General features: G+C 36.3%; 1 protein-coding gene and 3 pseudogenes across 4 annotated transcripts; 2 read left to right on the plus strand and 2 right to left on the minus strand.

The window, feature by feature from the left end:
* Positions 1-3,700: 3,700 nt before the first annotated feature.
* Phf6 (PHD finger protein 6) lies at positions 3,701-54,214 on the minus strand. 4 transcript variants are annotated; one of them, XM_046467797.1, is made up of 11 exons: positions 54,044-54,214; positions 49,921-50,104; positions 49,573-49,674; positions 35,341-35,474; positions 35,035-35,078; positions 19,773-19,942; positions 19,471-19,614; positions 18,278-18,382; positions 14,730-14,863; positions 7,180-7,309; positions 3,701-4,984 (listed from the first exon to the last, which is right to left on the minus strand). In XM_046467797.1, exons 2-10 carry the CDS (start codon positions 50,056-50,058, stop codon positions 7,180-7,182), a joined length of 1,101 nt encoding a protein of 366 aa, XP_046323753.1. In that variant the 5' UTR covers positions 50,059-50,104; positions 54,044-54,214; the 3' UTR covers positions 3,701-4,984. The 4 variants fall into 4 exon arrangements, with proteins under 4 accessions (XP_046323753.1, XP_046323747.1, XP_046323742.1 ...); XM_046467791.1 differs by having other exon boundaries at positions 3,701-6,340; XM_046467786.1 differs by having other exon boundaries at positions 3,701-6,843.
* A 91-nt stretch (positions 54,215-54,305) lies between these two features.
* On the plus strand, positions 54,306-75,859 carry LOC124109936 (large ribosomal subunit protein eL32-like; annotated as a pseudogene).
* A 12,631-nt stretch (positions 75,860-88,490) lies between these two features.
* LOC124110155 (cytochrome c, somatic-like) lies at positions 88,491-97,644 on the minus strand (annotated as a pseudogene).
* LOC124109019 (myosin light polypeptide 6-like) lies at positions 95,497-95,959 on the plus strand (annotated as a pseudogene).
* Positions 97,645-144,179: the final 46,535 nt, after the last annotated feature.

The raw sequence follows: 144,179 nt of genomic DNA on the forward strand, positions 1-144,179 counted from the left end.
CAAGAACATATGAGACCAGAGTTCAAAGAATTATTATTTCCTGGTAATACTAAATCAATACTAAATATAGAACATAATCCTATTGGGCTTAAGGATCAGGAACATTTGAAAATAAGCCTTTGTGTTAAATTGTCTAGCTAATTCCTGAAATGAAAATGATAGCAATTCACATGACTACTGCAGTTCTAAGTTACAAAAAGAGTTCTCTAATGAAGTCATCCTACTTTGTTGCTCTTCCTTCAAGATTTAATTATCAAACCTATGAAGAATCAATAGAACAAAACATGATCAAAGGTTGGGTTACTGGTTAAACATTTAAATTTTTTTGTAATGTTATACATCTGATTTGTCCTTTTCAAAATAGTTTCATTAAGTTACAAATATTAATTAGCACAAGTGTGATTTGAGAATTAGGAAAAAAACAATTTTCATGTGACATTATTCACCCTTGACTACATTCAATTTATTCTTTATTTAGAAACTTCCATGCTGGCTGACCAGCATTAATTGAGTATCCATGTTATTTTTATAAGTAATTTCAGACATATAAGCAACTGTTGCTTGAAATTGCTACATGAGAAAAAAAAATCCTAGTAAATGAGCCAAAAGCATCAAATCAATTTTTCAGGTTAGTCTTAGAATTTATTCATGCAAGGCCCATATAAGTAGTTGAAAAGCAGAAAGTTCAAATGAATTTTTTCTTTTTTCCCAGAATTGGCCAGCTGTTATACAAGGCCATAATTGTGGGGATAAGAGCCATCACATGACAAATAAAGATCATAGAAGTTCTGCAACAAAATAGTACATGACCCCTTCAAGTGGACTGAACTGAGCCATAGGTGACCCTGGACACAGAGAAACAGGTTCACCTGGCATCAGTGGGCAGTGATGAGCAATCTCTTGTTTTTCAGAAATTAAGAGGAAGGGAAATGATTGCCTGACGACTCATGTTTATCATACATATGAAACCTAACCTTTTGATTGAATTTATTTTACAGATGAAGGATAGTGCTTGGTTTCCCAAAGATAGCTCACACATCACTTTGAAATGGTCTATATGGGTTCCACAATAAAATCAAAACCCTATGGAGTGTGTATGTTAAAAAAGGCACCATACCTCTTTTCATTAAGAAGCACTCTTCTGAGGCGGAGGAGCAGGCAAGCTTAATCCCCGTGGATGAACTGTTGACTTGGTACAAATTTTGTGGATGGTAATTCTTATCAAACATTAATTGTATATACACTTGATTTATCAGCTCCACTTCTAGAAATTTAGCCTAAGAAATTACTTGCATAAGAACACAGGGTCGTATGTGAGAACTAGACAGGCATATGCTGAAACACCACAGAGTTGGTGCTGCTAAAAAGAATGAGAAATCTGGATGTACTAGCACCTTGTAATGTGTTCAAGTAAAAAAGACAAGGTATACAACTTAATAGCATGATCCTATTAATGTGAAAGAACTGGGAAGTAGCCTTGTGAAAAAGGGGGGAATATTTTCACATTTTGCTTTTATACCTTTGTGTATTTTTATATATATTTTTAGTTGTAGATGGACACAATACCTTTATTTTATTTGTTTGCTTTTATGTGGTACCAGGGATTGAACCCAATGCCTCCCACATGGTAGGCAAATGCTCTACCACTGAGCTACATCCCCGGCCCACCTTTGTGTATTTTTTATTTTGTGCAATGGCCATATATTAGTTTTTTTAAAAATTGAGGTAAAATTCATAAAAGATAAAATACAATCTCTTAAAAGTGTATAATTCATGGATTTTAGTATACTCTCAACATTGTACAACCATTGACAACTAATTCCAGACATTTTACCATCCCCAAAGAAATCCTGTTAACAATTATTCCTCATTCCTCCATCTCTGTAGCCCCAGGTAACCACAAATCTTCCTTCTGTCTCTGTGGATTTGTTTCTCTGGAAATTTCTCATAAGTGGAATATCATATGTGATCTTTTGTGTCTGGCTTCTTAGCATTTCTTCAAGGTTCATTCATATTGTGGCATTCATCAGTAATTCATCCCATTTTATGGCTATATACTACTTTTATAAATAAAAACCTGCATATAGTTCTGAGATTAAAAAATACTCAGAAACAACTTTCTCTTATGTACAGATCACTTTATAAAAATTCAAAGACAAAATCTCTATATCCAGTATCCATATTATAGCACAGCCGGTTTCTGTCTCATCACTCTTTAACACTTTCTTAAATATCTAATCTTTGTGGTCCCATTTAAATGGTTACTCCCTCAAACAGCATTTTTGTTTCCATGTATGTCTCTTTAGCAGAATATTTTCATTCACACAGTGGACCTAGTTAGCTCTTTACCCAGCTGCCTTTTATTTTCCCTGTCTCCTAACCACCATCATAAAAAAACAAAAAAACAAAACAAAAAAAACCACAGCCATAGGAGAGGTATGGGCAAAAACACACTCTAGAAGTTTGTGGACCAGCTGTCTTTTGACAAGAACCCAGGTCTGATTGATTGACTTTAGCACACTGACCATATGCAGAAATGTCTCATTTCCAAATGTCATCAATAAGTTACAGTCATTAGTACTTTATAATTTTCATCTTCTGAATAAAAATCAAGAATACATTTTTGCCTTACATTCTCAATGTCCAAATACTTCAGTATCTGGACAAGGCTGTTATATAACATCAGTTGATATACAAAGCAGTACTTTGCCTCCATAATGGAAGACTCTAATACATAAATATAAGAGGGAATGTAAGTAGACTGGCCATTTGCTGGCCATAAAAACAAAACAATAAATAAGCTCTCAACAGTTTCAGTTAACTTAAGAAAATCACATAACACCCCATCTCCGTATTTTTATTATGGTAATTAAAATGTGACTTAATAACGATTTTAAATGTACAGATACATGCATGTGCCAGGTGCTACTAGGTAGCATTTGCAGTAAAACCTGCCATCCTGTTTCAGCATTAATCAGAACCTGTTACTTGATTTTTCCCCTCCTCTGATTAAGAAAGCAGGTTAGGAATTATGTATGGAATGAGCATATTCCACTAATTAAAACTCTGATTTCTACCTGGACATGACCAATCTCAATACAGGAGTACTGTACTAGCAGCATGATGCCCGTAGTAATGGGAGTAAATGTAAGCCTATGAGGTAGAGTCCCTTATGACAAGGGTATTAATCCTTCACTCCTGCAACCTGTCACATAAATTATACTAGGAGTTTTGGTGTGTTTATTTTCAAAATCATCTTCTAATTAGGTTCCAGTATTTTAAGTACTAAGTATCTGAAAGTCTAAAACTGTTGATCCTTGAAATGTACTAGAAGAACCAAAATGTAATGCAATTGTATTGTGCTTAAAAAATTGCTGTTTCTCTCTCTCTTGGAGAAAACCTTTAGATTGTGAATTTGAATTAACTTTTTTTCTTCCCATACTTTTCTTTCCCCTACAATAGTTTTTTTGAGGTAGGTGTGTTCTCTCTCTCTCTCTCTCTCTCTCTCTCTCTCTCTCTCTCTCATAGTGCAGGGGACTGAACTGAGGGTCTTGAGCATGCTAAGTGCTGTACCACTGGTCTACATCCCTAACCCCTCTGACATTTCACCTTAAAATTAAGCAATACTAAAACGAACACAGTATTATACCTGGTGTCAAATAAACTTCATTATATGTTTCACAAAAAAGACATACAAATATGAAAGTCATAACTCATTTATTGAATGAATAGTATATGCAAGAATACCAATAAAAGGAAACTAATACTACAAACTACAATTTTGAAAATAAAGCCAATATAACAGGAACAAAATATACATAACATGAGAGGAATGTTTGATTTTTGACCCATGATGCATTCCTTATCTTTACAATTAACCTAAATGTCTTTCAGAACAAAACTATACCTTGGTCTAACTTTAGTGCTTTTTAAAAAAGCAACAACACTCTAGAACACTTTTTCTTTTGCTTTGAGACATTTGAGATTCACACATTTGTTCAAGTACATAGATTCTGATTCAATAGTAGATCTACAGATCTCTTAATATCTTGAGTAGCATGTACTTCTGAGCATTTACTATCTGAAAGTCTAAAACTGTTGATCCTTGAAATGAAATTTATTTCAGTTGTGGGTTTTAATAAATTGAGATGAAAGTAAAATTCACCCCCCACCCCACCTCCCCCCAGGAACAAAGAGCTCTTATTAAAGTATAGAAACTCAAGTCTATCTTTCTACTCTAAAGAACATTTCTTACTAACATTTCTGGTAAGGCAATAAATGCTCCAGAATAATCTTCAATATACGCTTGCAAAGATTACACTGTTTAATATCAATAACAAAAATAAAACAAAAAAAAAAAAAGAAAAAAGGAAAGAAAGAAAAAGATGCTTCAAAATTTCAGGCTAAAATATGCATAAAAGACAGTAATGGCAGTATTTTTGGAAATGATGTAAATGTCATATACTTATCAAATAATGTCATGCTTATTAAAACTACAGTTAAAGACTTAAGAGATGTACAGTAAATACACTGCTGAGGTCCATTTATCTAAATATTAATACCACAATGGAATTACTACCCAGAAGATGATGATGCTACTTGGGAACATAAGTACTGTACAATTTTTACATTGTAAGGCACTTTTACTCAGCATGTGATGAAAACATGGATAGAGAATCAAAATATTGGAGGTTTACAACCCAAGGTGATTTTTCATGTGACTGCAATTTACATTTCAATTTTAATGAAAGATTATTTAGCCAATCACACCACAGTGAGAAAAACAGGTAGTCAGCCACTTATCTAGCCAACCAAAAGGTAAAGTGCTATTCTGGTTGCTAGTGGCAGAGAAAGGGCTGAAGAAACCCATACAAAGTCGTACATTTTACTACATAACAAATCCATCAAGTGACAGCTATAGTATTTGAAGTCCTTTATATAATTATTGACTGGCCATGATTACCCCTGGCACCTTCCATTTTTCCTAAAAAAAAAAACATCATTACAGTAGTTGTCCAAAAATGAAGGAGCTCTGTTTCTCCGTGGGTAAGTTCTATGGCACACAATGTAAAAATGATCTAGACACAGTGATTTAAAGATTTAAAAAATAATGGTTTTTCAAGCTGTTGTAAGGAAATAAAGTACAGATCCTTTGGGAAAAGTCACATAGCTTGGTAAACAACATTTAGATCTGTCCTTGCACTTCAAGTCATGATGAACTTTGAAAATTAATCACATACACATGATGACAGATTAAGAGCAAAAAGAGAAAACATGGAGGGCAATCCACTACTAAAGCTAGTTTCCTTCTAAAAATAACAATAAAGATGGTTAAAATAAAGCACGCATAGAGTCCCTTGATTTAAGGAAATGTGTAAATACACACTTGACAAATATGATCTTAAGGGACTAGCAGTTAAAAAATTCAGTCATTAAGCACAGTGTAATTTTCCACCTGTTACATTTTTAAATCTATCAGCTGCAGAATATCTCAATGTATAGTCAAGTTAGCATGTTGTTTCTTATTTGCAAATCTGCTTTACTGTGGTAGGTTAACTAATAATTCAGAAATCAGAATCCTACCCTTGGTATTGAGGTGCTATGGTAATATCAGGCAGACCACAACTAAAGTTTTTTTGTTGTTGTTTTGTTTTTGGTTTTGCCATAAAGAAACATATAAATGTGCTTCAGCAGAGAAGTGGAAGAAAATATCACTAGCTGGAAATGCCAGTGTAAAAATCCTTTCTAAAAAGCTGGGTGGGTTCTTAGGCTTTCATCAACAATTGTGATGATGAATAAAACAATACTGAGCCCTGCCAGAAAAAAAGCAGGGCCCCAAAGCCTATTTAATAGATAACAAAAGCAATGACTGAAAACATTACAAATATTAAATAAAGTTTCTAAAATAGTGGTCACAAAATTAAAAATAAATACTGTTTTCTGCAAAGACTGTTTTTTACTCCTACAACACACGAGACCTCCTTACATACTTTGGGCCAATATGTGAAGTGTTCACACAACAGGGCACTTGGGAGGAATGGGTTTCAGACATGGTGTCTAAAGTCCTTAGCGAGTAGTAACCCCTTAATCAGAAAGAGGTTTAATTTGCTGTTGCCAAATATTAGTTTAAACATGAAAGGATTCAATCATTTTGCCAGAAGCTCTTTGTATGACATGGAAAGAGAAGCAGTGTATTGTCGAGAGAATTTTGGCATAAGCACTGGAGCTCATAGCTTATAATCACCAGTTGCCCGAGTCCATGCTGGTCAGTGAGAACAACGTTAACAGGAACCAAATGAAAAGCTTCAGCACACTTCTTGGAAGAGATTTTTAGCATGTGCTGTCAAAGCCAAGAGAAAAAGAAGGTTCTCTTCATTTCTAGCCTCCATTACTTGAGTGTGAAAAAAAAATCCACAAATTACCATGTGTTGCCACCAGCGGCATGTTTGCATTGTAAAGTAAAATTTGCTTATAGTTTCCCTTGAGCATGAATCCACTAAACAAACTTAAACACTCTAAACAGTAGAACTTTGTTCAGTCCAGAAATATAGCTTACTTCATTTCAATGTCTGCTTTAACTGTTGACACTATACACAGGGTTAATAGTGTTTCAATTGCTTCCCAGAAACTGCAAACTACAGCTACGTAATACCAACATGTCAAACTCGCCGTCTAGTGAAGGCTCATAAAACAAACAAGATGTTTTTAGGCAGTTCAATGAAAGATCTAAGAGTTGGGCAGTAAAAAGTTACAAACCCTTTTTAATTTTAGAAAACAGTGAAAAAAGAATAGTAGTTATGGATGTCTTATTCATTCCCAGTTTTCTAACTCTGTCCCATGAACCTGTTTAAAAGATGATAAAAATATGTAAAATATGATGCTTGAGGGGAATACAATCAACATAATGTTATTGAGGAGTGAGAATATCTTACTAATTTGACATTATAACTACATTTATTGTAAAGTAGATAGCTTGTTTTTATGGTTACAAAATTGGCTAGTTAAAAAAAAGAAAAACAACAACTATGCAAGCCTACACAATCCTCAGCATTCCAGTAACATGCTCTTAACTAAACATAATAGGATTAAAATATCTTACTGCATACCATTACTTGTGTATTTATTTATCAAGTGTGTATTGTATCCTGACAACAGATCCCATATAATTAACATTCATACCTAGTTTCCATTAAGTTGCTGCTGAGTTAGTTGTTGCTGATCAATTTCTACTTTTCCCCGGCTTTTACTCTCTCGTTCCTCATCTTCTTCATCTCTCTCATCATTTCCACTATGATTTTTACAATACAGTCTACAATGAGAAAAAACAAAAATTTCAAAATTTGTTGTCATTTTCAATGAGAATACACTCATATCATATTTAGCAGATAAAGTCTGAGCACATATAAAATATGAGTTTCCTCATTCCAATTAAAAATACCCTATCATTGTTTACAGGTCCATTTCTATCTGCAAGGTAGGAAAACACAGTATTATTGACATAACACATTTATCTCAAAACCTCTAGTTTATGATGACAGTTATCATAAGGCAATTCCTCATTCTGGACAATCAGATTAAAAGCAAGGTGTTTGGCCAACTTAAAAATACACCTTTTGGGTATATATAAGGAATAATCAAATTCTATGAATTTGTTTCATATCCATAATTTGCAGTCACATATCAAGAAATATATTCTATATGAACTGATACTTTCTGCTCACATCTAATGAAACAATTTTTCTCAAAATCTTCAAATGTCTTTTCATCACTGGTGTCCTAGCCTATACTAGAATACCTTCATGAATCATCCAACAGTTTTCCTGCATTGAATTAGGCTATGTCTCTCTCATTCTAGTCTGGTCCCTCCAACTTCTTTTTATCTCACAACATTGACTTTTCTGGACAGAATCAGACCAGCCTGCTTATCAACTTCATCACACTGTGATTATACTGTTTTATTTGGTTCTCTCACCCTATATTTTATATTAAATGGGAAGAATGTCTAAGGGTTTGATTAGCTTTAGGTTTAACTTTTGTTTTTCAGTCAAGTCACTTTTTAGGTGATCCTGCATACTGCAGGAGGCATGTAATTTCAAACCTTCTGCTATTAGTGATGCTGATGCTTGATCATTTGGTTAAGGTGGTGGTGATGACCAGATTTCTCCACTGAAAATCTTTTGAGTGATTCTTTCGTATCATGCTGTTTCAACAACCTTTTACTTGGATATAATATGCTATGTATTTGAAATTTATTTTATTTTCTTAAATATATATATTTTAATTATTGATAGTCCTTTATTTTATTTATTTATATGTGGTGCTGAGAATCGAACCCAGTGCATCACACATGCCAGGCAAATATGTTACCACTGTGCCACAGCCCTAGCCCCTTAAAATTGATTTATTTTTATTTATTTATTTATTTATTTATTTATTTTGCAGTGCTGGGGATTGAACCCAGGCCCTCATGTACACTAGGTAAGCCCTCTATCACTGAGCTACATAGATTCCCAACCTGAAATTCATTTAAGTTTTTAATAAAAATAGCAATATAAATGATTTTGTAGAATCAGAGAAAGGTGGGCTGATTTGAGCTCAGTTTTAGGTGAATTACACACAATATGATAATGGAACAATGGTTAGAAAATGTTCACTAGATGCCCTCTTGTGGTCAATAATGGATAAAAGATTATATAGAAATTCACATGTCAAATAGATGATCTAAAGTAGGTCTAATATTTGAGTAGAATAAAAGCCAAGAGTGGGGTTGGGAGTACAATATTAACAAATTACTTCAATCCAGTTTTTCTCATTTTTGAGTCTTAAAACATTTTCAATAACTTTCAAAGAGCTATGGAGAATTTTTACTCTTCAAATGATGCACATTGGAAACTACGTCTTGTATTTCACAAGTTCAAATGTCAAGAGTTAGATTCCTTATACAGTATGCCTATGAAGCATCTTGCCTAAATTATAACCTGAATCATATTAAGCCTTTGAACCAGCTTATTGTTTACACAAAATATGGAGGGAAAGGTTGAATAAATAAGTTAAAGACAACAAGAAATAGCAAGCAGACATTTACAATGTGGGACTTTCACAGGATAACTTATTAGGGTTCTTCAAGAAGATAGAAAAAATGTGAGTAGTTAGGGGTAGCTCTATTTTAAGATAGATTTAGCAGACAGGTCAAATGCAGTGGATGGACCTTGATGTATTGAATAGTTGAGCAAATCAAATCTAAAAAGACACTTGCGAGACAAGTAGGGAAACGTGGAAATGGACTAGGTATGAGAAAATACTAATAAGGAATTGTTCATTTTATAATATGTGATAATGGAACACTGATTTTGTAAGATATACCCGTATTTGTAAGAGATGCATACTAAAGTATGTAGAGATAAGAACAAGAGAGCTGGAATTCTGCTTTAACATACTTCAAGAAAAAAACAATAGATGAAACAACTGTGGTAATAACTTGGTAACTGCTGATAGAGAAAATTGTCATACCATTCTATTTTGGTGTACATTTGAAAAATCTTTTGAATAGAAAGGTTTCATCTAAAATTAACAAGTCCCTTGTTGTCAGAAAATTTTTGATCTTTTTATGGAATGATTTTCCATTTACAGAATATTTTCCATAGTTGCTTAAGTGTCTTTTACCAGTCTAGGCACCAAGGTCACAGGTGTCAGTTGGTCAAACAAGATCCCTGCTGTCACAGAACTCACTATTTTATGGTGGGAAACTGACATTTTAAAAAATTCATATTAAATTATTTTAAAGACAATGAAGGCAACAAACATACTCCTCCCTTCCTTTTTAATATGAATATATTGTCAGAATCCAGAAAGGGTTGGTAAAGGAAGGAAAGCCATATTTAAAAGATAAGGAAGCCACTTTATACAGAAATATCCCTCTGCATTTCTTCCTATTTGCCCATTCCTCTCTCCTCAAACTACTTGCATATAGATTCTCATTTGAACTGAAAGGTCTCTGTCTGTAACCCATGTTGAAAGCAGATTGGAGAAACATTTTTTAAATTTTATTTTTTAATTGTGGTTGGACACATTTATTTGGGTACATTTATTTTATTTATTTTTAAGTGGTGCTGATGATCAAACCCAGGGCCCCACACATGCTAGGTGAGTACACTATTGCTGAGCCACAACCCCAGCCCAAGAAACATATTTTAATGTGAAAAAGAAAGAGCATTTCAAATCACTATGGATCTTTGTGCAAATAATTTTGCTTAGAAATGGTCACTGAAATAAGGTATTCTTTTTCTTTTTAAATATTTATTTTGTAGTTGTACACAATGCCTTTATTTATTTATTATTTATTTATTTTTATGTAGTGCTGAGGATTGAACTCAGGGCCTCACACATGCTCTACCACTGAGCCACACCCCCAGTACTAAAACAAGGTTTTCTAATAGTCAAAAAGTGGAAAAGAAGAAAGGAAGAGAAGAGAAGAGAAAAGAAGGGAAAAGAAAAGACCTCTAAATATCCAAAAATGGAAACAATGAAACTAACTGACATATCCACAGGATAGAATACTATGTAACCATTAAAATACATATAAAACTGTTTAATGTCACAGAAAAAAGTCTCAGTATAGTAATTGGAAAACAGATCATGAATCAGTATATATAAGAATCTTTTTTATAAATATACACATTTACACAATCACACAAACATCAAGAAGAAAATATTCCAAAAAATTTAAAAATTGTTAGCTCTGGGTAGTAGAATTAATTAACTCGTTTTTCTTATCTAATTCTCTACTTTTTCCAAAATGAAAATAGGTAATTATAATAAAAATAGCTAAATAAAATAAAAATGTAAATGCAGTAATTCTTCACATACTAGATTTTATTTTTTTAAAAAATTTTTTAATATTTATTTTTTAGTTCTCGGCGGACACAACATCTTTGTTTGTATGTGGTGCTGAGGATCAAACCCGGGCCGCACGCATGCCAGGCGAGCGCGCTACCACTTGAGCCACAACCCCAGCCCCCACATACTAGATTTTAGATGTATAAAACGGGCTTGTTCTTTTAAAATGTTAATGGCTGCCAGGCACAGTGGCACATGTCTGTAATCCCAGTGGCTTAAGAGGCTGAGGCAGGAGGATCACAAGGTCAAAGCGAGCCTTGGCAATTTAGTGAGACCCTGTCTCAAAATTCAAAATGAATAGGGTAGGGGATGTGGCTCAGTGGTTAAGCGCCCCCTGGGTTCAATCCTGGGTACTGAAAAATAAAAAATGGCTACTTAAATAACAGTACACAGTTCATCATAAACCACAGAATCAGACAATGGGAAATGTAAAACTGTCTCTTCTCCTCCATCCCTTTGCAATTAATGGTAGATAGTAACCATTAATTTTGCTGAATGTATTCTAGAGATCTTCCTGTGCATACAAAAATACATACACACATATGTGGAAGGATGTTCTAAGGATGAATAAGCAGAAAGATGATAGATACGTAACCTGGGTCCCTGATGACACTGACAAACTGCTCCCCAACATCTAGACTTCTTTCCTCTGCCCACCTGAGGTAAGAAACAACTACCTTGTTGAAGCTGATATTTTTTCCCATTACATAAAGTAAACTTAATCATTACAAGTAGAAAATTATATCACACTTATTCTTCTAAATAAAATTGTCAAAAATTTTGGATTTGGTTTAAAATTATATTAAATAATAGATAATAATTATATTAAATAATAGATTGATTTGGTGAAAATAGATAATTTTCAATGCTATTCTGTCAAGAAGCATAATATATTTTGTCTGAGTCCTTTTTTCTTTATAGATGGAAAAGGTTAAGCTGGGTGCAGTGGTGCACACCTGTGATCTCAGTTACTTAGGCAGTGGAGGCAGGAGGATGGCAAGTTCCAGGCCACACTGGGCAATTTAGGGAGATCCTGTCTCAAAATACAAAAGCTCAGTGGTAGAGTGCCTGCCTAGCATGCATGAGGTCCTGGGTTCAATTCCCAGTAGTGAAAAAAAAAAGAAGGAAAAGATTCACCTTTAATTTGTGTCTATGGATGACGAACATTTTTCTTTTGCATTTTCTAACTGGAACTGTTTTTTAAAGTCATTTCATATTGTGCAGCCTTATTAATTTTAATAAGTTCAGAATTAATTCCTTTGGATTTTCTTGATATACATCAATAATTGACACTGATCATTTTATTTATTATACATTTTTTAAGATATTTATTTTTAGTTGTAGTTGGACACAAAACCTTTATTTCACTTATTTATTTTTATGTAGTCCTGAGGATCGAACCTAGGGTCATGCACGTGCGAGGCGAGCGCACTACCACTGAGCCACAACCCCAGACCATTTATTATACATTTTTCTTTTTTGCATGCTAGGGACCAAACCCAGAGCCTCTTAAATGCTAGGCAAATACTCTACCACTGAGCTACACCTCCAGCCCCTTTTTCCTTTGTTGCTACATTAGCTTAACCCTTGAGAAGAATGTTGAAAGTAATGGTGGTAGTTGATTCCTTTGTCTTCCTCCTAATCTCAATAAAAGTGCATTTAGTTTGGGTGCTGTGGCACATGCCTGTAATCCCAGTGGCTCAGGAGGCTGAGACAGGAAGATTGCAAGTTCAAAGCCAGCCTCAGCAAAAAGCAAGGTGCTAAGCAACTCAGTGAGACCCTGTCTCTAAATAAAATACAAAATAGGACTGGGGATGTGGCTCAGTAGTTGGGTGCCCCTGAGTTCAATCCCTGGTACCTCCCCCCCAAAAAAGAAAAAAAAAGTGCATTTAGTCTAATGGTTCTGTTAGAGATGAACATAAGAATCACATGAAAAGTCATAAAATACAGGGTTTGTGCCTCAACACAGACCTAATGAACTTAAATCTCTGTGGGGTGGGGCCCAAGCATCGATCCCCATCCACCTCAGGTGATTCTGAGGATCACCCCTGGATAAGGACCATTGCTCCTTATTTCAATTCTAAATTATTTGCTATTTTCTCCTACTCACCCTATTAAGATTCCTAGCTTACCAAGAGCACTCTTTTTATGTTACTTTAAAATTCAAAACATTGGGCTGGGCACAGTGGTGCATGCCTGTAATCCGAGCAGCTTGGGAGGCTGAAGCAGGAGGATCATGAGTTCAAAGCCAGTGTCAGCAACTTAGTGAGGCCCTAAGGAACTCAGCAAGAGTTTTCTCTAAATAAAATTAAAAAAAAAAAAAACACGCTGGGGATGTGGCTCATTGGTTACGTACTCCCCTGGGTTTAATACCTAGTACCAAAATAAAATCATAAATTGATATTGAATGTTATAAAATGTCTTTTCACCATCTATTGGGAAGGTACAGGATTTTTTTTACCCTTAGTTATAATAGATTACATTAACATATGTCCTAATTTTGAACATCTTTTAAATTTGTAGATAGAGCTGCACTCAATTTACTAATATTTTATTTAGATTTTTGTATATATATTTATAAAAGTAAGACTGGTCTCCAGTTTGTTCTTTTAATGTATCTTTGTTAGGTCAGGTCTGGTATCACAGTTAAGCATGCTTTATAGAATGAGCCAAGAAATTTCCCATCTCTTGTTTGTGTTAGTTCTTTTCAAATAACATTGATATTATCTGTTTCTTAAAGGCTTGATGGAACTCCTTTGAAAATATTTATGCCCTAACAAAATTTGGTCAATTTTATAATATGGCATCAGCAACTTACGAAGGCAACCCAAATGATCTGATGACTGCTTGAGTAAACTGCTTTTTACACATAATACCAGACCCTGAAGTTATTGGTTTACTGCATATTAGGCACGTGAGAATACAGAAGTGCTTTACAACTCTCAAAGGCAAATTAAATTTCAGGTATCCCTATCAAATTATTCTACATTTGATTAAACAAATGAAATCATTATAGATGCCACTAGCCCACAGTGGAAGATTCATAAAAAAAGTAAGTGATATTGCAGTCCCAAATCTCCAAATCCTACTTTTCTTCCCTTGCTATGCTGGGGACTGAACTCAGGGTCTTATACATGCTATTGCACTGAGCTACACCCCAACACCATATTCATTCATCATTTTTCCAAGACAATCTTTTGACTTCTATCTTCAACAATATCCTAGTCAAAGTTACCAACAATTATCACCTGGATCATCAGCCATAGCCTTCTAACTCATCTCCCCATCTCTCCTTGGCTCCTTTCCCACCCGAAAGTCTTGCACACTTGCTTTTCTCTCTGCCTAGAATGCCTCCCCATCTTCACCTTTATCCTTATCTCAGCGCAAGTGCTGATTCCTTCAGAAAATTCTTAAACATTCCCTACTACAGACTATATTAGCTCTCCTGTCATATGTTCTCATAGCACTTTGTAACTTTAGAGTGCTTATGTAGTTTGTAGTTGTTTATTTATTGTCTGGTCATGTAAAAATAGGGTTCTCCCAATTAACTGACTGTATCCTTTAAAAGGACGCAGTCTGTGTCTGTCTTGATCATTATTGTATACCCAGCTCCTAGCACAATGCTTGGCACAGAGTAAGCATGGATGAATGAATAAATGCTAATTCAGGGATACATAGTCACAGGAAAGTGCCAATTGCAATTCTCATTCCCTATATAATAGGCTCAATATTCTATATTTGACTAAATGCCACCAAAGAGGTAACTGGTAACCTACTTAAGTGCAGTTACTTACTGACATGTTTAGGAAAATGGACAAATGTTGCTTTCTTACTTGTAAATTCCTCGTGACATATTTTCAATGTATTTAGCTTTGTCTTGTACTCCACAGTGGTAATGGTAGGTCTTAACACAGGCTTTTATTTCACATCCAATAGTAGCACCAGGCTGACTACAAAGTGTACATTTCTGTTTAAAAGAAAGAGAAAGAATGATCGTAAGCAGAATTCCAAAGTTTAGGCAATCTTATTTATTCTATTTTAGTCATATTTCAGCCAACTATTCCAGTTTATAAAGAAAACAGCAGCAATATTCTATCAGAAAAGAGAGTACACTGTACTTATAATACATAATTAAAATAATGTTACAGCCAGGTGCAATGGTGCACACTTCTAGTCTCTGCTATGCAGGAGACTGAGGTGGGAGGATCACTTGAGCCCCAGGAGACCTTGTCTCAAACAAACAAACAAAAAAAAGAATAATATGTGGCAACTTAAACCTTCTAATTAAGTCATGCCCTGATGTTTACGTTATTTAACAATTAAAAACTTCCAGCTTGTCAGAAAAACTATACCAACTATGGGAGAACTGACATCTCCCATGTGTCTTATGACAATCCTTGATACCAAACACAAAAAGATGATATATTTCAGTGGTCTGACTTCTCTTCCTCCTTGAGATCAGATCCTTTCCTATTTTAATTGGGGGAAGAATGAGGAAACAGGAAAGCATCCCTTCAGAGAGAGATCATCACCAAGTAGACAAAAGGGCAGAAATTAAGGGGCTGAAATCTTTTCAAAACTCCTGACTTTGGCCTTGATCAGCCTCACCTAAAGAATGTTCTGAGATTGAAAGTGCCTGTTGCAAAAAGAATTTCATAGTCAAATAAGTTTGAGAAACAGTGGGTTAAGCAGATCACTTTATTGCAGAACTTCTCACAGCCTTTTCTCCAGGAAGGGGTATATAGTAGATAGTTTTCAAATTTACTGAACTCTAGATGCCTTTTTACTTTCAGAGCAGGTAAGGAGGTATCCTGATGGACTAATTTCCTTTGGAGCACACATGGGAGAGAGATACCAATTTAGTATTTACCCTAACCTTCAACAGTACAGAAGAAAACAGTAAGTGAATTGAACGGTTGTCCTATTCACTTATTTGGATTTTTTAATGACACGGCATTGCTGCATGATTTTCCCTTATTTCTTTTTAGTACTGTGAGTTCTCTTTATTACTAAACTGAACTGAATCTAAATGGAACAGATAACAACAATCTTCATACCTCAAAAGAAACTCCACAAAGAAAGGGTCAATTCTAATAGAGTAAGACAAAGATGATAATTGTCTGAAACCATTACATGAAAGAATGAAGAGTACCTTCACAGTAGAGGGATCAGATTTACCACCTGAAACCAAGAGTCAATCATTATGACCTATCTGATATGATAGGTAGGATGTGGATGATCTCACCCCCCAAAAAAGATGAAAATGAATCTAATCAAGCTTTACATGCATCTCCCACTTTAAATGGAAATATGGAGGTTAGAGAGACAAATAGCATCATGAAAAGCAAACACATAAAATAGTAGGACATTCTAAAGGACAATTAATTCATTTTCTTCAAGTCAGTAGCATACAAGAAAAATCCAAAACAACAGAGAGAGGGAGAAGAGGCTGCTGTACATTATGTAAAGGATATGTAAAAAACAAATGTAGAGCTGGGCATGGTGGTGCACATCTGTAATCCCAGTAACTCATAAGGCTGAGGCAGGAGGATAACAAGTTCAAGGCCAGCCTCCACAACTTAAGTGAGATCCTGCCTCAAAGCAAATAAATAAATAAACAAACAAACAAACAAATAAATAAATAAATAAATAAGGGCCGGGGATGTAATGCTCAATGACAGAGCATCCCTAGGTTTATTCCCCAGTATTGCAAAAACAATAACAAAATGAAATGACAAGAACAAAATGTAAAGCATGGACTTCCTTTGAAACCCAATTCACATAAATCAACCTTACAGCCAGTTTGGAGACAGGTAGGGAAATATAAGTATGAAGTGGGTATTAAGTAACACCAAGGAATTAGCTGTTATATAGAAGGTGTAACAATATTGTTGTTAGGTAAGAAACTGTCCAGTGAAGAGATTTATACTGCACTAGACAGAGGTGAAATGATATGAAATCTGAGTTTTGATTTAAAATACTTCAAGCAACAAGAATTAAAGGCATAGTGAAATGAGTACCACAAATCCTTGATAAATGATGAATTAAGGTGATGGATGTGTTACTAGTCTTTGTAATTTTGATGTCTGAAAAATTTTCAAAACAAAAAATCATCATTAAGTCATTTCTAGAGATAACTGCTGTCTTAAAAGACTTTGTATTCCACTGACATTCCACTTGCATAAGCTTTAAAGGAGTAAGTGATCAATAAAGATGCCAATATTTGTCAAAGTTCCTTATTAGTAATTCAGCATGTTTAAAAATAGACTAGCCAGGAGCAATGGCACACGCCTAAAATACTAGAAGCTCAGGAGGCTGAGGCAGGAGAATCGTTGAGTTCAAAAGCCAGCCTCAGCAAATTAGTGAGGCTCTAAAGAAACTTAGTGAGACCTTGTCTGTAAATAAAATATAAAAAAAGGGCTGGGGAGGGTTGGGGTTGTGGCTCAGTGGTAGAGCGCTCACCTAGCATGTGCAAGGCCCTGGGTTCGATCCTTAGCACCACATTAAAAAATAAATAAATAAAATAAAGATATCGTGTCCAACTACAACTAAAAAAAAATTTTTTTTAAAAAGGAGGCTGGGGATGTGGCTCAGTGGTCCTGGGTTCAATCAATAGTACTGTCCTCCGCCCCCCAAAAAAACCCTTGAGACTAAAGTACATTTTATAAAGGAAGCTTTAAAGCTACCATAAACATTTTAAGAGACATAACTGTTTATGTGTAAATTAAACAGAAGCCCTAAAAATCTTTTCCTTTCTTTAAAAAGAAAAGAAAATCTGGGTGTGGTGGCACATGCCTGTAACCCCAGTGGCTCAGGGGGCTGAGACAGGAGGATCACAAGTTCAAAGCCAGCCTCAGCAAAAAGTGAGTCTCTAAGCAACTCAGTGAGACCCTGTCTCAAAATAAAATATAAAAATGGGGCTAGGGATGTGGCTCAGTGATCAAGTGCCCCTGAATTCAATCCTTGGTACCAAAAGAAAAAAAAGAAAAGAAAAAGTATTAACAACATGGGTAAGTTTTCAATGCTATATTCAACTTATGGAATTTTTCATTAAGCAAAATTATACAATATAACAGTTTAAACTTAATAAAGTGGGTTACATTCATATTTTCATTTATTTTATTAAAGAGCACTCAAATACCCTGAAATGTAAACCTAATCCATGTAAATCTTTGAAGAAATGAAGTTACATAGAAAGAGTAAGTTTCAGTAACATCAGCATTTTTTATTATGTTACAAATAAAGTCAAATATATACTGTGCTTTGACATATGAACTGCTTTATATTAAATTTCTTGATGACTGGTAAATTTGAGGTGTGTTCTTAATTTAAAGCAGAGTCAAGAATAATGTTGCATAACACAAATATAAAAATCACAGACCATTCTTTTTCCTCGCTTAATCTCCTGAAGTACAGTTTTAATATCAAAATCTCCAAATTCTGCTCTTGATGTTGTTGTGAGCTGGACTGTGCCAGAAGAAAACAACTAGAGAAGAAAAATGCAAGAATATTACCATTCAGAATCCTTATAACAAAGAGATTAGATAATAATAAATATGCTGCATTAATTTCCAGTGAAAAGATATTTTTTCCATAATAATCAAATAACAACAAATATTTTAAATATATTCATATATTTGATTAAAATTTAACCCAAAATAAAGACTGAAAAAAACTTAAGATTGCCACTGTGGAGACAAGATTAAATACCCTGCTTCAAACAATGAAGATTTCAACAATATCACCCTGTTGTCTCAACCTTTTTACATTTCCAGGTTTTTTCCCCCCATGAACCAGTGATACTTTATTTAGCACTGGAGGGGCACATTTTCTGGGGGAAAACATCCCATTTCCACAGTTTTAAGAAATAGTTTAAGTTGACAAATTTCAGAGATACAGATCAAATCACCTGGTTTTTTTTTTTTGTTGTTGTTGTTGTTTGTTTGTTTGTTTTGTAAAAAAGACATGTGTGGGATCTATTCCACAGGGGTCCAAGGTACATTTATTTGGAAAAAGCTTCCCACGTAAATCTGATATGCACTTTAGTCAAGAACTTCTGATATAAATAATATAACTTTAAAAGAACTAATCATATAATGGGATGAATAATTCAATACAACTGAACACATTTAGGTGTTCTGTAAGTCAGGCCTGGATCTAAGGATGAAAAGATAAAAATTTGTCCTCACCTTATTCTTATCTTTGAGGCATTGAAAAATTTATTAGGAAAGACAGACTCATAAATAATAACTGCAATATAGTGTATTAAGTAAAACAACAGCAGTAGTTATTATAGTGGAAAACGTGTTTATATAAATTAAATTCTTACAGTTGTGAAATAATTATGGATTATCTTGCATATAACTATAATTAGCATACTTCAAATTCTAGTAAAACATAAAAGCTATTTTTTTAAAAATCTAAAGTTTATTAAGATTTGAGATTATAAGATATTACTATTCATTACTCTAGAACATGAATACTAGAGGTAAATATGCCATGTTTGGTTATTAGCTAAATTATTTTCACAAAAGCTTAGGCTTAAATTAGGCACATAAAAAGAACCTTGCTTACCATGCACTTATAATGTGCAGCTGCTTTCTTGGCATTAAATATATGCAGTTTTCCTCTTGCTTCATTTTCTTCCTCTCCTACATGACAAAATCCACATTTGGGCCTGGTGTCACTAGGGCTGCTTCTGTGTGGAGACCTATCTCTCTGCAAATATAAAAGAAAAAAAAAAACACACTTCAGAAATGCTATCAGTATTTCAAGCTTATTTAACATTTCAAATGATAAACCTTAACTACAGAAAAAGTTTAAATGAAATATTCATTGTGCAACAAAAAGTAAAAATCCAATAGTTTTTCACTTACATAGGAACTACTTTCCATTTCATCTGTTCCGTGGGAAGATGTGGACCTTGTATCTTCTGACAGCCCTTTAAAACTAGTTTTTCTTGGTCTTCCTTTGCGACTTTTCTTTTTACTTTTTGGGGATGAGGGCTCCAGTTCATGTTCATTAAAACTTTCTTCTAAATCAGCTGCTTAAAAATGAACAAAAGCTTTATATGGACCAGTCTTAAAATGAGCATTAGTTTGCAGGTTCTGAGGACACAAACTTTTCCTTAGACTGAAATTGTATTCAGAAATGAGGAGAAATGATTTATAATATATTCAATATAGCAACCTACTGTTTCAGACAAATTTAACAAAATAATCAAATACAACATATAGTTTTATGATAATCACTATAACCTTATTTATTTCCTTTCAATCTGTATTCTGCAAAAAAATGAGCCACAACCCTAGCCCCAAGTTTTATGATCTTGATGGTATGGCTTTTAAATACTTTTACATCCATTTTAATAAAAGTTCAGTTTCTTAGGCACACTGACTTCATTTCGAGAGCTTATTAGCTATATGTAACTACTTGCAAAAGTATTACAGAGCACAAATTTGGACTATTTTTGTCACTACAGAAAAGTTCTATTGAACAGCACTGTTCTAGCTTTTCAACCACATGAAAACTGAATGAACAAATTCAGCAAGGAAGTTATCTACAATTGAACTAACTGATCAGGTAATTAAATGAATATTAAGTACAAAAGAAATTTCTGACTAGGTATGTTGCAAGTTGATTATGTATACTTTAATGGATTAAACAAAATTTATGTAGAAATTTTAGAACTGCATTTCCCAGCAATTTTAATTAAAAGAATTTCTACCACTAATAGATATTTCATTCAGCTATTCACTACAAATATTTTATTAAGGACCTTCTGTATATAAAATAATGCATTTAGTGTTCAAGAAGGTATAAGAACTAAATGTTAATTCATCTTAAGATCAAACTATACCCCATCCCAACTGCCACTTGCTAAAATAATTTTCCCTTATCATTCCGTCTAAGGAACCTCCTTTCTGATCCCCCAGGCCTGGGTCACTCCTTTCTCTCTTGCCTTGCTATGTTTCAACATCTTTTTCTCTACCAGATTTAATATTTGAATTTATTTATTGAAATGTTTATTATCTATCTCTCCCACAATTCCTTGGACACAGGGGTTTGTTCCTCTTATTCTTTGATGTAGAATGGTTAGTGCTAATGTGTTCAATAAATATGTTATATGAATAAAAAACAAAAAGATCAAACTATGTAAGTTTTAGGTACAGCCTTCTAATTCCTGTATTGAATCTTCCTTTACCATGTTACTGGTTATTATTCTACAGAGTATTATTAGTACATTGAGAATAATAATATTCTCAATGAGAAAGCATATCTGCTCCTACTCTCCAGATGCTGTTCAATACTCTAAAGGATTTTTGGCTTTTAGAAATAAAAGCATATTCATTATAATAAATGGGCAATTCAATTATTATATATATAAAAGCTCAGGGAAAATATAAGTGTTTGCAAGACTGTTAATAAAAATTTACATGAATACAAATTTATATAACCATGATTGGATTAGAGGAAGTCAAGGGGTAGAGGTTCAAGTTATTGGACAGTGTTTAATAGGGAACAAATTCATGCAAATAACTTCCTGTGAAGACAGAAAATTCAACTTAAAATGATTTCTGACCTTAACACTATATCAAATATCATATCAGAGCATATTGCCTATTTAAATATTCAAACTAAACAATTTATAAACAATTCTACTAAAATTACTTACACTTGCCAAAAATTAAAATTCTTAAAATGAAAAATCATAACCAAATGTTCCAATCATTCAAATATATTTGTGTGTATGTATATAAAACATTTCAGTCATGTGCATATATACATATGTATACATACAACATATTCAGTTGTCTGTTATAAAAATGAACATCACTAATACCACAATATTGTATTATTAAACATCTATAAATAAACTAAGAACTGATTCTTTTATCAGGCCAATATGACTAGTTTTTCACATGGCATATTTCTCATAAACATGCAATATTCAGCAAAAAAAATTTACGGGACTTTCTAAGAGCAATACTAAAATCACAAAGGATTCATACACTTAACTACATTAGACTTTCAAATTTCTGGGGAGTAAAAAGAAGTGGTAAATTAAAAGGCAAACAATAAACTGGAACGGTGTCTCCTGTATCTGTGACAAAGGATAAATATCCTTATGACACAATAAACTCATATATGATTAAGACCCCAATGGAATAATGGATCAAGGAGCTGATGAAAAAATTTACAGAGCATAGGAAGTTAATAAACATACTTTAAAAATATGTAACTTCTCTAGAATCAAAACACAAATTAAATGATACATCATTTTTATCTGTCAATACAGCAGACTTCAAAATTATAAAATTATAAGATTACAATGAACCAAAAATGTGTTAGAAATGAAAATATATAAGTCCCTTTTAAATGGAGAGAATAGATCATGCTTCTAGATGAACGATAAGTATCAACATTAGAAATCAGTTCTTGCTAACCTAATTTAATGAAATTCCAATAAAATAGATCTTAAAGTTGATTTCTGGAAAAGTAAATAGGTAAGAACACAGAAGAATATCCTTAAAAAGAGTTATTTAAAAATATACTATAGGGGCTGGGGATGTGGCTCAAGCGGTATTGCGCGCGCCTGGCATGCGTGCAGCCCAGGATCGATCCTCAGCACCATATACAAACAAAGATGTGTGTCCGCCGAAAACTAAAAAATAAATATTAAAATTCTCTTTCCTCTCTCTCTCTTAAAAAAATAAAAATAAAATTATACTGTAAAGCAACAGCACTTGAAAATACTAGCACGAGAATAGACAGAGGAAGAGAACAGAAAGTTTCAAAACAGGCCAATGTGTATAGGGAGATCTGAGAATATGATAATAATGGTGGTATTTCAGATGGGGGGAAGACATGATAAAAAATTGCTTACCCATTTTTTTAAAAAATGAGATTCTTTTCCTCATACAATATGAAAAAGTACAGATGTATTGAAATATAATCATAAAATAAACTATAAATGTAAAGAGAGGAAAATAGAGAATTCTTGTTTATAAATTTTAGGTTGGGACACCTTAGTAGCCATAAGGGAAAAGATTGAGAGATGGGACTAAAAATTAGCAACTTTCATATAGCAAAAGGCACCATAAACTAAATTAAAAGACAAATTGTGCTGAGGGTGTAGCTCAGTGGTATAGCACTTGCCTAGCATACATGAGGCCCTAGGTTCAATCCCAAACATGGGGGAAAAACAAGTAAATTGGTAATCATTTGCTTATAGTGATGGAGAATTAACACCTAGATTATAGAGAGTGTCTTTTATTTTATTCTATTCTCACATCCACTGAGCTACATCCCCAGTCCTTTTTCATTTGAGACAGGGTCCACTAAAATTGCCAAGGCTGGCCTCAAACTTGCAATCCTCCTGCCTCAGCCTTCCTAATTACTGTGATTAGAGGACAGTGCCACTACGCTCAACTATATAATTCAATTTTAAAAAGACAATCCCAAGGGCTGGGGTTGTGGCTCAATGGTAGAGCACTTGCCTAGCATGTGTGAGGCAGTGGGTTTGATTCTCACCACTGTATATAAATAAAATAAAAAAGCCATTAACAACTAAAAAGAGAAAAAGTTTAAAAAAAGACAACCCCAAGAGGAAAATGTACAAAGGACAGAAAGAGGCCATTCACAGAAAAAATAATGACTAAAAACTTACGTACAGAAGCCCAACCTTACTAGTGATAACAGAAATGAAAATTAAATGAGATTATCAGGTTGGCAAAAACTAAAGATTGATATTATCCAGCCAGGTATATGGCATTAGACACTGCTGATGGGAACATAAACTGGGTAAATGGTTTTAGAATCAATGTGACCATATCTATTTCAATGTTAAAAGCACAACCTTTGACCTGGCCACCCCATTTCTAGGACTATCCCACAGTCACTTATATTAAGTACATAAGTGTATTTGTACAAGGTAGATTGTTACAGTATTATTTGTAATCATGAAAAAGTAGACAGCCTATTTTTATTAACAGACAAATCTACAAATAAAATATGGTTCCACTTATTCTATGGAATATGACTATCAAAAAGAATGAGGTAGGGCCAGGCACAGTGGTGTGTGCTTATAATCCCAGCAGCTTGGGAGGCTGAGGCAGAAGGATTGCAAGCTCAAAGCCAGCCTTAGCAATGGTGAGGCACTAAGCAACTCAGTGAGACCCTGTATCCAAATAAAATATAAGAAGAGCTGGGGTTGTGGCTCAGTGGTTAAGCGTCCTTGGGTTCAATCCCTAGTACCAAAAAAAAAAAAAAAAAAGAGGTAGATCTGTATGCTGACAAGTGATAAGGAAGAAGGTCTGTAATATATCACAGAATGAAAAGAGCAGGTTGTATAACATGATATGCATACAGTATAATGCCATTTTATTAAAAATGTGCAATTGCACATATATGTAAGTTTGTATATAAAAATGTCTCTGGGAAAATATATGTACAACAAGCTATCATTACTAGCTACTACTAGAGAATGTGATTTGAGGGTGAGAAGAGAGCTTTTGAAGCTAATTTTAATAGTATTCTTTTTATTATTTAATTTTTTAAACAATAAGCACTGTGCTACTTTTGTAATTACAATAGTTTGTAATACCCAATGTGGTAAAGAGGGAGTAATTTTCACCCATCAATGATGAAAACGTGATCCATCACAAGTTTTCTGTAAAGTGATATAGCAACGTGTATTAGGGACTTTTAAGTTTGTATCCTTTGACCCAGTGATTTCAGTTATAGGACTTTAGTTTAAAAATTAATTGAAAATTCACATGAAAATGTGAATTTAAAAGTAGTAAATTTTTCATGGTTGCTACCTACTGCTTCTTTTGCTTTTCTCTTCCCACTTCAAAATTGTTCAACTTTTTGAAAACATTTAAACAAACTATTTTTTTCATTTCATATCACAAAAGATTTACCTGCATACAAGAAGTTAAAATCCTCCTCCTACCTTCACTTCCACCTGCTCTGCACTTCCAGCTGACCCCTTAGTCAGCCTCTCTCCTTCCCTCTCTCCCTCCCTCCCAGGGAGGTAACCATTGTTGGCAGTTCCCTTTCTCAGCCTCATAGGTCAAGGGTCTTAGTTTGAACCTTAGATCTGCCACATGAGATGTCCTACAATCGGAGATTTACCTTAAAAGGTTCTTGAATAAACTGCATGAGTTAGTTCTTATAAAGTACTTAGAATAGTACCTGGTATATAAGAAGCTCTTCATAAATGTTAGCTACTATTTTCTCTGAGTATGCAAATGTCTTTCAAAAATATACAACAAATAGCCAGTCACAGTGGCACATGCCTGTAATTCCAATGACTTGAGAGGCTGAGGCAGGAGGATCACAAGTTGAAAGCCAGCCTCAGCAATTTAGCAAGGCCCTAAGCAACTTAGTGAGACCCTGCCTCAAAATAAAATATAAAAAGGGGGTTAGGGATATGGCTCAGTAGTAAAGTGCCCCTAGGTTCAATTCCCAGTACCCCCAAAAAGATATGCCACAAATGGCATCCCAAACATAGTATTCTGCACCCCCCAGTTTCTATTCAACGTAGCTCGATGACCTTTCGTGTCAGTATATGCAAATTTACTTCCTTCCTTGTAAGAGCAAAGAGTAATCCATTGTATTTAACCAGCTCGCTATTACACAACCTGTAAGTTCTTCTCATTATTTTTGCTATTACATGTGTTGTAATGAACATCTTTCTCCATTTATCTTTGCTCACTTATTGTATATCTTAACTTTTATTTGTAAAATAAAAATCTATACACACATGCTAGAAATACAATGTTTTGAGTTTTTACTATGCCAGATATGCTATGCAGTTTACATGCATTATATGAGGTTCACGAGAGCCTCACAATCCTATAAAGTTGTATCAGTCATCTTCCATGCTCCCATTTTACAGATAAGAAAGTTCAGAAAGATCAAATATTTTTGGCCAAGGACAAAAAGCCAGAGTGGGACAGATATATGTCAATGAGTAACTACAGATATACCTTTAAAATGGTAAAACTCATCAAAGAAATACACACTTCAATATGCTCCTGAAGTTAGAAAAAGAACTGTTTATGTATGTTTATGTATGAACAGAATCTCTCCGGAAGGATACTGGAGAAACTGGAAGTACTGTTTGCCTTTAGCAAAAGAATTTGGAAAGTGAGTTATAAGAGCCAGAAACAGCAGAAGCCTCCTTGAAGTATATAGTCTTCTGTACAGGTGATCTTTGTACAACATTGATGTACCTATTCAAACAAATGAATATGACACAGCAGTGATTTCTAAAAATTCAAGTTGATAACGTAGGTGACAAAATAAGATTATCTTCCCTCCTGTGCCACCCAACATTCCCAGCCTCTTATGAACACAAACCTCAAATGCCTATGTGGCTTAAGAATGGCCAGACCCCTCTTGGTTTCCCTTTGGTTTGCCTCTGTTATGGTGCAGAGGAGGGGCCAACTTACCAGGACAACAACTTTTTTTTCTTTTTAGTATTGTAAAGCCCTGTATATCCTTTTACTGATTTCTCTTTTCCTCCTTTTTTTTTAAAAAAAAATATTTTTTTAGTCGTAGATGGACACAAACTTAATTTATTTTTATGTGGTGCTGAGGATTGAACCCAGTACCTCATGCATGTGAGGCAAGTGTGCTACCACTGAGCCACAACCCCAGCTCTCTTTTTCCCTTCTTTAAAAAAAAATTAAACGTTGATGAACCTTTATTTTATTCATTTATTTATATGTGGTGCTGAGAATTGAACCCAGTGCCTCACACATGCTAAGCAAGCGCTCTACCACTGAGCCACAACCCCAGCTCTCTTTTCCTCCTTAATGAGTGTTTCCCTCATCATCCTTCCTGGTTTATGTTCCATTTCTGTCCTCCTCTTAAGTTCTCACATCAGTTAACAGTGTGGAGCAGAAAGGACCCCTGGACACAAAGTCTAACTGCCATATAATAGGTCTTAACTTTTTTAAGTTACTTACCATTTGCAAAGCAAAGTTTCCTCATGTATCAGATGGGACTAAAGCTAATACCTTCCTCACAAGATTGCTTTAAGAAATTACTTGCAAAAACACTTATTAAACTATAAAGTTCCATTCATTTGTTACATATTACTCTTGTATAATGCGTAGATTACAAGCTTTTTGTCCACAAAAGGATTCTTTTCTAAATTCCCTGAGGTGCAGATACTCAATAAATGTTCACTGGGATTAGAAAAAAAGAACAAGGATAGGCATTAATTAATCACTACCTCTGCTGAGCATCTTTATGGAAAGGAAAACGAGTGGTCACTTGCCCTGCCTCTCCAGTGCAACTGTGATGTGTATTTACTTTGCATGCTCTGTGTGGCTAGTGAACTCAGCTTTTTGCTTTTTCAGGAAAGATATCAGATAAATTATACATTTTATGCTTTTGCATTAGGTACCTACATATGCATATAAAAAGATGTAGCATATATCCAAAATATATTATTCTTAATTAAGTATGATAAAATGAAATACAATGTCTGAGATTTAATTCAAAATAATCCAGATGGGAGGTAGGTAATGAAACAAGATTGGCCATGATCTGAAGATTACTAAAGCCAAGTGATGGGTACGTGGGAGTTTGTTATGCTGTTCTCTCTACTTTCATGTACTATGAAATATCCTACAATGAAAGTCTGTAATGCGCTAAATCAAAATGAACATATATAATGCCTCACAGTACTTTGCACATGGGTGGTCAATAAATCTGGTGAATACAAAAGAATATGGAGTTAGTTCATTCTACGTGGTGCAAAGATCACAATATGCATATGCTCCTAAAATTTTCCAGATTAAATCAGAAATACAACTTAAATTCCACTGTCTTTCAAGGAAGAACATATGAAAAGATAAGTGGTAATAAAAGTAGGCAGAGTTTTAAAGGACAATAATGACAACAAAGATACAGAACACAGTAACTGGCACTATTATGTGCCAGGAACACTACTAAAAGCTTTATATACTCCTATGAGATAGGTGGGGTTTGTTTTTACAGTGCTGGGGATCTAATCCTCATTTTACAGATATAATATCTAAGGCTCTCATTTGAGAAACATCAAATAATGTGCCCAGGATCATGTGACTAGGAAGTAACAAAGCTAAAATTCAAATATAAATCCGATTTAAAAGCCCACACTATTGATCAGTATGATACTATCTTCCCAGTACTTCATAAACATATTCAATGGTACTAAACTTTTTTAATAAGATTTTTTAATAAGTATTTTTAACTGACACATAGTAATCACCCATATTTATGTAGTCCAGTATGGCATTTTAATACATGTATTACAATTTCCTAAGTTTCCATTTAATAAAAGCATTGGACACTAGAAATTGCATTGCATTCTCCAGAAAAAGAACAAAGAAAACACTAAGTGAATACTATAGCAAGCAAAGACTTTAAATCTATATAAATTATAACACTCTTACAATATACTTCCACTGTAACTATAGTGACCTATTTCCTTACAGGATTTAACAGGCAATCTCTGAAATAAAGTTTCTAACCTGTCAATCAGGAAATCCACAAGTCCCTGAATAAAATCAAGACCACAGTCTCCAAGGTTAGACACCAAAGATTTCTTTACCGTGTCTCAGAAAGCATGGGGTTTTATGGTCAATGTAATTCTAGCACTTATTACTACTGTTACTTTTAATTTCAGACTTAATGCCTTTCACTTAGATTCCACAAATGTTAATATTTTACGTTTGTTTTATCATTCAGTCTCTATACACATAAACCTTTTTTTCTGAAAGCTTTAATATACAGATATAATGCCTACTTTATGTCTAAATATTTCCATGTGTCACCACTTTATTGAGTGACTGACTGACTGACTGATTATAGTACTTGGGATTGAATCTAGGGCCTCAGGCATGTGAGGCAAGTGCTCTACCACTGAGGTACATTCTGACCCTTTTTATTTTGAGTTAGGCTCTTGCTAAGCTGCTTAGCCTGGTCCTGAACTTGTGATCTTCCTACCTCAGCCTCCCAAATTTCTGAGATTATAGGGATGCACCACTGTATTTTATTCAGCTAGTCATATGTCTGACACTCAATTGTGTCTTTTCCCACACCCCTATAACTGAAATTATGTTTTGTTAATTCACCCTGTTCTACTAACACCTGGCACAAGAGAAGAAATGTCACTCAAAATTAAACAACGCATTAGATATTGTGCTTACTTTCAAGTCAAAGAAACTGAAGATGCTATAAACATTTTTGAGTACCTATCCCATATAAGACATGCTATATTGGGTCATTTAAGAAAAATAATGTGCCAGGAATGGTGGCAACATGCCTATAATCCCATAGAGGCAGGAGGATCATAAGTTCGAGTTCAGCCTCAGCAACTTAAAGAAACGCTGTCTCAAAATAAAAAAAATAAAAAGGGCTGGGGATGTGACTCAGTGGTTAAGTGCCCCTCGATTCAATCCTCAATATATAAAAAAAAACCCATAATAATAATAATACACCAGTTTGGTTCCTTATGATTTCAAGAACCTAAACTGACCTGAGGTTATGTTTGTGAACATGACTTCATTCTACACTTTTGCTGTGAATAGTTAAAACTCAGGACCTATTCTAGATACCTTTTCCTATCATATCAAAGTTTTATTTTGCTCAAAATAAATTATTAAGTACACAGGAATTAACCTATTTTTAAAAATATCTTTCTTTCTTTCTTTTTATGTGGTGCTGAGGATCGAACCCCAGGGCCTTGCACACACTAAACTAGTGCTCTACCACTGAGCCACAATCCCAGCCCAAGGCATTAACCTTTCAATGAAAATGATTTTAAATGAACCATTTTCATGTTTATCCATGGTTTCTTGCAGGTGCTCAAATGTTTAGTGATGATAATCTATTCTAATAAAATACCTGTACAAAACAGAAACCCGTAGAAGTAAAAAGCTAGAGCAATTTAGCAATTTGCTATTATCAATACTAGATATTTTAAAATACTGTCTTAAAATGGTAAAGAATATAGTTATTAACTAGACATACACAGGGAAAAACACTTAAAATGTAGGGGTTTTGTTGCTGTATGTGGTGGTGGTGCTGGGGATGGAACCCAGGGCCTTGTATGTACTAGGCAAGCACGCTACCAGTGAGCTACACCCAATTCCAAGATGTAAGGTTTAATTCTGGCTATTCCTGCCCATTTTTAAAGTATAAATTTTCTATTAAGACTAGAAAGACATGACACCAGTTAAATACAGTACTCAATAACCACATGTAACTACCACACCGGATGGTGCAAATAAGGAATATTTCCATTGTTAAGGAAAGTTCTACAAGATAGCGTTGTCAAGGCATTCATTCTCTACCCTCTCATGAAAGCCCTACCTCTTTGAGGTCCATGCCATTCAGCTAAGCCACTGCTTCTCAAATTTTAAAGGGTATAAAATACAATTAGGAATCTAATTAGTATGGAGATTCCTATTTAGAAAATAGAAGTAAGGCTTGAGATTAGGCTTTTTTTTTTTTTTGGTACCAGAAATTGAACCCAGGGCCACTTAACCACTGAACCACATCCCCAGCCCATTTTTATATTTTATTTTGAAATAGGGTCTCACTAAGTTGCTTAGGGACTCGCTAAATTGCTGAGGTTGGCTGTGAACTTGCAATCTGCTTGTCTCAGCCTCCCAAACTGCTGGTATTACAGGCATGTGCCACAATGCCCAGTTTGAGATTAGGCATTTTTAGCAAGCTCCCAGGGAATGTCAATTCTGCTGGACCACAGACTGATTGCACTCTTTAACAGAAATGAGCTATGCTATTTACTTCCCCTCCTTGTTGCTAATAATTCCCAATCACGTGACCTCAGGCATCAAATTTTTCGTTAGCACAGTCCACAACCATTTTCTCCATCTCTTTTTTTTATTGGTTGTTCAAAACATTACAAAGCTCTTGACATATCATATTTCATACATTTGATTCAAGTGGGTTATGAACTCCCATTTTTACCCCGTATACAGATTGCAGTATCACATCGGTTACACATCACGTTTTTACATATTGCCATACTAGTGACTGTTGCAAATCCTGCTTTAGGTGATTTCAACTGTCCACATGGACAATCCAAGCCACACTAGCCACTCAGTTCCTTGATCTTCAGTGATGTATCCTGTCAATCACTTAATTACCATAGTCACACCCTGATACCTTACAATCATCTAAAATGGTTTTACCTCTGAAACTCCTATATTGTACTTTGTGACCAAAATGCTTGCTTTCAAAAGTATTCTTCAACCCTATCAGGACCTCCTGTCCATTGATTCCTTCCTTTTTTTTCTATTTCTTTTCTCCACTTCCCTCCCTATCTAGCTCAGATTTCCCTCAATAAATATCCTAAATTCCCTCATTCCTTTACTTCCTCATTTGAACCCATTTGACAAAATCCCAAGTCTGAGTTAACCAGCTAACCACTTTCTATACTCAGGACCCTGAATTGTTGGAAGAAAAGTCACATGACCTAACTGTTGGGTACCGCTATTTAAATTCATGAATACCAGCCTCAACTATTAAATTTCTCTAAGCAACTTCCTCTCTTGGTAGTCAAAGTTATTCTTTTTTCTCTCCTATTTTAGACTCTTATATCTCTTCCTACATTTCTCCAGAGAAAACAGACCAGATAGGAGCCACCTATCTTCTTCCTTCCCTCCTGTTAAAATGGAAATGACTTCATATCCCAGGCCAGTTGATTTGCTTGTATGCTGAATTCTCTTTTCTGTATCTTTCATCTCTTCCTCATAAAGGTTCACAATGGTAACCAATTAATTGTGCAATTACTTATTTAAGAACCTTTCTCAAGTAAGATTTTAAGCTTCTGGGGTGCAGAGATCCATCTAGTTTATCTCTACACACTCAATCACATAATAGGCCTCACACATTATGGGTGAAATAAGTATCTACCTGGGTATAATTCCAGAGGGAACTTGTACTCAGTTAACTGTCACCACTGATAGGGAATTATTTTTAATCAGAAATGCTTTCTTGCACATTTCAAGTCATTTTACAGGCAGCCTATCTAAGGCCATCACAACTACGAGGTAAATATATAGTTCCTAGGACTGGCATTTTAAAAATCTAGTGACATAGTGATAGCTCAAAACTTCATACAAGCAGCTAAGCACACTGGGCTACAGATTAAAGAAAAAAATTGCTTCTGTTAACTCACAATCCATTTTTTTTCCTGAATCATACTGATGCCATGGGTTTTAAGTATTTAATAGTAAATAATATTTTACTTAAGATGGGAAAATCAAATTGCTATATTATTCTTGAATTTAATATTCCAAAAGAGTGCATATCATATAAAGCTAACATGGCAGATTAATTTACATAGCATTAATCTTATATTAAATATCAGCAGTACTGAGCCACAGATGGCATATGATCAAGAAATTACCACAGGTATTACTCTAGAGACTAGTGCAGTACAATTCTCAAAAATAGTCCCTGACATACAATCCTATAACCCCTCTCATAAATCACAATCATAAAGTAGAACATATGTTTCCCATTAGAACAACTAGAAGTTCTGTTTCTGACAAAGCACTCAATATAAAATAAGTCTGAGGCAGATGAATGTGATAAAGCCAAAAATACAACAAAAATATACTCTGTAATATTTTAAAAATATTAAATTACATTTCAAATTCTACAGTTATGAGTATAAGCACACTTTATATGCCTATGATACAAGAAGTCCTGGTATTCTACAGAAGTATACATTAAATCCCAAATTCAAATCAACTGTATGAGTTTGAAATTGTAATGATCCTTCCAGTTACATTAAAAGAAATTTTCTTGAAAAATTTAAAATTAGATCTCTTTCACTAATAAGTTTGACAGAGCAAAAAGGTGGTCAAAATTATTCTACGTACTTTATATAGTCTGCAGTGATTTTTCTCTACCACTAGATGGTACTATCAGCTTCAGAAACCTAGAGATTAAAATGGGAGCTGGCTATATTAATCAGTATATATTAATCATCCTTCTTAAATATCTCAAATATCCTGTCCCAGTATGCTCATATACTTATATTAGTAAAATCATGAGTCTCAATCCTCAGATGTTAACATATATGGCCACTGAAAACTCAAGAGTATTGAATAAATACACTTAAAATCTGAAGTAATAAAAGGTGGGAAGACCTGCTTGTAACTTTTTTTTTTTTTAAAGTGGTGCTGGGGATGGAACCCAGGGCCTTGTGCATGCTAAACAAGTACTCTACCACTGACCTACACCCCCAGCACCTACTTGTAACCATTCACAAAAGATTTTTGGATTCAATTCTAGAATTAAGTGAAAAAAAAAACAGAAGGAAAGAACTATGAAGGGTTTTTTTAAAGTCACACTTTATGGTCTTAAAAGCAATTTGTCCTTATTATTTATCCAGTCTGTTTACCTAAGAGTAGTTTTTGCTAGACTACTTTTTAATTTTTTTTATTTTTAAATTATTATTTTAATTGTACATATTGATTGGGTTCAGTATAACTTGATACATGTACATCATGATCAAATCAGGGAAATTAGCATTTCTATCTCATTAAACATTTCTTTAAAATTTTTTTAGATTAACCTATAATATTTGTATATATGGGGTACAGCATGATATTTCAACACATGTACAAAAACATGATTGTATTTTTAACCAGAACTTTAAAATAGATGGATTAATCTGGAGTTCAGATGTGAAATCAATACTATTTTGTATAATAAAAGTCAAGATCTAAGAGATCAAAAAAGGCCATTTTAATATGGCTCATTTAACATAATTTTAATGTTAACACTAATAGTGAAGTCTCTGTAAAAGAAACAACTTCCTAAAACAACAGTTCTCAATCCATTTTAAATTTAAGCAGCATGTCCTCAGAAGCTAACAACCATTTTAAAGATCTCTAATCTAAATGAAAAAATAGAAAAATCTCTGATTAAATCTAAGCCATTTTATACTGCTAGTAAAAGTATCAAAACCATCTGTTCGAAACAAGTCGGAATTCAATCTAAGAACTTCTCCATGTCTTTTAAAGAAAAGTACAACATTGGCTAAAAAATACACATACACACACACACACACACACACACAACTAAACAACTAATCTGGTCTTGTATAAATTTAAGTGGAAATAAACTATGAAATAACTTTAAAAGTTTACATTTTAAAATTGGTTACTTATAAACATGTCTCTATTTTTTTTTTAAAAAAAAGAACAGTAATCATGTTCCAAGACTCCCAGTAGATGCCTGAAAGTGGATAGTATATATGTACTGTTTTTTTTTTCTATACATATATACCTGTAAAGTTTAATTTACAAATTAGGCACAGTAAGAGGTTAACAACAATAACCAATGATAAAATAGATAAATTATAATGATATAACAAAAGTTATTTAAAACTTATGAATTGTTTATTTCTGGAATATTCCATTCAATATTTCTGGACCATGGTTGACCAGGTATAAGTAAAACTATGGAAAGTAAAACCATGGATAAGGATAACACAATGTGAGTAAAAATGTAATAGAAAGTCTAGTTATGTACTAGTATTCCTAAGATCACATTATCTGTAATTATCTCATGGAAGCAAGGATTCTAATTATGACCTTTATGGAAACATGTCACCCCCTAGCATCATTTCTTTCTACAGAGAAAAGACATTTTCAATGTATATTTTATAAGAACTTTGCAATAAAAGTTTTCATAAAAATCTGTATTTTTGCCAGTTGTTGTGGCACATGGCTGTAATTCCAGTGACGGGAGGCTAAGGCAGGAGGATCACAAGTCCAAAGCCAGCGTCAACAACTTGGCAAGGCCCTAAGCAACTGAGCGAGATCCTGTCTCAAAAAAAAAAAAAAAAAAAAAAGGTTGGGGATGTGACTCAGTCGTTAAGTGTCTGGAAGTTTGATCCCTGGTATCAAAAGAGAAAAGAAAATTTGTATCTTTTCCACTATTGTATATTAGTTCATCCTAATACTTTCTTCAATTCTCCTAAATGTATTTAATATTGGTATACATCAAATGGCAAAAATTAATATGGAACCATTACACATATTTTACTCATATTCCTTCTTGAAATTGGAAAAGAGCTAAATGACGTACCTTCAGAGTTATGGGCAGTTTTCTTGTGTTTTCGACAATAAACCCTATGAAAAAAATGAAGAAATAAAAAATTATCAAGTAAGCAAACTAAACTAATTCTTTGGATTAAGAAAATGAGCAGTACATTTCATCCCACTCACAAGCTGGATTCAAAAAATCTTATAAAACTTCTTCCACCATTTCTTTAAGCATTACTTATCAAAACACCCTTTATGATGATGATGAAATGCTTTGAAACAGGAAAAACTTTGTACAACATTCTAAAGAAAGTATGACTGTTAAAACAAAAATAAGTTAAATAATTACATGTAAATTCCTTGTGAAGGTTTCTCTCGTATTTGAGCTTTATCATGCAATGCACAGTGGTAGTGGTATGTCCTGTGACATGTTTTCACATCACAACCAATTGTTGCTCCAGGACAATGGCACAAAGAACACATCTACAGCAAAACAACAAAATAGTATTATTAGTATGTAATTTGGCTAAGACTATAATATCAGGTTAGAGGCATATCAATTTCTGTCAAGAAAAAGAAACTGGTTATTGAAAAATCTCATAATGTTATTTTTCTTATTTTTCTCTCCTAGAAATAAATTGAATAAAATTATTTTAGGGGTATTTCTCCCCATGATAAAAACTGGAATGTTATTTAAATACTTATTATTTTACTGTGATCAAAAATTTTGAGGGCTGAGGTTGTAGCTCAGTGGTAGAGCACTTGCCTTGCACACGTGAGGCCCTGGGTTCAGTCCTCAGCACCAAATACAAATAAAAATAAAGATACTGTGTCCATCTACAACTAAAAAACATTAAAAAAATTTTTTGAAATAATGTAAATCAGGGATGAGAGCTATATATATAATATAAAAGAGACCTTTTTTTTTTTTTTTTTTGCATTTCAGATCTTCCTGGATATGAGTAACTGGAAAAAATGTCTCATACTGAAAAAAAAATTTTTTTCCTTAAAATTTCCACTGAATCAAAACGATGAGAAACTTTGGGAAAAAATGTCAATGCTATTTAGGAATATGGAAAACCAATTTAGAGTGAGGGAAGTAAAGAAGATAAAATAATTAAGTAGTTTTTTCAATACCTCAAGCTCTGGGAATATTTGTGATGTCAAGTTCTTCATACTGTGAAAATATGTTCGTCTAATTCAATCTGTTACTTACTTTTGTTTATGAATTCAGGCAAACACAAAAGAATACACTCTTTCAACATATTTTAATACAACTCACCTAAATTTATTGGGTAATTCATACCAATTAACTACCTCATGCTCTATGTTTAGGAAAAAATATTTTTAAAAAGTATATAACAATGATTGTGAATGGTTTTGGTTCACATATTATATTGTACAGTACGCAGTGGAATTTTAATGAGGCTATCTCCTAAGCTGTAAATGCCATACCAAAGTAAATCCACAGAAAGGTGAATCTAAAAAACTGTTAATTTGCTCATTGGTTGCTAGATACTTTGTTCTAATCTGTTCTCATTCTTCTTTATTAATCTGAACATAAAGAACACTTACCATTCTAACTTTTGGATTACTTGGCCCCTAAGCAATTTTGGTGTACCAGAGGCTAGTATAAATTCCAATAAAAATTCTTACATTTCCCTAAGCAAGTCAAAACTCAAATTCTCTCTAACTTTCATTTTAAAATTACTCACATACAAGGCAAAACCAGAAATATTCTCAAATACAGGTACTTCCCAGAAAACATGAAAGCTAGTACCCATTATTAATACTCAATATATATCCTACTTCCTCAAATGAAAATAGAAACTTCAAAATATTACTGTAAAAAGAAAAGCTGTGCCAAAATATCAAGCACAGAAAGTTTTTGGATGGCTTAAATTCTCTGAAGGAGGTAAATCATTTGTACTGCAATGTAATTATAAAGCTTTATTATTTTAATAAGTTACATTTCTCATCAGAAAACATACTTATTATGAATATTTTTTGTAAAATACAAAAAGGAACAAAGAAATCTTAAAAAAATCACTCATACTCACCTCTTAGAAACACCTTGCAGTGTTGCAATGCTTTTGTGAATATTTTCTTCTACATCTACGCATATTATTTTGCAATCTAATTTTTTAACTTAATAAACATTACCCCATTTCATTAAGAATTTTATTGTAAGTAGTTTATCTTGAAAGTATATCCCCAATGGGTTTGAATAGATTCATTTTGAAAAAAAATGAATTTAATTAGCAAGCAAAACTGAAAGGACAGGTGCTGTTAAAAATACTGCACTGGTCTCAACACTGTCAAAGATACAGTGAGACTGGCACTCTTGTATACTGCTGGAAATTGGTATATACTCTCTGGAAAGAAATTTGCCTTACTTAATAAAGAGCTTTTTAAAAGTTTATATCCTCAGGGGGGAATTGCTGGGGAATGAAATCTACCAAATTATGCTATGTTCATGTATGAATATACCACAGTGAATCCTGCTTTCTGATATAATTATAATGCACTAAATGAAATAATAATATTAGAATGGAGATCAGTAGAGTAGAGCAAGGAGATCAGGGGGAGGGAGGAGAAGAGTGAAAAGGAAGGGACGAGGGAATGACATTGATCAAATTGTGTTAAGTGCATGTATGAATATAGCATAGTGAATCCCACTATTATGTATAATTATAAAGGACCAATGAAAAAGAAAACGTTTATGCCCCCTGATTAAATAATTTTACATCTATAAATCTAGGGAAAAAAGTAAGGTGCAAGCAATTTGTATGTAAATATATTCATTACAGAATTATTTAGAATAACCCAAAATATAAAACAGCCTATTGAAATCAATAGAAAATGTTTAAATAAATTATAGTACACCCTTAAAGGAGTACCCTATAACCAATCTTTTCAAAGAAGTTTTAAGGGCATAGGAAAATATTTATGTACAAATGAAAAAAAATGAGACAAGGGTAACTGAAAAGAGGTTGAAATAAATATAGCAAAATGTGAAGTAGCTATCTCTGGGTGGTTAGTTTTAGTTTTCTTCACAATTTCCTGCATTTTTCTACAACAGGAAAAGTACTTTGTTATGCAAAAAAATACTTTTAAAAAAAGCTGGGTGCAGTGTATGGTGCACACCTGCAGTCCCAGCAACTGGGGAGGCTGAGGCAGGAGGATTGTGAAGTTCAAAGCCATCCTCAGCAATTTACCATACTGTCTCAAAATAAAAAAAGGCTGGGGATGTAGCTCAATGGTAAAGCACCACTGGGTTCAATCCCCAGTACCAAACAAAACATATTGGGGCTGGGCATATTCAGCTCAGTGACAGAGTCTTTGCCTAGCATGTGTGAGGCCCTGGGTTCAATTCCCAATATCATACACACAAAAAAAGCAAACAAACAAATCCATACTGGGAATACTCCAGTAAACGCTTTCAATACCTGTCTTTCAGTTTGGTGAGAATGAGAAGGAAACCAAAAGTCCAAAATATTTTCTTGGCAGGTTATAAATCCAGATCTGCCCAAAGCAAGTGGTTTGAACTGCTATGGTAAAATAAACCCATTTTGTAAATAACCAGTTAACTACAGCAACATGGATACTTTTAAAAAGAATTTAACTTTTATTTATTTGTTGTTGTTTATTTGTTTTTATGTGGTGCTGAGGATCGAATACAGGGCCTCAACCATCCTAGGTAAGCGCTCTACCACTGAACCACAACCCCAGTCCAACATGGGATTTTTTTTTTAAAGTAAGTAAAAGCTTACTTTATTTTTATTGTCAGTTTCACTGGAGGAAGAAAAAGGAAAACAGACCAATAAAATATTTTCAGAGTATACAATTCTTCTCAAGATTAGGAGTAAGAATTTTGCTGAATTCACATGATCTACTTTATGCAGCATTCACAAATAAACAGTCATATTTCTGGCAAGGTACTAACATATAGCAAAAATTTTTCAGAATAAAACTATTATGCAAAATTTATATTTGTTTGCTTACCTGTGAATGAAAGAGGGAAAATAACTTATCTTTAAATCTACTATGCTGTATTCCAACCAATGAAATAATCCTTTTCACTTGAACTCCCATGGGACAAGATACACAGTGTTCATTTTTGCTTTTACCATTTTACTCCTGCATATAGCTAATTATTTTTATAAATGCATAGATTTTATCCATCAGTTCCTTCTAGACTGAATTATTTTGAAGACTAACACTGTACCATACAAAGTAGAGCTCGATCTGTTGATTTTAAGTTTACTCTGTTATTGAAGATTTTAATAACTTACAGCATATTTTTCTCATTCATGTTTCTAATAATTACAGATTTTACATAATTATCTTCAGATGCTTCTAATATATTCATAAACTGTCTGATTTAGGATCAGTAGAAGTGAAATTGGGAAGAACAACCCAGTTGAAGGCCCACAGAATGAGTGGTGGCAAGAATGTTTGGGGGTGGGCTGGGGATGTGGCTCAAGCGGTAGCGTGCTCGCCTGGCATGCGTGCGGCCCGGGTTCGATCCTCAGCACCACATACAAACAAAAATGTTGTGTCTGCCGAAAACTAAAAAAATAAATATTAAAAATTCTCTCTCTTTAAAAAAAAAAGAATGTTTGGGGGGAGATACTAGCTCTGCTAGACACAAGACTGGGAAATAAGAGATAAAAAGAAAATTTTAAAGAATCTAGGAAAGCAGGCAGCTGGCTAGTACAGCTTTTTAAAAAAATGTTATAAGCTGTTGCAGGGAGGCACATGCCTATACTCCCAGCAACCTGGGAGACTGAGGCAAGGGGATTACAAGTTCAAAGCCAGATTCACCCAGTTAGATCATCTCAAAATAAAATAAAAAGAAGGCCCTGAGTTTAACCTCCAGTACTGCATATGCGCGCGCGCGCACACACACACACACACACACACACACACACAGTTACATGAAATAATACACAACCAAAGAGGTCTTCCCTTGAAAAAAGAATTGGAAAACAGAAACTCCCACCAAACACCACCATTAAGCAAGGCATTGTTGGTTGCACCAAGTAATGGTATTTAGTATTCCACTTTTCTTTTTTTAATATTTATTTTTTAGTTGTAGTTGGACACAATACCTTTATTTTATTTATTTTTATGTGGTGCTGAGGATTGAACCCAGGGCCTCGCATGTGCTAGGTGAATGCTCTACTGCTGAGCCACAACCACAGCCCAAGTAGTATTCTACTTTTCATTAAAAAGTTTTGATTTCCAATTTGCCACAGTCCCTCCTAGCCCCTCAGCAGAATGACTGTTAACTTCCATTTATCATCATGCTTACACTGTACCCATGACTCCTTCAAATTTGGAAAAAGAAAACTTAACCTGACAGGAATAAGTTTTTCAAGAACAATGGTAGACTTCCTTGCTTGCCCCAAAAAGGTCTGACCCACCTCTCAAATATTCTGTTGAGAGCCAATTTCTTTCCTCCAACATAGGTATAAACATTCTCAGCTTATCCTACTCATATCCTAATTTCATGTTCTTATTTTAAAGGGAGGTAAAAACTTTTTCATTGATAATAATTTTTCTATTATTTGTATCACCTTATTTAGTTTGCTACCTAGTAGACCTAGCAAACCACAATAATTAATCACCAGCTCCAATCTCAGGAAATTAGGAAATAATTAGGCCCATCCTGTTATAGATATTTGTGTGATCTCTCTATAATACTGTCAGAAACTACACTAACTTAAGGTTAAGTTGTGCCACATAATCAGAATCTTAAGGAGCTGAACTACAGATGAAAGAGGAACTAAGTCATGCATGAGAGGGAACACAAGGAACTCAGAGGACTAAGACTTAGCTAAAGTACAGTAGGAACCAAAGACTGGGACATACCTCCTCTTCAGTCAACTGAACTAGGCCAAGACTGAAATTCAGTTTGCAAAAAGTCTTAAGGAACAAAATGAAGAATAGTGCTTTCACAATAGCTATAGGGGAGTAAACAGAAAATGAGGTTGCCAACTTCTAATATAGGCAGAAAGAGAGGGCTTTGGGGGGGAACGTGGAATCTTGTGGCTAGATAGAACCATATGGAACCCAGGGAGGAAGGGCTCTCTACAGCTTAACTCATCCAGCATTACTGTTCAATATGCACTATGCATGTCAGTAACTGACTACCAAGGTGTATGTTCAAATTTTCACAGCTAAGTACTGTACTTAACTACTCTGGAGATACTTTGCTTCAAGAAAACATCTACAAATGCACCTAGCATGTAAAAGAGGGTACAAAAAGCAGCCATGTTCCTGAGCCTGTAAGGCAAAGAAAAAAATGCCAAAAGCATTTGGAGAAGGTGACGGTACCAAGGATATTTCCACAGGAGATACAAGTCAAAATAAACAGAAATAGCTTACCTTACAGTTTTTTGCTTTTTGTTTTTTTAAAGAAGATATGTCTAACTCCAATAAGAACTAAAAAGCTGGAGAGTGCACTTGGGGCAAGTTTTCAGAGATGGCCCCAAATGCTACATAACTCTAGGTTCATTGCTTTTATAGTAAAGTCACACATGTCCAACATAGTTAGACGGCAGAGTAGCCTCTGAACTATCTGGCTGACAGCTATTCAAATCATTTATTAAAAATTCCTAAGATGAATGGCACTGCATGGGAGGGTGAAACATGAACTCATAACACACTCTAATCTGGAGTTTTAAAAAACAGCATTTTGAAGGGGACTCATAAAAACACAAACTTAACATGAATGAGGTCTAAATGGAAAGCCATACAACAATGAAAATCTGAAAGCTGTTAATAAAATCATTGAAAAGTGAAGGGCTGCTAGAAAAATAGATTGGGATCTTAAATTCCACATGCTTCTAAAAACCAGGACCACTTGTTTTTACTAGAGTAACAGACTAAATTTAAGCAGTTACTGAAGAGATCACTTCAGAAGTTTTGGAAATTGAAGGGAAACGAACCAAGCCTATCAAGTTCTTGCTCAACTTAACCTCCTGACCTTGCTCTGAGTGAACTCCATCTCCATCCAAATTTCTGAATCATGACTGATGAGGAAAATAAATTCTCTTATTAGAGGTGTTGGTGTTTCTTTTTATTTCATCTGAAAGATTCAGACATTTTCTAAGCCAGGTATTTTTGGTGCAGTTCTTCACAGTCATAGGTCTTTCCAGTTGAGGGCACTGTACACTGTCATGATGTTTGCTATAATGTGTGAAGAATGCCAAATACACAGCCATGCTTAAATAAGGACCAAGAAATCCCCTAAATCAGACATAAATTATAATTATTGGTTTTGGCTCTCCTCCATTAGCAAAACTAAATAAGAATTATGTTATAGTATTCCCAATTACAAAAAAAGTACTAAATGAAGGCAAAGAAAAAAACTGTGCATTTAAACAAACAAACTCATTCACTAGTAGCCAAAGACTGAGTTTTTATCCATCATCAGACTTGAAGTTTCTTGTTGGCCTTACATTCATTCTGCTTAATCAAAAGTAAAGCAGAGTTCATTTTAATATAAATGACAGGTAAAATATATACATCAAAAATAAATCTATTTGCCACAACTAGAGCCTTTTTATTTTATTTTTTGTGATACTGGGTATTGAGCCTAGGCCTTTCACATACTAGGCAAGCATTCTACCACTGAGCTATACTCTAACCCTACTTGGAGTCTAAAAATTCCATTTATATGGATACATTCACATGTACACTTAGTTATGCAGATAATGAACAAAACTTCAGGAGAAACATTTACCTCTTTTCCTTCCAAATACGTTGTGGCAAGTGTCTTGTAGACCCATTCCAGTCTGCCACTTGCTTTTGTAAATAAAGTTTTATTAGAACACAGTGTATTCACTTCTCTGTGTATTGTCTGTGATTATAACTGAGACCATATGGTTTTAAAAGCCTTATTATTTACTATCTGGTGCTTTGCAGAAAAGTTTGCCAACCCCATCCAAGGGCAATGGTGTATAACTAAGGACATACATCAGAAGTCACTTGGGGGGGCTGGGGTTGTAGCTCAGTGGTAGAGTGCTTGCCTAGCATGTATGAGGCAATGGGTTTGATCCTCAGCACCACATAAAAATAAATAAATAGGGCTAGGGATGTGGCTCAAGGGGTAGCGCGCTCTCCTGGCATGCGTGCGGCCCGGGTTCGATCCTCAGCACCACATACAAACAAAGATGTTGTGTCCGCCGAAAACTAAAAAATAAATATTTAAAAAAATAAAAAAATAAATAAAATAATTTATCTACAACTAAAAATATTTTTTTCTAAAAAAGTCACTTGGGAACCTTTTTCAAAAGATAGCTGATTGCAAATTCCCCTTTGGTCCTTTTCCAACTTAGCAGAGTTGGTTAAGTACCACTGCTCTAAGGATTTAGTAGCACTAATGGTCACCTGTTATTGTCTGCCTGTGTGTGTGCAGAAAGCAAATGGCAGCACTCCCTACACTGTAGGCACCTCATTTTGCCCTTACTGAATCCTAAATGAGCCACACATGCTATACCTTAAACAGCACTGGAATTAGTACTTATATAATATTTTTAATATTTTTGACCACTTCTTTCTCCTTGAAACTCTTCTCCCTTTGACTTCTTTGGAATCACTCTCCTGGTGGAACATGTTTAAAATCTCACTTCTTATGGACCCTTCTGCCTTCTCAGGTACAGTGAATTGTGGTCCTCTTTCCTGGCTTTCCTGTGGCATACTTTACTTCTAAGGCTAAACTGTATTTGTTCACGTTGATATCCAACGTATCTAGCATTGTGCTGGGTGAAGAGTATTTAATAAATAGATACATAAATTCAAACTGTAATGTACAGAAGACTTGACAAATATAATGCCTAAGGAAACCACAAAAATAACATCATACTTGGGGAGCGAAGGGTGAAACCTAAAACCCTCATATTTGATTCATATACAGCTCTCCACTATCCTGAAGAAATAACCAAGCTAATTTTCCCATCTATTTCTCTCCTCCCTTTTCAAACCACTGAAAGCTGCAAACAACACTAAAACAGTGATTAACCAAAACAGGAATTTCATGCTATGCCATGACTTCCCTGGTCAATTTATACCAAGCCCATTATTAAGGCTTCACACTATTATCCAATTGAAGCCCTTTCTTTCTTGAAATTCAACCAGCAATGAATGAGTGCCCACTTACTTATTAGAATACTAGTGAGTACAAAGGAGACATCAAGCACCACACTAAGTGTTCCCCATGCATTACCCCCACATAATCCTATGCTAGGCAAAGAGAATGTAGTCTTACTCTCCTGGAGTCCACAGCATAATGTGGAAGAAAGGCCTGTGCATGTGTACCAAATGCAACGCATATTGTGTTGTACTTACTGTATGGCAGAGGCAACTTTGAATTCTGAGCTGAACCTCAGAAAACAGAGCTTCTCTGAAGTGCTGAGAGGAAAAGGGACCGATAAACAGAGTTGGACATCAGTACATGCACAGCAAATGGACACAAGTGCACAGAAGATGTTTGGTAAAGGATTAGAGAATAAGATAAGAATGGAAAAGGTGTATTAAGACAGACATATCAAGGGCAGGCTAAAGCTTCTGGATATTATTTTGCATGTAGTTAAGAAATCATTAAATGTTTTAAGTTAGGGAGGGATAGTAGCATTTACTATCTGGCGCTTTACAGAAAAGTTTGCCAACCTCATCCAAGGGCAATGGTGTATAACTAAGGACATACAGCAGAAGTCACTTGGAGGGGCTGGGGTTGAGATCAAATATCAACCAGTAGTGTGTGTGTGTTGCAAAGATGGGAAGAGGAAGACTGGATATAGCGTCACATTAACAAAGAAGGCAGAGACATCCCCGAAATAGAACTGACTTGACCTATGTGGAAAATGAAGAATTGAAGGTAAAAGATTCAGAAAGAGAATGAGAATCAGGTTTCAAGGTGGGGAGGCTATGAATACTGGTTTAGACAGGTTAAGTTTAAGATGCCCGCAGGACATCTCTGCAGAGCAGACAAATATGCTGCCATCATATTTCATTCTGCACATTGTCTGTTGTGTGTCACTTTTCTCCTGAAAAATCCTGTTTTGCCCTTCCCTATTACCTCTTATCTGAGTTGCAATTCCTGTCTGATGTTTAATGACCCTGTAGTCTTCTCACCTTACTACTCTAATCTATTACTGTCTAACTCCATGACCTGTTTTGGTATGGCTCACCTATTTCCTGCATTCATTCCATTTTTTAAAAAATCTTACTATATCTAGAAAACAGTCTTAATTTCCTAAATAGGCCAGATCCCTCCCAAACAGAATAAAAAGATACATATTATGAACTACCTTACATGCATATTCATGGACTGGGGATGTGGCTCAGTAGTACAGTGTTTGCCTAACATGTGCAAGGCCCAGGGTTCAATCCCCAGAACTGCAAAAAAAAAAAAAAAACACCACCACCACCAACAACAAAAAACCCATATGCAGATTCATGGCATGCCCAATATCTATCTCAAAGTCAGACACCCTGTTACTCTGGAGTGTCTCACAGTCCCTTGATAGTAAATAAAGACTATGCAGAACTAAGTCTTTTCATTTTCAGAGGTGTCAAAAAAAAATCTTGAGGGTAGGAATCAGACAATTTTATGTAGGATTTGTATAGGGTTTTTGTCCTAAAAATTAACAAGATAATGCTATTAGCAGAATATATTAATTAAATAATAGGAGTCTGAGTATGTTGTAAATTTGGCACTATTTCTATCTTCATCTAATCATTACATTTTCTTTTTTGGCAGTGCTGGGGATAGAACCCAGGGCTTCCCACAAGCTAGGCAAGCACTATACCACTGAGCCACATTCCCAGCCTTAACCACCACATTTTTTAAAATGTAATTTTTGGTTGGGCAGCTTAAAAGACAAGTCAGTATAACCTGGTGATTAGCAGTTCTGGCTTTGGAGTTAACTAGTTCAGGATCTAAATCCCAACTCTGCCACTAACTAGCTATATGATCACAGTCAGGTTACTTAACTTTTCTGAGCCTCAGTTTCCCTGTGTAACATGAGAACGAATACTTTCCTATCTCAGGCTGATCGTGATAAATAAACAGGATCACAAACATTTAAAATACTTAGCCTAGTCCCTAGCACATATTAAGAATTCAATAAACATTAGCTATTTATATTACTAGCAGTAAAGAAAATGATCAGAGGATTTCATAAGATATGTGAGTAAAACCTAGTTTGAAAAAGAAAGTTTAGGAGTGACCCAAGAAAAATCATCAAGCATATGAAGAATTTTTAGTAAGAAAGAAAAAGCCCCAACCATTTATTTAATGGAAAGAAACAGACCTAGAATAAGTGGCTTTCAGTTAAGAGATATTTGAGTTATACAGAGGGATGAATTTCTCAACTCTAAAGAATGTTATATATTACTGGTCCTGTTTCAGATTACTTAGGCGGAATCACAATTTCCTGACATATTTAAGAACAGGGCAGACAAAAATCTTATCTTGGATGGCTTGTAGATAATCTTGCCTAGGGGTAAAGAAGGTGAACTAAATGGCCTCCTGAACTCTTTCTGTTCTTGCAATCTGTGATATATCTGACACTGGTACCAATTAGTAAGAGTAGCTATCCAATGTCAATCTTAGTGCTTTCACCAACTAGCTTCATGCTCAAAGAGTTTATGTTCTTCAAATATGCTGCTCAAGAATCTCCTTAGACAAATTTTAAAAAGCAATGGTAACTCATAATTTTACTTGGGAATTTGCATTTCTTGGCTAGATGGCTAGAGAATAAGAATAGATGGTACAGATGTGATATCTCCATATGGCTTCAGTATGAACTGGAAATCATTCTGGAAAAACATTTATCTGTCTAAACTCTAAAAACAGGACTTCAAATGATAAAGCCTTAATACTCTGGCAAATTTTTCTGTTCCATTTTGGTGCTATATATTTTAAAAAGATGACTATGTTCCTGCAAAATACCTTTCCTCTTCTGATCCTTTTGGTTGATGTGAAAACCTTAGAAAACTACCTATGGCTGCAAGAATGTAAGAACTACATACCTGTACCCGCTGTCTTACTGAGTATTCCCCTCCTTACAAGGGTCTGACTAATCTGGATGCCTAAACCCTTTCACTTCTAAGCCCTCAGCTCTTCTTTCTGTCCTTATCTTTTGGAAAAGCAAGCACCTTTGGAGCCAACACCAGGTATAGACTGGAATCTATCTCAAAAGCACTCAGGAGCCAGTGTTCCTGTTTTTGGTTATTTTCAATGGGTATTCATGACCTACTTTTCACCTAGAAATCCAGATGAACAGGAACCAGGGCAAACTGGCTTACAGGATAAAATACCTTAAAAAGTTAATTATGGAAGTTGCTTGTCAATTTTGTACGTAGTTTATCTAGTTACAAAAAGCTCTTCATTTTTTCTCTCTTCCTATTTGATTTACAGCCCTTCTATTGCTTAGATGAATTTATACAGGGAAAATAAAGAAGAAAACTATAATCTGGAATTTTGGTTATTTGGTATCACTTCTTTTAAAAAATCAACAGTATATTGGAAGGAGCAAAACTGAAGGCTAAAATGAGTCTTAAAAACTACTTCAAAGTGAAATACATGCTGGGTATGGTGGCATATGCCTGTAATCCCAGTGATTCAGGAGGCTAAGGCAAGATGATCACAAGTTCGAAGCCACTCTCTGCATCTTAGAAATACCATCTCAAAATTAAAAAAAAGGATGGAGTTGTAAACCAGTGGCAGAGAGTGCCTGAGTTTAATCCCACAGAAAAAAAAATGAGTAAAACATATAAATCCTATCCTCTAAATAAGTAATTTAAATTCTGACATCTGAGAAAAAGGAAAGGAAGCAAAATGATATGCCTAGGCTCAAAAGTGCTGCCCTTCTGAGGTATCCCTCAATGCTATATGCCAATGTTGTCAAAGGACTTCCGAAACAGTTTTTCTAAGATAATTCTTTATATCTTTTATAGACCTTTGTAGTCATGCAACATAACTGTGTAGTAAGCAGTCATATGGCATTATCTATTTACAGTTGGTGAAACAACAAATAAGTTAGTCGCTTGTATAAAGTTATATAATATTTTCTTAGCAGTTATTTAAAAAATAGCTCTGGGGCTGGAGGTGTAGTTCAGTGGTAATATGTATGCTTAGCATTGATGAGGCCCTGGTTACCACCTGCAGTACCATTTTTTGTTTTAAAATAGGCCTCATGACTTGTCAGACTACCATGCTTCTCATTAGCCCACAATGATATTTACAGGATCTTATTTTTATTTACAAGCAATAACTACAGTGGTAGCCTCTATTTATCAAGTACTAACTGTATGCCAAGCACCATGCTCAGTCCTATATAGTCTCTCCTTTAATCCTGACAATAATTCTGTGAGGCAAGTACTGTCATTATCCCTTTTTTTTTTTTTTTTTGAGGCAAGGAAAACATGACCCAGAGAAATAACCCGCTATTTACAGTTTCAGGGGTAGGAAAGATAAAGGTTTTCAATTAAGGTCTCATTACAACAAAAATGGTATGACCCCTGAATTCTCATGTGTACCAATACTGACACTAGGATCTGAAACTACTTATCCAAAAAAAAAAAAAAAAAAAAAAAAAAAAAACCTCAAATGTTTTCTTTGAACTTACATTTCTTCAAATTGCTTTTACCCCAATACTAGAAGACTACTTTTCAAAATACATTATCCCTGTCATCAAACTGTTCCCATAATCATTTCATCTGAAAATCAGCATCTCAGATTCTTTGTGAATTAGATTATCAGTGACTAAGAACACAGATATATGTTCTGCCAAAGTCATCTTTAAAATAATAAATCATTTAACAGTGAAAATTGTAAAGGTACATTTATGGATGTAATTTCAATAAAGAGCTCAAACAATACAAATAATCAAATGAAAATAAATCTTTCAATTAATTAAATGTTTTAAAATAAACCATGTGTCATAAACACCAATTAAGATAACAGTATTTTTCCAATAGAGTGATATAAATCCTTGCCCATCTGGTTACTGGTAGTAAAGACAACTACAGGAACATTACTCTAGCACAGTTTTAGAAAAGCTCCTGTAAATTTTTCCAAAAGTTATCTGAAATGATAAATGCTGTGTCATATAGCAGAGCCACAGTAAAATACCTTGTTCAGCAAGTGCTAACATTTCCCTCTTGAGGGGACACTGTCATTTTCATTTGTAATGACCACAATAACTTTAATGAAAGAAAAGGAAAACATACTAGAATTATGAAAAATATACTTGAATGATAATTTTAACACAAGATACATGCAAATTAAGCAAACTGCTTGTTTTCTAAGCAAACACAGCCTCTGAGAAGATTTTAATTCCTTTAGAAAAGAAAAAAATTATTTGAATAATATAAATGTTGATTCATTCTTTTTTGTTGAGTGGTAAACAAATTAAACCCAGCATTGGATTTTGCTGGCTCAGAAAAAAAGCCTGCAATTGAAATTATACTCAGTTAATAATGCAATACACTCTAAAATAAGCAATTTCATCCTTAATGAGTTTAAAGTAATTTTTATACTCAAGAGGCAGAAATACCAACTTACCAGCTTTGTGCCTCTTTTAATTTCCTTTTGGACATCTTCAATAGAAAATCCACCAAGACTTTCATTATCGGAGTGTGATGAGACCAAAGCAGATGAAAAGAGCTATAAATCACATTTTTAAAAAAAGTTAAGGTTCACATATAAATTTATTATAGTAAATCAATGAAAAAAAAATATTAAATTGAAAAAGATTTTCTAGTAAAAATGGCACAGCATTAGTGTTAAGCCATGTCTTAAAATTTTAACTGAGTGCTTTTTTTAAAAAAAGTACTTGGGAATAATCATGTGTTATTAAGATTCTCTCATGAATGGTTTCAAGGTCTCTTGGTTGGCTGCCTCTATACTTACCATGCACTTATGGTGTGCTGCCACCTTCTGGTTTTCAGATATTAGTAACTGTCCACACTCCTTGTCTCTATTTGACTTACAAAAGCCACATTTGCGCTGTCTTGTAGGCCCTTTTTTCTGTTCAATTGAGCTTGACATGATTTTTAAATTGCCTTTAGAATGCCACTTTAAGTCTCAAGAAATGCTACAGAGAATAAACATGGCAACAAAACAGTTAATTTCATTTTAATATCAGTTTATACGTATTCGTGTAAGTAGTTTAATGTTTGAACTAGGTTTCAATACATACACTTAAAGTTACTGGGTAATAGATAAATTAATATTAAAACCCCAATGTCTCCATTTTACACACACACACACACACACACACACAGAGAGAGAGAGAGAGAGAGAGAGAGAGAGAGACCCCTAAATAAAGTCTAGACTAATGAGAAAAATCAAACTGCTCCCAAATTTGAGGATATGTGAAATAATTAGAACTATTCTGGAGGATTTAAAAATGCACAATATTAAATATTCATTTGTTTGTGTAATTAATGAAAAATATTTTTCAAGTATGGTTAGGTACCCCTTCAAGGAGATAAAGAAATATATATATGAACAGAGCAAAAACTTGAGAAAACTACAAAATATCCAGAGGGAACAGAATTTTATAATTGCACAATTTTTGGAGTCCACATATTTATAAAACAATGAAAGTAATATAAATTTACTTAACCATAACTCTGGAGCACTTATTTTTAAAATGGAAGTTTAAAAAAACATGCATATGATCTTTAATAAATTAATTTTGGCTATTCTATTCCTTTTTTTCAAGAAAAAGTTAAGCTTCTACTAGCTACCAAAAAATGCAGTCTTTAAGACTTCATTATTTATAAAACCACTTATATGATTGTGATTTACTTCAAGTCTGCTTATTAATTAAGTCACAAACTGACACTGGTATTCTAAATGCAGTAACTTTCATATGTAAATTAGTAATATTGTGTAATAGAAGGAAAATTTTCTGAATAAGCCTTACATTTGATTAAGATATAATAATAGTTTATATAGTCAAACAGAAAAAGGGAAGAAAAGCTCTAACACAGTAGGTTTCAGATTTAGATCATCATTCTCAACATGGATTTTTCAGAACAATACTAAACAAATTTAAAAATCAGTTATTTGATTTGTATTTTCCCAAGTCAATAGGACTAAGCAGTTCAGGATCCCAGTTGCTATAACATGCATCACAATCAATAAAATCTTACACTGCTGTCTTAAAGTTAATGTATTAAATTCTTTCCATTTTCTATACTCAAACATTTTAATAACACTGTTGAAAAAACTGACTCACTAACACTACACTATAGTTTTCTGAGAAGCATCTGTTCACCAACAAGAATAGTAGTAGCAACAGCAACACTGTATCTACAAACCATTTGTTACTATTCAATATAAAAATCTGGATACTTAATCAAAATTTAACATGAAGCCACAAAGAAAACATGTCATCTCACTCATTTATATCTAGGGTTTTCTTTTTAACAAAACTTCAAAGGCCCTGACAATCTTTGCTTTGATGGGCTTATTAAACTCTTAATGCTGTCTATAATTTTAAATACCTCAGTCTTCCAAGTGGCATCAGATACTTTATAACAGTACTGAATTCATAGCACTGGCTATAAACCGTGAAACTGATTGAAAACAGGCAGCAAATACTTTCAGGATTAAAGGGGGAAAAGGACATAACAGAAACAAAAGAAACAAAAGAGGAAGTGTGTTTGCATTTGCTCAGGCAAGTATGTGTTCAGTTGCTTTATCAAGAATATAGCTGCCCAAATCTTTAGAATTATCTATACAAAATACCAAGATTCATAAATAGCACCAAAATATGCTGTTTGGGTTCTAAATTAGTATTTTTTTTTTACTACCATGCAACGAATAATAGGCACTCTGAAGTCACTGTAATGTATTCAGCATTTCTCCCGGTCATCCCGGCTAGTTGAAAGGATGGCACATTATAAATCTAATCTGTACAGACATCTTTAATGTGTAATTTCTATAGAATCCTAGCACTGGCTATAAAAATGGCTTAGGATAAAGGAAATTCCTAGAGTGGAAAATCACTTTTTATTCTCAAAATTGTGAAATGTAATCCCCCCCCAATTCCATCCATGTTGAATTCTGCCTTTTTCACTTTATAAACAGGTACATTTCTCATCCTAATTTTGGGAACCTGGGTTTCTGGATATTAAAGATTTTAAAGAGAAAAAAGGTACATTTTATTTTCCCTTAAAAAGTATTTCAGCATATTTTTCCTTTAATCAGTTTAAATTTAATTTGTAAAGTGAACAGAGCCACACAAAAAGTGCAAAAAAACCAATTAAAAACTTCCCCCAATGTGCAATGACTAAATGGATTTTTCCACTATAATTCAAATAATGCATCTGTGCATATCTTGCTTTTTTTTTTCACAGCCTCCTTATAAAACATGAAGTGGAAAACATCATGGAAACAATGACTCCTAGCAAAAATGTCTTTATCATAAAAATACAGACTTTTATCTAATACTGTCATCACATTTGTGGTCTCTAGCTAGGTAGAATAAGGGCATTCCAAGGATCAATGGGGGGGTGGTCATAATGATCTACAGCTATAGGGCATTTTAATTTTAGTTTAAAAGGTTTTTCAGGGCATGCAGAGATCAAAGTTTGATATGTTCACCAACAATGAAACCTTTTCCTTAAAAGAAAACATCATCATGGATAACGTTATAAAGCAAAAATAAGGAAGGAACAATAACTGCTTGAAAAACACAATTTAAATATATGAAAAATATAAAAGCCAGACTCGTTAGGCTGAAACGATCGTACGTTCTGATTTTATAAGATGCTGTGAAGCACCAAGGTAGAAATAACCTGAAACCTCAAGGAGAGCGTTCAAGAACCAACTCGAGAGCTCATCCAATGCCTATCTGAAAGAGCATTTTCACAAACAAAACAAAACAAAACAAAACAAAAACTGCAGTTCCGGAAGATTAAAACATTCCACACGCAAGCAAGCTGAAATATACAGGTCAAAATATATAAAAGCCATCCTCAAAAGATGCAGTATTTCTATCAGGAAAGTTACAGTGCAGAGAAATAAACGAATAAGAGATGTACCGGAAGGGCACCTGAATTTGGTTGCACGATATTGTTACATGCTTCGCACTGCTTTTTGCGGTTATTCAAAAGGAAACTGAAGGAATTTTCCAGTTGTTTCAAACCCAAGGGTAGAGAAAGAATTTGAACTGTATGAATAAGACCTGATATTACGCAGGAAGCACATGAAAATAAAAAGGTTTTTCAAAAACAAAAGATTTTTTTAACTTCCACGTAGAATATAGAAGCGAATGGAAATTGCAAAAGAATACTGGGCTGTTCGTATAATAGAAGATTGTACACATACTGGATCCTCTCCGTTATTTAGTCCCCAATTCACACTAGACTCCAACATCTCCCTCTAATCAAGTGCTAGATAAACTCGAAAAACTATCTTCCTCTAAAACACTTCGGCAGGTTCCCTTCAGTCGTAAAGTCAGGGTCCCCTAATCATCCTTTTCCAATCCTCACAAATCCAGGAAAATATCATCCTACCACTTTCTTTACACCCTCTCCCCCAGGAGACCCTCCTCTAACAGTCTTCGCTATAAGCTTTGCCCTATACATCAGTTTCACCCCTAATTCCCCCCACCCCGGAGTTTTTCCTCATTCCGTAAGGTTAACCCTCTTTCCATCCTAAAAATTCTTCCTCTCACTCTTCCCAAACTGGGAGTCTCCCTTCTTCCCAAATATGTCCTAAGCAACAGTAAAGACTAAAAATTCCCAATTTTTTCCCTCCTCTAATGTTGCGCCCCCTCCCCCGAAGTCAAGGCTTAAGCTTAACCTCTCCCTTCGCACCTCCGAAGCACTTTTCTCAGCAGCCTCTCTGCCAAGCGCCTACAATGAACGGCGCTTCTGGGGTCCCTGACAATAAAGCGAGACCACCAAGAGTCCCCCCATTAACAACGGGCAGGGGCGGCGGCCTGGCCACCGCCATCCTCCTTGTCTTCTCCCGCCGGGCAGAGAATGGGGGGCCCCTGGGTTCCGTGGGTACTCACCAGCAGGGCCCAGAGGCGGACGGCAGGAGGGAAGCGCCAATGAGGGGAAAGAGAAAGAAGTCGGTCTCGGTTCTCCAGCAGTGCCTAAGAGCGGGGCTCTGTCGCCGGAGGTTGTTTCCTTTCATTCGAGGAGAGACTGGCTCCCGGAGCGCCCTTACGTCGCCCCCCTTGCACGCACACGACCCACACAGCGTTGATACGTTCGGAGCGCGCCGCGGGTCCTGATTGGTTGCAGAGACGGGGCAACTGAAGCCACAGGACCATGGCGCATGTGCCAGGGCACCCCCTGTACGGATCTGGGTGGCAGGCTCCACCTCCTGCTCGCGCGCGTACCTTCTATTCTCCGCTCTGCCGCTCCGCCAAGTGTTTAGGGGCAGGATCTGAGGAGATAGAGAAAGAGATTCAAAGATATCACTGTGTGTTGGGCGAAGAAGGGGCAGGGTTGGGACTAGAAACCGTTGGACAGGGGCCCTGTGTAACCAGTTTTCAACAGAGATTCAAGTGGGTAGGCCTTATCCCTTGCACTTGTTCACCGAGGCCTTTTCACATCCATTATTTCATTGTACTCTCGTGGCATCCCTTTGAGGTCCTCCGTTCGCATCATTTTACCACCAGGAAACACTGAGAAGCTCGTAGGGAGTCTGCCTGCCTTCATTTCAGTCCTTGGGCGAATCAGTTTAACTTCTGAACCTTAAATCTTTTTTTTTTTTTTGTCTTTAAAATGGGGATAAAATAGTACCTGAGGGGCTTATTGTGAGGAAGGATGAGAGAATGCAACTAAAGCACGATTTGGCATCCCTGTCATTAACAGGCTCTATATAAATACTGGGATCACCATAGTCAGAAAAGATAAATGTTTTTTTTCTTTATAACCCACACAGGTAAACCAAACACCTAAACCAGTGCTTTCCTTTTAGGTGTATAGCAGTCAGACTGTTTGGGTTTGACTCTCAGCTCCTGTTACTTGAAGCTTTGTGACCTTGATCATGTTATATTATTACCTCTCTGTCCCTCAGATTCATCTTGTCCAAAATGGAGATCATACTGGTATCCATCTCAAAAGGTGATTGTGAGAAATTAGTTAACATAGACTAACACTTAGACTAATGCCTGGGCACATAGTATGCCCTAAATAAGGGTCCAGCTTTTGTTATTTTATATCGGCCTCACAGACTGCAAGCCAGTCTTATTAAAAAAAAAAAAAGTGGGGTGGGGGAGCTCTAACCAGTGAACATTTAAAGATTCCTTTCAAGTTAGCTGTTTTTCCTGCAGTGAATGTGGATTTCCAGTTTTTATTCAATGCTGTTTCTACATTGCTTCCCCAATCTTTTTATTTTTCTCTGCAATATCAACCTTAAATTGTAATCTACAAGAAAACAGTGACCATAGTGGGGTAACATTGATTCCATTCAAATAGGTACACAATAAAGGTGGACAAAGCAGTTATTTAACTGCAAGGAACCCTTAGCCCTTTTACCCAAACTCTGTACTGTAAAGGGAGTGACCAGATTTGATAAGAAGATCTGGAATGTGTATTCCAGACATTTGCAGTGTATGTGAAAACAGGTCCCCGGCATCATTTCCCACCAGCTTTACAGGCTTACTGATGTCAGGGTGAGACAGGTGATTATGTAAGCAACAAAAATGCAGAACCTGTGCAGTATGTCATCTTTTTGGGTTATCCCCAGATCTCCACATTTTTCTATCTTTATTCATTCTTTCATCTCTGCATTCATTTTGACAATATTGGATTCAACAAACATTTGCAAAACTAAGCTCTAAACACAAGGGAGATATAAACCAATATAACTTTACCTGCCCTTGAACTCATGGTGTTAAAGGGGAGCCGGACAAGAAAACAAATACAGTATGATGTGATAAATGCTATATTAGAGGTGTGTGCCTGATACAGAATCTTCTGCTTATTATGTACAAAGCACTATGCTAAGGTACAGCACAAAAGTGAATAAATTATGGCCCTTGTTTTCAACTATTTACAGTCTAGCAAGAAAGAGACAAATATCTACAATAGTAGATTCACTGCAGTGAGTGTCTTAAACTGAGAGGTGAAAGAAAAGTGCAGAGAATTCAGGAGAGGGACAGATCAGTGACTTCAATTACTTTCAGGCCTCAGGTATGGTAACCATTCCCAATCAGCATGAGTTACAGATGCAACCTGCTAGTTCACGGGCTACAGACAGAAGTCTGATTGTGATAACATGCTTTTAATGCCCAGGAATACAGCAGGGGATCTATTAATCTTTTATCAATTCACCAGTACACTTCAACCAATATTCTTGTAGTCTTTTTCTTCAGGCTCTAGATTCCACTTTTTGTACCTCATTCTCAGCAAAGGCCTTAACTTCATGACTTATGAAGTTAAAGGGGAAAAGGGCCATCTGAGCTAAGCTGCTTCATCTTGTACCCCCACCCTCTCATGCTTCCTCCAAGACTCAGAGAAGAAGCTGTCATTCTTCTTTCTAAGTCCAAAGCTGTGTTTTTAATTGCATCTATTCATGCTCTGAAAGAACTGATTTCCTACCTACTCCCTGATCCAACAGCAACAATTGCTATACTCTCATTTGCCTTCAAACATAAGATTCATCTACTTTCACTGCTAGACTGTGCCCTTTGCCTCCAATTGCTCTCCAGTCATTCATTCACCAGGCATTAACAGATATCTCCTGTATGCCAGGTATTATGCCAGACTCTGGAGATTTGAAAAGGAAGATAGGGCTACTTATCAAAACATCAAGTTGTACAACTTAAATATATACAGTTTCTACTTATCACTGATATCTCAGTAAAGCTGGAAAAGAAAAGAGATTAAAATAGAGAAAAGACACAGCTCCTCACTTCAAGGAATTCTCAGTCTAAATGAGGAAGAAAAATAGGTAAAAAGAATTTAGTACAATAGATGAATTGCTGTAATAGATATACATACCTCCAGGATTTATGGACTCTGTCCACCCCAAGGATTGATTGACTCTGTACAGATCTGGGGGTAACACAAAAAGATGAAAGAAAAATATAGAGATCTGGGGGGTAACCCAAACCTTTGAGCTCATGGGGTTTCAGGCTTTGTTTCATTTTGGATCCTAAAGGATGGTCAGGGACCCCCAAAATCTGAATTCTGTCATCATGACTCTACTAAAAACATTCTGAAAGGCCACTATTATAGTTTAGATATTTGGTGTCCCCTAGAAGCTCATATGTGAGACAATGCAAGAACATTCAGAAATTAAATGATTGGGTTATGACAGCCTTAACCCAATTAGTGAATTAATCCCCTGATAGGGATTAACTGAGTGGCAACTGAAGGCAGGTACAGATAGGGTATGGCTAGAAGAGGTGGGTCTTTGGGGGCATGCCTTTGGAGTATATCTTTTGTATCTGATGAATGGAGTCTCCCTTTCTTCCTGATCATTATGTGAGCCCTTCCCTTCACTACATTCTTCCACCATGATGTTCTACATCACCTCCAGCCCTAAAGAATGGAGTCTGCTTCTGTGTACTGAGATCTCTGAAACCATGAGACCCAAATAAACTTTTCCTCCTCTAAAATTGTTCTTGTCAGGTCTTTTAGTCACAGCAGTGAAAATGCTGACTAAAGTAGAAATTGGTACTGAGAAGTGGGGTCATTGCTGTGACTAACATGACCATGTGGTTCAGAAGCATTTGAAGTTTTTTGGAATTTGCGGGAAGAATTTTGGAAAGTTTAGCAATGCAACCTGGAAAAGCTTTAGATTGGAGCTTAATGGACAATTCTGGTGTGAGCTCAGAAGACTAGAATGCCTATAGGATTGTGCACAGTGAAGGGGCTCATGAGGTTTCAGAGAAGGAGGACTCTATTGGAATTTGGACTAGAAGCCATTCATGTTACATTCTGGCTAAGAAGTTGTCAGCATTTTGCCCTTGTCCTGAGACTTTCTGTGAGGCTGATTTTAAAAGTTATGGACTTCTTAATCTGTTGAAAGAAATTTCTAGGCAGAATAGCATTAGATATTGCTGGTGGTTTTTAGCCAATTTAATTGTTACATTTGGGAGAGAAAGCAGAACAGAAAGATTTGGACTTGAAAGTCAGGTGTAAAACTGGGGCTAAGGAAGTTGCAGTTGTTAAAAACATTAGTGCCACTAAAGAAATGCTAAAGACTTTTCCCAGAGAAAGTAAGAAATATGGCTTGAGGACATCCCAGGAATTGGCAAAACCAGCCACATCTCAGGCTCCTTTGAGAAGAAAACAGTGGGGCATCCTGCTTGCAGGAAGCTTTTTCAATATGCTCAGCTACCCAGGCTCTCACAGACTGCTGTAGCCAGCATCCCTGGAGGCTTGGCTACTGCTCCAGATGGTGGCACACCTAGGCATCAATCATGTGGTGCTGGTTCTGCAGAATTGCAGGATGCTGGACTTAGGGGGTCATGTAGGCTTCCACCGAGATTTCAAAGGAAAGCCTTGGAGGCCAGGCAAAGTGCAGCAGGGTCTGAGTCCCTGCCAGCAGTGATACATGGAGATGTGAGGAGGAAGCTGAAGCTGCAGTGGAAACCCCCAAGAGTAAGAAATGCCAGTAACGTGGGGCATCATCCCAGGAAAACTGCAGGAACTGAGGAGAGACAAATCAATGGAAAGGGCATGTGGATTGCAACTGACAAATAAGAGAGAGTCACACAAGCCTTTTGGAGAGAACATCACAATGCCATGTGCTCCAGATGCCAGATATGAAACTACAGGACTTGTTTGCCCAGCTGGGTTTCAGTCTTGTTTTGGTCCCATCTCTTCTTTTTTCCCCCATTTTTGTGAATGGTAATATTTATTCTGTACCTTTATATATTGGACATATGTAACTTGCTTTTGATTTTTACAGGGGCTCACACTTTATAGAGTTTGCCTTGAGTCTCAGTGAAGACTTTGGACTTGGATTTTTGGGCAATCTTGAAACTGTTGAGACTATAGGGACTTTTGGAAATGGACTAAATGTATTTTGCATTGGAAGATGAGCATGAACTTTTGGGGACTGGAGTGGAATGTTATGGTTTAGATGTGAGGTGTCCCCAAAAAGTTCATGTGCGATACAGTGCAAGAACATTCAGAGGTGAAATGATTGGGTTATGAGAGCCTTAACCTATTTAGTGAATTGATCCCCTGATAGGGATTGACTCAGTGATAACTAAAGGCAGATAGGGTGTAGCTGGAAAAGCTGGGTCATTGGAGGGCTTGCTTTTGGGGTATATCTTCTGTCTCTGGTGATTGGTGCTGCTCTTGGTTTCCTGATCATCATGTCTTGAGCCCCTTTCCTCTGCCACACTCTTCCACAATGAGCTTCTGCCTCACCCTGAGCCTCAAGAAATGGAGCCAGCTGTCTATGGACTGAGACTTCTGAAACCATGAGCTCCCAAATAAGCTATTCCTCCTGTAAAATGGTTCTTTTTTTTTTTAAGTTGTAGTTGAACACAATACTGTTGTTTTTATTTATTTATTTTTATGTGGTGCTGATGATTGAACCCAGGGCCTTACACATGCTAGGTGAGTGCTCTACCACTGAGCCACAACCTCAGCCCCTCTAATGGTTCTTGTCAGGTCTTTTACTCACAGCAGCAAAAACGCTGACATAAAAATAAATAAATAAATCCCTTCCTGGGTGCCGCAGTCTGGCTGGGCACAAATAACCGAGCCGCCACAAAGCCTTGTAGATTCAAACAGCAACTCTTTATTCCCCCACTCTCATCGGCACTGCACACACCACACAGGAACACACCCCCTCCACCGGCTCCATCCAATCTCCCGGAACCCTCGGGAGAACTCCAAAGTAGTGGGCGAGGCAGCAAGAGCCGCCCTATTGCCGGACAGTAAAGGTCAAATAAACAATACAATCAATCCAGCATCACAGCAATTATATATAGCTTAACTCAAATCATCATCTCAATGGTTCGCTGGCGTCACCTTACAACCATTCCCTCTGGCAAATGCCAGGCATCATTCTGACTGGGCTGTGGCTCTCAACACCTGGGGTACATACATACATACATACATACCACACTGGATCTTCTTACGATATTCAAAAGCTTTTCTCCATCTTCTTCTTCTTCTTCTTTTTTTTTTTTTTTTTGGTACCAGGGATTGAACCCAGGAGAGTATTAACCACTGAGCCACATCCCCAGCCCTTTTTATATTTTATTTAGAGACAGAGTATTAGTGAGTTACTTAGTGCCTTGCTAGGTTGTTGAGGCTGGTTTTGAACTTGCAATCCTCCTGCCTCAGCCTCCCAAGCTAAGGGGATTCAGCGCACCTGGCTCTCTCAATCTTCATTCTTAATATCTCTGGTACATTTAACAATTTTGGCCATCTACTTGGTCTTAAACTTTCCTCTGGGATCATAACAACAGTGACTTGACTCTGATTTTCTGACTATTTTGGTTCCTTGTAGGTTTTCCTTCTTTTTCTCGTTTTATAATACAATGCAGATTTTTCCTCATGCACTATACCCTCTGCTAGTCTGTTGCTCCAGGCCCAGCAGTTCCTAAAACTTGGAAGTGAATATTACCTAGGGAGTCTGTTAAAAATACATTTTTTTTCATCCTGTCCTGGCATCCCTTCCTGGGGTCCAGGAATCTGTCTCCTTAAACTACCCAGATATTCTTGCAGCAGATCTATTGAAGACCACAGAAAAGAAACTCACAGTTAAGAAATTGTCCTTTCTTTTTTTTTTCTTTTTGAAAATCGACACAATCTCTTTGCTTTCTCTACCCTATAAACATCTGCTTAGTTACTGCATTTTCTCTGTTTAGTTCAGACCTATCCTTGACCTTAAGTCACTAAATCCAGCACAAGCAAATTCAACCTCTCTGGCAACTAAGGAGAAACTCCTTTACCCATTTTTCAGTTTTTTTTTTCTTTTGATACTGGGGATTGAACTCAGGGGTACTTGCCCACTGAACCACATCCCCAGCCCTATTTTGTATTTTTTTTAAATTTAGAGACAGGATCTTACTGAGTTGCTTAGTACCTTGCTTTTGCTGAGGCTGGCTTTGAACTCGTGATCCTCCTGTCTCAGCCTCCAGAGCCACTGGGATTACAGGTGTGTGCCACAGTGCCCAGCTATTTTCCATATCTTTGTATAGGTTACCCCTAGCATTTTTACTACTTCTGCCTAAACCAAAGGCTAAATTCACCTACATGCCTATGACCTTCTGACTACAATCAATACCAGTGGATCAACCATTCATTCATAGAATATATATTGATCTCCTACTATGGGTCAGGTAAAAATGGATATGATTTATTTTGGTGTAGCAGGGGAGACCAAATAATCACATAAACAAATGTAAAATTGCAACCATGACAAGTCAAAAAAAAGTGTTACTTCTTTTTTGATTTAATTTAGATAAAACTTTAAATAAAATAGAAAATTTAAACAGAATTAAAATCTACTGGCATTTTGTATAATGAACACAACTTCCATTTTCTACTTTTCATTTTTATTTTTATTTTTTTAATTTTTTAATTTTTTATTGTGGGTTGTTCAAAACATTACAAGTTTCTTGACATATCATATTCCACACTTTGATTCAAGTGGGTTATGAACTCCCACCTTCACCCCATACACAGATTGCAGAATCACATCAGTTACACATCCATTGATTTACAAATTGCCATACTAATGTCTGTTGTGTACTTTTCATTTTTAAAGTGGATGGATTAGTATTTTAAATATTTTTGTGAACAAAAATGCTATTTGTGTGAAATGTAGCATAAGAAAAAGGACTGGTTTTGAATTGTTGGGGATATTGTTGCTCTATCCCCTAACACTAACTAGCAGAGTAACCTGGGGCTATTCTTTTGAGTATTTGGAGCCTTAATTTACACTTCAGTCAAATAATAATAATATTGCCCAAGGTTGTTATGGGGAATGAAAACAGAAAATTACGTATGTGAATGTTTTTGCCCTAACAAATATGAACTGTTATTTGTATGTATCTCTATTTCATGTTATCTAGTTGATCTCACAACCAGAGTTGACTCTCATCATTTGGCCCCCTCTGTTGTTCTCCTTAGTTGTTTATTTTCAAACTTTCACTGAATATTGGTGAGGCTTTAACATTCCTAATTCTGTCCAGCCTATGGAACTATGCAGGTACCTAATCGAGGAGGTAGGAGTCTCAGTAGACCTTGTTGTTGTAATCTTTTCTATGTTTGGCAATTTGAGCTTGTGTATGTATAGCTGCTACCCAGGAAACAAGCCTCTCTAGCAGAGGAATGATTTTTATTTATTTTTTTGCGGGGGGGGGGGGGGTTACTGGGAATTGAAGCTTGAGGCGCTGAGGCACATGCCACATCCCCAGCCCTTTTTTTAAAATATTTTTTATTTAGAAATAGAGTCTCGCTAAGTTGTTTAGGGCCTCACCAAATTGCCAAGACTCACTTTTTTCTCCCCTGTGGCTACCTTTGAACTCGGATTCTCCTTCCTCAGCCTTCCCAGCCACTGGGATTACAGGCAGAGGAATGATTTAGAGAGCCATGGACATCCCTAAAACATTGTCTGTTTGGGGCTGGGGTTGTGGCTCAGCGGTAGAGCAATCACCTAGCACGTGTGAGGCCCTGGGTTCAATCCTCAGCACCACATATAAATAAATAAAAAAAAAGATATTGTGTCTAACTACAACTAAAAAATAAACATTTTAAAAAAACATCATCTGTTCAATGTTGAATAAAGAGAGAAACTGAACTTAATTTGATATATCGACTGACAATATTAGAGAAGTAAATAAACCTCATAGTATTGATGCTTGCAAAATTATGAGTTAACTCTGACTGTGGACAATTACTGTACCACACTACTTTTTTGTACATTATCTTGTTAGATTCTTCGAAAGTATTTTACCTTGTCAGATCCTTACAACAGCCCTGAGGGGATTGTGAGGGAATGTTCTTAGTTCCATTTTACAGAGGAAGAAATTGTTGAGCAATTAAGTAACTTGCCTAAGGTTAGACAGTTAGCATAAGGAAGAACCATGTTTCAAGTCTACAAAATTTGTTTTATCTGCAGGGTCCAGACTCTTAAATACAATATTGTACCACCTCTTATTTATTTGTTTGTGTTTTTAATCTGTCTCCTGACTGGAAAGAAGTGTTACTAGGGTAGGAGCTTGGTTTTGTCATGTTCAGTGCTCTATCCCTAGCCCCTAGAACTTTTTGCCATGGAGAATGGGGAAGAGAATGTAATGAAGAATGGGTAAAAGTGGAACTTTAATGGGATTGAATAATTTCAGGAATTTATCTTAATTTGATATTCCTGGGGATTGAACCCAGGGCATCATGCATGAGCACACTATCACTAACCTACACTGTCTCTAGCCCATTTTTTTTTAGGGGTGGTACTGGGGATTTGATTCAGGGGCACTCCACCACTGAGCCACATCCCCAGCCCTATTTTGCATTTAGAGACAGGGTCTCACTTAGTTGCTTAGTGCCTTGCCATTGCTGAGGCTGGCTTGGAACTCATGATCCTCCTTCTTTAGTCTCCCAAGCCACTGGGATTATAGACATGCATTACTGCACCCGGCTATCCCTAGCCCTTTCAATTGTATTTTGAGACAGGATCTCACTAAATTGCCCAAGCTGGATCTGCTCTTGTGATCTTCCTGCCTCAGCCTCCAGAGTAACAGGCACTATAGGCATGTGCCACCAGACCCAAGTAGTAATTTGTTAACAATGAAACAGCCCAAGCCTTTACCCCAGAGGTTTTAGTACAGGTATAAAATGGGGCCCAGTAACTGTATGTATAACAAACTTTGCTAGGTAAGACTGTGGTACACAGTACACAAAAGTTTGAGATCCAATGACTTATAGTTATTAAGGTGTAAAAAGTAAAAACAAAATTATAACTTTGGCATCTCATCACTTACATTGGATTATTTGTGACCTCATTCATATTAACGTCATACCTAGACATACTTTAGTGAGGACACATATTAATAACTGGCTTTGCCATTGTCCCTGGTGATCTTGAGCATTTTTGGAGTTTTGTTTTTTGGGGGGAGCTATTTCGGCCATTGGTTAAATAATATGATCAGACACATTTATAGTACCCTCAAGTATTATAAGATAAAAAGCTAAAGAGATTATAAATGGATAAAATTTGTGGGGAGCTAATATTCACAATAACATAATCTAGTCTGGGAGGCAAAGAACCAAATGACCTGTGCACAAACCCTAGTTTCAGACCAAATTCTCAGTGTCTCAATTTCCTGTCTGTAAACTGAGGATGATGGGAGTATCTTTCTCAAGGATATTTATGAGGATGGTGTGAGATAATCCAGATAAAAGATTTAACACAGTACCTGGCCCATAGACCTCTATAAATATTAGCTGCAAGAACTAGCTTTATATATTGTCAGTGATATGGAGTAGTTTTTATCTTATTCCACTTAGCAAGTACTTATTTGACATCAGTTTTTCTGACAAGTGGAGTAGACAAAAGGCCTTTGTTTCTTTATTCATGCTCTTCTTACTTCTTAAAACTGTGCTTTACAACTTTTTTGGACTATGTAAGATCTAGCAACTTTCAATATTCAGTTCAGGTGTTGGCCTTGAGTTTCACATTAGTCTTCCCTTATCCTTTTGGGCAAAGCTCTCCTCGTCTTTGTTTCTATACCATCCTGGCCAGACCTATATCTCATTATTTACCATATTAGATTGAAATTATATATACTTCATTCTGTCTCTTCTTCTAGGCAGTGAGCTCTTGGGGAGAGGGATCCACATCTTATTTTTTATATCATTAGCACCTAGCACAGTGCCTGCCCAACAAATGTTTGCTGAACTTTCTCGCATAAACATGAGATGGTTACTACTTTGGAAGACTTTTCCCTATCTAAGCTTGCTATCTTGTACTGTGGGTCTTGGACTTACACTCAGGCAGTGCAATTTAGCATTTAATTATATGCCTACTATATTATTCTCTAATTGCTTCATATGTTAATCTACCACTTATTTCCTTTTCCTTCAGGCACTAAGAGAAGAAATGATTATAAATTGAAAGTGGATGATCCAGCTGTAAGCCACACCCAACTGTCTGTAAACTCTGCTTACTAAATGAAGGGCAATGTGAATGCTATTAGTCACCAGAAGTGAATGCCTATGAAAAAGCAGGAAGATTTATCACAAGTGCCTGTAACAGTGCCTTTATATAATAGGAACTCAAGAAATATTTTTAGAGTGGATGATCGATTTAGTGAAAAAAAAGCAGTGCACTTACTTCGACTAGATATCAGAAGCCCTGGATTCTAATCTAATTTCTATCACTTCATTTTGAACTTGGAAAGTCACTTCATGATATATATCTCATATTCTTCATAGCACCTAGCACAGTGCTGAGTACACAGGAGAATTTAATAAATATCTAAAAAATCAGAACTATTCCCCTCCATAATTACCCTTAACCAAAAAAAAAAAAAAAAACAAAGCAACCAATGGACACTCAATTCTGCTGTGAAACATGCCTCATCTCTAAAAATGAGAAAATTTTTCCTAAGGAAAAATTGAAGAATACCTGGAAATCTCTTCTAATTATTATGTTTCAAAATCTTTAAAATATTTGTGATTTAAAATTCTAGCTTAGGCTCTGGTTTATAATCAAGTAATTTCACTAATTTGAATGATTAAGTGTGTGCATCATAACAGTTTCAGTGTAATCTTATGCCCTTCTCATTCTTCCTTGGTAATCATCAATAACCATCACTTTATTTACCACCTACTGAGACTGATGACACATACATTTATCTCTCTAGCCAATATCTCTCTAGCTAACAACTCTCCTTTGAATTCTAGGATCAGATATCCAACTTTTTTTTTTTCTACTGCTAATTTAAAATTGCTTCGTCATCTCAAAGGCATCTCAAACAATATGAAAGAGAATTCATGATTTTCTCCCTATAAGCCTGGTACTATTCTACTGTTTTCATACTGAAGAGCACCTTTGTCCATCCAGTTCTGCAGGTTAAGACCTTCTACTTCCCTCTCCCTGCTAATCTCTCCTCCATCATTAATCATGGGAATTTTGCTTCCTATCTGTCCCTGGAATAAATCCATGTTTCATTATCTCCGGCACCTCTACCATCACTAATCTGGACCACTCCACTAGCTTACTACCTAGACTATCCAAGTAATATTTCCAATCTGTTTCCACACTCCTGCAGGAGGCATTAATTCATTTATTCATCAAAAATATTTATTGAATGCCTATTATGTGTCAAGAATAGGGAGTACAGAAGTGAAGAAAACATAAACCCCCTATTGTCATGGGTTTAAATTTTGGTGAGTCAGAAATGTACATCATAAATGATATTTAATATGCATAGTATCAGATTCATTTCTGAAATGAGAAATTTAGAAAGTTGACTAATCTTCTCCTCCAAAAGCAACCTTAAATTTGAACAAAACTGTCAAAAATCTATCCTCTGGATAGAGTACTGAATGGATAGGATGACCAATCATCCTAACTTCTTTGGTACTAGGCCACTTTTAGTGCTGAAAGTCCTGCATTTTTCAGCAATAGGCACTCAAGTTTTATTTACCAAACCCAAATCGTGTCCCCTGAAATAGAAGCTGAAAGCAATGGTTAAGCAGATGTGGTATAGATTATCCATGTTTTCAACTCTGACCACTTATATCAGTTACCATGATTTGCTATTCACAGTAGTGGGTCATCCAAGTTGCATCCCTCTGAGGGATGCAACTTGAACATGCATCTTAAGTGCTTCGTAATCATGGGCTTTAATTTGGTCTTTGACTTTGATTATGGATTAACTATTATGATTGGTTTAGAGATAGTGCTACCTTACTTCTTAACATTATGAATATAATGACCATGTGTTTTAAATGTTCAGATAAAGGAAAAGAAAATGATTACCATACCAACTCCAGCTTGACCCAGAAATCACCACAAAGAGAAAGGAAAATGGCCATGTTATTTTAATAACAGTTGGAAGCATACATACAACTGAAGTAGAGAGGTAAAAAACCAAAATACAATATACTGGACAATAAGTAGAAACCAATTTTGGACCTGTTATGGTGGGGGAAGATATGAAAGAACATATAGAAACCAAATTTCACAATTCCAAGATGAGACCGAGAAATACTTATAAATCAATTGAAAACCTTTGGTTTTACAAAAAATAAAAAAAATAATCAACGACTATTCATTTGAAATTGGTGGGCTGGGGACATAGTTCAGTTGGTAGAATGCCTGCCTCACATGCACAAGGCCCTGGGTTCAATAAGAAAGAAAGAAAGAAAGAAAGAGAAAAAGAAAGAGAAAGAAAGAGAGAGAGAGAGAAAGAAAGAAAGAGAAAGAGAAAGAAAGAAAGAAAGAAATTGGTAGCCTAGGCATGCCACATGAACAAATATACATTTTTGTATAATTACCTTTCCTGCTCTATGAAATCAAATAAAGTTACATTTCCTGATTGAGAATTTACAACTAACATGTCCAGTGAGTGAACAAAAGGGGAAATTTTGATTCAACATGTGTTGGCCTCTTGTGTGTAGAGCTGATTCTGTTAGATCTTACCAAGTCATACTTTCTACAGTATATTAAGTGGTGTATCAAATCACTCTTTCTCCTGTACCTAAAAGGTACATTGATTTGAAGAGTAAGTTTCAAATCATCTTGATTTTTATGAAAATCATAATGAAATTACAAAAATTATGAGACAAAAATGATTGTTGATATCTTGTCTAAGTACAACTAAACTTTGCTCATCTATTTGCATATTCAGCAGACAGTGAAAATGTAAATTTTGGAAATCAGACAGTTTTAGAACCCAAAATAAAATGTCAACAGAAAAGGGCAGTCAAGTTAAATAGGACTTGCTCAATTTTTTTACTAAAACTAAAACCCTAACTTAATTGAAATCCAGTTTGATTTCACAATTTCAAGTACTATATTTTAAAACCATTTTTCTCTAGGATAGAGTTCACTTATGATGACATCCAATGTACTCTGTAGTCTTTAAAAACAATGAACATTCCAGATATAAACAAACCTATATGATGAATTTATCCATGCAAAGGATCCAATTGGCAAACAACTGGTTTCCCTAAAGGTGCCTGAACATATCAAGTGAATGGACATTTTTCAAAAGCTGGAAACTAATTTCTACAAGTCTAAAAAACCTGATTTTTATTTGTTTGTGGTATTGGGGATCATATCTAGGGCCTCATATGTGCAAGGCACCAACCTTACCACTGAGCTGCACCCTAACCCCTAAAAACCTGATACTTTTGAAAGGATATTTCAGAATCAGTTATAGTTTTTGTCTTTCTAATGATTTGTCCATTTCATCTATATTATCTAATTTGTTGATATATAGTTGTTCATAGTATTGCCCTATAATCCTTTTTATATCTGTGAGACTAGTAGTAATGTCCTTTTTCATTCTTGTTTTTATTAAATTGAGGGTTTTTTTCCCCTTGGCCAATCTAACTAAATGCTTTTCTATTTTCTTGATCTTCTCAAAAAGCCGAATTTCATTTGCACTGATGTCCTCTATTCTTTCTTTTTTTATTAGAGCATTATAATTATACATAGTATTTTGGTTCATTTTGACAAAATAATACATGCAGAGAATTTGATTTCAATATCCACTCTGTACTTCCCTCCTCCTTTCCCAAGTTTTCTCTCCTCTCCTCTATTGATCTTCCTTTCACTCCCTTATTCAGTTATTTTTGATGAGTAATTTCCAAATATATATTCTTTTTTCTATCCCTTTCCCTTCTTTTCTCCCTCCTTTTTGTTCTCCTTCTACTCCACTGATCTTCCCTAACTCTTTATAATATCCTATCCTCTCCGCTGCCAACTCTCTCCCTTATTTTGCTCTAGCTTCCACATAAGAAAACGTTTTTCTCTCTTCCACATGAGAGAAAACATTCAGCTCTTGATTTTCTCTGAGTCTAGCTTATTTCATTTAGTATGATATTCTCCAGTTCCATCCATATAATCTACTGATGGACATCAGGGTTGATTCCATATACTGGCTATTGTGAATTGTACTGCTATAAACACTGAAGTGGCAGTATTGCTATAGTGTACTGATTTAGTTCTTTTGGATAAATAGTGAGGAATGAGATAGCTGGGTCACATTCTAGTTTTTTTTTTCTATTCTCTATGTTATTATTTTTTACTCTAATCTTTATTATTTCCTTCTACTTTCTTTGGATTTTCTTTGCTCTCCTTTTCTAGTTTCTTAAAGTGGAAAGTTATGCTATTCATTTGAGTCTTCTTTTTGGTTTTTATTTTTTGTAGTGCTGGAAACTGAACCCAGGACCTCATGCGTGCTAAGCAAGAACTATAGCCCCAGCTGAATCTTCTTTTTAACATAGGTGTTTATAACTATAAATTTCCCTGTAAATGCTATTTTAGCTGTACCACATAAATTTTAATATGTTGTGTCTACATTTTCATTCCTCCCCAAATTTTTATATTTTATAATTTCTCTTGAGATTTCTTATTTGGTCCATTATTTATTTAGGAATGTGTCATTTAATTTCTATATATTTGTGAATTTTCCAATTTATCTTAATTATTTATAATTTCACTTTCTTGCATGCAAAGAACATACTTTGTATGGTTTAACTCCTTTTAAATGTATTGAGGCTCATTTTGTCGCCCAATATATGGTGTATCTTAGAAAATACTCCATCTGCACTTGAAAAGAATGTATATTCTACTTTTTGTTGTTAGATCTAGTTGGTTTATAGTGTTAAAGATTTATATTTGCAGCCTGATGTAGTATGGTATGCCTGTAATCTCAGAAGCTTGGGAGGCTGAGGCAGGAGGATTGTGAGTTCAAAGCCAGCCTCATCAATTTAGTGAGACGCTAAGCAACTTAATGAGATTCTGTCTCAGGAAAAAAAAATTAAAATGGATCCAGGTATGTGACTCAGTGGTTAAGCTCCCATGGGTTCAATCTGTGGTACCAAAAAAATAAAATATTAAATATTAAAAAAGGTTTCTATTTCCTTTTTATCTTTTATCTAACTTTTCCATAGATTATTGAAAATGGGTTATTGAAGTTTCCAACTATTATTGTTGAATCATCTAATTTCTCCCTGTACTTCTGTCAGTTTTAAAATGTATTTACCTCATTTTTATTAACATGCATTAACTGAATATATTAATACAATTCAGTGCAACATTTCAACTCATCACTTCTTTGTTTTTATTAGTGAATTTTAATTATATAGTGCCGCAGTCTGGCTGGGCACAAATCACCGAGCCGCCACAAAGCACTTGTATGTTCAAACAGGAAACTTTATTGCCCGAACTCCACCAGCATTCCACGCACAAGCCCCGGGAACTCTCTCAGCTTTCCCCCGGGCTCCGCGCCTACCCCACTCGGACCCCCAAGAACTCAACGGGAACTCCAAAGTAGCGATGCCCTAGGCACCACCCTATTCCCCCCCCAGCCACCCTATTGCCAGACAGCAGGGGTCCATATACAACTGAATACACAGCTTAACATAACCATCATCATCTCAATGTCTCGCTGGCGTCACCTCTCAACCACTCCCTTCTGGCAAACTGCCATGCGTCATCCTGACTCAGCTGTGGCCCTCAACAATATAGAATATTGGATTTCATTGTGGCATATTAATACATACATATAATGTAAGGGTCAGGCGAACGTCGAGGAAAAGACCACCAAGAGACTGTCTCATGCAACAGCAAAGGGTTTATTGGGGGTCCAGCATGCTGGGGATCCAAGCCTACCTCGAAGAGGTAAAGAGCAAAGAGCCCCAAGAACAGCTTGAGCAGAGCTTATATACATTCTTTGAAAAGGGAAGGGACTTCACATACAGCATAACAAATCACCTCACTCCGCTGGAATATCAAACAACTCTAAAACATGATTAGCACATTCACTGGCTGGAACAAGTTAGGTAGGGGGTGATTGGTCAGTACAAAAGGGGTATTCATTTGAACTGATTGGTTTAAGCCAAGATGGGTGTGCTGAACTACAGGGTTTCCCAACAGGTTATCAACTACCATAAACTACTGGGAGGGTTATCTGGCATCCCAGGTATTTCCCTGTCTCATGCTGATTGGTGGCTGCTAGGGGGCTGCTATGGATCCCCACCTAGCCTGACTGAGTCAGGGACACCTGGCGCAGCAGATCTCTCCTGTTATTTGTAGATAAACAACTTAGCAGGGTGGGAATGTGCCTAGGAGTGCTCTGTGGGTTTTTCCAAGGACAAAGGTGATGTCCCTTCCTTGGACAGCTTTGCTCTGAGATAGAGGCTGGTTTTTCAATAACATACTTTGATCATATCCACTCCTCTCCTCATCTCCTCTTATCCTCCTCCCTACTTCATCCCCTGCCTCTTCTTTAGTAGTCTACCTGTTACTTTCATGTCATCTTCCCCCAACCCCAGATTTCCTAGATTCCAGAAACAAACATGTGATACTTGCCTTTCTGAATCTGTCTTATTTCAGTTAAATTTATGTTCCCTGGTTTTACCCATTTTCCTGGAAATGATATGATTTCATTTTTCCTTATGGCAGAATAATTCTCTATTAGGTATATATACTACATTTTCTTTATCCATTCATCTGTTGATGAGCACCTAGGCTGAATCCATAGCTTGGCTATTGTGAATTGGGCCACGATAAACATGTACATACAGGTATCTTTATGGTATGCTGACTTTAATTCCTTTGAATATATGCTCACATGTAGAATAACTGGATCATATGGTAGTGTTATGCTCGAATTCGGGACCCCCAAAAGACCACCAGAGACCCAAGATCGATGTAAGCAGCAAAGAGGTGTTTATTGCGAGCTAGCTCGGTCCTCCGCGCGCGCACACAACAAATGGTGATGCTGAGAGGCCCCGAGCCCAGGGTTTGCAGCATTTTTATACATTTCTTTGGAGAAGGCAGGGACTTCACATACATCATAGCATCTCTTAGCAAACATCACACACCGTGGGAAAATCAAATAACAACTCTAAAACATGATTAGCACATTCACTGGCGGGAACAAGTTGGGTAGGGGTGATTGGTCAGTACAAAAGGGGTATTCATTTGAACTGATTGGTTTAAGCCAAGAGGGGTGTACGTGCTGAACTACATGGTTTCCCAACATGTTATCAACCACCATAAACTACTGGGAGGGTCATCTGGCATCCCAATGACAGGAGTAAACATCAAGGATGAACAAACAACATGAATCAGCAAAAGGACTTGTTTTGGACTTGTTTTGGACTTTGCAGTGACTAAGTGACTTTTTAGTTGTAAACATGTTTTGGTTATAGGATGACTAGATAGTATGCCCATGTTAGATAAGTTGATGATGTAACTAGGTAGTGTGCTTATGTTAGATAAGTTAGACATAAACAAGTTTGTTGTAAACATATAGAGTATATAAGCGCGAGGGAAACTCCATGTATTTGCTCACAATCAACTCTCATCGCCTGAGAGTAAGATCGTGCAGTGTGAGCCAGTCACCTCGTGTATTGCTTTGTGTGGTGTGCGAATAAACCAGCATTTCAAAAGGCAATCGAGTTCGTGCTTGGTGTTCGCGTACGTCGCGGTCCGGGGTCCAGTGCAGATATCCGGAAGGGAACTCCTGGTAACCAGACAAGGCTGAGAAGCTGCTCGTGACACCCAGGTATTTCCCTGTCTCATGCTGATTGGTGGCTGCTAGGGGGTTGCTATGGATCCCCACCTAGCCTGACTGAGTCAAGGACACCTGGCGCAGCAGATCTCTCCTGTTATTTGTAGATAAACAACTTAGCAGGGTGGGAATGTGCCTAGGAGTGCTCTGTGGGTTTTTCCAAGGACAAAGGTGATGTCCCTTCCTTGGACAGGCTTTGCTCTGAGGTAGAGACTGGTTTTTCAGTAGTTCTATTTTTTGTTTTTTAAGGAACCTCCATACTGTAAGGGTCCCGCGAAACGTCAGAGAAAGAGACCACCAAGTGACCACTCATGCAATTGGCAGAAGGGGGATTTATTGAACCAGCATGCTGGGGCTCCGTGCCCACTCAAGAAGGGAAAGCAGCCCAGAGCCCCTAGCAGGGGCTGAGCACTGCTTAAGTACACTTTTTGGGGAGGGCAGAGGGCTTTGTATACATCAGAACAAATCATCATTAGGCGCGGGAAAATTGAACAACAACTCCTAAACATGATTGGTTCATTCATTGGCGGGAACAGGTCAGGCTGGAGTGATAGGTCATTCCTAAGGAGGGGGTTACATTTAAACTGATTGGTCCAGGCCCTGCAATGCCTATGTGCGACCACACAGAGCCCTTATTAAACAATCCAAATAGTCAGGGGAAATATTTACTGGGCAGTTCCAAGCATTGTCTTAACAGCTACAGAAATTTCAGGTTTTGCAGGTAGCATAGAAACCTAACAATGCCTAATCCTTTACATTTTAACTCAGACCTTGCAGCTTAGAAACTTTACAACACCCGGTCTTTTACCCTTTAACTTTTACGCTTTAACTTCAATTTCTTTTACCCTTACAATACTGATTTCCATGGGGTTATACCAATTTACATTTCCACCAGTAGTGTATAAGTTCTCTTTTCTTCCCACATCCTCACCAGAATTTATTAGTTTTTGTATTCTATATGATTGCCATTCTGACTAGGGTTAGATAACATCTCAGTAGAAGTATTTTTTCAGTACTGGGGATTGAACTCAGGGGCACTCAACAACTGAAACACATCCCCAGCCCTAGTTTGTATTTTTTATTTAGAGACAGGGTCTCACTGAGTTGCTTAGCACTTCACTTTTGTTGAGGCTGGCTTTGAACTCTTGATCCTCCTGCCTCAGCCTCCAGAGCCAATGGGATTACAGGCTTGCACCACTGCTCCAGGCTCAGTATAATTTTTATTTGCATTTCTCTGATTGCTAAAGGTGTTGAACGTATTTTTCATATTCTTGTGGGCTGTTCTTACTTTTTTTTGAGAGATGGCTGTTCAGTTCATTTGCCCATTATTGATTGGTTTCATTGTTTAGTGTTAAGTTTTTAAAAATTCTTTTTGTATTCTGGATTATTAACCCTCTGTTGGAAGAGTAGCCAGCCAAGATTTTCTCCCACTGTATAGGCTATGTCTTCAATATTGTTTCCTTTTCTGTACAGAAGTTTTTAAATTGTGTGCATGAATTCATGTGTGTTCTGGTCTTTTTATGCTCTACTAATCTATTTGTCTTTCTGCGAATAAATCCCAACCCATTTTTCTATATGATTGTCTACCCCGTTGTTAATTATTTGTAGGAATTTTTATATATTTTAGATACAAGCAAGCCTTTGTCAATTATGTAATTTACAATATAGTTTCTGACTGTGCATTGCTTCTTATTTCCTCCCTCTCCCTCCCTCCCTCCCTCTCTCTCTCTCTCTCTCTCTCTTTCTCTGGAGTACTTGGGATTGAACCCATGGTCTCATGCATGGTAGGCAAATGCTCTAATGCTGAGCTATATCCCCAGTTGCTTTTTCTTCCTTTGGTAGTGTTTCTTTTTCTTTTCTTTTTGGTACCGGGGATTGAACTCAGGGGCACTCAACCACTGAGCCACATCCCCAGCCCTATTTTGTGTTTTATTTAGAGATAGGGTCTCACTGAGTTGCTTAGCACCTCACTGTTGCTGAAGCTGGCTTTCAACTCATGATCCTCCTGTCTCAGCCTCCTGAGCCACTGGGATTACAGGCATGCACCAACATGCCTGGTGGTAGTGTTTCTTAATTAACAGAATTAACTGAATTCAAAGCAGTACAGTATGTTTTTTAATTTTTAAAATTTTTTATATAGTTATAGATGGACTGTATGCCGTTACTTATTTATTTTTATGTGATTCTGAGGATTGAACCCAGTGCCTCACACATGCAAGGCAAGTGCTCTGCCACTGAGCCACAGCCTCAGCCCTCAAAGTAGTATAGTTTGTCAACTTTTTTTCTCCTATGATTAGTGCCTTGTAGTATAAGAAATCAGTGCTCTTCTTCAGTGCTTCCTAGGAAGGTGGCAGCCATCCCCTATTCAGAATCTAGGCTGCCATCAGGCCTCTTGTGAAGTCCAAATTTGTCAAAAACAAGACCAAGAAGTTAATCCAGCCATGCATGGTGGCGCACACCCATAATCCTAGTGACTCGGGAGGCTAAGGCAGGAGGATCATAAATTCAAAGCCAGCTTCAGCGATTTAGTGAGGTCTAAACAACTTAGTGAGACTCTGTCTCTAAATAAAAGATAAAAAAAGAGCTGGGGCCAGGCGCAGTGGCATATGTCTGTAATTCCAGCAGTTTGGGAGGCTGAGGCAGGAGGATCTTGAGTTCAAAGTCACCCTCAACAAAAGTGAGGAGCTAAGCAACTCAGTGAGACCTTGTCTTTAAATAAAATACAAAATAGGGCTGGGAATGTGGCTCAGTGGTTTTGTGCCCCTAGGTTCAATTCCTGGTACAAAAAGAAAAAAAAAAGAAGTTAATCCAGCACCCATCAGACCCATATGTTAAAATTAAGTGCAACTAGCAGAAACCTGGAGATATTAACAACCTGATGCAGAGAATATTTAAGGAACAGATCTTGCAGCTACATATTGGTTATGAGAGCAATGAGAAAAAGGAGCACATGCTCCAGTGGCTTCTGGAAGTTCCTGGTCCACAATGTCCAGGAACAGGAATTGCTGCTGATGTGCAACTAATCTTACTGTGCTTTGATTGCTCAGTGTTCCCTTCAAGAACAGCAAAGCCATCATTTAAAGAGCAGCCAATTTGATCACCAGAGTTATTAATCCTAATGGCAGGTTGCACAGTGAAGAAAAAAATGAAAAGATGGCTCATGTGTACATTTTATTTGTACTTAAATAAAACCACAAAACTGACATCTGGAAGAAAAATAAATAATTTTTGCTGGGGTCATAGAATATTCTTCTTTGCTTTTTTATAGAAGTTTTATTGATTTGCCATTTTAATTTAGATTCACAATACATCTGAAGTAGATATTTATGTATGATGTGAAGTAAGGTGTTAAGATTCATTTGTTTTATATAGAGAAGAATATCCAATTGCTAAAATTATCTTCTTTTTTCCAATTTTAGTTCACTAGCACCTTTATCATAAACCAGGTGGCCACATATATGTGAATGTGTTTATGGTCCTTTAGTGTTTTGTTAATCTATTTGTCTTTCTGTCACACTGTTTAATCTCTAAAGATTTATTATAAGTCTCAATATATTATAATGTAAGTCCTTCAATATTTTTCTTCTTCAAGATCATCTGGGATATTCTTGCTTCTTGCATTTTCATATAATAGTTAGAATCAATGTGTCTAATTTAGGGGGGTTACCGGGGATTGAACTCAGGGCTACTTGATCTCTGAACCACATCCCCAGCCGTAGTTTGTATTTCATTTAGAGAGTGGGTCTCACTAAGTTGGTTAGTGCCTCACTAAATTTCTGAGGCTGGCTTTGAACTCGCAAGCCTCCTGCCTCAGCCTCCAGAGCTGCTGGGATTACAGGCATGTGCCACTGCCCCTGGCAATGTGTTGATTTTAAATAGAATAAAAACAAGCTATTGAGATTTTGACTGATATTGCATTACGTTTATGGATCAACTTTGGGAGAATTCACATGTTTACCATACTGATTCTTTTAGAGCATTATAGTTATACATAGTAGTTGGGTTCATTTTGAGAAAGTCATACATGCATGGAATTTCATGTACTTCATTTCAGTCTCCATTCTCACACATCCTTCCTCTCCTCCCTCTCCTTATTCTCCTTCCTCTACTCTGCTGATCTTCATTTCACTCATTTATTTATTTTTGGTTGGTGCTTTTTATATACACATAAAGGTAGAATTTCCTGAGGTATATTTACATATGTTGTGTGCATATAATGAACTTTGTTGAATTTATTCCACATTTCCTCCCTTTTCCCACCCTCCTTTCTCCCTCTCAATCTCCTTCTTCTACTCCACTGATCTTCCCTGTATCTTTAATATCTGACCCCTCCCCTTTCCCCCCTTATTTTGCTCTAGCTTCTGCATATGAGAGAAGAAATTCAATCAAATTTTCTGTACCACACTCATTCTTGTAATCAATAAACATGACATTGACTTTTTAAATTCTTTTAAAATGAATTTTCTCAATATTTTGTAGTTTTCAGTATAAAGCTCTTAGGCATGTTTTGTTAGATTTGTTCCTAATTATTTGATGTTTTTGATACAACTGCAAATAGTATCCTTAAAACTTCCATTTCATATTTATTTGATGCTGATTTATAAAAATTAATTTGATTTTTTACATACACCTTGTATGCAGCAGTGTCAATAAATTTGTTCCGTAATTCTATTTGATTTTCTGTGGATTCTTTTGGATTTTCTTTGTGCACAATTACACTGTCTACAAATAGAAAGAGTTTTGGTTCTTCCTTTCCTACCATATACTATTTTTAAAAAAATAATTTTTTATTGTAAATGGACACAATACCTTTATTTTATTTATTTATGTACCTCATATATGCCAGACGTGCGCTACCACTGAGCCACAACCTCAGCCCCCTACCATATACTCTTTACAACTTTTTTCCCTGTGTTATTGCATTGGCTAGGACACTAAGTTTAATATTCAGTAAAAATAGTGAAAACACTTTCTTATTCCAGATCCCAGGGAGGAAGTTTTTCAATAATTTATCATTAAGCATAATGTTTAGTGTTTAATGATTTTGTAGGTATACTTTGCAAGATTAAGAGAATTCTTTTCTATTATTTGTTTGCTATGAGTATTTTTTTCTAATTGTGAGTGAAGATTGTAGTTTTTTAAATTTTTTTTCTGTATCTAATGAGATGAGCATAAGTTTTCCCCGATTTTTCTTTTAATATGGTAGATATATTTATTGATTTTAGAATGTAAAGCTTTGTATTCTTGGAATAAAGTTCTCTGGCTTTTGTTGTAATGTCTTTTGTACATAGATCTTGACTCACTTGCTAATACTGCATTTAGGAGTTTTGCATATGTGCTCATGAGATTTTTCTGTAATTTCCCTTTGTATAATCCTTGTCAAATTTTGTTAAAAAGATCATTTTGACCTTATAAAAGGAATTCATATATATTCACTTTTTCTGTTCTCTAGAACTATTTTGAAGACTAGTTTTGTTGTTGTTGTTTTCCTTAGATGTCTAGAAACATTTAATACAGCCAACTGGATCCTGGGGTATTCTTTGGGGAGGTGCTTAATAAATTCTTCAATTTATATAATACATACCTAGATTTTCTATTTCTTCTTGTGACACTGTCTTCATTTATTTTTGTTGCTATAACAAAATACCTCAGAGTGGATAATTCATAAGCATAAATTTATTTCTCACAATTCTGGATGCTGGGAAGTCCAGCATCAAAGTGCTGGCAGATTTGGTGTCTGGTGAAAGCTTACTTTCTGTTTCCAATATGGCATCTGCTTCTGTGTCCTTACATGGAAGAAGGCAGAAGGGTAAAAAGAGACAAATGTTATATGCTTACAAGGGAGAAAATATGGAAGGGCCAGGCAACTCTCTGAAGCTTTTTTATAAGGTCACTAATTCCATTTATGAAAGCTCAGTCCTCATGAGTTTTAAACACCTCTTAATGGCCACACATCCTAATACTATCATATTAGTGATTTAGTTTCAACATGTGAATTTGGTAGGACACATTCAGACTACAGCAGACACTGTTCATTGAGTTGTGTTTTTTGAGCAATTTATCACTTCATATAAATTATCTAGTTCAGGGCTAGAGTTGTGGTTCAGTGACAGAGCACTTACCTAGCATGTGAAAAGCACTAGGTTCAATTCTCATCACCACATATAAATATATAAATAAAATAAGGTCCATTGATAACTAAAAAATTTTTTAATTGCCTAATTCATTGGTCTAAATTTGTGTTCTTTATATTCTGATATTATTATTATTTTTTTAAAATCTTTTTTTTTTTTTTTTGAGAGAGAGAGGGTTTTTTTTGTTTGTTTTTTTTTTAAATATTTATTTTTTTAGTTTTCGGCGGACACAACATCTTTGTTTGTATGTGGTGCTGAGGATTGAACCCGGGCCCGCGCATGCCAGGCGAGCGCGCTACCGCTTGAGCCACATCCCCAGCCCCTGATATTATTTTTTCATGTTTTAGGACCTATAGTGATATAGACTTCTTTATACTGATGGACTTCAGTATAAAGTATGTACTTTATATGGACTTCATATACTGATGACTGATATTTTTTCTCTCTGTCCCATTAATTAATATTTCTAGGGTGATACACATTTTGTTGTTTTTTTGTCAGAAAAGTAATTTTTGTCTTTGTTGACGTTTCTATTGCATTTGGACACTTAATTAATTTCTGTTCTCATCATAATTATTCCTTCTACTTCCTTTGATATACATTTGCAGTTTTTTTTTCCTACATGGCCTATTGAGGTGAAAATCTTGATTATTAGTTTTCAGCCTTTCTTCTTTTCTACACTATGCATTTAAGGTTACAAATATCATGTTAAGCACTCCTTGATTCTGAAAATTTTGAAATATTGTATGTTCATTATCATTCATTCAAAATGTTCTCTAATTTCTATTGAGATTTACTCTTTGATTTATTAGTTATTTAGAAATATGTTGCTTACTTTCCAAGTGCAATTATGCACTGCGTAATGATATTTTAGTTAATGATACACCACATATACGATGGCAGTCCCATAACATTTTATAGGCTAGTGATGTCATAGCTGTCTCAGTTTGTGTAATTATACTCTATAGTGTTGACACAGTGATGAAATTGCTTAATAACACATTTCTCAGAAATATCCCCATTGTTAAGCTATGCATGACTGCATTTGAGAATTTTCTAATCATCATCGTAATATGGATTTCTGGCTTACCTTTATTATGGTGAGAATATAATCTAAATGATTTGAATCCTTTGAAATTTTTAGAGGCTGACTTTATGATCCAGTATATGGTCAATTTCTGTAAATGTTACATTTGCATTTGAAAAGAATATATATTCTGTTGCTGGGTAGAGTGTTTTCAGCAGAATTTAGGAGGGAAGGAAGTATGTTAATTTTATTATTTGGATCTTTATCTTCTTAATGACATTTTATTTTCTTGATCTATTGATTATTAATAGAATTATGTTCAAACTCTTACTATAAGTTGTGGATGTGTCTATTTCTCCTTTTAATTTTATCAATTTTTGTTTTATATCTGTAATGGATATACATTGCTTTAGAATTTGTTATATTTTTCTTGTTGATTGATTCTTTTATTATTATGAAATATTCTTCTTTATCTCTAGTCATGTTTTGTCTGATATTAGTGCTGCTACATCAGCTTTTTTGTGGTTAGTGTTAACAGGTTATATGTTTCTCCATTCTCTTGTAAATTGTATATAGTTGAGCTTTATTTTTTTCTGACAATTTGGTTTAGTTCATTTATTCTCTTCACTTCTAAAAAATATCTTATTGAAATGTAATTCACATACCACACAATTCACTCACTTAAAGTATACAATTCAATTACTTTTAGTATATTCATAGAATTATGTGAGTCTCACCACTATATCTTGGAACATTTTCATCACAAGTCCATTTACACTTAATGAAATTAGCAATATTTGAGTTTTTAATTTCCATATTTTTTATACTTGACTGGCCTGTCTTATTTTTCTCTTTTGTTTTTGTTAAGATCAATATTTTGTTATTATTCAATTTTCTCTTGTATTATCTTGGTTGGTTGTGCATTCTTTAGTTATTCTTCTAGTGGTTATCTTAGAGAATTACACATGTATTCTTTTTTAAACACTTTTTTAGTTGTAGATGGGCACAATACTTTTATTTTATTTATTTATTTATATGTGGTGCTGAGGATTGAACCCAGTGCCTCACACATGCTAGGCAAGTGAGCTACATGCATTCATTTTAAAAAAATTTTCTTCTGGACAATACCAGTTGTAGGTTTTGTTTTATTTATTTATTTATTTATTTATTTATTTATTGTGATGCTGAGGATCAAACCCAGGACCTCATGCATGGTAGGCAAACACTCTACCACTGAACTACATCCCCAGCCCTACACATGCATTCTTATTACAAATTACTTCTTTTCCACTTTCTTGATGATGTCATAATTCTAAAACTCTTTAACTCAACTTATGTTCCCATTTTGTCTTATTGTGGTCATACTTTAATTTTTTAAAAAGGAAATATTCACCGATATGCAAACTTGCAAATTCCAGAGATTGGACCAGTTCTGGATTTGACTGGTTCTGGGAGCTTAAATCCAACATCTCTTTCCATCTATCATCTCTGCTTCCTTCTGTTTTTTATTAATTTCAGATAAGATGGCCTTTGGAATCTCAAGACTTATGTCCTACTGCTAAGAAACTCTAATGAAACAAGAGTCCTTGTATCCTAGCACTTCAGCCAAAGTTTTAGAGCTGGTGTTTGCTGATTCTTATGGGTTCATCTTTGGTCATATACCCGACTTAACCAATCATGGTATTTTTTTTTAAAGAGAAATATTTATTTTTTAGTTGTAGTTGTACACAATATCTTTATTTATTTATTTTTATGTGGCGCTGAGGATCGAACCCAGGGCCTCACACATACTAGGTGAGCATTTTGCCACTGAGCTACAGCCCCAGTCCCCAATCATGGTATTTTATTGGCCAGGTGTATATCATATGCCCAACCATGATGTTGGGGACTGGGAAAGCCAACTCAAACTCCATAGTGCTGACATGTATTTCATTCATTTATTTTAAAATTTTGTGTAGAATTTTATTTCTTGGAAAGATATGATACTGAAAATAATACACATGAATCTTTCCTTCTATAATCTGCTTTTCTTCCCAAAAGGCTTTCTGAATCAGTAAATGCATGCATTTTCATTCTATGTATATTTTAAACCATACTAATTTTTACTATTATTGTTTTCTATAATCAAATTAACCTGCCTTTATTCATATATTTACCTCTTCATTGGTCTTCATTTTTAAAATATGTTTTAGTGTCCATATGGGATTATTTCCCTTCTGCCTGAAGAATTTCCTTCTTTTTTTAATATTTATTTTTCAGTTGTAGTTGGACACAACACCTTTACTTTATTTACTTTGATGTGGTGCTGAGGATCGAACCCAGGGCCCCACACATGCTAGGCAAGTGCTCTGCCACTGAGCCACAACCCCAGCCCTGAAGAATTCCCTTCTATACAAGGTTATTGACTATAAGTTCATTCAGATTTTGTTGTTCTGTGTGTCTTTATGGTGCTTCATCTTTAACGGTATTTTCACTGATGATGGCCATCTTCATTTTTTTACACTATGACAACACTATTCCTTTGTGTTTCAGCTTCCATTATATCTGCTGATAAGTCAGTTTTTTAATGAGATATTTCATTCCCAGTTAAAATGCTATGGTGTTTATATGTTTTTATGAACCACCATTTGGGAACTGACTTCTTTCACTCAAAATGTGTTATTAGTTATAAATGCACTTAACATTTAAAATGCATGTGTTTTTAAATAAAATATAGTACAGTGTTTTGTTATCCTGTGGCAAATGCATATCAATTTATAGAAACTTGAACTTACAAATCAATTTTTTCAAATTCTTCAAAACAGAACTCTAAGTATGTATATCTATCTGCACCATTTTTTGTTTGTGTGTGTAATATATTACTCAGTTTTTTTAGTTGTCTTCATCTGACCTCAGATTTACCTTGTCCAAAAGTAACATCATCTACCATTTTGTTAAAATATTTTTACATCATAACTCATCCAATTACCTGAAACTTTGAAATCATCTTGAAATCTTTTATTTCCATCCACCAATTTTTTTGGGGGGAAAACCAGGGATTTAACTCAGAGGCACTCGACCACTGAGCCACATCCCCAGCCCTATTTTGTATTTTATTTAGAGACAGGGTCTCACTGAGTTGCTTAGCGCCTCACTTTTGCTGAGGCTGGCTTTGAACTCATGATCCTCCTGTCTCAGCCTCCCTACCTGCCGGGATTACAGGTGTGCACCACCGCACCTAGCTCCATTCACCTATTTAATTGTATTACAAAGGAGGCAGGCAACAAGAATGGTTCTGGAGAGGTGCTTACATTTCAACTATTTATTTTGAAGTGTGTAGAATTGAACTATATGGTAAAGCAAACTTGAGTTAAAGTATAATTATAAATCCATATTTCTAATACAGGTCTCGATGATTAGAAAGACTTTGGCTGACTTTTTTTGTATGTGATTAGAGTGTCTCAATCTTCACTGTGAAATAAAGATAAAGAACTGTCTGTTCTGAGGGAATGAGAAACATATGCTCTGCCATTTTCTTTGTGCTTGCATTATTGGCATTTACTTCAACCCATGAATTCTTCGCAAATAACCTCTAAGTTAATTTTTATATTATGTCAGTTGTTGATTAGCCAAAAATATATAATATTATGCATAAATACATTTAACCTATGTGTTAGTCCAGTTGAGCCATTATAAAAAAAATGCCCTAAATTGGATAATTTATAAAGAAAAGACACTTATCACAGTTCTCAAGGCTGAGCCTCCAAGATCAGAGCACTGGCAGCTTTGCTGTTTGGTAAGGGCCTTGTCTCCACTTTCAAGATCATGCCTTATTGCTTGCTGCATCTTTCCGGTGGGGAGGAATATTGTGCTTTCACATAGCAGAAGGTGGAAGGGGAAAAGAATGATTCCTTCTACCTTGAGCATTTTTACTTTTTCCGTATTTTTATTGGTAAATTATAATTTTGCATAATTATGGGATTCATTGTTATATGCTCTTTGTACACTTCCCCTCTCCCTCCCCTCCTCCTCTCCCTCCCCTCCCCCTCCTCCTCTCCCTCCCCCTCTCCCTCCCCATCTCCAACCCCTTAATCCCCTTCCTCTCCAACTGGTTTCCCTTTGCTTTTCATGCATCACCCCTACCTTTCTTTTTTTAAAAAAAATATTTATTTTTTAGTTTTAGATGGACACAATATCTTTATTTTATTTTTTTTTAATTTGGTGCTGAGGATCGAACCCAGTACCTCATATTTTCGAAGTAAATGCTCTATCACTGAGCTACAACCCCCAGCCCCCATTAAGATTTTTGATTCTCAGCAGGTCTAGGATATGGCCCCAAATAACACATCTGAGCATCTCTAGTGTTGCTTGCAGCTGGTGATGGAGGTTAGGGATCACCCTTCTGCTCCTAGTAAGAAGCGAAGCAATTTGATCACTTTTATGAAGCTACTAATCCCATTCACCAATGCTCTGCTTTTGTGATTTATTTATCACCCAAGGGCCATATCTTTTAATATGGTTGCTCTGAATTTTGGAGGAGATACTATCATTCAAGACACAATAACTCTCCACAGGCAAATTGAAAAACTAAAAGCCAAGGAGTGTGGGTGAGTGCTAGTGATGTGCCATTTGCTTTGTACAACCCTCCACTTACTCAAGAATTTCCCCAAGCCTTTTGTGGGACTACTTGATGTATGAATCCAGGAAGGGTTCTGATGTCAATTTGTATATTAAACATCAGTGAAGCTGACTCTTAAATTTTTCTTTGGATTAGAAAAAAGTTGAAGGTAGAAGTTCTAATATTTTCTTAAAAGCTTCAAGTGGTTATCCTGCACCTCCTCTGAAAATACATATCCTATTTTGGGAATCATTACTATGGACTTTATTATAATTATGACCCATAAGTAGAGAAAATAAACCTTCCACAGATAGAGAAAATGACAGTCCACTTTCCTCTTCCTGTTTCCTATCCCAACCCTAAAGATCTCCATACAGTGAAGAGGGAAGAGATAAGGAAACACCCAACTCTGCTTTAGGCCCATGCTGAGAACATTTCCCTGTCCAGAGAGCAGAGAACTTTGGATATTATCAAATAATGAAGCTAGAAATCAGTCCAGCTGAATCTTAACTATTAAAATGAAACCATGTTACTCACTGAAGAAGATGAAAAACTTGTGAGAATGAAATGAGACATCATGGAGAAAATACAAAGTGGGAAAGGGAGGTTCAACGAGTAGAATGATAACCACATTGAAAAACAAAAATCACAGGGAAATGTCTTATTTTGAGACCTCAGAGCCATCAATGTACAAATTACAAAGAAGAGAGAGTGAATAAATCACAGAGAAAACTGGGTCAGGCTAATGGAGGGAGTCATGGAAGTAGTGTCACTGAGGTGTGTAACACAAATCTTCCAGATGAAGTGTGTGAACATGATTGCCAAGGACCATGTCAACCTGGAATAAACAAATGGTGAGGGGGTCATCTAATATCCCAAACACAATCTTCAATGCCAGATTCATATTGGTTTAGATCTTGACTCTGTCACTTTAAGCATTCTTAACGTCCTTGTGCCTCAGTTTCCCTAAGTGTTAAATGAGAATGATAATAGAACTTATTTTACACGGCTACTGTTAGGGGTAAAGGAGGGTAAACAGGCACATAGAGAGTGCTCCAAATAATTGATAATCATCAGCAGCACCATCACCCTCTTTGCCATCTGATGATGGATCTTGTTTCCCTTCCTGCTAAAAGTGAAGCATCAGATAAATTCTACTTGTTCTTTGGATACTGGCAGGTTGTGTATGTGTGAGGGCAGGTAGGGGGTATACGGGAAATCTCTGCACTCCCCTCTCAAATTTGCTGTGAACCCTTAAAAAATCTTTAAGAAGCAAAACAAAGTGAACAACAAGAAAATATTGACTGTTTTTTACAGAATTCCTATATTACAATGTATATTATACTAAAAGTAATTTTCACATAAGTGCCACACTAACCTCACAAAGTGGATACTGTCTAATTTTACAGAAGAGAAATGTCACTGAGGTCTAGAGAGGTTAACTAAATTGCTCAAGATCACACAGCTTATTAGAGACAGAATAGTGCTATCTCCACCATACCATATTGGCTGCCCATTTTGGAGAACTCATTGATAATATGGAAATGTTTATAGCACTGAAAGAAAGTGACCATATTAACAGTAAACTATAATGAAAAAAATCTAAAGGCATCATTAAAAATGTGTCCTTGATTTTAGGTTAGTAGATTTCAAAATGTTTGGAGGGAGAAAAGAAAAGTCTGTTTTAAGACCTGTTTTACTTTTTTGAAGATAATTTTTCTTTTTGCCTCTGACTGCTCTTAAGAATTTTTCTGCATTTACCATAATCTCTTTCAATACTACTTCTGCCCAGTTTGTTCTCGCCTTTCTGAGATTTAATTACATATATATTAGATATTTTCCACCTATCTGTTTTTTTCTCTGTGTACTTTGGTTTGGATGCTGTGTATTTAACTGTCTTTCAATTCACTGATCCTGGCTTCCACCAGCTCTATTTTGTTAAGTGCTTATATGTAGTTCTTAATTTCAGAGATTAGGTTTCAGATTTAGAATATCTATTTGATGATTTTTTATGGATTCAAATTCTTTGATGAAATTTTCCATCTTATCTATTTTTTATATTTCTTAAACACATAAGTAACTTCTCTATATATGTACATATAGAGAGTTTTAAGTGTATATAGCTTTATATAGAGTTTTAAGTACACATATGTACCTTATATACTTACAAGGGTGAAAAGACATGAGAGACTGTGTGGGATGTCACTAAGTTGCCCAGGCTTATCTCAAAACTTCTGGATTCACATGAATCTTCCACCTCAGCCTCCCAAGTGCTGGGACTACAGGCATGTGCCACTGAGCCCAGCTAATCATCAATATTTTAAAGTCTTTGTTAACTCAAATTTCTGGATTCCCTATTTGTTTTGTCCTTGCAGAACATCTAATATTTTTAATTAAACATGGAACATCACATGTAAAAATAGAGAGAATCTGACTCCCACCATTGTTTTCTGTTTTCCTTCAGGAAGTACCTATTTTTTTCTTAGAACTTTTATCTGCTAGGCAGATAGAAAGGGTGATCAATCAGAACAATCTTCTTAGCCCAGTCAGTATGAGCTGATGAAGGGTGTGTTGCAGTTGGGTACTGTTTGGGCTGATTTGGTTCTCCCTTGTTTTCATGCAGAGCCCCCCAAGGACTGCAACATTTGTAAAGGCCCACCCCCTGGGAGGTCCTTAATGCTGCTCTTTGATTCCTGAGCACTAGTAAACTCTAGAAAACTCTGCTTTGATTTTCCAAGTTTTTCCCTTAGGCTTTCGGCCTCACACCCCATGTAGCATCCTCTTCACTGGCCCTGACACTTTATTTTTTCATAGCCTCACCCAGTTTATTCTCCACTTTGCTTCCAGACTATCTAGAAAATAAGACATTTACCTTATCATGATACTGCCCTGCTTAAAATCAAGCAAACACGTCTTATAATGTTCAGGATAAAGTGTAATCAACTTAGCATAGTTTACAAGGTGCTGCATGGCTGTGATCCAGATTGTGATTTCCACCTCCAACCAGAGTATTCCTCTGCTTTCATCTTAAAGTCCAACCACACCACATTATTCATATTCTGTGAAGCCATCAAGCTCTCTTTTGGTTCTAGGGATTTGAACATATTGGTTCTTTTGCTGTGATCCTTTCCCTGCCCTCTTCTCCAGACCTACTATTAATCCTTTAAAATTCAGTTCATGCGTCATTTCCAGGAATATTTCCATGGCCCTGCTTTCTCTCTTATCACTTGTCTCATCATGCACCCTTAGTTTTCCTTCCTCTGAACTTTCACAGAACTCAGTGCTTCACTTTTTTTGTGAGAAGTGTTAAATATTCTTTATTTAATATCATACATAAACCATACTAAAATGCCTCTCCATAAGGAAAGAATAGCATTTTAGATACGGGGGGAATTCTAACTAAATTGGCATGGTCAACAAAAATATAAAGTAGGCACTGCTTTCATTATCTTCAACCATTGCCTTTAATAGGCTAATGAACACAAATTAAAACAAATGTGAATCATGCTTGGTTCTGAGAGAGTGAAGGGATTTCCCCCATATTCACATAATCCGTTATATAAATCTAAATATAAATCAGTTTTCAGATGTCATTCACCATTTTTATGAAATACTGAACATTACTAATTAAGTCCAACCATAACTTCAAAAAGGGGAAACAGTGATAGAATTTACTGAAGTGGGAGTATAAGCCAAGTATTAATTTAAGTACAAGTCAGTTTTGCTTAAATCAGGATTGTCCAACAAAAATAATTCTGTCAAGGCTGGGGCTGTAGCTCAGTGGTAGCGCGCTTGCCTAGCAAGTATGGGGCCCTGGGTTCGATCCTCAGCACCACATAAAAATAAATAAATGGAATAAAAGTATTGTGTTCAACTACAACTAAAAAATAAATATTAAAAAAATATTTTGTCAGTCACTCATGATCTGATTTCTGGTATATCACATCAATTAAATTATGGTACACATAAAAAAGCCGAGACAGTTCTGTTTGGTCATAAATAAGGCAGTAGCTATTAATCATTAGTGGCTTTTTTGAGGCGAGCTATTAAGTCTGCCCTTTCTCCCTTCTTCTTACTGCCAGTGAAGATCATTTTTGTTCCAGGGATTCTCCAAATACTCCATCAGTATATCCTCTCCCCAGGTGCTGCCTTTGTTCTTGTTGGCATCTGTGTGAGAGAATCCTGACCTGTCGTCCACCCAAACAGTCCATGGAGATTTGGCCCAGTCTTGTGCTTGCCTCCCTTTTCCATGGTGTGGCACTGGGCACACTTCTGAACAAAAATCTTCTTTCTCAACATCACCCATTTTTAATTTGTTCTTTCATTGCTAGTCAAGGAAGGTTCCCGATCAGAAGCCAGACATGCCACTCTCTGAGTGCTTCACCTTTATTTAGTGCTTTCCATGTTGCAATATAAATGTCTCTAATTCCCTTTTTCATTAGACTACAAACTCCATAAGGACAGGAACCATGTTTATCATGCTCACATCCATACCCTCAGTGTCTAGCTCATAAGGTCCTCAGTTAAGGTTTTCTGGTTGAATGAATTATTGAAAACAAGAAAGGAAGAAAATATAACCAAGGACAAATACATAGAAGATGACATAGGTAATCATGAATAGTCACCATAAAGACCTTTAAATGATCTGAGAGTTGCAATAAATGCTGAAAACCAAAAAAGATTCTTAGAGAATCTATATTCAGAGCAGCAAGAGGAAGGAGATTAAAAAAGATACATACATAGTGCTTAAGGATAATGATGCTATTTGATGGATGACATAGAAAAGGAATAATTCTAAGTCTGATTATACTCCTTTATTTCTCTGATTGTAGAAAAGAGATGTCCTGCAAGAGTAGAAGTAGACAAAGGAGCTTGAAAGAATAAACAAGGACATTAGAACTAGACAGCGTTGTGATGAATCCTGGATGTGACACTAATGTGTGGCTTCAGTTAAGTCACATAAATTATTCTCTGAGCCTCATTTTTTTCCAATGTATAAAATGAAGATATACATAACATGGAAGGAAAGTCTTTGAATGATTATTAGGTGGTTGAAACTTAATACATGATAGAGATTTTTTCCAAAGAGAAGAAAGTAGATTTCTTTAAAAAGTAGTTTCTTAAAAGAATAACTTGTTGATGCAAACTAATATTATAGCAAGGGTTATTAAAAATGCTGTTACATATTTGGGTAAAGATGGTACCAACTGGAATTGTATGTTTATAGATAAATAGATCTAGATATCAGACTAATTTTGATTTTTTCAAGAATAGAGTCATTGAGGAAGATTGCATTACCAAACTGGTTAATCATAAAATGTAGACATAGTGCTTCTGGACTTCAGTAAATAATTTGACAGAGTTGTTTGAAAAGCAGAGAAATATTGGATGACTATTTAAAATTGTGCTAATACATAGAACATAACATAAACCATTTTAACATGAACAATTCAGTGTCATTAAATACATTCATGGTGCTGTGAAACCATCACCACTATCCATTTCCAGAACTTTTTCATCATCCTAAATAGAAAATCTGCACCCATTAAACAATAGCTCATTATTTTTATTCTCCTTCTAGTCCCCGATAATGTCTATTCTACTTTGTGTCTTTATGAATTTGGCTAATCTCAGAAATTATATAAGAAGTGGAATCATACAGTATGTGTTCTTTTGTGGCTGGTTTATTTCACTTAGCATGTTTTCATAGCTCATCCATATTGCAGTATGTATTGAAATTTCATTCCATTTAAAAACTGAATAATATTCCACTGTGTATATAATATATATATATATATATATATCACATTTTGCTTATACATATACATTCATTTATGGACATTTGTATAGTTTCTACCTTTCAGCTAGGAATGGGCTGTTTAACCAATGTGATGAACTGGCAACCGGCTGAATGATTGTGCTCAAAGGGTGCTGATAAGTGAAATTATGGCATCCTTGAAGGACAGTTCTAGTGGTTTGTCACAGGTGACTTTCTACAATATGCTCCTGATCATCAATCTTCTCAAGAAGATATAGAAAGTATTACTGACTCATTTGTATTGTAGTTGACACAAACATGGAGGAATGATGGCTTTATTAGATAGCAAGATTAGAGTTCAAAAAGATTGACAAATCAGAAACATGGACTGAATCAAGAAAGATGAAATTTCACAGGGGCGAAATATAAGGTCGTATATTTGAGTTAAAACTCCCAATTGCATGAATGCAGATTGAAAATGCTATCACTTTAAAAGATTAAACCAAAAGTGTGTCAATAATATTGTCTCCCCACACATTAAATTGATGTTAAGGCTATGTTTGTGGAAATGTAATATTTAAAAAGGCAATGATAGTCCTATTTTACTCTGTTCCACTCCTATGATATTGGTGCTCTTTTCTTGCCTACTTTTTAAAGAATACAGCATAGTATAATGCAAACTTTGTTGCTATACTTTTAATTCCAGTTTCATTATTTCTACATCTATGATTTTGGGCAAGTGACTTAGCCTCTCCATGTCTCAATTTGTTTAACTGTAAAATAAACATAGCAAACAGCAAAAATTAAAGAAAATTAATACCTAGTAACTATTTCACAAATATTCATTTTTAAAATGATGTAGAAAACGAATATTTCAAAGAAGAATAACCACTCATTCTTCCATTTCCCAGGTATTGTTAAGCACCTCCACTGTCATAGGATGAACACTTGGAATTAAAGACATTCAGCCTAGAGATGTTATAAAGTGGAGGATATGAGAGTTGATTTCAAATATTTGTGGAAAATATATTAGGCTTTTTGTGAATGGCTTCACAGAATAGAAGTAGAAATAATGGGTGGAAGCTGCAGATTTTGGATCAATGTAAGAAAGTGGAATTGGGTTCACTGTCATTGCAGATATAAGCAAAAATTCAGTGAGAGTATTGTAAAAAGGAGATTCTAGCATCATATGGGTGATTTTAATGACCATTAGTTCTTCTTAATTCTTTCAAGATATGAAGACTCTATGATGATATTAAACATTTTTGCTCTTTCTTTCCTAAGTGATTGTGTGAAAACGACACACCTCCCACTTACTTCTAATTTCTTCATCAAGCCACATTTGGACCTAAGCAGAATTAATTGAAATCAAATGCAGGTTGATCTGAGAAACTTTACTTCTTTTTCAGCTATTAAGTTTACAAGTGACTTTAACAACCACATCATTCAGATACACCAACCTCTACTCCAGTTCCTCTGTATAATTACTGAGCAAAACAGTGGCCTAGACTTCTTGGGATACAGAGGCTAAAGGTAGTCTAATGAATTATTAAAGAAAATGCTGAAATGTTCCTAAGTGCTTTTTAAAACAGATGTCCCTGTTTTAAAGTTAAGTCAAAATTTCTTAGATTCAAGAGTGGTACCTGAGAACAAAATGTAAAGTTTGGTAGAGTTTTTGAAATAGTTCAGGATGAATAATAAAATTTTCTATTTTTATTATTTTTATAGGCTAGTATTTAGGAATTCATATAACTTCCATAACGAGAAAACTTGAGTCAGGAAGTTTTTACATAATGAGTGACCTAAATGTCCTCTTTTTGTCATTTGGAATAAAATGTGAAACAGAATGAACCCAAACACAACTTCAAGAAAAATATAGCATATTTCTTTTTTCATTACTTTCTGAAAAAGTAGGGATGCCCTAGAGAACAAAGTCACTATGTGAATCTACTAAATAAATAAATAAATTTTAATTATACTCTACCCTTTAGAGGAGGAAGCTCAACTAGCCACAAAACTACACAAATAACAGGCAATTTATTTATATTTTAAAATTTTGCTTTAATTAGTTATACATGACAGTAGAATGCATTTTAACACATTGTACACAAATGGAGCATAACTTCTCATTCCTCTGGCTGTACATTGTGCTGAGTCACACCACTAGTGTAATCATACATGTATATAGGGTAATAATGTCCATCTCATTCCACCACCCTTCCTTTTATATTACATGGCAAAGAGAAAACAAAGTAACCAATGGAGTTAAGGTTGCTTACCACTTGGTCCTAAAATAAGGAGATAATCTTTTATTGTCTGAGTAGGCTAAATGTAATCACAGTGGTCCTTCAATGTGGAAGAAGCAGACAGAAGTGGAGGTCAGAGTGATGTAAAGAGAATTCAATCCAGAGCAGCTTTTGAAAATGGAGCAAGAGGACCATGAGCCAAAGAACATGGGCAGCCTCTAGAGGCTGGAAAGGGTACAGTATGGACTTTCCTTTAGAGTGTCCAGAAAGGAATGCAGCCCTGTTATTTTTAGCTTAGTGAGATCCATTTTAGATGTCTGAATAACAGAACTGTAAGATGATAAATTTGTGTTGTTTTAAGCTATTCAGTATGTGGTTACTTTTTATAGTTGCCATAGAAAACTAGTGCAACCATTAACCACTGAATCTAATGCTCTGCCCAGCATTACATTTATAAAATCTAATGTGCTCCATTTGTGTACAATGTGTCAAAATGCATTCTACTGTCATGTATAACTAATTAGAGCAAACTTAAATGTAGTATAATATATATTCTTTTCCAAAAGCACATGACACATGACCAAAATGGACCATAACCTACGTAACAGTAATTTTTAAAAATAAATCTCATTTTAAATGAATTTAAGTCATAGTAAATTGTTCTCTGACCATACTGGTTTCATACTAGAAAACAGCAATGGAGAGCCAAAGGGAAAATCTCCAATCACTTGGCAATTAAATAGTACATATTTAAATAATCTAATGATTAAAAAAGGAAGTCTCAGAGAACATAAAAACTATGCTGAATGGAATAAAAATGAAAAGGCAACATTTTGCTGAGTATGGTGGTGCACGCCTATAATCCTAGTGGCTTGGGAGGCTGAGGTAGGAGGATTGCAAGTTCAAGGCCAGCTTCAGCAAGTTAGCAAGGCCCTGAGCAACTCAGTGATACCCTGTCTCTAATAAAATATAATAAAGGGCTGGGGATGTGGCTCAGTGATTAAGTGCCCCTGAGTTTAATCCCCAGTGCCAAAAAAAAAAAAGAAAGAAAGAAAGAAAAAGAAAAAGAAAACCAAGAGAAAAATGAAGACAGATCATATAAAATGAAGGAAATAGTAAAGATAATAGCAGAATTCAATGAATTGAACAGAGAAAAACAATAGAGAAAATCAATGAATGAAAAAGCTGATTCTTTGGAAAGACCAGTAAAATTGATAAATCTCTTGGTATGCTGAAGAAAAAGAGAGATGACACAAATTACTAATATCAGAAGTGAAAGAAGGCATATCACTACCCATACTGCAGACATTATCAAGATAATAAGTGATTATTTGAATAATTCTATGCACAGACATTTGACAATCTGAAATCAATCAATTGCTCAAAACCTACCCCCCCCCCAAAAAAAAATACTCACCCAGGGTGAAATACATAAATTTAATAGTTTATAATTATTAAATAACATGAATTTGTAATTTTAAAACTTTCATAAAACAAATTTGAAATTTCAAAACACCAATAGAGAATTCTACCAAACACTTAAATAATCAATATCACTTTTACACAATTTCTTCCAAAAGATGGAAGTAGAACGAACGTTTCCCAACACATTTTATGAGGCCAGTGGTACTCTGATACCAACAATAGGCAAAGGTAGTAAAAAAATAATAAAACAACAATAACCATAAGCCAGTATGTCATATGAGCTTAGATACAAAAATCCTCAAGAAAATATTAGCAAATTGAATCCAGCAATATTTTAAAAGAATTATATACCACAATGAAGTGGGGCTCACTTCAGAAATGCAAGAGTGGTTCAATATTCAGAAAATCCATGTAATCTACTATATTAATATGCTAAAGAAAACATATATCAACCAATTTAGAAAAAATTGCAACAAAATTGAATACTCATTCATGATAAAAGCTCTCACTCAAGTAAGAATAAAGAAGAATGTCCTCAATTTGATAAAGAACATTTACAAAAAACCTATAGCTAACCTCTTAAGTAATGGTAAAATATTAAATGCTCTAGAATAAGACCAAGAATAAGGCAAGGATGTATACCTTCACCATTTATTCATCATAGTATTGGAAGTCCAGGACAGTAAAAAAAGGCAAGATAAAGAAAGAAAAGACACAAATTAGAAAGGAGGCAATACAATTTTCTCTATATCATATTGCGTGAATATAAGATTCCACAGAATCTATAAGAAAGTACCAAGAACTGGGGTTGGGGCTGTGGCTCAGTGGTAGCACACTTACCTGGCATGTGTGAGGCACTGGGTTTGATTCTCAGCACTGCTTATAAATAAATAAAATAAAGGTCTATCAACAACAACAAAAATATTTTTTAAAAAGAAAATACCAAGAACTTATAAGCAAAGCATCTTACAAGATCCAAGAACACTGGACACAAGATAAACACATAAATATCAAATTTTTTTGGAACTGGAGATTGAACCCATGGGCACTTTATCACTGAGCCACATTACCAGCCCTTTTTAATATTTTATTAGAGACAGTCTCACTGATTTGCTTACAACCTTGCTAAGTTGCTGAGGCTGGCTTTGAACTTGTGATCTTCCTTCCTCAGCCTCCCAAGCCACTGAGATTACAGGCATGCGCCACTATGCCCAGCCTAAATATCAATATTTGTATGTGCAAAACAGAATGAGAAACATTCTATTATTCATACTATTTATGATCATCAAATAAAATGAAATAATTGGGTATAATTCTAACAGAGCATAGGAGATCTGTGTGCTGAAAACTACCAATAAGCAAATAAGCACCTTCAAAGATATTCAACATTATCAGTCATTATGGAAATGCAAAGTAAAACCATAATGAAATATTATTACATACCCATCAGAGTGGATAAAATAAAAATATTGGTGTTAGTAAATGCTATTGAGGATGTAGAGAAGATGGATCTTTCATACATTGCTGGCAGGAATCTAAAATGGTACAGACAATCTGGAAAATAGTTTGGCAGTTTCTTATACAATTAAACATGCACTTGGCTGAGCACTCAAGATGTGTGATTTTTATGGAGGACTATACTGCAGAATTCAAGAAGCCCTTCCAGTTGTTTGACCAAATGTGCAATGATAAGATTCTGTATAGCCAGTGTGGGGATGTGGTGAGTGCCACCAATGCTGTGGTGCTCGGTATCCTGGGGAACTCCAAGAGTGATGAGATGAATGTGAAGGTGCTGGACTTGAAGCAGTTCCTGCCCATCCTGCAGTCAGTGGCCAAGAACAAGAACCAGGGAATCTATGAGGATTATGCCAAAAGTCTTTGGGTGTTTGACAAGGAAGGAATGGTATTATCATGGGCACTGAAATCCATCATCTCCTTGTCACACTGGATAAAAAGATGACAGAGAAGAAGTAGAGATACTGGTGGCAAGGCATGAGGGCACCAGTGATTGTATCAACTATGACAAGCTTGCCCAGATGGTGGTGAATGGCTGAGGTCATTCCTGGTATCCCTGGAGCCTGTGTCTTTCACTGTGTGAGCACCAGGGATTGAACCAGAGGTGCTTAACCACTGAGCCACATTTTCAGCCCTTTTTATTTTTACTTTTTATTTTGAGACAGGGTCTTACTGAGTTGCTTAGGTCCTCACTAAATTGCTGAGGCTATCCTTGAACTTGCAATCCTCCTGCCTCAGTCTCCTGAGTGGCTGGGATTACAAGTTTGCACCCCCACTCCCAGCTTGTGTGAAATTTGCATGTGGCCCTGGAGAATACCTGAGCTCTCTTGTCAAAGTACCTTTCCTATCTGGTCTTTCTTGAATAATGTTTGACATCAACATTCACCAAACTTTCTTTCTTTGCCTACACACACCCACAAAAGTTAAACATACTTACCATAAAACCCAACACAATTGCACTGGGCATGTATAACAAATAAATGAAAACATATTTTCATACACACACACACACAAAAAAAAATATATGTGAAATGTTTATAGATGATTTATTTTATAATCTTTAAAACTGAAAACAACCCAGAAGGCCTGAAGTGGATGAATGGTTAGATAAACTGGTATATTCATACCATGGAACACTCCCTAACAATTAAAAGGAATTTTTCATATACACAACAACTTGGATGAATCTCAAGCATGTTATGCTTCATGAAAAAAAAATCAAATCCCAATAGGTTGTGAGTTGTATAATTCAATTTATTTAACATTCTTAAAAATGACAAAATTATAATTATGGGGAATAGATTATTGTAGTGCTTTTGAACCTTTTTTTCATGATTAACCCCACAAGAAGACTTTATAGACTTTGTTTTCTAATTGCCCTCTCTAGAAAATCAAATGCTAGGGAATAATATTTTGGTGGATAAGATTGAGTTTTGTCAGGATGCAAACCATGTATTATCTAAGATTTTTTCAGAGGTTAGGGTACAGGTTGGAATGGATGAGAGAGGGAATCCTATATATATGAATATATGTTTTTGCAGTTTTAATTTTTCCATATTTTTACTGGTGCAATATAATTGTGCATAGTGGTAGGATTCATTATTACATGTTTACATGACAAAACAGAACAATATAATTTTTCTAATCTCATTCCCCAGTTGTTATAGTTTAGACATGAGGTGTTCTCCAAAGCTCATGTGTGAGACAATGAAAGAAGGTTTAGAGGTGAAATGATTGATTGGGTTTTGAGAGCTGTAACCTTATCAGTGGATTTGTCCACAGATACAAATTAACTAGGCAGTAACTATAGGCAGGTAGTGTGTGGCTGGAGGAAGTAGGTCACTGAGGGCATGACTTTCGGGTTTATATTTTCTCCCTGGTAAACAGAGCTCTCTTTCTGCTTCATAGTTGCCATGTCCTGGGCTGCTTGCCTCTGCCAAGCTCTCTGACATGATGTTCTGTTTCATCTTGGGCCCAGGATTATGGAGTCAGCAGACACTGGACTGAGATTTCGGGTACTGTGAGGCAAAATAAACTTTTCCTCCTCTAAGTTGTTCTTTTCAGGTCTTTTTGTCACAGTGACATAAAGCTGAATAAAACAACAGTATTTCTCCGTTTCCTCTCCTCCTCCTTCCCCCAGTCCCTTTCCTCTATAGATCTCCCTTTGATTTTCATGATATTCCCTACTCCCCACAACTTTTTTCCCCTTTTTCTTCTCTAGCATCCACATAGGAGAGAAAATATACTAACCTTGAACTTCTGAGTTTGGCTTATTTTACTTAACATAAAGGTTTCAAGTTCCATCCATTTTCCTCCAAATTACATAAATTTCATTTTTCCTTATGGCTGAATGAAACTCCATTTGTGTATATATGCCACATTTTCTTCATCCATACATCCATTGATGGACACCTAGGTTTTTTACATTTTTATAATTTTGACTTTAGAAATCATGTTAATGTTCTTCATTTACATAAATAAAATTGGATCAATAAGGGTGGCAGGGGTGGAGGTGGAGGTACACCAAAAACTGAATAAAAACAGAAACAAATGAACCCAAGTGTATTTCAAATGAATAACCGAACTACTTTGAAAATACCCAACCCATGTAACTTTTGAACACAGCACCTTGTCTATACACCCTCAATCTAGAGATAAAAAGAACTGTACCCAAATCTTTAACTTTTTAACCTTATTGTTCATTTTATTTAAACTTGAAATCTTCTTTCTGAAAATTTTTTTATACCTTTATTTTGTTTATTTATTTTTATGTGGTGCTGAGGATCAAACCCAGTGCTTCACACATGCGAAGCAAGTGCTCTACCACTGAGCTACAACCCCAGCCCAAACCTGGCTGTTTTTTAAAAAATATTTTTTAGTTACAGACGGGCACAATACCTTTATTTTATTTATTTATTTTTATGTGGTGCTGAGGATGGAATCAGTGCCTCACACATGCTAGGCAAGTGCTTTACCGCTGAGCTACAGCCCCAGCCCTGGTTGTTTTATGTAGTAATATAAGTGCAGCAAGTCTCAAATTATCTTGTTTGTACTGGAGTAAATGAGTTAATGTTGTCATAAACCAATCTTCTCACTGGAAAAGGGAGAAAAAATTATAAAATGGGTGAAAGCTAGAAGTACCTCGTAGGGTTGGATTGCAATTGGAAGTATCGGTTATATGCTTAAAATTTCTTCAAAATTAAAGAAAAAAAAAGAATATGAACTACAAAGTAATCAGTATATATGCATGTTCATATGTACATATATACATGCATAGATGTAAATATATTCTTGACTACCATGAACTTTACATATGTGTAATCTAGAGCAAGAGTAAGCAAAAGGCAGAGAGACAAAGAAAATTCTATAAAATTGCTGATTGGGAAATAATCCTTATAAAATTGTTTTCAGGATAACTGGCAATTTGACTAAGTGCCCCTGCTTTTATTCTTATTTTTTATTTTTTAAAAAAATATTTATTATTTAATTATAGTTGGACACAATATCTTTATTTTGTTTATTTATTTTTATGTGGTGCTGAGGATTGAACCCAGGGCCTTGCACGTGCGAGGCGAGCACTCTACCACTGAGCCACAACTCCAACCCTTATTTTTTATTTCATGTTTTAAAATTCTTATTTCATTTTTGAAATGAAAATACACCCTTTATGTTAGAATCAGTATAGCATCTTGGTTGATAAAATTTATTTTAAAGTGAGATAATTTGTTTAAATCCCAGCTTTTCCATATACTATCAAGCTAGTTATTTATTCTCTCTGGACCCTAAATATTTGATCTCTAAAGTGAGACTGATAGTAAGTTACTCATAGGAAGATATCTGCCTACCAGATATTGAGCATATGCACTTCCTCATGGAATCCTCTGTAAGTTATACCTTGTATATAGTGTGCTCAACAGAGAGACTAGGCATACTATAGATGCTCAATATCTGATAAGCAATATCATTATTGAATATAATGATTACTATGTAATGATAAAATCATATATTTATGATATATTGCTTCTTCCACAAATAAAATATATGTAAGGCTTAGTGTCTATTTACCCAGATCAGACAACCACATAACTTATCTGTTCTTATTCACACATTCTGAATAAATATTCAGAATACACATTCTGGGAAGTCATAAGTAAAATTTCAAAATATTTAAAAATTGTCACACTTACTATAACTTTCTATTGGGGAGGAATTCGGCATAAGAAATATCTCGTTTGAGCTTGGTATTGTGGCACACACCTGTAGTCTTAGCTGCTCAGGAGACTGAGGCAGGAAGATTGCTTGAAGCCACAAGTTTGAGACCAGCCTGGGCAACATAGCAAAATCCTATACTAAAAAAAGAAAGAGAAAAATGAAAAAAATAAAAGAAGAAGAAAGAAAGGAAAAGAGGAAGAAAGAAATATCTCAGTTGGACAATATCTCAGTTGGACTTTTAATAGGCATGGTTTAGTTATTGATGGAGCAATAGATTGTTACTATAAGGTTGTCTTCAGAAAATAAAGGGTGATAGCTCTGGGGTGCTAAAAAAGCCATAATAAGCAAACTTATGTTCAAGTCTCAGAACTGCCTTTTTTCCTAGTGAGATAAATAGGCAAATCATATGAATCCTTTATATATCAGTTTCCTTAACTCTAATACACTGGATAGTATTTTCTGTTCGTAGGATTGTTGTGAGGATCGAAAGAGAAGTAGAGTGAATACATTTTTCTAAACAATGAGGTTTACATAACCATATCAGATGGTATTATATATTTTGTGGCACAAATCTCAAAGGCAATTGAGGAAATGGTTTTGGTGTACTTTGCCATGGTTTTCTCAGCTATGATTTTGTTATTCACTGCCTGCCAATTTTATTCTCTATAGCTATTCAAATATAGATTTATAAGAGAAAAATTTCATTTATGAACTGTACAGTGATTGCCACCTGCTATATATGTGCCCATGTGCCTTTTCCTGAGAAGCGTGTTGAAAATGAATTATATTTTGGCAAAAAGATAATCAATGTGAATGAAAAAAAATCCCATAACAAAATCTACTAAAATTTTTGTCAATCAGTTGAATAGCATTTACTTACAAGTAAAAATGAGGTTAGCCCAATCAGTATGCATTTTTTCAGGCCCCAGAATTATTGATATTATTAGCAGGTAATCCAGAGATGAGATTAAAGTCCAGATTGTTGGCTTCCATTTCAAAATTTTCTCTGCATTTTTTAGGACTCTATCTCACAGTGTCAAAACATCTGGTTATAAAACTTAAAAATATATCTACCAATCTCTTTAAAATAATTTTTATTATGGTAAGAACACTTAACAGAAGATATACTCTCTTAAATTTCTAACAGGTAACACAGTATTGTTAACTCTAGGCATAGAGTTAACAATACAAAAGATCTCTAGAAATTAATCATCTTGCATAACTGAAATTTTATACATATAAAACACTAACTCCCCGTTTCCTATTCTCTAGGCCTTGGCAATTACCATTCTATTCCCTGCTTCTATGTGTGTGACTATTTTAGATAACTCATATAAATGGAAGCATGCATAAAAATTGTATATAAAAATTGTACATAAATTATATATTTATTCTACACAATATGTTGTGAAATATGTATATGTTGTGGGATGACTAAATTAAGCTAATTGACATACACACAACCTCACATACCTTTTTTTGTGGTAAGAGCACTTAAAAATTCACTCTTTTAGTGATTTTCAAGAGTATACAGTGTTAGGTCGGTGGATCATGCTAAACAAATTCGTTTAACAGATATGACTCTCCCCACAGGTGAAGTAGCTGTTCCCCTAACCGAAGGTAGTTAACTTTGATAAACTGAGGGAAATTACCCAGAATCCTGATGAAAATCCAGCCTTATTTCTCAACCCGCCTTACAGAGGCTCTCATCAAATATACTAAGCTGGACCTTGAGTCTCCCACCAGGGCTACAGTGTTAGCAACCCATTTCATTACTCACTCGGCTCATGATATTAGAAAAAGCTCAAATGAGCTGAGGAGGACTCTCGGACCCCTATCTGAGATCTGGTGAAAATGGCCATTTAAGCAGGCTCCATTGCAGAAAAGGTAACACCCCAAACTCAGGCCTTGGCAGCAGCCCTGAGGCCTATGTCTCCAGCAGAAGTTTCAGAGGGGAACCAGCATTCCTCTCCACCAGAGGCTTTCCTCAAATGTGGATGTGAAGGGCACTGGGCCTGCCAATGCCCAAACCCATGGCTTACTCCCAGGCCATGCCCCACCTGTAAGCAGACAGGACATTGGAAGATTGACTGCCTCATGGCTGGCCCTTCCTCGGCGCCTCTACGCAGGGGTATGACCAGTCAGGCAGTCCCCTCTCCTGAACTATTGGGGTTTGCAGAAGACTGAAGAAGCCCAGACTTGAAGATCCCCATCACCCTCAGGCCTTAGCCCCTTTGAACTACTCTATGGGCGCCCTTTCTTAATCAACCAAAACTTTCCTGTCACTCCTCTTCCCCTTGTGTCCTACCTTCCCTATCTCACACTTCTATACAAACTCCTAAGGGAACACGCAGACCGGTGTCTTCCTATACCACCTGTTACTTCTGTCCCAATACGACCAGGGAAGGAATCGGACCCTCTTCAACCGGGTGATGCAGTCTTACTTCGAGAGCTACATTCTCAGTCGTTGAAACCTTGCTGGACGGGACCCCATACAGTCATACTTACCACTCCAACGGCAGCCAAGCTCTTGGGCCACTCCCCCTGGTACCATGTCTCTCGCCTTAAAAGAGCACCTGTTTCAAATGTTCAGTCCTGGACTTCCACCACGTTGGGGCCTACCAAACTCAAGATTTCTCACCAACCCTCTCCTTTCGTTACTAATCATTAATCTCTCTCAAGCTTCTATCCCAACCCACAGATGGTGCTTCTACATCCAAGTGACATGGCAACGGGATGGCACCACCCGCTCTCAGTTTATGGGCCAAGGCGATTGCCCTTTCACTGGCTGTAATCTGGCCGTCACCCTTAATGTTACTGGACTTTTATGGGGCTTACAGCAGGAAGGGAAGGGCTTGGGAAAGGAAAAGGTGTCTCTAAGGTCCCCTGCCCCCTTGGAGTTGGTCAGAGGAGTTGGCTGAACTCCAGGATTGGCCAGGGGGTCCTGCTGATTGACAGGTGTTTCTGCCGGCATCTGATTGATGTTCTTTTCCGGTGCGGGGCTGCTTTGTTCTAAGTTGCCACTAAGTCGCCACCGACCTAACATACAGGGCTGTGGTTATGGCTCAATGGTGGAGTGCTTGTCTAGCATGTGGAAGGCACTGGGTTCGATTCTCAGCACTGCATGTAAATTAATTAATTAAAGGTCCATCAACAACTAAAAAATTTTTTTTAAAAAAGAGTATACACAATATCAGAGCAAACACGAAACACCAAGAAGCCGAATTCCAGCTCCCGGAACTGAGCCCGCGGGGACTGCTTCTTGGAGCTTACACTTATAGGAGCTTACACCGAGCACAGAGCGGCCGAGTTCCGGCTCCCGGAACCGTCCCGGAACCGCCCTGGCTCAGGGCTGCGGAGCCCGCGGAGGCTGCTTCTTGGACCCTGCTACTATCAGAGCATACACCAAACACTAAGCGGCCGAATTCCGGCTCCCGGAACTGAGCCCGCGGGGGCTGCTTCTTGGAGCCTACACTTATAGGAGCTTACACCGAGCACGGAGCGGCCGAGTTCCGGCTCCCGGAACTTCCCTGGACCGGGGCTAGGAGCCCGCGGAAACTGTGTCTCGGTCCGGGTCCTGCTGAGGGCAGGTCAGGACTCACCCATTGCTTGGGTTGCCTGGCAAGGGGAACGAAATGCTGCCATTCGCATAGGATACCAACATGGCAGAGATCTGATGTCAGCAGAAAGCGGTGGAGGAGAGATCTTCATCAATACCAGCGGTGACATAAGCAGTTGGTCTTCTGGTAAGGGGGGTGAGGCTCAGTCACCCGAGTCTCCTCAATTTGTCCTCGAGCCGGAGGGAAGGAGCCGGGCCGCCGCCAGCCCCCGGAGCAGGCCCAGCGGCTCGCCAGCGTGGTGACCGCGTGACCCCAATTGGAGAGGGGGCGGAGCGGAGCCGCCACCCACACCCGCCAGGTGGGCAGACCCACGACCCAGTAGTACATGGGCGTGGTAGGAGGGGCAGGGCAGAGCCGCCCTTCGCGCTTGCAAGGTAAACAGACCTGTGACAGCCTGGCGGGTCAGGCCCAGTGGCCTGCCAGTGTGGTACACACGTCACCCCAACTCGAGTAGGGGCAGAGCAGATCCTTATCCCACGCCCGGATCAGGCCCTGCCGGTGTGGTGGTCACGTGACCCCAATTGGAGTGGGGGTGGAGCGGAACCGCCACCCGTGCCCGCAGGGTGAGCAGACCAGTGATCAACCTGCAGATCAGGCCCAGGGGTCCGCAGGCGTGGTAGGAGGGGCAGGGCAGATCCGCCGCCCGCGCCTTCAAGGTAGGCAGACCTACAACAGACCGGCGGATCAGGCCCAGGAGCCTGCCGGCGGGGTACAAACACCACCCTAATTGGAGTAGTGACAGAGCAGAGTCGCCTCCCTTGCCAGGAACAGACCCAGCATCCTGCAGGCGGGGTAGTCACGACACCCCAATTGGAGTAGGGGCAAAGCAGAGCCTCCACTCGTGCCCGAAAGGTGGGCAGATCTGCGACCGACCAGCAGGACAGGCCCAGTGGCCTGCTGGTACGACAGACACGTCACCCCAATTGGAGTAGGGGCAGAACAGAGCCGCCACCAGCTCCCAGAACAGGCCCAGTGACCTGCCGGCGTGGTAGCCACGACACCCCAATTGGAATAAGGAGAGAGCAGAGCCGCCGCCCGCACCTGCAGGAAAGATACGCAAGCAGTATGAAAAGACAAGGAAAGAAAGGACCACAAGCAATGCAGGTCAACGCAACTTTAGAAGAGGTAACAGCTGCAGCAGATGGAATGTCAGATAAAGAATTCAGGATATACATGCTTCAGATGATCTGGAGTATCAAGGAAGACATTAAACAGCAAAATCAGACAATGAAAGATCACTTCGACAACGAATTACGCAAACAAATCCAGGAAGCAAAGGATCAACTATACAGGGAGATAGAGGTTATAAAAAACAAGCAATCAGAAATCCTAGAAATGCAGGAAGCAATAAACCAACTTAAAAACTCAATGGAGAATACTACCAACAGAGTAGAACACTTAGAAGATAGAACATCAGACAATGAAGACAAAGTATTTCAACTGGAAAAGAACATAGACAGCTCAGCAAGACTGTTAAGAAACCATGAGCAGAACATCCAAGAAATATGGGATAACATTAAGAGACCAAACTTAAGAGTCATTGGGATACAGGAAGGTACAGAGCTCCAAACCAAAGGAATGAGCAGTCTATTCCATGAAATAATACAAGAAAACTTCCCAGACTTGAAGAATGAGACAGAATCCCAAATCCTAGAAGCCTACAGGACGCCGAATGTGCAAAATCATAAGAGATCCACACCTAGACACATTATAATGAAGATGCCCAACATACAGAATAAGGAGAGAATTTTAAAAGCTACAAGAGAAAGGAAGCAGATTACATTTAGGGGCAAGCCAATCAGGATAACAGCTGATCTTTCAACACAGACTCTGAAAGCTAGAAGATCCTGGAATAACATATTTCAAACACTGAAAGATAATGGGTTCCAACCAAGAATTGTGTATCCAGCGAAATTAAGCTTCAGGATGGAGAATGAAATTAAAACCTTCCACGATAAACAAAAGTTTAAAGAATTCGCAGCTAGAAAACCATCTCTTCAAAACATCCTAGCCAAAGTATTACAGGAAGAGGAAATGGAAAATAACAATGAAAACCAACAGTGGGAGGTAGGACAGTAAAGGGGGGGGGGAAACAATCAAAGAAGAAAACAAACAATGTTTAGTAACAGAAATAAACAAATATGGCTGGAAGAACAACCCATATCTCAATAATAACCCTAAATGTTAATGGCTTAAACTCACCAATTAAGAGACACAGGCTAGTAGAATGGATCACAAAACAAGACCCAACAATATGCTGCCTACAGGAGATGCATTTGATAGGAAAAGACATACATAGGCTGAAGGTGAAAGGTTGGGAAAAATCATATCACTCATATGGACTTCGGAAACAAGCAGGTGTGTCCATACTCATATCAAATAAAATAGATTTCAAGCCAAAGTTAATCAAAAGAGATAAAGAGGGACACTACATACTGCTTAAGGGAACCATACACCAACAAGACATAACAATCATAAATATTTATGCCCCAAACAATGGTGCAGCTATGTTCGTCAAACAAACTCTTCTCAAGTTCAAGAGTCTAATAGACCACCACACCATAATCATGGGAGACTTCAACACACCTCTCTCGCCACTGGACAGATCTTCCAAACAAAAGTTGAATAAGGAAACTATAGAACTCAATAACACTATTAATAACCTAGACCTAATTGACATATATAGAGTATACCACCCAACATCAAGCAGTTACACTTTTTTCTCAGCAGCACATGGATCCTTCTCAAAAATAGATCATATATTATGTCACAGGGCAACTCTTAGACAATATAAAGGAGTAGAGATATTACCATGCATCTTATCTGATCATAATGGAATGAAACTGAAAATCAACGATAAAAGAAGGAAGGAAAAAGCATACATCAATTGGAGAATGAACAATAGGTTACTGAATGATCAATGGGTTATAGAAGACATCAAGGAGGAAATTAAAAAATTCTTAGAGATAAATGAAAACACAGACACAACATATCGGAATCTATGGGACACATTGAAAGCAGTTCTAAGAGGAAAATTCATTGCTTGGAGTTCATTCCTTAAAAAAAGAAAAAACCAACAAATAAATGATCTCATACTTCATCTCAAAATCCTTGAAAAAGAAGAGCAAAACAACAGCAAAAGAAGTAGAAGGCAAGAAATAATGAAAATCAGAGCTGAAATTAATGAAATCGAAACAAAAGAAACAATTGAAAAAATTGACAAAACTAAAAGTTGGTTCTTTGAAAAAATAAACAAAATCGACAGACCCTTAGCGATGCTAGTGAAGAGAAGAAGAGAGAGAACTCAAATTACTAGCATACGGGATGAAAAAGGCAATATCACAACAGACACTTCAGAAATACAGAAGATAATCAAAAACTATTTTGAATCCTTATACTCCAATAAATTAGAAGATAGTAAAGGCATAGATAAATTTCTTAAGTCATATGATCTGCCCAGATTGAGTCAGGAGGATATAGAAAACCTAAACAGACCAATATCAATTGAGGAGATAGAAGAAACCATCAAAAGACTACCAACTAAGAAAAGCCCAGGTCCCGATGGGTACACAGCAGAATTTTACAAAACCTTTAAAGAAGAACTAATACCAATACTTTTCAAGCTACTTCAGGAAATAGAAAAGGAGGGAGAACTTCCAAATTCATTCTATGAGGCCAACATCACCCTGATACCTAAACCAGACAAAGACACTTCAAAGAAAGAAAACTACAGACCAATATCTCTAATGAACCTAGATGCAAAAATCCTCAATAAAATTCTGGCGAATCGGATACAAAAACATATAAAAAAAATTGTACACCATGATCAAGTAGGATTCATCCCTGGGATGCAAGGCTGGTTCAATATACGGAAATCAATAAATGTTATTCACCACATCAATAGACTTAAAAATAAGAACCATATGATCATCTCGATAGATGCGGAAAAAGCATTTGACAAAGTACAGCATCCCTTTATGTTCAAAACTCTAGAAAAACTAGGGATAACAGGAACATACCTCAATATTGTAAAAGCAATCTATGCTAAGCCTCAGGCTAGCATTATTCTGAATGGAGAAAAACTGAAGGCATTCCCTCTAAAATCTGGAACAAGACAGGGATGCCCTCTCTCTCCACTTCTCTTCAACATAGTTCTCGAAACACTGGCCAGAGCAATTAGACAGACGAAAGAAATTAAAGGCATAAAAATAGGAAAAGAAGAAATTAAATTATCACTATTTGCAGATGATATGATTCTATATCTAGCAGACCCAAAAGGCTCTACAAAGAAACTATTAGAGCTTATAAATGAATTCAGCAAAGTGGCAGGATTTAAAATCAACACGCATAAATCAAAGGCATTCCTGTATATCAGCGACAAATCCTCTGAAATGGAAATGAGGACAACCACTCCATTCAAAATATCTTCAAAAAAAATAAAATACTTGGGAATCAACCTAACAAAAGAGGTGAAAGACTTATACAATGAAAACTACAGAACCCTAAAGAGAGAAATAGAAGAAGATCTTAGAAGATGGAAAAATATACCCTGTTCATGGATAGGCAGAACTAACATCATCAAAATGGTGATATTACCAAAAGTTCTCTATAGGTTTAATGCAATGCCAATCAAAATCCCAATGGCATTTCTTGTAGAAATAGAGAAAGCAATCATGAAATTCATATGGAAAAATAAAAGACCCAGAATAGCAAAAACAATGCTAAGCAAGAAGTGTGAATCAGGCGGTATAGCGATACCAGACTTCAAACTATACTACAGAGCAATAGTAACAAAAACAGCATGGTACTGGTACCAAAACAGGCGTGTGGACCAATGGTACAGAATAGAGGACACAGAAACCAATCCACAAAACTACAACTATCTTATATTTGATAAAGGGGCTAAAAGCATGCAATGGAGGAAGGATAGCATCTTCAACAAATGGTGCTGGGAAAACTGGAAATCCATATGCAACAAAATGAAACTGAATCCCTTTCTCTCGCCATGCACAAAAGTGAATTCAAAATGGATCAAGGAACTTGATATCAAATCAGAGACGCGCCGTCTGATAGAAGAAAAAGTTGGCTACGATCTACAGTCGGTGGGGTCGGGCTCCAAATTCCTCAATAGGACACCCATAGCACAAAAGTTAATAACTAGAATCAACAAATGGGACTTACACAAACTAAGAAGTTTTTTCTCAGCAAAAGAAACAATAAGAGAGGTAAATAGGGAGCCTACATCCTGGGAACAAATCTTTACTCCTCACACTTCAGATAGAGCCCTAATATCCAGAGTATACAAAGAACTCAAAAAATTAGACAATAAGAGAACAAACAACCCAATCAACAAATGGGCCAAGGACCTGAACAGACACTTCTCAGAGGAGGACATACAGTCAATCAACAAGTACATGAAAAAATGCTCAACATCTCTAGCTGTCAGAGAAATGCAAATCAAAACCACCCTAAGATACCATCTCACTCCAGTAAGATTGGCAGCCATTAGGAAGTCAAACAACAACAAGTGCTGGCGAGGATGTGGGGAAAAGGGTACACTTGTACATTGCTGGTGGGACTGCAGATTGGTGCAGCCAATTTGGAAAGCAGTATGGAGATTTCTTGGAAAGCTGGGAATGGAGCCACCATTTGACCCAGCTATTCCCCTTCTTGGTCTATTCCCTAAAGACCTAAAAAGAGCATGCTACAGGGACACTGCTACATCGATGTTCATAGCAGCACAGTTCACAATAGCAAGACTGTGGAACCAACCTAGATGCCCTTCAATAGACGAATGGATAAAAAAAATGTGGCATTTATACACAATGGAGTATTACTCTGCATTAAAAAATGACAAAATCATAGAATTTACAGGGAAATGGATGGCATTAGAGCAGATTATGCTAAGTGAAGCTAGCCAATCCCTAAAAAACAAATGCCAAATGTCTTCTTTGATATAAGGAAAGTAACTAAGAACAGAGTAGGGACGAAGAACAGGAGAAGAAGATTAACATTTAACAGGGATGAGAGGTGGGAGGGAAAGGGAGAGAGAAGGTAAATTGCACGGTAATGGAAGGAGACCCTCAGGGTTATACAGTGGAAGGGGTAGAGAGAGAGGAGGGGAGGGGAGGGGAGAGGTGGGGAGGGGGGAGGGTGGATGATGGGAAAGGCAGCGGAGCACAACAGACACTAGTATGGCAATTTGTAAATCAATGGATGTGTAACTGATGTGAATCTGCAATCTGTGTATGGGGTGAAGGTGGGAGTTCATAACCCACTAGAATCAAAGTGTGGAATATGATATGTCAAGAAATTTGTAATGTTTTGAACAACCCACAATAAAAAATTAAAAAAAAAAAAAAAAAAAAAAAAAAAAAAAGAGTATACATCTGGGCACAGTGGCTCATTCCTATAATCCTAGCCGCTCAGGAGGCTGAAGCAGGAGGATCATGAGTTCAAAGCCAGCCTCAGCAACTTAGGGAGGCTGTAAGCAAATTGGCAAGACCCAGTTTCTAAATGAAAACTTAAAAGGGCTGGAAGCCAGGCTTAGTGGTGCACACCTGCAATCCCAGTGGTTTGGGAGGCTGAGACAGGAGGATCACAAGTTCAAAGCCAGTCTCAGCCAAAGCAAGGCGTTAAGCAACTCAGTGAGACCTTGTCTCTAAATAAAATACAAAATAGGGCTGGGAATGTGGCTCTGTGGTTGAGTGCCCCTGAGTTCAATCCCTGGTACAAAAAAAAAAAAAAAAAAACAGGCTGAGATAGCTCAGTGGTTAAATGCTCCTGGGTTCAATCCCTGGTACCAAAAAAATATATAATATATAATATATTAAATATAAATATATATATAATACTGTATTGTTATTAACTATAATTTCCATGTGATGAACTAGATCTCTTGAACTTGCTCTTTCTACCTAGTATAAGCAATTTGAAAATATAGTACATGACAAAAGTGCTGATGTACATGTGGAAAAAGGAACACTCTTATACACTGTTAGTGGAAATATAAATTGGTACAGTCATGGAAAACAGTGTGGAGATTTCTAAAAAAAAATGTTTAAATAGAACTACCATGTGATCCAGCAATCCCAGTTCTGGGGAAGGAAAAGGAATTAGTATGTCAAAGAGATATCTGCACTCTCATGTTTACTGTAGCACCATTCACAATAGCCAAGATATGGAATCAATCTCATTGTCTATGCACAGATAAATGGGCAAAGAAAATGTGTTACATATACACAGTAGAATAGTATTCATTCATAAAAAAGAATTAAATCCTGCAATTTGTGACAATATGGATGAGACCAAAGCATATTAGGTGAAGTAAAATAAGCCAGGCAGAGCAATAATTCCTACATGATTTCACTCATGTGTAGAATCTAAAGAAATTTATCTCACAGAAGTAGATAGTAGGACGTGGTTACCAGAGACAAGGAGGGTGGGAGGATATGGAGAGATTGGTTAAGAGTATGAAGTTATAGATAGATAAAAGGAAAAAGTTCGAATGTTCTTTTACACAGTAGGGTCACTCTGGTTAACAATATTGTATTGAGACTTCAAAACAGCTAGAAGGGAGAATTTTGAATGTTGTCAAAAAATAAGTTGATTAAAACAGAGTCACCTGCTTCTCTTCCCTAGGGCAGTGCTGAAATGCCAATGTATCGGGTGGATATTCACTCCATTTCTCTACTTTCCTGCTAAAGGAGAAATCTCATAATTGTGTGTCTTCTCTTAATCCCACAGTGCCTAGCAGGCTGCTAAGATTCATCCACCCTCTCTTCTTGAGGGAGTACCCTGGAATTCAGAAAGACTGGGTTCAAGCTCCAATTCTCTTCCTTTCTCTTGAAAGAGAAGTATCAGGATTATATACCTTCTTTCAATCTTGCAGAACCCTGCTGGCTGATCAGTGCCTCTTACTTTTTTTCATTTTTCTTAACTGCTCCCAGACACTTTTAACTATGCTAGTCACTTCAGCACTCTGAGTGAAGACAGAAATAGATTTCTTGGGTAGTACTTTTAAAGGCTGGTGTAATGGTTAATTTGAATTTTCAACTTGATTGGATGAAGAGATGCCAAGGTTTAAGAGGATTATGGGTGTGTCAGTGAGGGTATGTCTAGGAATGATTGGCATGTGGGATAGCCAACTAAAATGGAGACCCTCCCTAAGTGTGGGTAGCACCATCCAATAAGATGATGGCTTGGATGCAATAAAAGTTGGAAGGACAAGGAAGCAGATGTAAACTTGATTCTTCTTGAACCCGTTCTTGATTGCTGCTGTGATTGTCTGAGGATATCAGACTTTCACTCCTTTGCTCTTCCAAACTGGATTCTCCATAAGCCTTTGGTCTCAGACTAGGGCAGCACCACTGATCCTCTTGTTCCTGGGCTTCAGCCTCTTGGATTGCGCAGCTACTTGTTCTTCCAGCTCTCCAACCTACAGACGGCCATTGTGGACTATCCAGCTTCTGGTAGTGTAAGCCAACCTAATAAGTCCCTCTTTTATAATTATACTTCCTGTTGATTCTGTTTCTCTAGAGAACCCTGGGTAATACAGCTGGGAATGCTGGATACATCCTTCATTCATTCTTTCCCATTGACAGAAATCAGGGCCAAATGGATCTCTTGTGGCACCCAGCTGTGCTGGCTTGGGAAAGGGACCAACATGACCATTTTTGAAGCAATTTTACTCAGTTTTGTGCTGATCTGAGATTTTTCAACTTCTAACCTTGATTGTGAAGTTCTCAAAAGTATTTGGGGTCAACTACAACGGTTTTTCATTGTTTCTGTGGGTAGATATACAATAGAACTACTTATTCTGTCATCTTGTTGATGTCACTAATCCAACATTGGCCTACTTATGAATTCCTGATCTGCCACAAGCTAGTAATATAAACTTCTACATGTATTGTGTCCTCTCTGAGTTTCATGTCCTTTGACATTAAAAGTGAACTATTAATACCTACCTCATAGGGTTCTATGTCAATTGACAAGTGCCTAGTGTCCATTGAATAAATAGTACTCATTTTTTATTGTAACTGTTAAATGTAGAGGATTTGCCAGTTGGAATAGCTGTTCTGCAGGTGGAGGAAGGGAGTTTGGAGAGGGTGTAGCACCTCTAATCCCTTCTTTACTTGAATAATTCCTATGTCAGTTCACATAGAAATCTCACAACTACAATGCTTATAAACCACTCTTCGCACAAACAAGGCCTATAACAAAGAAGACTTGATGTAAAGTGGGCCTAGAAGCAGACAGACTTTAAGATGAAAAAAAATTATATCAAAATTTGGTAGTGCAAGTGGCTGAGGACCAGATCATATTTTGTAGTAGATGATAAAGATTCACACAAAGTTCCAAATTCAGAAATTTAGACAGCAGGAAGACTGTGAAAAGAATGAATTTGAACTTGGCACAAAGACTAACCAGTAACTCCCTGGGTAGTTGCCAGGAGCAGGCACCATTGTCTAAGTGTGAGTGGTGTTTTAACTTTAGAGACTTTGAAATATACTCCCGAAGAAGGAAAGAAAAACAAAGCTGATAAAGTCTAGGAAATAATGTAAGACAAAGTACTAGGCAAGAACCTCAATAGTCCAAACTCTACTATCCTAAAGAAATCAATAAATGCAACTTCCAAATATAAAAGTGACGCTTCTCTTGGGCTGGGGTTGTGGCTCAGAGGTAGAACGCTTTGGGTTCGATCCTCAGCACCACATAAAAATAAAATAAAGATATTGTGTCCATCTAAAACTAAAAAATAAATAAATAAATAAAAGTGACACTTCCCTATTCACTGACTGCTAAGTTGCTAAGCAGTTACTTAGGAACACAGTTGCTAAGAGTCTTCAACTTCTGATTATTTTATCTTTCTCTTTTTAAAATTTTATCTCTTTTTAATGATTTTATTTGCTGATAGACCTTTATTTTATTCATTTACTTATATGTAGTGCTGAGAATCAAACCCAGAGCCTCAAACATGTTAGGCAAGTGCTCTACCACTGAGCCACAACCCCAGCCCCTATTTCCTTTATCAGAAAATTCATGTTGCATTCCCTGTGTCCATGTACAAGGAGCAATAGAAAGTGATAACTGAGACTTCTTCTTCTTCTTCTTCTTCTTTTTTTTAGTGTTAGGTGGACACAATATATTTATTTTATTTTTTTAATGTGGTGCTGAGAATTGAACCCAGTGCCTCATGCATGCTAGGCGAGCACGCTACCACTTGAGCCACATCCCCAGCCCCAAACTGAGACTTCTTTGAGGAACTTTTCCAAGTCAGTATGAAGACTTTATTTTGGAATTGGTATTAAGCAGAGGTTACTTGTTTAGAGGGGGGAATAAAGAGAATGAGCACAAGACTTACTACCTCTTATGGTCTAACCATCACTCTTTACACTTCTTTGGTCTAGACCCTATGTCTTATGCTAGTAACAAAGACGATCCATGTTCATAAAAGCCCCCATCATGCCACTATTCATCTGTGACTTACCACTGACTTGTCCTTTAAATGATGATGGACCCACTTTTTTGATGGCTGAGCCATGATATACTTATTTATGATTTTCTCCCTTCCATGAAAAACAAACAAGAAAAACACATCATTCATTTATGCAGTAAACATTTTTTCATAATCTTCCATAAGCAGGATGATCTCAGATGACAATGTGTGGTAATTTTTACTGAATTGGCAGGAAGCACATCAGCATTCACAACAGATAAGTAAGAATTTTCTCCTGACTTAATGGCAAAATAGTTGGCAAAATCATTACACAGAAACCTAAGTACTCATATTCCCATTTCAGTATAAAAATAAAAGACACAATCACAAGTCCATGGAATTTAAATCAGACTAGAGCATCTCACTAAACTGACATAGCATCAATCCTCTTCTTTCATAAACCAGCAATTTGCATAAAATTCAGCTTCTTGCCAAAGATATGGTAAACTCATTGCCATAGCTAGAGCCTAGCTGGAGATGAAAACTTTTTCTAGAACAACCTATGCATGATAACCTTTGCTTAAAACATGGAACAAAAAATTTCTTTATTCTTTTAAGAAAAAAAAATTGGAAAAATGTACTGCATAAGTTTCTGGAGAAATTGCTAGATTACCCATTAGAGGAGTATTATCAAAACTTGTCCTGCAGGGTCTGGAGCACTGCCATTCTCAATTAACTATTGCTGTAATATGAAGTTACAATAATTTGTTAGTGAATACACAATATAAAAAGTTGTCTATTGTAACATCAAAAACATAAAATTGTGTGTGGGGGTAAAAGAGTTGGTTTTTTTCTGTATGTGATTAAAGTTATAGCTTTAAAATATCCTTGTTATAACTGTATGATGTTTTATGTAAGTCTTATGGTAATAACAAAAGGAAAAACCCTATGGTAGATATGCAAAAGATAAAGAGAAAAGAATCAGAGAATTCCATTACAGAAGCTCATCAAATCACAAAGTTATCTACAAAAAGGCCAGAAAAACAATGAACAAAATGGCAATGGTAAATCTTTCCCTACCAATTATTACCTTGAATGTAAATCAATTAAATTCTCCAATCAAAAGACATGATTTGGCTGAATTGTATTTTTTTTAAAGACTCAACTATATGCTGTCTGCAAGAGCTCACTTCATTTTTTTATACTGGGGATCCCCAGATCTTTTTTTTTTTCAAGTATTGCACAATTTTCTTCTGTTTAATGTTGAATGATATGCCATTGAATGTATGCAACACCTTTCAAAATCCATTCCTCTGTCTGTCTATATCTAACAATGAAATATCTGAAATTTAGGGAAATAATTCCATTACAATAGCACAAAAAAGAATAATATACCTTGGTATAAACTGAGGAGTTGACAGATAAATGGACAAAGAAAATGTGGTCTATATACATAATGGAATATTACTCAGCATTAAAGAAGGATGAAATTATGGCATTTGCCAGTAAATATATGGAGCTGGGGAATACATTGCTAAGCAAAAATCAGCCAATCCAAGCTCTTTTTTTAGTTTTTATTTTGAGAAGCATCTCACTAAGTTGCTGAGACTGGCCTTAAAGTTGCCACCCCCCTGCCCCAGGTTCTTTTTTTTTAATATTTATTTTTTAGTTGTAGTTGGACACAATATCTTTAAATTTTATTTATTTGTTTTTATGTGGTGCTGTGAATCGAACCCAGGGCCTTGCATGTGTTAGGCAAATGCTCTACCGCTGAGCCACAACCCCAGCCCTGCCCCAGGTTCTTGAGTTAACTTCACTTCGAAAGACACACACAGACTGACAATGAAAGGACGGAAAAAGATATTCCAAGTAAGTGGCAACCAAAAGAGTGCAGGAGTCACAAGACTTGTGTATGGCAAAGTTCACCTCAACTCAAAACTTTCCAGGAGAAATAGACAGCAGTACAATAATGGTAGGGCACTTTCATACTGCACTTTCAACATTGAATAGATCTCCTAGACAGAAAAATCAAAAAGAAAACATTGGACTTGAGCTATACTTTAAACTGAAACATACCTATACAGAATATTCCATCCAATAGCAGCAGAATGCTTATTCTTCTCAAGTGCATATAAAATATTCTCCAGATCATATGTTAGGGCTATAAAACAAGTCTTAATGATTTTAAGAAAAAAATATGGAAAAAACCTTTTAAGAAGACCGAAAATATGCCAGATATCTTTTGTGACCACAATGGTCTGAAAGTAGAAGTCAATTAATGGAAAGAAAACTAGAAAATTCACAAATAAGTGGAAATTAAACTTCCAGACTCCTGCACAACCAATGGGTCAAAGAAGAAATTGCAAGTTTAATTAAAATATATTGAGACTATTGAAAATGGAATCAAAACATACTAGAACTCAAGGGGTACAGCAAAAACACTAAGAGGGAACTTCAAAGCCACAAATACCTACATGAAAAAGGAAGAAAGATCTTCAGTCAACAATCTAACACTGTAATCAACAACCTAACATTACACCTAGAGGAAAGTTAGCAGAAGGAAATAATAAAAATCAGAGCAAAATATGAAACAGAATAGAAAGACAATAGAAATCAATGAGGAGCTGGGATTGTGGCTCAGCAGTAGAGCGCTAGCCTAGCACATGCGAGGCACTGGGTTCGATCCTTAGCACCACAGACTAATAAATAAATAAAACAAAGGTATTGTGTCCAACTACAACTAAAAACTAATTTTTTAAAAAAAATCAATGAAACTAAGATTTCATATTTTTTGAAAAGATAAAAAGAATGAACAAACCTTTAGGACAACTAAGAAAAAAGAGAGAAGAATCAAATGAATACAATAAGAAAGAAACATTACAACTGGTGCTACAGAAATAAAAATGATCATTAGATACAATCAATAACTACATACCAACAAAATTATTAACCTAGAAGAAATGGATCAATTGCTAGATATATACAACTCATTTATTATTTAGGGTTCTCCAGAGAAATACAACCAATAGAAGGGGATGTATATCAGGAAATATGTTATGAGGAATGGGCTCACATGATTATGGAAGCTTATTCTGTTTAGGCTCCCAATGTATTGAAAGACTGGCAACCCCATTGGGGAGGGTAATCTACCAATTCAAATGCTCATCTCTTCCACAACACCCTCAGAGACATAATTGGAAACAATGTTAAATTAGGAAATCCCAGGTGGAATCAAGTTGATAAATAAAATAAACCTCACAAGTCTACCCCTTGTCAACTTGGTACCCATATGCATCTCCTTAAACCCCTACCTAATCTCCAAATAAAGACAATAAAAGGTTATAATTTCACCCAATATGATAAAACTATAATATGTCCAACCAGAAAGTGCAGTAGCTCCTTTTCCAGAATCATTGAATGATGTTTACTCTTCTTGATATCCAATAACTATTAAATACAATGAAGTAAACATACCAACACCAAAATATCATTGTAAGGTCAATATATTTTATGCCACAAGAGAGAGTTAGCCAGGAGAGGTGGCAAGATTGAATTCAGGGGCACTCAACCACTAAGCCACATCCCCAGCCCTATTATTATTATTATTATTATTATGCTAAGAATCCAACCCAGGGCCCTAGCACATGCTAAGCAAGTGCTCATCATTGAGCTACATACCCAGCCCTATTTTTTTTCTTTTTTCTTTCTTTTCTTTTTTTTGTATTGGGCATTGAACTCAGAGGCACTCAACCACTGAGCCACATCCCCAGCCCTATTTTGTATTTTATTTAAAGACAGGGTCTCACTGAGTTGCTTAGCACCTCACTTTTGGGGAGGCTGGCTTTGAACTCATGATCCTCCTGCCTTAGCCTCCCAAGCTGCTGGGATTACAGGTGTGCACCCAGCAGCAAGCAAAAATTTTGATAGTGGATTTCTATAGGTAATAATGAATGTTACCACTTCAGTTTCCATCTCTTGAATCCTGGCTATAGAAGAAATAGCATCATATACCAAATGCTGAATCAAAGCATTTACAGCCTTCTAGAAAACCTTGCAAGCTATTGCCACCTAGCTAGCACTGCTGAGTCTTCAAAAGGCCATTCTGCCATTCTATGAGATCAGCTGCTTCAGGATGGTGGGAAACATGGTAAGACCAGTGAATTCCATGAGCATGAGCCCATTACTGCACTTTTTTTGCATGAAGTGAGTTTCTTGAGTTCAGGTGCATATCTCAAAAGCATATGCACCTGAACTCAAGAAATTGAATATTAGACAAATATTAGAAGATTATGATGGTTGAAAAGGAATTCTGTTAAGTCCAAAGATGGTAATCTGGGCAGATGTGTGGCATGCAGGGAAGACAAATCTGTATCTAGAGTGTCTGTTCCAGTAAGAACAAAATTATGCCCCTTTCTATAACAGAAGTGGTCCAATGTAATCAACTACCATCATGCAGCTGGCTAATCAGCCTGGTGTCAGATTGAGAATTCATTGTTGGTCCCTGCTGCTACAAATTGGATACTCAACAGTGACTGCAGCCAAGTCAGAGTTGGTTAGTAGAAGTCCGTGTTTCTGAGCTCAAGTATATCGTCTGCTCTGGTTTGGATTTGGTTCATCCCTGCTAAAACTCCATTTGAAATTTGGTTGCCAAAATAGCACTGTTGGGATGTGGGGCCTTTAAGAGGGATTAAGGTCTTTCTCTTGAGATTCCATTAGTTCTTGTAAGAGTAGGTTGTTATAAAGCATCTGATTCCATTTGTCCCCTCCTTTCTTTGCACACACACACATACTCTCTGCTTTTCTTCCATGTATGGAGCAGTACAAGATGCTCACCAGAAACCTAAGTAGATGCAGCCACCCAATCTTTGGCTTTCAGCTTCCAGAGCTATGAGATGAATAAACTACCTTTCTTTATAAATTACCCAGTCTCAAGTATTCTGTTATAGTAACAGGAAACAGGCCAAGACCATCTATGCCACCATGGCCACTTTGTTTATGATCACATCGGGCAATGACAGGGGTGGCTGGGGAAAGAGGCTAACTGGTGTACACAAAATAGGTCTTCCCATCTACTGATGATTAAAATCCTGCACTGCTGCGATTATCCTTTGGTGAATATTTACATGGGACACAAATATCTTCATGATTTTTTGCTCATTCAGAGAGGTCTATTTACATACCTCTTTCCAGAATTTCCTTGTTACCAATTTCTCAATCATGTTCCTTCCAAGTTCCGGACCATTTAGCCAAATTATTGGCCACAGTCAATGAATCAGAATATAATCATACAACAGGTCATTTCTCCTTTCAAACAAAGAGCATGACCAGGTTCACTGCTCAAATTTCTGCCCACTGGGAGGATTTCTATTTACCACTGTTCTGCAGGGATGCCCCAGAGAGGCCAGAGAGGGGCTGAAGCGCTACAGCTGTGCACTTTCATGTGGTGCCTGAATAAGGTGCAGAATGATCTGTAAACCATCCTGAATCTTGTTCTGGTTATAGGAAGCTGTCCATGAGGCCATAGGAAGAGAGACAGGGTGGGGGAGGGGAGAGAGGGGGGAGGAGATAGATATGAGAAGAGAGGAAGAGAGGGGGGAGAGAGAGAGAAGTGTAGGAGTGGAGGCCATAAGCATTTGGGCCACCTCATGCAACTTTAATGGTGCCTCAGGGCTTGATTGGGCCTGATCACATACATACTACTTCCATTTGGAAGTCTTGGAATGCTTCTGTGCACATGAAACTTTATGGTTTGGTGGGTCAGATAACACCCAATTCATCATGGGCAGCTCAGATTGCATAGTAATGGGGTGGCCCATGATTAAATGTTGAGTTTCCACTAAGACCTATTAGACAAAGAACTGTTTCTCAAAGGAGGATAGTTATCTGTGGAGGATGACAGGGCTTTGTTCAAATATCAATGGTCTGCACTGAGACTCACCTACAGTGGCCTGCCAAAGGCAGCAAACATCTTCCCACTGACCCTTTGAGCACCACTTGATCTGCTGGATCAAATAGCATAAGTGGCAGAGCAGCTTGTACAGCAGCCTGGACCTTGCTTGGGGATTTACTCAAAACTAACAGCTTTTGGGGTCATCCAATAAATTGCCTGGAATAATATACCCACATGATGAATATGTTGCCTCTAAACCTCTAAAAGGCCTAGTAGGCATTCTTTTTTCTAGTTGTACAAGGGACCAGATGCAAAAACATATCCATAACCTTAGAAGGGATATCATAATATGCCTCATAACACTGGACCCCTAGAAATTTCACAGAGGCAGAAGGCCAATGAAATTTCATCAGATTTATTTCCCACTCCCAGGTATAAAAACGTCTTACCAAGAATTCTAGAACAGTTGCTATTTATTGCTTATTAGGTCCAGAGAGCATACTATTATCAACGTAATGGACTAGTGTGATATCTTATAGAAGGGAAAGCCAATCAGGATCCTTGCAAATTAAATTATGACATAGGGCTGGAAGAGTTGATAAACCCTTGAGGTTGAATGGTGGAAGTGCACCGTGGTCTTACTAGATGAAACCAAACTATTTCTCATGGCCTGATGAACAGGGATGGAGGAAACAGCATTTACCAGATGAATAGCTTCATAGCAGATATGTTAATTTGCCCAAGTAATAAAATCACAATCACAGCAACTGTGATTGACATCCCACCTGGTTAAGTTTATGATAGTTCACTGTCATTCTTTAAGATCCATCTGCATGGGCCAAAGAGGAGAGCTGAATGGGGATATGTTAGGCATCAACTTCCCTCCATCTTTTAAGTCCTTGGTGGATGTGCTGATCTCTGAAATCCCTCCAGAAATGTGGCTTTGCTTTTGGTTTTATGTTTCACTGACAGAGGCAATTCTAGTGATGTCCACTTGGCCTTCTCTACCATAGTAGCTCTCACTCCACAGGTCAGGGAACCAATATGGTAATTATGCCAGCTGCTGATGTGTCTATTCCAATTATGGGTTCTGGAACTGGGAAAATAACCACAGGATTGGCTCAGGGATGCCTCTGTACCCACTGTGAGAAGCAGCCAAGCTAAAAATTCATTGATTACCTATGTAATATCCTACTTTGGTGACCATAGAAATGTTTTAGATTGCCTGGAATTAATGTCAGTTTAGAACCAGTGTTCATTAGCCTCCAAATTTTAATTATTTCCTTTCCCCTAATGTACAATTATCCTGATAAAAGGACATAGGTCCCTTTGTGGAAGAGTGGGAGGTGGGAAGAAAAAGGGGCAAATTCCTCTTTATCTTTTTGGGTTCCTAAAGGATTGGACTATGCCCACCCACACAGGGAAGGACAGTCTTCTTTATTAAGACCACTGGTTCAAATGCTAATCTCATCCAAAAATCTTTGACATAAACACCCAGAAATAATAATGTTTAACCTGAGCATCCTGTGCCCCACCATATTAATGCATAAAATTAACCATTACACCTATTAACACTGAGTCATGAAAAATGGGATGGAAGACTGGTAGAATGATTAAAAATATGAATTGTCAGTCCTGTACCAGCGTCCTTCCTCTGGGGAATCCTGATCATTCAGAGGTTTTGAGTCTAGAAACTGACTGAAATAAGAAGGACAAAGATTCATGAAATTGGTCTTGGCAATGATTCTTGGATATTACACCAAAATCACAGGAAACAAAAGTAAAAATAGACAAGGGAGGACTACATATGAGAAACCAGCCTCTACCTCAGAGCAAAGCCTGTCCAAGGAAGTGGGTATGACCCTTTTCCTTGGAAAGACCCACAGAGCACTCCTAGGCACACACCCACCCTGCTGAGTTGTTTGTCTGCAAATAACAGGAGAGATCTGCTGTGCCAGGTGTCCCTGACTCAGTCAGGCTAGGTGAGGACCCATAGCAACCTCCTAGCAACCACCAATCAGCATGAGACAGAGAAATACCTGGGATGCCAGATGACCCTCCCAGTAATTTATGGTGGTTGATAACGTGTTGGGAAACCATGTAGTTCAGCACATACTCCCCTTGTGGCCTAAACCAATCAGTTCAAACGAATCCCCCTCTTGTAGTAACCAATCACCCCACCCAACTTGTTCCCACCAGTGAATGTGTTAATCATGTTGTTTTATGATTTTCCCGTGGTGTGTGATGATTTGCTAAGAGATGCTATGATGTATGTGAAGTCCCTGCCTTCCCCAAAGAGTGTGTAGAACTGCTGCAAACCCTGGGCTTGGAGCCTCTCAGCGTCACCAGTTGCTGTGTGTGTGCACGGAGGACTGAGCTAGCTCGCAATAAACACCTCTTTGCTACTTACATGGATCTTGGTCTCTGGTGGTCTTTTGGGGGTCCCGAATCCAAGCATATCACATAATACTAAAAATTTCCTCGTGGCAAGTGAAACAAGAGTAAAAGGGTAACCTTTGGATGAAGAAATTTTTTTTCAAATCATATTCCACCTGATTAAAATTGAATCTCTTGGAAGAAGACAAGTGTTCAAAGCTACATGAAAAGATGGTTAATGTCACCAATCATCAGGTAAATGCAAGTCTAAACCACATTGAGCTATCACTCTACACCTGTTACATCAGTCATCATTTTTAAAAAAATGATAACAAGTGTTTGCAAAGACATGAAATATCGGAGCATTTGTACAGTTTTGGTAGAAATGTAAAATGGTGCAACTGCTATGAAAAACGGTATAGAGGTTGCTCCAAAATTAAACAGAAATACAACCCAGCCATCCTACTCCTGCGTATTTATCCAAAATAATTGAAATCGGGATTCCCAAGAACTATTTGAACTCTTATATTCATCACAGCATTTTTCATAATAGCCAAGATGTGGAAACAAGCCAAATGTCTATCCATGAATGAATATATAAAGAAAATGTGGCATACACACACACACACAAACACACACACACATACACATATATAATGGAATATTATTCAACCTTTAAGTAGAAGGAATATGTATCTATATGGATGACACTTGAGAACATTATGGAACATTATGATAAATGAAATAATAGACACAAACAAGATAAAACTGCTTGATTTCATTTTTGTGGAATCTAAAAATAGTCAAACTCATAGAAGCAGAGGGTAGAATGGTGGTCATTGGGACAGGGTAAGAGGAAAATAGGGAGATAATGGTTAAAGGGTGAAAATTTTATTTATATAATATATGAACAAGTTCTAGAGATCATCTGTAAAACATGGGTGCTGATAGTTAATAACTGTGCTATATAACTGAAAAATTTAAAGGGTGAATCTCACATTATATGACACAATTTTTGAAAATCTTGAGTTGAGAACTTAAATCATATGATGTGCAAATTATTTCTCAATAAAGTGCTTAAAAATCTTTACAGTCTGGAAATAGATTAGAGGTTACTGGGACTGAGGACAAGAACACATTATTAACTCTAAATGGTCACAAGGGATCTTATTGGGGTGATGAAATATTTCTGAAACTGAATTGTAGCAATGATTGCTCAATCCATTTAATAAAAAGCATTTAATTGTCATTTAGAGTTGGTAAATTTATGAGATTAAATTATATGTTAATAAAGTTCATTTAAAAAAGGAAAGCAGTAAGGAGTGCCAGGATACTCTGGAATCCACAAGGAGGATCTGGATTTCCCCAGATCATGCTGGACCTTTTGTCTCTGTCTCCTCTAATGTTGTTAACAAAGTAACAATGAAAACTTGGTTTTCTTCACCGTGGGGCTGCATCACACCTGGCTCTGCAGCATACCTGGCCCCAAACTCACAGAACTTGAAGAAGGCTATCTTCCTGCAGTTAGAGGACATGTTGACCTACGTGCTTTTTCTTGCCAACAAGAGGAGGCAGCATATTAGCAACAATGCGCCTGAGAAATTACAGTGCTTGGCACCCTCCTCTGATCTTCACAGTATAAAAAATGACTGCTCTTTCACTTTGCTTTTCAATTCTTGTGCAACTTCCTTTCTGACCAATCCTAATCTGTTGCCATATAAGGGAAGGAAATCTGGAAAATACAATTACAGAAAATCTAAGGTGACTCAGTACAAAACCATGATCCTATTCCATTTTGATATTCCCAGAATCTATACATTCTGTTTTAGATCAATATTTGAGTTGTCTCCAGGTTTTGACTCCTAGAAATATTGCTATAAATGAATATTCTTGTACAATACTTTTGGTAAGCAAATAAAAACATTTCTGAGCTAGGGCTGTAGCTCAGTGGTAGAGTGCTTGCCTGGAACATGGGAGGCACTGGGTTTGATCCTCAGCACCACATAAAAAAAATAAATTAATAAGCAAAGTTATTTTGTCCATCTACAACTAAAAAATTTTTTTAAAAGACATTTCTGTTGAGTTTATACTTGAAAGTGAAATTCCTGGATCATTGGACCTGCATATGTTCAGTTTATTAGATAATATTAAATCATTTTCCAAAGTGTTTATACCAATTTACAAACATACCATTAGTGTATTAGAGTTTGAGTTACTTTAATTTATTTCCCAATTGTTATTATCCTTCTTATTTTAAGTTTCCTAGTAGATATGTAGTTGTATCTTATTTGTGTTTTAGATTTACTATTCTATTATTTGTTTTCTGGTTTTCTCCTATATTTTTCTTCCTTTGTTTCTCTTTTCCTGACTTCTTTTGGGTTAAGTGAATTTGTTTTATAGCTCCATCTTAATTTATCTATTGACTTTTAAAGTATACTTCTGTGTGCTATTTTTTAGTCATTAATCTAGGGTGTAAAATAATGTTTTTAACTTTTCACACTACACTTAGGGCTTTTATTTTACCATTTTATGTAAAATACATTTGTGTCCATGTTAAAGTATATTTGTGCCTTTTACTATTGTTTGTGAAATAGTTCTCACGTATTTATTTTTATGTAGAAGCCTCTTAATTGCATTTTTACATTGAACAATCATATGTATATTTAAATGATTAAGAGCAAAAATTCTTTAATGTTTTTCATGTATTTATACTCCTTGGTATTCTTCATTTCTTTTGGAAGGCCTGAATGTCCATTGGTTTTTATTTTAATTTTTTTAAATATTTATTTTTCTGTTTTCAGTGCACACAACATCTTTATTTTATTTTTATGTGGTGCTGAGGATCGAACCTAGTGCCCCGTGCATGCCAGGCAAGCACGTTACCACTTGAGCCACATCCCCAGCCCGTCCATTGGTTTTATTTCCCTTTTCACTGAAAATCTTTCTTTACTATTTTTCTTTTCTTTCTTTCTTTTTTTTTAACCAGGGATTGAACTCAGGGGCACTTGACCACTGAGCCACATCCCTAGCCCTATTTTGTATTTTATTTAGAGACAGGGTCTCACTGAGTTGCTTAGGGCCTCACTTTTGCTGAGGTTGGCTATGAACTCTCCATTCTCTTGCCTCAGCTTCCTGAGCCACTGGGATTAGAAGCATGTGTCATTGTGCCCAGCTCTTTACTAATTTTCTATTGCAGGTTTCCTGACAATAGATGATCTTAATTTTCCTTGTTCTGGAAGTATTGTTGTTTTCCTTTCATTCTTGAAGGACATTATCATTAGATAAAGGAATATGGATTGATAGTTTTTCCTCCTAGTCTCTTCTGCTCTCATGTCTTCTGATAACAAGTTCATATATTTTAACCCTTTATGCAATATATAATTTTTCTCTGCTTTTTAAATTTTCTTTTTTTTGATTTTGAGTACTTTTATGTCATATACCTTTAATTTTACATCTGACTTTAAATATAGGGAATTTTCAGACATTATTTCAACTTTCTTTTATTCTATATTTTCTCTCTAATCTTACTCTTGAACTCCAGTGACAAGCACTGAGGAGTTATTGGCATTTTTCTACAGGATCTTAAGGCTCTATTCATTTTTTTAAATTGTTTCCTATCTTTAAATTAGATCATTTCTGTTAACTTATGTTTATTATTTGCACTGGGTTTTTCTTCTGTAATCTACAAACTACCATTAGCTTATTCACTTAATTTTTTTTTTTAATTTCAGATAATAAAATTTTCATTTGAGTCATTTTAGTACATTGTACTTTGATGCTAAGATTTCCTAACTTTTCATTTATTAGAAGCATATTTTTCTTTACATTCTTGAGATACAACTAACCCATTTAAAGAGTAACAGTCAGTGGCTTTTAGTACATAATAAGAGTTGTGTTCAACCCACAATAGCTAAGCTATGGAACCAACCTAGGTGCCCTTCAGCAGATGAATGAATAAAGAATATGTGGCATATATACACAATGGAATATTACTCAGCAAAAAGAGAATAAAATCATGGCATTTGCAGGTAAATGAATGGAATTAGAGAAGATAATGCTAAGTGAAGTTAGCTAATCCCAAAAAACCAAAAGCTGAATATTTTCTCTGATATAAGGAGGCTGATTCATACTGGAGTAGGGAGAGGGAGGATGGGAGGAATAGACGAACTCTAGATAGGGCAAAAGGATGGGAGAGGAAAGGAGGAGGCATGGGGTTAGATATAATGGTGGAATGAGATGGACATTATTATCCAAAGAACATGTATGAAGACACGAGTTGGTGTGAATATACTTTGTATACAACCAGAGATATGAAAAATTGTGCTCTATATGTAATTGTAATGTATATTGAATGCATTACAATTACATATATAATGTATATGTAATTGTAATGCATTCCACTGTCATATATAAATAAAAAAAGAAATGTGATTGGAAAAAAAATCAACTCAAAGTGGATCAAAGACTTAGTCACTAGAACAGAGACCCTGTGGCTATTAGAAGAAAAATAGGCCCAAATATTTACCATGTTGACCTAGGATCTAACTTCCTTAACAAGATTACTAAAGCACAAGAAGTAAAATCAAGAATCAATGAATGGGATGGATTCAAATTAAGAAGCTTCTTCTCAACAAAGGAAACAATAATGTGAGGAGAGAGCCTACAGATTGGAAGAAAATCTTTACCACTTGCACCTCTGATAAAGCATTAATCTCTAGGACATATAAAGAACTCAAAAAAGTTAACACCAAAAAACCAAATAACCCAAGCAATAAATGGGCTAAGGAACTGAACTGACACTTCTCAGAAGAAGAAATACAATTGATCAACAAATACATGAAAAATTGTTCAACATCTCTAGCAATTAGAAAAATGCAAATCAAAACTACTCAAAGATTTCATCTCATTCATGTCAGAATGGCAATCATCAAGAATATAGGCAACAATAAATGTTGACGAGGATATGGTGAAAAAGGTACACTCTTACATGGCTGGTGGGACTACAAATTGGTGCAACCACTATGAAAAACAGTATGGAGATTCCTCAGAAAATTGGGAATGGAACCACCATTCGACCCAGGTATCCCACTCCTTGGTTTATACCCAAAGGACTTAAAATCAGCATACTATAGTGATGCAGCCACATCAATGTTTATAGCAGCTCAATTCACACTAGCTAGACTATGGAACCAACCTAGGTGTCCCTCAATAGATGAATGGATAAAGAAAATGTGGTGTATATATTCAGTGGAATACTATTCAGCTTTAAAGAAGAGTGAAATTATGGCATTTGCCAGTAAATGGTTGGAGTTGGAGAATATCATGCTAAGTGAAATAAGCCAATCTCACAAAACCAAAGGCTGCATGTTTTCTCTAATATGTGGATGCTAATTCATAATAAGGCAGGGGGCACTAGGGAAGAGTAGCATTACCTTAGATTAGGTAGAGGGAAGTGATGGGAAGAGACGGGAGGGGATGTGGGGCTAGGAAAGATAGTAGAATGAAAGAGACATTATTACTATATGTATATATAGTACATATAGATCATATATGTATAACATATATGATCAATATGATTCTGCAACATGTACACTCAGAAAAATGAAAAATTATATCCCATCTATGTATGATATATCAAAGTGTATAAATGCATTCTACTGTCAGGTATAACTAATTAAAACAAATAATTTTTTTATAAAATGTAATTATTGTCCAGTGGGGGGAAAAAGAATATCATGCTAAGATAAATAAGCCAATCCCAGAAAAACCAAAGGCCAAATGTTTTCTCTGATATGCAAATAACAATTCACAATAAGTGGGGGCTAGGGAAGAACAGAGGTACTTAGGATTAGACAGAGGGGAATGGAGGGAGGGGAGGGGGTGTAAGGGTAGGAAGGACAGTAGAATAAATCAGACATTATTACCCTATGTACATATATGACTACATGAGCAGTGGGATTCTACATCATATATAACCAGAAAAATGAGAAGTTATACTCCATTTATATATCATAGTGCATTCTACTGCATTGTATAACTAGTTAAAGCTAATTTTAAAAAGAAAAAAAGGATTCAATACTGTAAATAGAGGAGAGTCATTATTCTTTCCTTCTGTACCAATAAACAAGGAACTAAAAAAAAGAGTTGTGCATTAATAAGCAAATTATTTTTAGAACATTTTCATTAACCCAAAAGAAATACCACACCCTTCATCTATTACCTCAAATCTCTCCCCCCTTAATCCCTGACAGGACCTATTCTCTATTTTGTCCCTTAATTGATTGGCCATCTCTGGACATTTCTTTTCAATGGAATCACACAATATGTGGCATTTTGTGTTTGGTTTCTTTCACTTAGTGTTATACTTTCAAGGTTTGTAGATGTTGCAGCATGAACCATTATTTCATTTGTTTTTATCCTTATTTTGTTTATTTATTTTTGTGTGGTGCTGAGGATCGAACTCAGTGCCTCACATGTTTGAGGCAACTGCTCTGCCACTGAGCCACAACCCCAGCCCATCATTACTTCATTTTTTAAAAGTATTTTTTTAGTTGTAGATGGACACAATACCTTCGTTTTATTTGTTCTTATTTTTATGTTGTGCCAGGGATCGAACCCAGTGCCTTACACATGCTAGGCAAGTGCTCTACCACTGAGCCACAACGGCAGCTTATTTCATTTTTTTAATGGCTGAAAAATGCTCTGTTGTATGTATCTATCACATTTTAATCCATTCATCACATGATAGACATTTGGGTTGTTTCCACCTTTTGGCTTTTACTAATAATACTGTTATGGATATTAATAAGCAAGTGTTTGTGTAAATGTATGTTTTCAATTCTCTTGGGTATATACCTAGGAGTAGAACTCATGAGTCATGCCACATTTCTGTTTAACTTTTGGAGAAACTACACAATGGCTTTCCAAAATGGCTGCACCAAATCACATTCCTATCAGCAAAGTATGAGTGATCAAATTTCCTCATATCCTCATCAACACTTATTATAGTCCATGTTTTTTATAGTCATCTTAGTAGGTATGAAGTGGTACCTCCCTGTGGATTTGATTTACATTCCCTAGTTACTGATGATAATAAGTACTTAAATGCACAATGAGCACATGCAAATATCTCTTTCATAGAAATATCTATTGAGATCCATAGAAAAATTTTAAATTTTAATAAAATATATTTAACATAAAATTTACCACATTATCCATTGTAAATGTACCATTCAGTGATATTAAGTACATTCACATTGTTGTGCAATGATTGTTTAAATGTGAGATCTCCAAATTTGTTTTTTTAAAGGTTGTTTTGGATACTTGTGGACCCTTTAGGTTCCATATGAATTTTAGGATGATGTTTCTATTCCTACAAAAGAAATCATTGAGATTTTAACAGCGATTGCACTGAATGAGTGGATCCATTTAGGTAGTAATAACATGTTAATATTAAATCATTCAACCCATGAACACTGAATATCTTTGCATTTACTAGTTATTTTTCATTAAATTAGTTTTTCCACTGACAAAACTCTCTAAAGAAGTTAATCCACAGATTCGATCAAGCAGAAGAAAGAATCAGTGAATGCAAAGTCAGGTCATTTGAAATCATTCAGTCAGAGATACAAGAATGAAAAAGAATAAAGAAAGTTTAAATTAATGAGAGGATCAGTGGATGAATTAAGGATACTCAGCAAGACAAATGAAGAAAATATTTTATATTTCTTCATTGAAATTCTTACTTCATTCATGAATATTCCATGTTCTCCCAAGATCTTTGAACATCCTTATGGTAGGCACTTTGATTTCTTTATCAAGTAATTCCTAGATCTGGATATCTGTTTTCTTCTCCAGATTTTGGAATTTCTTTGGCTAAGCATTCTGCCTCTTTCTTTCTTTCTTTTCTTTCTTCATTAAGGTTAGTTTCTGGAAATTTATCTCATTCCACTTTTTTTTTTAATTTTTTTTTAAAATATTTATCTTTTAGTAATCGGCGGACACAACATCTTTGTTGGTATGTGGTGCTGAGGATCGAACCCGGGCCACACGCATGCCAGGCGAGCGTGCTACCGCTTGAGCCACATCCCCAGCCCCTCATTCCACTTTTGAGTGCCACATTTTCCTGTTTCTTTTTTCTTGACTCTGTGTTTATATCTGTGCATTAGGAAACAATACCACTTCTTTCAGTCTTCGTGGACTGGCATTGCATAGGAGAATATATTTATTCAATCATCCTGGATAGAGATTCTGGAGGCCTCTCAAATCTTTTCTGTATATGCTTCTTTTCAGGATTATATGTGTTTGTGTATTCCCAGCAAGAGGGACTTGCTGGTTTATTTTTTCTGGACTTCATAATCTCTTGTTCCCTATGGTGCCTCTATGCTGGACTGTAGATTTTCTGAAGCTCAACATTCCCCAAGTTCTTAGTTTTATTTTTATTATCCCTTGGCAGAGTATGTTGGTTCTTTTCTGTACTCTGAGACAGATAAGACTGAAACCAGATACCCACAAAGGCTCAATGTTGGCTGTCTCAATCTTTTGTTTCCCTTCTTTAGGGAAATAAGCCAGGAGGAGCTGGTGGTTGTTTCAAATATGGTACACTGAGCTGGAGGGAGGGGATCTGGTGGGTTGAGTACATACTGGTTCAATCCTTCAATTTTGTTTTCAGTGTTACTCAGGTCCACCAAGGATCCCTGGCAAATAAGGCAGAATCCAGTCCCTTAAGCAGCCTTTGAAAAAATGGAATGTTGGGTGCCAGTCCAAGCATTTATTTCTCCAAGGAGAATCTTGGATTTGGGATATTTTATCCACTTGTCCTGTGCTGGTTGGGGGATAGGAAGGATATGGTGAGCACATTGTGCTAGCCTAAATTGATGACCTTGTTCTCAGAAGGTAGCCAGCCTGAGATCATTTTCCATCAGTGCTCAGATTTGGGTAAGGCAGAAATTAGTCCCCAGGTAGTCTCTAGAAAAGTCAGAATGTTGGGCACATGGTCTAGTCCTTTCCTTCCTTCTCCAGGGAGAAGGTGGGACTTTCTTCTCAATCATGTGGCACTGTGCCAGGTATACGGGAGCCTTTCCATTCATTTCTGGATTTCTCATAAAGACAATCTGTGTATTATGTGATGTGTCTGTGGAAGAAAGGAGAATATCAGGGCTTCTTGTTCTATCATCTTTTTATGTCACCCCTTCAATTCAGTTGTTTTGGTATAAAGTTATATAACCATGATAATATAATTTTAGAATATTTTCATCACCCCCCAAAGAAGCCTCTTACCCATTAGGAGTCCTAACCCATTCACCCTAACCACAAAACTTAGACCACCACAAATCCACTTTCTCTCTACATATTTGTCTATTCTGGACATTACCTAACAATGAGGTCACATAACATACAGCAGTTTGTGTCTGGCATCTTTCACTTAGCATAACATTTTGGATGTTCATCAACATTGTAGCATATATCAATATTCTGCTTTCTTTTATTGCTGAGTAGTATTCCATTGTCTGAATACACTGCATTTTCTTTATTCACTCAACACTTGATGGCCATATATGTTGATTTTAAGTTTGGTTTATTATGAATAATGCTGTGTTGAACATCCATAGGAAGTTATTGTATGGACATACATTTTTATTTCACTAGGATAGATTCAAATGAGTGGAATTACTGGGTCATATGGTAGGTTTATGTTTAATTTTTCAAGAATTTTCCAACCTTTCCCAAAGTGAGTATGCCATTTTATAGTCCCACTGACAATGTATGAGGATTCAACTTTCTCCACATCTTCATCAATACTAGGTAGCGCGCTCGCCTGGCATGCATGCAGCCTGGGTTCGATCCTCAGCACCACATACAAAAAAAACAAAGATGTTGTGTCCACCAAAAACTAAAAAATGAATATTAAAATTCTCTCTCTCTCTCTCTCTGTCTCTTAAAAAAAAAAAAAAAGGCATCTTTAGGCCGGGTGCAGTGGCACATGGTACATGCCTATAATCCTAGCAGCTTGGAAGGCTGAGGCAGGAGAATCTCGAGTTCAAAGCCAGTCTCAGCAACTTATCGAGGCCCTAATCAACTCAGTGATACCCTGTCTATAAATAAAATATAAAAAGGGTTGGGATGTGGCTCAGTGGTTAAGTGCCCCTGGGTTTAATTCATGGTAACCCCCCCAAAAAGCATCTCTAGTACAATTTGAATTTTTAAATCACATGCTTGTTATTTAGCATTGGTTGATACCTACTGAAACAATTTTAAAAGACTACTGATTAGGAGCTGGGGTTGAGGCTCAGTGGTAGAGCGCTAGCCTAGCATGTGTGAGATACTGAGTTTGATACTCAGCACCACATATAAGTAAATGAATAAAATAAAGGTCCATCAAAAACTAAAAAAAAAAATTAAAAGGATTACTGATTAAAAATGGTTACTTTTAGGAAGTGTGTCTAAAAATAGTGAGGAGCCATATATACACAATGGAATATTACTCAGCAATAAAAGAGAATAAAATCATGGCATTTGCAGGTAAATGGATGGAATTAAAGAAGATAATGCTAAGTGAAGTTAGCCAATTCCCCCCAAATAAATGCCAAATGTTTTCTCTGATATAAGGAGGCTGATTCATAGTGGGGTAGGGAGGGGGAGCATGGGAGGAATAGACAAACTCTAGATAGGGGAGAGGGGTAGGAGGGGAAAGGAACGGGCAGGGGGTTAAAAATGATGGTGGAATGTGATGATCATTATTATCCAAAGTACATGTATGAAGGCATGAATTGGTATGAATATACTTTGTATACAACCAGAGATATGAAAAATCATGCTCTATATGTGTAATAAGAACTATAATGCATTCTGCTGTCATGTATAAATAAAATAAATTTAAAAAATAGAGAGGAGTCAGACATGGGATGTTGCATTCTATTAAAATCCTAGATGATTTCATATTTTTAAAACTTATGCTTGTGTTATTTGGTTTAAAATTATAATAGAACATTCAACCTCCTACCCCAACAAAAAGGTGGTAGAAAGTTGAAACTTATATGGATAAAGGGAGGGACTGTTTATAATCTTTCTTAGTCTGAATTGTCTCCTTAATTCTTAAGATAATGTACTTCACTAAAGCAATAAAGACTCAGTCTCTTCAGGACTGGGGTTGTGGCTCAGTGGTAGCGCGCTTGTCTAGCACATGTGAGGCACTGGGTTCGATTCTCAGCACCACATATAAATAAATAAATAAAATGAAGGTATGTGTTTATCTACTACTAAAAGTTAAAAAAAAAGACTCAGTCTCTTCCACAGGAAGAGCAATGTCTGGTTGTGATAAAGATGCAATTGGGGCTAGGGATGTGGCTCAAGTGGTAGCGCACTTGCCTAGCATGTGTGAGGCACTGGGTTCAATTCTCAGAACCACATAAAAACAAAATAAAGATATTGTGTCCACCTAAAACTAAAAAACATAAATGTTTTTTAAAAAAGATGCAACTAATGATGAAAAAATATATGTGCTGGGAAACCACTCTATATTAGTTCATACAGATTAATGTCACTTTTTAAGTTGCTGACTACATTCCATAGCATTGAGATACAGTAATTAAACCCTTTTGATGGACATTTCTTTTACTTTTAGTATTTTGCTATTAAAAACAATGCCCCAGTGAACACTCATGAACATATTAAATCATTGAGCCCATGTGCAAGAACAGATTTCTAGAAATGGAATCAGTGGGTCAAAGAGCACATTCTATTTTCTAGATTTTCCACAATGAATATGTATAACTTTTATAATCAGAAAAAAATAAACTAAAAAGTGAACTGTGTGATAAAGGTCCTGTTTTTCTAGTGTTTTGTAGTATGCATGATACAAGTTTTTAACCTTTCAGATTCCATGAGAGTCAAACGAAGAGGGCCTGGCCCAAAATAGATCGTGGAGACTTGTAATGACTAGTTCATTGTAAACTATAGCATTGCAGTCTCAGACACACAGAGACATATGTCTGAGAGGAATCTGCTTTTTGTTTTTAATTTAAAACTTTGCTTTGATAGAATTATTGTAAGATTCTATTTGTTAAGATTCACTTTGTTTTAATAGAATTCTTAAAACTATAACTCTAAAATAAAATAAAAAGTCAAGCAATTATCTGCTATGTTTATGAAACTTTGCTTAACATCAAGAGGAATTTAGTAAAAGTCTTATTTTATCAACTGGATTCTAATTACTGAAAGACCTGAAAGCCCAGATTATAATGGGCCAACTATGATCCCTAAGGACCATGGGATCATTACAATCCCTTGCATTTAGATAGTGTACTCAAGAGCTAAGGCTTTTGCCCCCCTGAATTACCAGGATAATCATTGTAGCTGTCAAATCCAGTTTGTGTTCTGCCTGTTTAGACAGTGTAAGAAAATTTCTATGATAAAACTTTAGTGAGACAAAGATCCACCAACAGGAAATGGGTAAAACTTAAATAGTCTTATTGAAAGGTTGGAGCTTAGTGGTGGGGAGTTAAGGCATGAAGTTACTCAAGATTTTTCTATTGTGCCAATCTATCCCAGAATGGCTCTTAAAAAAATCCTAATGTCACAACATCTGATCTCAATGTGGGGAAAAAGGTACACTCATGCATTGCTGGTGGGACTGTAAATTGGTACAACCACTATGGAAAGCAGAATGGAGATACCTCTGAAAACTTGGAATGGAACCACCATTTGACCCAGCTATACTACTCCTCGATTTATACCAAAAGGACTTGAAAACAACATACTACAGTGACACAGTGACATCAGTGTTTACAGCAGCTCAATTCACAATAGCTAAACTGTGGAACCAACCTAGATGCCCTTCAGTAGATGAATGGATAAAGAAAATGTGGTATATATACATAATGGGATATTACTCAGCAATAAAAGAGAATAAAATTATGGCATTTGCAGGTAAATGGATGGAGTTGAAGAATATCATGCTAAGTGAAGTTAGCTGAATAGGACCATGGGATCATTACAATCCCTTGAATTTATGTAGTGTAGAAAAATTTACCACAAGAGTTCTCATTTAACTCGAGAGTTAAACCGAAAATCCAAATGCCAAATGTTTTCTCTGATATGAGGATGCTGATCCATAATGGGGATGGGGTGTGGGGAGCATGGGAGGAAATGTTAGATAGGGCAAAGGGGAGGGAGAGGAAGGGAGGGGACGGGGGGGGTAGGAAAGATGGTGGAATGAGATGGACATCATTATCCTAAGTACATGGATGAAGGTTCAAATGGTGTGACTCTACTTTGGGTAAAACCAGAGACATGAAAAATTGTGCTCGATATGTGTACTATGAATTGAAATGCCTTCTGCTGTCAGGTATAACAAATAAGATAAATATTTAAAAAAAAAAAAACCTTTATTTTATTTATTTATTTTTATGTGATACTGAGGATTGAACCCAGTGCTTCATATATGCTAGGCAAGCACTCTACCACTGAGCCACAACCTCAGCCCCCCAGAATGGCTCTTTTATAAATTCCCTTATACTTCCTCTCCTCCTCTTCTGAGGAGTGGTATTGTGGGTGAACAGGGGAGTTTAGAAATGGGGTAAAGATGAAGCTAGTTGTTCGTGTTGTGGTAAATGGAGGAAGAGAATAGAACAGGTCAGTTGTTGGCTGATCCAGCCAGTTCCTTTTATGTTCCTGTTTGAAATACCATCACAAGCAAAGCAACTCAAGCAACATCTTTGTGAGGCCACTCAGGAAAAGGGATTACTCAGGCAATAGTACAGGAAATTAGAGAGGCTTGTAATCTCAACTGCAGCTTAAAGAAAGTTATAAAGCATGTTAAAGACCAACTACTTCCTTTGAATTTCTTTCTAAAATAACGGTACTAAAACTGATAAGTAGTAGCTGGGTGCAGTGGCACACACCTGTAATCCCAGCAGCTCCAGAGGCTGAAGCAGGAGTATTGTGAGTTCAAAACCAGCCGCAGCAATTTAGTGAGGTCCTAAGCACCTCAGTGAAACCCTGTCTCTAAATGAAATATTAAAAAGGGTTGGGCATGTGGCTCCGTGGTTGAGCCCTTGGGTTCAATACCTGGTACCAAAAAAAAGGTATAAGCATTGTATTGGATTTTTTCATTGTTTTCTAAATTGATTAGAATAAGAATTAGATGGTGTATATACTAGGTGTGCTCAGTTCCTCCTTTATCCAATTTTTTTGTGTAGTTCTATTATTTTTAGTTGCCAAATTCTGTCTTTAATAAGGTTCATAATTAAATCTGTTTTTATTCTCTGAGCAGACACCAGATGATTATGAGATATTTGAGTAACAGGGATGCAAATGAAAGAATAAACTGGATTGTGAATAATCCAAGCAGAAAATTTACATGCTGAGAATTAAGAATTGAATTTGTATTAAAAAAAAACCTGTCACATCCAGTTATTCAAAAGGCTAAACAGAGTCAACATATGAACCAGCAATTCTATTCCTAGAGAAATGAAAACATATTTTCCACCAAAATGCTTACACGTGAGTGTTCATGGAGCATTGTTCACAACAACCAAATAGTGGAAACTATCAAATGCCTATCAAAAGATGAACAGATAGACAAAAATGGTATATCCATACAATGGAAATATTATTGAGTCATGAAAACAAACCTGGAAAATGTCCACTAAGTGAAAGAAACCAAACACAAAACATCACACAATGTATGATTCCATTTATATGAAATGTTTATCAAAGGCAAATCTATAAGACATAAAGTACATTGGTGGTTGCCAGGGTCAGGTGGAAAATGGAGCAGCTATTTAATTGGGTATAGACATTCCTGTTGCAGTTATGAAATGTTCTAAAATAAGACAGTACTGATTGTTGCACAAGTCTGTGAATATGCTAAAAATCATTGAATTGCAAACATTAAATATTTACAGTAGTAAACAGGTGCTTCTCAACTTAAAATGGAGTCATATTCCATAAAATCCATCATTAGGTAGAAAATATCTTAAGTCAAAAATGTATGTAATATAATAAATATTTCTGTATAAAAAATAATGGTAGGGGGCTGGGGTTGTGGCTCAGCAGTAGAGCACTCGCCTAGCACGAATGAGGCCCTGGGTTTGATCCTTAGCACCACATAAAAATAGATAAAATAAAGGTATTGTGTCCAACTACAACTAAAAATAAATAAATATTTAAATAAATAAAATAAAAGTAGGGGTTGGGGATAGAGCTCAGTTGGTAGAGTGCTTGCCTTGGATGCACAAGGCCCTGGGTTCAATCCTCACCATATATATATATATATATATATATATATATATATATATATATATATATATATATATATATCATATCATGGAAAAGTCTACCACTATCATTACTATATCATTGTAACCTGTGATCTTCAATATTATTCTTTTAACACTACACTTTGTTTTAATTTTGAGAAAGGGTCTACCTAAATTGTTTAGGGCTTCTCACTAAGTTGCTGAGGCTGGTTTAAACTCATGATCCTCCTGCCTCAGCCTCTCAAGCCAGTGGGATTATAGGTGTGTACCACCACACCCTGCTTCACAGCTAATTTTAATAGAAAATTCAATAGAAGGGGAAAAAACCTTTAAAATATATGACCTTCAAATATTTTAACATATACTTATAAATTATACTTAAATATATATGGTTATATAAACATATACTTAAATATGTATGTAAGTGTATGTATATATTTGGATTATATTTACCTAAAGAATTTAAATTAGCAAAAATAAAGAAATGAACACATCAATCAATAAATACTAAATCAGGGCTTGGGTTGTGGCACAGTGGTAGAATACTCGCCTAGCATGTGTGAGGCCCTGGGTTTGATCCTCAGTACATAAAAACAAATAAATAAAATAAAGGCATTGTGTCCAACTACAACTAAAAAAAATTTTTTTAAATACTGAATCAAAAAGTGTAAAAAGTATTTAATACACCTAACCTACCAAACATCACATCTTACCCTAGTTTACCTTAAATATGCTCAGAACATTTACATTCGCCTACATTTGTGTGAAATGATATAACACAAAGCCTATTTGATAATGAAGTGTTGACTATCTCCTATAAATTACTGTGTACTTTCCTGAAAGTGAAAAACAGAATGGTTGTATGGGTACTCATCATTTACATACACAGCAGGAGATGCAGATGGATATTTTATAGATTTGATGGGATGAGAAAACACAAAGCATAATGTCCAAAAAATGCTGCCCACAGTACACTGTAGAGTGAAGACTGTTTCACCTTGTGATTATATGGCTGACTCAGAGCTGTCATTGCCACTGCCAAGCATCACCAGAGAGATTCACACCACATATTATAAGCCTGGGAAAAGATCAAAATTCAAAATATCAACTATGGTGTCTACTGACTATGTATTGCTTTCACACCATGGTAAAGTTGAAAAATCATAAATTAAAACATTATAAATAAGGGGCCATCTGTGACTACAAAAACTGTGTTATCAGATTTGAGGACTGACTCAGCAGACTTGTAGAAGGCATACCACTCAAATGGAGGAGACAGAAGTACTCAGCACTGGTCTGAAAGAAGACTACCTTCCCACCTGCAGAAACTTCAAGCATTAGTGAGCACATTTCACACAGAGGCCAGAAAACACCTGTTAGTCCAGCAGATTGGATCAGTGAAGGTTGGCTGGAAGACCTTAGTTTACCTCTCAGCCATACTCAGTCTTTTTTTAAAATATTTTTTTAGTTGTCGATAGACCTTTATTTTATTTACTTATATGCAGTGCTGAGAATTGAACCCAGTGCTTCACACATGCCAGACAAGTGTACTACCACTGAGCCCCAGCCCCAGCCCAACTTACTCAGTCTTTATAGAGTTCTGCTTCTGAGTGATTGGACCTAGCACTGAGGACCATTTTAAAAAAAGAGACAGAGAGAGAGACAGAATTTTTTAATATTTATTTTTTAGTTTTCGGCGGACACAACATCTTTGTTTGTATGTGGTGCTGAGGATCGAACCCAGGCTGCATGCATGCCAGGCGAGTGGGCTACCGCTTGAGCCACATCCCCAGCCCAGATCCTATCAACCCCGGTTATGGTAGGTTGTGGGGTAAGGTTCAGAAGAGTGAAGGGAGTATTGATGATACAAGTGGAGGGATGAGTTGGTAATTATTAAAATGCAGTGACATGTATGTATGGAAGTTCATTATATAAAGTGACATTTCATCATATTATTCTGCTTTGTGTATACTTGAAAGTTTCCATAACAAAGAAAAACAATTTCTAAATTGTCACACTGTTCTACAAATGTAGTGATAAATAGTGAGTGTTTCAGAAGCTACTAAATTCTATGTTAAATACTATACAGAGTAATGGAAAGATTGCAATTCAAAGTAGGTGATATGGGTATTTTTGTACTCAAATTGAGATGTAACTTTTCAGACTCTTTTTATACATGCAAGTTATGACATTACTGATTATTCAATTTTAGGGAGGGAAGGTTCCCCAACTATAGCTTTTAAAATGTATTCTTATTATTAAAGGTCCATGACATTAATGGCTATATTTATTGGCAATGACTTTGTATAGAAAATTTAGGGGGCTGGGGATGTGGCTCAAGCAGTAGCGCACTCGCCTGGCATGCGTACGGCCCGGGTTCGATCCTCAGCACCACATACAAAGATGTTGTGTCCGCTGAAAACTAAAAAATAAATATTAAAATTCTCTTTCTCTTAAAAAAAACACAAAAATCTCTTGATTCCCATATCCTCCCTCTAACCACTGTCCTACCATTCCTTTCTTTCAAAAAAAAAAAAAAAATTTAGGTAGGGACTGGGGTTGTGGCTCAGTGGTAGAGCCCTTGCCTCACATATGTGAAGCCCTGGGTTTGGTCCTCAGCAGCACATAAAAATAAATAAATTAAATAAAGATATCATGTCCATCTACAACTAAAAGAAATTTTTTTAAAGAAAATTTAGGTAAAAAAGTCACAAATTTATTGACTATAGCATGGAACTAAGTAAATACACACGTATATACATTTATATATACACACATATATATTTATGTATATTAAACTAGTAGCCTAAATTAAACTGAAATTATTAAAAAAGAAAAAAATGATTTCTATAGAAAGTTTTGTCAACCTTGAGAAAAACCTAGAGTGAAAATTAAATTAGCTCCATTCTTTTCCGAATCAGTACATTCAATAGAGTAGGGACAAATGAGCCTTCAATTCAGCAAGAAAGACCTTCTTTTAGTGCCTTTTAAAAATATTTCTTTCAGTCATTCAATCAGTCAACAAATATTATTGAATATCTGTGCCATGACACTCAAGGAGCTTATTGTTTGGTAGCAAAGAAAGGGGAAATTCCTTAAAGCCCAGCCTTCAGAGAGAAAGTAGCACTTTTGAGCAAGGCCTTAAGGATAGGACTTCTTCATAGTGGCTTGAAATTACCTTCCAAGCACAGAAAAGAGAGGGGAAAAAGTTATATGAATGGAAAATGAGGCATGTCCACAGTCTATTACATAGCCTTATGGTATATAGTCACATTTGATTCTCACAGGTTATCAAGAAGCAATGTCTAGCCAGTCGTCGTGGCATATGCCTGTAATCCCAGTGGCTTGGGAGGCTGAGGCAGGAGGATCATGAGTTCAAAGACAGCCTCAGCAACTTACCGAGGCCCTAAGCAACTCAGTGAGACCCTGTATCTAAATAAAATACAAAAAAGGGCTGGGGATGTGGTTTAGTGGTTGAGTGCTTCTGAGTTCAAATCCTGGTACAGCCCCCCCCCCCAAAAAAAAAGCAATGTCTATCTAAACAAGATATTTATTGATATAACTGATAGTAAAGCCACCAGGTAAATCTTGTTAATAGGATGTGCCTATTACAAGAAAGCAGACAGATATTGTCCAGCTGATAGCTCCTATCTGATGGGGAATTCTCAGCCTACTGGTAAGAACATTCCAAATTAAAGGATTCTTACTTGATAGTCTACTAATGTAGGTGCATCAGAAAATCAAGGATCCTGGATTTATTGATTAAATATGTATTTTTTTTTCAGAGAGTTCTTTTTGGATAACTTTGTTTTTCTCCTCTAAAAGTGGGCATAATCATTCCTGTTCATTCATTCATTGAAAAAATTACTTATTGAGAGCCACCACTGTACTAGGCACTATTGAATATCCAAATATAAATCACACATGGATCTTTACATGAGTGCATATTTATACCAATAGATAAAAATGCATGGATTTTATCCAGTGTATTATTTGTTTTAATTTAATTTAGGTAGCTGAAAGAAGTGGAAGTGGGCCAGAGAAGATAAAAGGAAAAAAAATAGTTCTTTGAATCTCAGTAAATGCAGATTTTTCCTATAATAAATATTCACATTAATAACACACCTTAGAGACCACAGAGTGCTACCATGTATGCATAGCTTCTTTTAATTTTTTAATAACTACCTTATGAGGTAGGTATTTCCATTTTAAAATGTGAAAAGACTGATTTAGCAAAGTAGAGCAGTTTGTCCCATGTCACACAGCAAGTAAGTGATAGTGCCAGGATTCAGACCCTAATCTTTCAAATCCATGGTAGAAACAGAGGCCACTTCAATCCCTCCTCATGGAGTACATTTTGCCCACCTGTTTGGAGTTTGGTTAGTAGACAGCCTACAGCTGTCAGCTCCTTCCACAAGTGCAGGGAGTCTCCTTACCTTCAGGTCACACTTTTTTGAAGACAGCCTGTACCTGGTGACTGAGAGATGCAGGGCCATCAGTGTTTGACCATTTTGGCTTTACACAGGATACTTTGATGAACATTATTTGCTCCTGAGTTCCTTATTGGGTTGACCAAGGCATTCTTAGACCTACATAGCAGTTCAACCTCTCCCTCTGTCCAACATTTCTTCTTCCCTTCACAAAATACTTATCCCTGACATAGATTTTACAGCCCAAATTGCAATTCCCAGTCTGCTTCCTGTGAATCCCAGCTGCAACAGTTGGTACTGTTTGTGGCCTGAAAAAGCAGCCAATAGGATGGGTTTTTGGAGTGGATCACTCACCTCTCTAGTAGAAATGGGTGTCTCCTCATTAGTGACAGGTGGAAAACAGATGGTCTCCAGCACCAGGCAGTAGTATAATGATTAAAACATTCACCAGAGGGCTGGGGTTATAGTTCAGTTGGTAGAGTGTTTGCCTTGCATGCACGAGGCCCTGGGCTCAGTCCTCAGCACCACAAAAAATGGCTTAAATGTTCACCTGAGGGGCATTTTAAATGCACTGGTGATTACAATGTATAAGGATTTGAAATATAGGGAAAGAATAGCAACTACATGGCTAACAAGATAAGATGACTACATATAATAAACTGCTTAGGGTAACAGAAAATTCAAAGCCAGATGTGAAAGCTAAGAAGACCTCTGTGGCTATACACAAAATATCTCCCTTCCCTCTTATTTGAGGAGGAGGGGTGAGGGGTGGGCAGAGAACTCTGAAAACCAAACCCAAGACTTAGAGTAGCTGGACTTTCAGATTGAACACCTAACCAAGACATGAACCTTGATTTCGAAATCTGGTTCTCTGACATGGATGGGGTCTTCTAGGTGAGTGCTCACAAGGACTTTGACTTCCCCACACTGCATTGAACCGTCAGAGTTAGTAGACATGGCCCACCCCATTCCTATTAAGAACTAGCACCCTTGTTACACCCATGACCTTATTGTTACCTATGCTAGAAGGCTATGCAGAGATGTCTCCTCACAAGGCAATATATCCTACCTCTCTTAGGACCCACCCCCATGTCTCTTTTAGGAGCCATAGTTGGGGTAAGTCTAAGCCTAATCCAGCTGGAGATGTGCTTGGCCTGATAAGCAAGGAAAAGAATTATACTCCATAGAAGCTGAAAGAAGTAACTAGCATCTACCAGCAGGAGACAGGGGAATATACATGGATTCTGAGGAAAGGGGGAGATCAACGATACACCTGGAACAGTATCGAGTGATTCACTGAGACAGGATTTGGACACTCTGTCAAGGACACCAGGAAGCTGTCAAATTTCCCACTAGGATGGCTCCAAGAAGTAAGAAAAATGTGATATACCATGATGAGGGAAGTCAAAACGTTATAATTGCTAATAGTAAGAATGCAAAGTAGAGGAGGGGATTAAAAGGTTCAAGGAGGTAGGCAATCTGGAATGGATATTAATATGTACAGCCACAAGACACGCCAAAACATTCCATTCCACAGGAAGATCCAGGGAGTACCCTATTTAACAAGGCCATCCTGAATGCACTAGGGAGAGAATCACTTCCATCACTCAAAAATTCAGCAGTGAAGGGGCTGGAGGCATATAGTTCAGTGGTATGCTGGGTTCAGTGGGGCACACTTTTAGTCTCAGCTACTTGAGAGGCTAAAGCAGGAGTATTACTGAGTCCAGGTGTTCGAGGCTAGTGTAGGCAACAGAGTAAGACCCCATCTCCCAAAAAAAAAAAAAAAAAATCAGTGGTGGCCTCATCTGCAGGCCAGGACTGTCAGTAGAAAAGGCTACTATAAACTTAGCTCACTGATAACGTTGTAGGTGATGACACCCAAAACAACAGAGACCAGGTGACAATAGTAACCAGAAGTCAGGAGAGGCTGCAAGTATTATAATAGGACAAAGTTTATGCAGAAATCAAGGGAGCCTGACCTAAGAAAGTTATGGAGATGGTTAACAGAACATGGTATCTTCAGGGACAGAATTTATGGACAGCTAAAAGGGGCATTAGATTGTATCAGCAGAAAAGTCTGTAAGACCCGGGGCAGGCACCTCAAGAAAAACATGTGATTCCTTGTATATTTTCCAGATCTGATCCAGTTTTCAAACTTAGAACCCAGCAATAGAAAAGGTAATTGGGTCCCTAAGAGAAGGGATCCTGCCGTGATTCTCCTTTTTCCTTCAAATGTATTTAGCAAATGTAGTTACTGACATTTATTTGGGTAACTTTGCACTGGACAAAGAATTCTTGGCTATTTTGAGGATCTTTGGACATAGAATCTGAGTTGGCATAGATACCCAGAGATCCAAAACATCATGGCCTACTGTAATAGTCCTAGTGTCCTTAGTGCTGTACCAGTGTCCTTCCTTTAGTTAATGTCCACAGCTTTATTAGGACTTCATCAGGTGAACTGGAGGAGGAGAGGAAAGTTTGGTTTATGGATGGGTTGGGTCAGTATGCAGGTGTAAGCCAAAAATGGACAGTG

This window comes from Marmota monax, unplaced genomic scaffold (genome assembly GCF_021218885.2).
Source record: "Marmota monax isolate L192 unplaced genomic scaffold, Marmota_monax_Labrador192_F-V1.1 WCK01_AAM20220418_F8-fsc00054, whole genome shotgun sequence".
Classification (NCBI taxonomy): Eukaryota; Metazoa; Chordata; class Mammalia; order Rodentia; family Sciuridae; genus Marmota; species Marmota monax.

Excerpts from the sequence above, each read along its gene's own strand:
- Phf6 (XM_046467797.1), bottom strand. The coding sequence starts at position 50,058 with ATGTCAAGCTCAATTGAACAGAAAAAAGGGCCTACAAGACAGCGCAAA. Across the intron at positions 35,475-49,572 it reads TTAAAAGAGGCACAAAGCTG|ATGTGTTCTTTGTGCCATTG; the intron begins GTAAGTTGGTAT and ends GTTTTGCTGTAG. Across the intron at positions 35,079-35,340 it reads CCTTCACAAGGAATTTACAT|GGTTTATTGTCGAAAACACA; the intron begins GTAATTATTTAA and ends TTTTTTTCATAG.